Raw genomic sequence first — 134,440 nt, 5'->3', positions numbered from 1 at the left:
ATGTTAATTGGAAGTAGATTTGTGTGCATGAAGTGGACTTTAATAAGCACCTAAGGGGCACATTCTGGTGTCCTGACTCATGTGGCACCGTGGTGTACACCAGAGCTGCTCCATGGCAGCCTGTAAGACAGCTCATGAAAGGTGCTTCCTGGCCCAGATGAAGGCTGGCTGGGAAGCTCCAAGCCACCTAGGAGGGACAAGAGGCTCCACTGACTCTCCAGCACGCAGTATGGCCCGGGGCCCTATAAAACAACAGTTACGCTAACGCTACCAACTATTTTTCTTGACTAATGAGTAATATGAGTAGCTCCAGATTGTAAGTCTGTGAGCAATGTAAGAACACTGTAAAAACTGGGATTGCAGGCAGTCTTGTAAGAAATTAATAACTTTGACTATTACATGAGTCATCCCTAAAATGGGCCTTGAGTTACGAAGACACACACCAACTGTGGGGGGTATTATGGAAAATTAAAATTAATATGACATAATACTGCTTCAATTACAATAAAAGTACTGCAGCTGGCAGGGATGGGAAAAGTGGGAGGGGCATAACTCCACTGATTAGCATGATTATATCTATTCATCTGGTTTCCAAAAACAGGGTGCGAATTGGTTTCAGCTCTGTATCAGCAGCTCCTGCCAGCCAGGCAGCAAGACAGCCCCATGCAGACATCCCGGCTCCTGCCCCGCAGGATGAAGCTGGAAGCCAGGATAGAAGGAAACAAAAGGCACTGATCAAACCAAAAAGCTTAGTCAGCAGGTTCTGTGATTGGTATGTAATAAGTTGGGTTTTTTTCTCTTGTCTTAATGCTGTTAATCACCTCTCATAGCCCTTACAATATGTGCTTCCTGAATAAAATAAAACATCCCCTCCAGCATCAGTTCTCCAGCTCTTTCCTCTTTCTAAACCCACATGCACTCAAAATCTCCACCTGGAGGACCATGGGTGCAGATGTCACTAAGTACAGCTTCTATGGTGGTTACTAAGGAATGATGTGTGTCACTGTCCTTTTCGTGGACATCATATGACAACCCCAGCAGGAAGAACCAGTGCCAAGTTGCAAATCACCTGGGCAGTGTCCCAGTTGCACTATCTCTAAGAGGCATGTCCTGCCCACAGTGACAACCCGGGATTAAAATGTCATCAAGTACTTCATAAAAGTTGTTATCCATGAATTATTTCATAACCCCGTAGAGTATGAAAATATTCTGTAAAGAGTAATTCACATTTAAGAATTATCTCAATTGTGGTTGAACTGGAAAAATAATTATAATGAATTGAGATTACTGATCTCTTCTGAATTGCCTCAGTGGAGGTAAAATGCTATAGAGACCTGAAGGGATTTAAACACAAAGTCCTGCCTAAAAATATTCTAAGCACACGTCCATCACAAATGTAATATGGAAATATATGGAAACTAAAAGTTGAAAAGCATGTGTCAATTGCTTAGCACATTTCTTCTCCAATATTATCAAAATGTTTTGCAGGATTTTATCAACAACAAATCTATTTTATATTGTTAAAAGACAGTGCAATGTTTTAAAGCCTAGCATTAGTAGGTTTAACGTCTCCTGTATGCAGCTCATATATTGTGAAAAGACTGTGTATCTGCCAGTGAAGAGAAAGCCTGTCCTGAAATATTTTACATTTTGCAAACTAAACACTAAATGGTTTCTTTATATGAAGTAACTGTCCAGTATACATCCTGCTGGGTAAAGAACTGCCTTCTATGATATATTCCTTTTGGCTGAATAACCCTTAACATGAATGAATGTAGAGTAATTAATTTATTGTTCAAAACACAGATCTTGGTATAAACACAGTACTGGGTATAAATGTTGTTTTTAGGATCAATATTTATCATTCCTCAGTGATTGTTATTGGAGTGATTCTGCATTTACAAATAGAAACAAATCTTTTTCCCCCCATTTAACTGCCAGCCTTGCAATCTTAGCTTCAGAATCAGGAGTCAGCTTTTGAGAACTTTGCTTTTGGTGCATAACCTCCAGCAGCTTGAGACTGGCAGAGCTTCAGTGGCATCACCCACATGGTTGGTCCCATCTTCCCTGCTGCCTTATTCAGAGTGGGTGCAGAAAATAAATGGTGGGAGCAGAGCAAATGGTGCTGCCCCAGCCCTGCCACGAGCTCTCTGCTGCTGGCACACAGGCTGCTGCGTCTAAAAACAGGCTTCTTTTTCACTCAGACACATGAAGAGACCTGTCTGCCTCAGCCACTAGCACAGGTCTGATCCAACTGGTGGGACCACACCTGCCCATCATTCACATCATTTCTAAAGCTGGAGAGACCATGAACATTTCCTTCTTGGAGGAGGTGCAAGCTGGGGTGCTCAGCCTGGGCATGGGATATGGGGAGATGGCTGCCCATCTCTCTCCATTGGCTTTTCCAGGAGGGTTAATGATTAACTTTGATTAATCACCCATTTCTTAGATGACTGAAGTCTCGTGAGGCAAATCCCTTTCTGTTAACCCTAAGTAACCAGCAGCATGACACCTGCAATTCTCACCTCCATGTCACCTGTAATTCTCCTTTTAATAACGCCACAATACTATATTCTATATAAAGTAAGTAAGTCTATTTAGTTCAAATAATTTTTCAAGCTGAAGCAATGTGCTTTGATGTATGTTTACTGGTTGAGGAGCAGATGAATCCATAGAATTCTATGATTCTATGGATTCATCTGCTCCTCAACCAGTAAACATACATCAAAAGTAGGGACAGCTCTTGGAGAAAAGTGTGTTTCAGGTCTTCAGCATGGCACTGACTGAAAGAGGACTAAAAGATTTCCCAAAGAATTTAAGCTTTTCTATAAAGCTCCCCATAGAGGTCAACAACTGAGGAAAAGAAAGTTGATGGTTCAGGACAAAATCTCAATAAATGAAGTATCAAGATGGGTTCAGCAAGGGAACCAATGGCCAAGTTGTGCTATAGAAGCATCAGGCACAAGCCAGCAGTTTGTCAGGGTTTGTTCATGAAAGCAGGTAACATGAGTGATTCTTAACACAGAAACTCAATAGGGGAAGAGTGCTGAAGTAGGCCCTGGGGGGATCTGGGGGGGATTCCCTGGGGGGAATCATAGAATTCTATGGATTCATCTGCTCCTCAACCAGTAAACATACATCAAAGCACATTGCTTCAGCTTGAAAAATTATTTGAACTAAATAGACTTACTTACTCAGATCTACCTAAAATAGGAAAATCTGCTTTCAAAGTAAAATACCCAACCTGGTCTACACTGGAGCAGCTCGCCGATGTAAGCTTTTCATTTGTGCATTAAACTGTTGAATTTATTGTTCTGCAACACAACATAGCTTGGACATTGGTTGTGGGTATTTTGAGACAGCTCTTCCTCTTCATTTCCTTCCTCTGTCTCCTGCTTTTCTCGCTTTCACCTGCATCTGCCTCCTGCTCACCCTCCCTCTGCCTCCACCTGCAGCTGCCAGCGCTTCAGGGACTTTGACTTTTTTTTCTCTACCGCACCCTTGCTATAGTTTTGGCAGTAACAACAGAATTTTACAGTGTATCTTGTCTAGGCTTGATTAGAAATCTTAAAATGCTCACTTTGATTTGCTGTTGTAGTGAAGTTCCTGTTACCTGCTATACAAGATAGGCAACTTAAAAAAAAAACAACTAAATCAACTAATTTTTAACTATTAGTAGTCTATTTTTCTGGCATTCCCATCATTCCCTGGTCTCATAGGCTTAGTCAGTGTACCAAGGATTTCTGGTGAATGCATATTTCCCTATAGAAGGCAGACAACACAGCAACAGAAATGTACATAACACCCTGGCAAGCACTTAAGGAAACAAAATGCAACAGCAGAATTCTTTGTGCTTGCACTGATGGCTGTATTTGAATTTAGATGGAAGTGTGGCTAGATTACTATGGATGCAGTGTGGCTCTAGTTTTTTTTTTAATAAAACAACCTGGCTTTCATAAAGGCTGTTTTTATTATAAATGAATGTCCTTTAGGGTGGAATCAGCCTCTAAATACTATTAAAAAATTACCTCCAACATGGCTGGAACCTAAGGGTCTTGGATGTTTCTTGATGACTTTGTCGTATAAGACCTTTCTCTGCCCTTTCACAACAGATTCTGTCAGAAAGTGGTTTTGATGCCACTGACTTAACATGCACAACTGTTGTTTATTAGTGTCCAGCACTGAATCTGTTGGTTTCCATAAACCACTCTGCGACTATCACTGTTGCTCCCTAGTGCTCATGATAAGACAAAGCTTCCCTTATTGGAAGAATATGTTTATTCTCCATCTTCCCTTGGAAAAGTGAACTTTTAACTTTGGTTTATCCAGTGTTTTAATTTTCTAAGTTATTTATTAGGTTTTAAACATTTCTGTAGGATATTTTTTAGATTTTTAAACTCTACTGGCACCCAAATAATCCAAGCATCTTCAGTACAAACTTCTGCGTATGTGATCTGTGCCCCAAATACTGTTTTAAAATGAATGTTTGAACTCAAAGGAAATTTTAGTAAGTGTCTTATTTCCTCTTATTCTGACTTCTCCATTGAAAATTTCCCTTGCAATGGCAATTACTCTGCTTACTAATTCCTTTTCTCACTCCTTCTTTCTCTCCATTTACTCCTCTCTATCCTCTTTTGTCTTATAACTTGCATTTATCATTTTTGCATGTCTCCTCCTAAGAACTGATGATTGAGCAGGACCGCCTTGGTCACTTCAGTCCCTTGTATATCAACATTTACCTTAACACCAGTTTGTGTCCCACTGATATTCCAGATTTAAGGCTTTTCCAGATCCTCACTGTGCTCACATTTAAGAAACTTTGTTGTGTTTTCTAATCTGGAATTATTATTGCCTACGTTACTCTCCCTTCATTTGCCTATTGTACCAGCACTGGAAACCCATCCCCACATTTTCAATGTGCTCCATGTGCTTTCCAGCCTCTTTACCTGTTCTAACTTTCCTAATTTCTCACTAAACTATTTCTAGATCCCAGTGCCTATGGTGTCCAAAGCACTATCCAGATCTTTCAAGGGGAATATGCCACATCCTGAGGGTTCACAGCCCAAAAGATATTAGAGAGCAAATATTAGTGGAAGCCGGCAGGGACTTTTTTTCATGTTAACAAGAATCATTGTGGAAGGGGAAGACTCAGGCAGGAAAGCAACAGGGAGAGATACCATGGCAAGTGTGTCCGAGAGGGTGATCAGGCATTGGAATGGGCTGCCCAGGGAAGTAGTGGATTCTCCATCCCTGGAGATATTTAAAAAGAGACTGGATGTGGCACCCAGTGCCATGGGCTGGTAACTGCAGCGGTAGTGGATCAAGGGTTGGACTTGATGATCTCTGAGGTCCCTTCCAACCCAGCCGATTCTATGATTCTAAGGCATTCTTTTCCAGTTTCTCACTGGAATAAAAAAACAGTTCCCTTCTTTCCACTTCTCTTTAAAAAAACACCTGAGTTCAAGGTCAAGGGGTAAACAAGAGTGACTCCATAAAGGGGAAGAAGCACATCACTGATAATGGACTTGGGGAAAAACAAGAACTGTGTGATCCTCTCCTTTATTTGCTGAGCAGGACAGGAAGCACTTCCATGCAGCTTATGTCTCATATTCCTCCTTCCAGTATAATCACTCCAGAATGGGCACAGTGCCTGCTAGCATGCTTCTGTGCTTGTGCAAGCAGGCTACCTGGAAAGAAATACTGTGTGATAAAGGTAAGGCAACATCACCCTAGAGCAATGAATCAGCAGCATTTTTATGTTTCATCCACTGTTCCAGAAGACACAAACACTGTGTGGGTACCAGGGAGTGGCAAACCTCAATGTGCTGTGCCTGTCCTAAACAAAAAAGTCATGGAGCGCTGGTATGATTTTAATTAATTTTTAAATATTTGTTTATTTATTTATTTTATATTCTCATTAATCTCTTTTGCACTGTTCTAAGGAGCATTGCTTCTTCAGTGACAAGCTCAGTTCATTAGCATCTAGTCATGTTACATGTGATAATTGGAAAACTGAAATTTGCAGGGATGGAGAAGTTTCTGTTTATTCCTGTCAGTTTGGAAACACTTCTGGTTAATTATGTGTCTAAAGAAAAGTGAAGAGAAAAATAAAAGCCACAGAAGGGTATGCATGTGTTCAACAACCATCCTCCAGTATTGGAAACAGCAGATTCCTTGCTGGAAGCAGTGAGGATGACTGTGCAGAAAAGAGATGCACAACTGAAAAACATGGGTGGGCTGTTGAAGACAACCAGTTGTTGGATTCTGCTCAAAACATGATTCTCTTTCCTCAAGGCCTGAAACTAGATCTTCAAAAAAGGACACGAGACATTCACAGGAGATGGATGTTTTTTCTGTTGTTATTTGATGGCTAACAGTTTAGTCCCCCAGCTATTACAACTTGCTTAGACTTATGTGCAGTGACACTAGCCTGCTACACCCATGCTTTCATCCTCCTGTACAGTACTCCTGTAGCATGATATTCACAGTTTATCCAGTGCATCCAACTTGTTATGCAGACTGTGTGGCCAGAGGAAAAAAGCCATGATACACATAACTTTCACCATTCCAGTCTATCCCTTCCCCATTTTCCTACTATGTGTAGCCACATCTTTAATACAGATCGCAGCTTGAATTCCTACTTCTCTCTGCCATCTCACATCAGTCACATACCCCTTAGCCCCCCTTTTGTCTCTAGCTTTCCTCCACAAATGTTTAGCTTATCCCCATTAGCCATGTCTCACTTCTTTTTCCACTCTCCTGATAGACAGTGTCTATTTTGAATTTTTGTGCCATGTTCCACCTATGTCTTCATTCAAAAGCACTTTTTTCTTAGTGCACATTAGACAGATGAGGGTGTTTGTGGACTAGAAGCCTGTTGGCTACACAGTTCTGAGATGAGAGACTTGAGGAATACCTTAAAAACCTGAAGGAGCAATTTAAGTGTCAAGAAATTTAAAATACTTCTTTTTGGGTAAGTGTGCAAGGTACAGTGTGATACTATGCAGATATGTATGGGCCTGTGCTAAATCCAGCTCTGCTGCCCAACACTGTTTTACCTTGTTTGCCTGCCTTTAGGCAGGAACAGGCAAAATCCCACACTCATGTCACTATACCACTGCTGATGTCAGGGTCAGCCCTCCTACCACTAGCTCATTTACCTCTCACTTTTGCAGACATACTATGAATTTTTTAGGAGGCTCCAGAAGGTTGAGAACAACATACACATGAAAGGAGCATTAAATTATTTCACTTCTTTGGCTTTCTTTTTATGTTTTGTATAGTCTTTCTGTGCTGATGAACTGCCTCTTTGTTGCATGCAATTTTTATGGACAATAACTGTAAACAATGTGCCTAGTAAGCACAGCATTAATTCAGCTTCAATCCAACTTGCTTTTGCCTTCTTCCCTACCCCTTGCAACTGATCCCTGTCTCTTTGAGAGGGAGTCAACAGGAAGCATGACACTGCAGGGCAGGATGTGTGACAGCATTAAACTTCCTGGAGAAGCTCTGTTCTTTGTACTATCATATCCATAAGCATCAATGCAATAAGTATCCTTACTTACTGATAATAAGTACTATAGGAGACGGTCTCTTTCCTAATACAATAGATGTTAGATTAGGTTAGCTGCAGCATGTATAATGCTTTCCATGGATAAAGAACTTTAGCAAATCTATGTTAATTATGGTTTTAATTATTAAATGAAAGGAAAAAAAAAGGACACTAAACAATTGTGGGTGTTTTATAATGGAAGACAGAAAAGGCATGGACCATCTTTTTTATTTTGATTGAAAAAGAATCATCACAAAGCCAAGACAACAGTTTCATGTTGTAAGCACCAATAGGGAGGAAATGCTGACAATGCTGACTTTTAGTCATAAGAAAAAGTGATCAACTATATTTAATTATATATGAAATATTCTAGAGTCAAGGCAAAGTCATGCTTGCTAATCCAATCTCAGGCTCACATTTCAATACATTCTCTAACAAATGGCATAATAACAATCTTGCCACCTATCAATATCACTTTTCATTCAGCCTAGAGGTCAGACAACAGAATGGCTTGAGATTTGTGTTTATCCTGTACAAGGAGTGAATTCCCATTTCCCAGTTACTTGGATTCCTGCCTCCTTTATTATTCAGCCTTGCCTCATTCAGAAGTCAGCATCTGGAGAATACATTCCTCATTTTCCACAAGAGTTGCAGAGCAGGCAGTGGCTAAGGCAGGTCTTCTACCTGAACAAGGAACAATGTTTATTTGATATTCAGAGAACATTTTATTTTCCTAAGAACTTCACTAAGACACCTTAGCCAGTTGATCATGAAGCCTGTGGGAGTAGCTTTGCACCTTCCCACCTTGGCCTCTGGGCTCCTCAGGCAGCTGTACAAGCGCCTCAATTCAAAGCATTGTAAGGAATGTTTTGTTGCAACACTTTCTGTTCAGCACAGCCAAGCCTACATAAAAGATTTCTACCCAGCTCTTTGCACAGATAGTTAAAGTACATGTAATATTTCTTTTTCTTTTTTTATGCGAGTACTTACTACATTTACACACATTGAGGCATGGGGATAGATGAGCTCATTCTCTACATTGCAGAAAAAGCTGCTTGTATAAGACCTTTCAGGTGTCTGATAAAAACTTCCATTGCTGGAAGCAGCAAAACAGATCAGGAAATTGACTATATTGATTTTGGGGCATCTATGTAGGAATGCATTGCACTTGCATTTTCAAAAGAAATTTTAAAAGCCCCTCCCCCAAATATGGGTCCCTAAAGAAGATTGTGCTGTGGCAGTCATGATGTCAGAAAAGATCCAGAGAACATTCAGTACTTACTATTTTAGTTATATAATGGGAAAGCTGCTTTGTGCCTGAGAAATAAATGCCTTTTCACATACCTTAGGGGCAGAGTTGTGCAATCCTGAATGACTTACCATGTCTAGGCTAGTCTTTAAGCCCTTGGTTCCAACTGTACAAGAAGCTGGAGCTCCAGAAAGCCACATTCCCATCCCAACCACACTCCTTATAAGGACCCTTTCTTTCCTATCTATTTACTAAGCTGTCTCAGTGCTGAAGCCAATGCCTTGGCGTGCCACAGGTCGGCCCCAGCTCTGCCTGCGGGTCTGTATTTCCCTATGAACATCAAATACATGGATTAGAATGATCAGCAGATCCTCTAAAGCAACCTATCTTTTATAATGTTGTGATTGTGGAGTAAACCAAAACAAACCAGAGAAAGTGCAGAGCTCAGCCGTCTGTGTCTTAGCTGGAAAACTATGTTCACAGACATTTACAGCCCAAACACTGGACATACAGAACTGGGTTCCTGGCTGTCTAACATCAACAGGAGCTTTTTGATATCGAGCTCAGCTTTGGAATGAATGTCTTTTTGTGTATTTTACTATAATAGAATCATTTGTAGTCCGGCTTCTCCAGGAGCAGTGTGTATCTCTCTCCTGCCTGGAACAAAGGCCACGCGGCTGCTCTTGGTGTAAATATCGCCAGTGGTTTAGTCTAAATTAAGAATTAACAAGACCAGAAGACTCGCATCCGCTATATATAGATTCCTGTGACTCTCCAAGTTGGCTCGTGTATTTTTGGCTCCTGAAGAAATTAATATTGTCGCGTCTGTTGACAATTGATTTATTCCGCATCCATTTCCCCGCTGCTGCCGGGCAGCGCTCCCTCCCTCACCCCCGTCCCGGGTCGAAGCCCTCGCCCACCCTGGGGCCCACCCTTCGCCGTTCTGGGGCACCTCTGGCCGCCTGCTTTTCCCCCTCCCTTACTCCCCAGCTAGGGCAGGGGGTGGGGGTGCGTGTGTGTGACCGTGCCCGGGCAACCGTGCAGTCTCCAGGTCAACGCGGGGCTGTGGCGACGCCTTTTCGGGGCGGGCGGGGAAGGAGGGCGGCGGTGCCTGCGCGGCCGGAGGCAGGTGAGGGCGGGAAGGCACGGCGGGGTGGGGGGGCGGTTCTTTAGTGAGGAGAAAGAGGTGAGGCGGCGGTGGAGCCCACGGCACGGCGGCTTCCTCAGGACCCACCACAGGGCGGAGGGGCTGGAGGTGTGACAGGGAGCCGTAGTCTTTCACCCCAGGGGCCTCTGTTTCCCTTCCCCGCCCGTTTCCCCGCCGTGCGTATGGGGACGCACCGGTTACCCTGGGCGGCCGCCCAGAGGGTGCAGCGCGGATACCGCTCGCCAACGCTGGCAAGTGACATCGCCTCACCCTGAGCGGCCAGACAGGCCTTACCCCGCACTTCCCCTCTTCCTCTGGGGTTTTGCAATGACACTCTATGCCCCCTTTCCACAACCGGCAGCAGCCCACCCACCCCTGCCCTGCGCGCACCTCTCCCCCGGGGACCGGCGCTTGGGTTGGCACAGGGCAGCTTCCCGGGCTGCACCGCACACAGGCTTTCCCCAAAGCCTTCCCTTGAGTTGGGACAGGCCGGTCACGGTGTGGCCTGGGTGACTGCTGCCATAACTACTAAATCCTCAGAGTGTGTGGGAGGTGAAGGTTTTAGCAGGTTGTTTGCACTGGCCGGAGCAGAGGGGTAGAGGTGCCCAGATGAACTCTCATTCACCTTTCGAAAGTAACCTGTTTTGATCCAGGCTTTGGGCTGAAGGTTATCCTTGCTGTCGTGTTTTTTGAATCCTCTTGCTTTCCAAGACTTGAGGTAAACTTGCTGTTTCTATCGGAAGTCACTTCGTTTTCCTTCCAAGTGCTCTTTTTCATACAGCACCAGCATTTTGCATCCAGGTGCTGTTCGGGATGTGATGGGGGGGGCAAGGGAAAGCACTCACCACACTCCTTGGCATCTGGAACATGAGGGGGCACCTGGGATTCGTTCTCTGTTGCAGGCTCCTGCTTTATATCCGTCTCAGCTCTTACTGTGAGAGCAATGGGGAAAAACTTTTGCAGCCTGAGAGAGGGAATGGCACAAGTCTGGTGTCACGCTGTGGCTATTCACTGTGCGTGTAGCTTGCCACAGCCCTATGGCAAGGGCTTCTTTTTACTGCGCTGACACCAAGGCCAGGCAGGTGTCAGAGGCTGTGCTGCTGGGGGGCATCTCCTGTGCAATGTCTGGGGTGTTACGGTGCAAAACAGAGTTGGGCTGCAGCCTGGCACCCTATTCATTAAATTCCTCCATGCGTTTTACTCTATTGATATATTTTTTTCATGAACATGATATAAACTGGAGTGGTTTATATGTTTCTGTGTGATTATTTAAACCCATGTAAGAGGAGTAAGTAGCATGTTCAGTTCTGTAGTGAAGAGAAAGGAAGGAGGTTAAGTCTTTGTGTTATTATTTTCTTCCATTTTTGTTTTTCCAGTATGAAAATCTGCTTGGTGAAAATAGGTAGCAGCTGGCCTGCTAGTGATTCATAAATATCCTTTATTCATTCATTTTGTTTATTAAAAGAAGAACCAAGGAAATGGCAATACACAATATCTCAGAGCAATACACTCATCCTGTGTATTCTACATTGCTTTGTCTGGGGTTTTGTTTTCTATTCATATGTTGTGTCTTATTCACTGTTGGGCCTTGTACCGCATACACTTGCATGTATACACGAATAATTCTTCTTTGTGAATCATCTTGCAGCCTTATAGGCAAACTTATGAATCTCTTCACAAAATTGTGTCTCAGATACTCCCAGGTTTAGTCATAAATTGGATTATAGCAAAGGTAAGGTATAATGCAAAGCAATAACAGAATAAAATACAACTGGCTGACACAAGGCTGAAACACTACACTCATTTTTCTAGCATATCTGTCTAGTAACGTCCATATCAGCTCTTTTAAATGATCATTTAGAGAGAAAGAAGGGAAACTATATAACAAATTTCCCACTTTCTCATTTCTGAGTATGGGGCTCCCTGCTCTGACTTAATCTGACTTAAGCCTTCCCTGACATGTGTGTAGCTATCCTTTTTCATTTATAATATCTTTTTTCCTAAGGAAAATCTTCATGTTAACTTTCTACAGTTTATTATTGGCTGGGCCTGGGAGGCTTGGACTCCAGTTCATATTGACCCATGTGTGGGAATATTTTCATTTTTTTAAACCGTAACAATTTTCAGATTTTTCAGAAGAAACCAAAGAGGACCTGCCAATTGAGATATATCATGACTGGCAATCCATCTGTGAGACTTGGCTGGAGTCACTGTGAGTAATCCAGGACTATTTTTGCATAGATTCCGTGTTTTCCTGGATACCTTCCAGTTTTGCTTGCAGCATTGTGGTGTGCATGCTGCCAGCTGTGTGCAAGCCATTCTGACGTGGCACTAATCTCACCTGTGCTGTATGTGGGCTGCTGTGCTGGCCTTTCTGTGCTTTTGGGGGAAGAAACTGGGAAACTGGGATTTCAGGAAGAAACAGAAGCTGTGTCTGATTTAAACAGCTGCAGACCTTCACCTATGTATCAGCTAGAGTTAACATCTCCCATTGCTGCTCTGAGCAGAGGAGGAGGGCTGTTGAAATGCCAAACTCTACAGGCATGCCTGGCCAGCACCTTGCTTGTGGGACTGGTGACAGTGGAAGAGCTGGTGCAAGCCTGCACCTTACACTGGAGAAGCCTCCTGGCACTGAAAGATGATTTCTGAAGATACAGTCTCATTCCCTTCATGTGTTATTGAGGAACAGTCTAGCTAATTAACCTTTGTAACCAGGTCAGTTGTAACATTTGATGTTAGCAGAGAGTTCTGATCATGTTCCTTACTGATGGTTATTTTTCAGTCATTAAAGACAAAAGTGTCCTTCTTTATCTTTTGGATCAGTTTGAACTGTGTGGTACATTTACAGCCAGCTTACAGTGCATGGGTGTTGGGGGTTCAGATACTCCAGATAATGTTGATGGCTGGGGAAAATGGATAGAAATATCAAAAGTCCACAGAAAATAAGTTTAGATACAGCAAGGGTATTTAATCAACTACAGCTAGCTTAGCTCATGCAGAGTATTTTGGGAATGAACAGGAAATATCGAAGTCCTCCTAGAACCTCTGTGCTGAGGAACAGAGACATTACTGTTATTGCTTCCATTTCTGCCTCAGCCACTCTCGGCTGTTTCTGCTGCCAGTGTCAAGTGGAGCTAGCCCAACCAAATCCACCACTATACTGTGTCCCTAAGCACCATATCTGCATGTCTTACAACATGATCTATCACAGCCTTGACTAGATACTTCCAGAACCATCACTTATTTGCACTTGAGGCAAATGATGTGTGGAGAGTTATATTATCCTTGCAATGAAGTCAGGATCTGCTGCTGCTAATTGCTTATTGTAGGAGTTCAACATATAATTGTTAAGAAACCCTTGTTTACTGCATAATGCTTCTACTGTGCATGTAGTGATGGTCTGAAACTTGTTGAATACCTATTATGAGTTCTGATTCACGAGATTTAGGAGGTATGTCTTAGGAGCTGGAAAAGTTGCCATTTGGCAATCTGAATTTAGCTTTCAGCACTTGGATGTCAGCATTCAAGAGATATTTTCTTTAATAAATTGAAGGCATATGCATATGAATCAATAAAAAGACATAACAGCAAGTAGGTGTGTAGGACAGACCAGCTTTACATTTTAAGAGTATTGTTCAGTATAAAAACAAGAGTCAAGCTGTATGTGTGCAAAGTACCACAGAATAGAGGTGAAGAAAGGAGACAATTCAAGTGAATGGTTTGGTTAAAATATAACTATTGTGTTCTCTTAATTTCTCTTTTCAACAGGTGCTGTTGATCCAAAGTGCAGACAAGATCTCCATGAGGCCCACAAGAAGAAATCAAAAGAGAAGGAAAGGAGACTGGCAGCCAGTCAGTGGAACATGGATGTACAACCCCTTGTTTCATCTTCTGAATGGCTTCAACTTCATGGGCTCAAAAGAAACAAACTGTCCCTATCACAGATTTTGTCAAAGATTGGATTCCAGCACAGGCAAGGTATAAGACAAATCAATAATAGGATAATAAAAGATACCCCATCTGTGATTAGCCTGTAGGGATATGCTTATTTCGCACCCTATTGTACAAAGAGGAGATTTTCATGGTTTCTCTTGTCTTATGATAATGGCAGAAGGGGAAACTGTATACACAGTTGCTGACATTGCCAGTTCAGAGAACTGAGGAACTCCATATCCCTTTGACCTGAGAAATACTTGGGATCTGAGAAGAGCTTTCCTTATGCAACTGTAGTGTTGCTTTACCCTAGGCTTCAGTTCACATCCTCTCCAGTTTAGCTGTATCTGGGGAATAGCTGGTGCTGCTAAAGCTGTTAGTCTTTTTCCTGTAAATAACACACCATAAGATCTCAGTCTATTTTTAGATGGCAAATGTAATGTATGCTGTGCCATAATCCGCAATCTAGTTCATCATCAGGGCTAGCCAGCCTGCTTGGGAATAGTGCATTATTTTCAGGGATCCATCTCTAAGGAAGCAGTTACATTTGATTAGAATTCAGGCTACTTTTCATGCTAAATCAGGCTATAGAAAAATGTTCCTGTGCGGTTATCTGACAGCTGGAGGGGAAGAGTTTGCTAATAATTATTAATCACTGCCATAACAGTGCTTTGCAGAGCATGGTAAGACATTCTTTTCTTTTAAGAGCTTGCTGCTTGACAAGTAGGAATTGTAATGTATTGCAGTTGTTCTGGATTGCATAATTTAAGATTTTGGCTGGATTGTGTCTGTAGGTCATTCAAAGATCAACAGTGCCAATTCTGAAATCCTGTATGCTTTAGATGAAGAAGGAGCTGTTAAGCAGGGTTAATGTTGTTACAGTGCAATTTTAGGAGCAGAATATTCTAGCTTAGCAGGGCAGCATGCTATACAGAATAGCCTCTTTGATGTTAAATATTCCCACCCCTAATGTTTTTCTATCAGTGGAGACCCTGTAGAAAATTTCTAGTTACTGAAAGAGCAGAGCACAACCTTTTGCTTAGTTGCACCCACATTTGCACTTGTGTAGTTGTGTAAGAGAACAGCATTATCTGTACCAGATTTTGGATTTTGTTTGATGGACAAATATTTACAATTCCTGTTGTGAGGTAAATGGATAATACAGAAGTATAATTGCTTAAGCCCTTCATTTATATAAAATCCCATGCAGCTTTTTGGTCTGTAAATAATGAAATGTGGGGTTTTCCCCCATTCTGACTAAACTGGCAGGGAGCAGCAAGAGCAGGGCTTCTCCATGGGGGGGAAACAAACAAGGTGCCAAAGGGGACTGCAGCCCAGACAGTGACCTTAGTGACCAGGATGCAGTCTTGCAGCAACTAAGCAGCACAAACACAGCAGGGTGCTACTTACAGTATCCACAGACAATGCCAGAGAAGATGAGGTGATGAACCAGGTCTAGGCTCCAGACAGGGCATGCAGCCAGAAGCAGGAGATGGAACCAGAGACAAGGCCCCAATAGGTCCAAGAGCCACAATGATGAGACAAGGCTGTATTATAGGCTTGAGAGATCTACCTAGGAGACAGGTCCACTATCAGAGATTGAGACAGGTGCATCTACAACACAGCTAAAGTAAAGACAAAGTGCCCAGGCCTGTGACTGGAAACCCCAGGTGAGGCTGAGCAATCAAGGAGTTTTGGTGCCCTCAGAGCCCCAACATAAATATAGCCAGAAAAAAAAAAAAAAAGAAAAAAAGAAAAAAAAAGGAAAAAACCCCCAAAATTTTATTAAAATTTCTCTCAAATTTCTTAATGTCAGGAGTTTGATACAGATGCACATGCCTCACACATGGATGGTATGGCACATCAACCTGAAAAATACCAGAAGTAATCCTTATAATTAGCAACCTGATCTTTTGTAACCTTTACTGTAGATTATGTGACCACCTTGGGGAAGCCTGTGGCATCTCGGTATGCAGATGGTCTGTTCCCTCAATACAAGAGAGCACAAGATGGCAGCGTGTATAATGTAAGTGTGACTGACCTGTGGTAACTTCCCTCTGCACTTAGAAGTTACCACTGTAGAACAGTGATGTGACTGTAATGTTTCCCTCTGGCATGAAATGCTAACTAACATTCTTTGTGTGAGCACTTTATCTGTTGGTATTCTTTTTTCTGTTTTGTCTAAGTGTTAGTGGCAACAACCAGCAGTAGAAAAGCTAGAGATCTTTTATTTTATTCCTTGCAAAGTACATTCTTGCCTTGCTGCAGCATTGTAGTAAATCTTCCCAGACAAGACTGCAGTTTCTAAGCAACATTTACCCTTATGTGAAGGAGGGAACACTTAAAAAGAAGATGCTCAGCTGAATTAAAAAATAAAATAAAAATCATAGTCAATAAAACAAAAAGGGATGCTGAAATAAGAAGACATAAGGAGCTGTCATTGCCAATGCAAAGTGCTGTTTTACTTAGTGCCAGCAGGTCACAAAAGGCTCAGCCTACGCTATAGAGACAGCTATCTGGATCTGTGCCCAGGCTCATGTTCTAAGGAATGTCTTAGCAACAGCTGCTGGCAGCCCCATTGTTGAGAGGATGAATTCTGATTGAAGAGATATGCATGAGAGCAAGGAGGAGAGAGAGTTAATTCATAAAGGATTTTACAGAAGCAAATGGCTGTTGCGTTTTCTGATAACTAGAGTAACTTCTGAGGCATGAGGCTTAAAAATGGGAAAAGTAATTTCAGGGATGCTCTCCCCCCTCATTTTTTCCCCATTAATTCTACATGAAATATCTATATAATGTCTTTTAATCTTAGGACATGTTGGGAGCAGCAGGAAAGACATTTCTGGTAGCTTTAAGGTAGTGATGCCACTACACAAGATCTGGTGAAGTCTTATTTAGGGTATTGTGTACAATATTGTGTACAGTTACCACAGTTTGAAAAGAAGCAATTCAAACCACAACAGCTACTGGGAAAAGCTAGCAGGATGAACTGCAATGGTGAGATGATCTTGCAGGAGCGCTTGTTTGATGTTCACATTTGTAAGTAGGACTGAAAAAGCCTGACAAAGGGTAGTATTATTGCCCCTGAATGCCTACAGAAAGGCAAATTATAGGAATAAGAAAAAGCTGTCGTTTTCTATGCTCAAAGGATTGCTAGTTCAAGAATAATTGGGTATGAATTGCCATGAATAAATTTAGGCTGGACAGACACAAGTTTTCCAGCCCTCAGAGAAATGGGAATCTGGACTGGCCAGCTACAAGTGGAGGGGAGATGCAATAAAACTGCTTTATTTTATGATGGAGTTTAGTTTGTAGTGCAGTAAGCTTCTTTGTATGAGTCCTGCTGTCATAGGAAGAAACTGGATTTTCTAAGTGCTCCTTCACAAGCCTACATTCCTTTGGCAGACAGCCTGAGACTGTATCTGGGAGGCACATTACAGGGCCCTAGCTGACATTAAAGAGCAGAAAAATATAAATGAGAGGAACAAGTGTACAGACTGACACACATAATATCTTCTCCCTGCAAAATGTTCTGGTTTAAAAATATCTTTATCTCCATGGTTTTATACTTGGTCCTGGAAAGGTACTTGGAGGTAGAAGTTAGCTGGTAAATTAGTGCACATGGATTATAGATATTGGGAGAATGTCTTTCCTGGAACCTTTGGTGTATTTTGAAAGCCACAAATCATTTTGCATGGTGACTGTATATACATATATTCATAGGGCAGGTCTGCTGTTTTTTTTAAAATACTGAATCTAGGTTTTTCTTATTTTACTGATATGGTATGGGAAATTTCAGCTGTTACTTGCAGTTCCCTGAAATAAATTTGCCTAATGACCCACCCATGAGTAGTTAAACTGTAATGCTGGGCGTTACTAGTGAAAAAATAGGAAACGTTTTACATTTTTCCCTTCAAATGCTACAGACAAGGTGGAGATTGAAATGCCCCAGGACCTAACTGTAGGCTCCTTTGTATTGCTGTAGAAAAATTTAAGAGCCAGTCAAAACTCTAATCTAAAAAGGTGCAAAGTTTTTGTGTCCTTGTTTGTTCACCCATCTGCTCTGCAGCCCTTTCTGTATCCTAGCAGCTCATTCTAATTGCTCCAGTCTTGAGACAGACAAGTCAGAAAACCCATTGGCACTGTCCCATGCTTGTATTAAAAGATAATGAAAAGCAATTAGGACAAAATGCAGTGTCTTTTTCCTTACAGCTTACATGCATTTGTCAAGTACTTTCTCCTGAAATGGTAGAAGAAAAATGGGTTGTTTTCACTGCTACTTTGGCTGGCATATCTGGCACATGCAAACCAGCTATTGCAGCTGTGCTAAGCTTGGGTCTGCATTTGTATTATTTGTTTTGATGTTCAATTTCTTTCTCTCTCTTACTTGAAAAAAGCTGACAGCCAAAAAAGAACTGATTCTTCATTTTGTGGATTGCCTAAGGGCAGCTATTGAGCTATATAAGCAGCGCATGGAATGGTTAACCAGTGGGAGCCGGCAGATTTTTGGAGTGATTCAAGAGGAGTGCATTGTCATTGTTTTGGATTTTGGCACTGCAGCTCCAACTGAATTTGATCTATGTCGGGATGCACTTTCTATGGTACTTGTGGAGCAGGTGGCCCAAATAGCCAAATTCAACCTTATTCGGTAAGCAGAAGGAATGTTAGAATTATAGAATGGTTTGGGTTGGAAGGGGCCTTTAAAGGTCATCTAGTCCAACCCCCCTGCAGTGAGCAGAGACATCTTCAACTCCATCAGGTTGCTGAGAGCTCCATTCAGCTTGGCGTTGAATGTTCCCAGGGATTGGGCTTCTACATCCTCTCTGGGCAACCTGTTCCTGTCGTTCACCACCCTCATTGTCAAAAATTTCATCCTTTTATCTAGTGTAAATCTGCCCTCTTGTTTTTTAAAACCATTACCCCCTGTCCTATCACTACAGGCTAAAAAGTTTTTCCCCATCTTTCTTAATAAGCCCACTGTAGGTATTGAAACACTGCAACAAGCTCTCCCCAGAGCCTTCTCTTCTCCAGGCTAAACAGGTAAGTCCATGGCTGCACATTGCAGAGTGTCATAGGAGGAGTCTCATATAGACATCCGTTTGTATAATATGCTTAATGGAGTGAAAATTGTCCTGAATCACATCATACTAGTATCTATAGTTTTTCCACCAAGTCATTCTTATCTTGCTATTTCCATTTAACTGAAGACCAATGTTATCTTGAAGAATAGATAAAGACTAACAGAACCCAAAGACTGAAATATGCGTTCCGCAAATATAGCATAAAACCCCAGAAAGGTAAAGGGGACTTTGCAATAGTAGTAATGCTTTCCAGGCTTTTAAATATTACAGAGTGAAGAAGGGAGGTCCCACCTTACTGCCTGGGCATTACTGAGTTTTTAGGCTTTACAGGTTTCTGCCTAAGAGCTAAATGTACACTCCCCAAAGCGCCACAGCCAAAGGCATAGTCATTTGTGTTTCTATAGATTTTCATGGTCACAGAAACCAGCAGCAGAACTGGGAAACAATACTAGATTTCCATAACAAAAGACAACTGCTTGTTCCCTAACATGAGTAAATGAATCTGGATTTAGTTGCAAATAGAAAAATAGAAGCAGCTACTCAAATTTTAGTATCCTCATAAATTCTCATTTATGCATAAAAGTTTGAGGGCGTAAGCTTTGGTGTGAATAAATGAATGGAATTTTTTGACTGTGAAAGAAATGAAACACAAATTAGGTCATATAATTTTAAAATAGGTTCCACAATGATAACTTGCAACTCCACTGTGACTCTTAAGGTTGTTTTACTCAAGCTTTGTCCTACAGATTTCGATTCTGGTGTCCTAGCTTAATTCTTTAGATTGTGATACAACTGATTTTTGAAAAGTGGAAGATAACTTCCATAGCTTTTGAGAAGCACATAAAACATTTTCTTTTAAAAGGATCTTCAAAGCCATGGCAAAATTGTGGCACAATAATTGTGTTCATCTAACTGTTTGTTTGCACAGGGGGGAGACAAAGGACAATAGAAGATGTGAATTATTACTTTAAAAGAATCTTGGAAAAGATACTTGTCTTTTAGATCTGTAGGAAAATCTTCAAAATAGTGTTTGATGGAATATAACATACTGAAACCAGTTATTTTTTAATTTGCTTTCTGTCTTTTTATGTACAAATGCACAGGCATATATGCTCATATAACTTGTCTTTCTGCACTGCTATTAAGACTTAGACCTTTGATCAGTTAAAATACCAGAAAGCTTAGCTTCAGAAATTTTGTTTTGATGGTGGATAAAGATAAGTCCTACTACATAAAAAAGCATGCATCAATTAAAGTGGTCTCACACAATGGTCATGCATCAAATTATAGAAAGAGACTTGTGGAAACCAAATTTTTTTTCATACACATATTTAAAAACCTGATTGTGTGTGTCTCTGTTAAGGGAAGATATGAATTAGGAGCTGTTTTTAAAGTACTTTAGTTTTCCTGACCCTATTTTGGAAACATAGGTCTCCAAAAAGTGCATATAAAAATTGCAGTATTTTTAAAGGGTTTTATTTTTCATCTATTTCTTTTATTGCAAGTCTAGATTTAGTATCTGTGGTTTATTGTGATTATTACTTAAGACTATGAAAGACTACTAAGAATAGCAGAGCTCCACTCTTTTGTTCCGCCATCATTATTCTCCTTATTTCTGATTCACAGTTAATGTCATTTTCAGGGCTGCTCAGGATCTTCTGAAGTGGCAGCAGAAATCTGCTCCTGTGTCTGAGCATACTGTAAAGTCTGCTGTTACCTGGCTCTGGAAGCTGGACCCTGTGACAGCTGCCAGCCCTGCCAGCTCTGTGGAAGCCCTGCTGGAAGCCATGAGTGATGAGGCGGTAAGCTCAGACATCTTTTCAGAAGCCTCAAGTAAATCCAAGAATATTCAGTGCCAGACTCACTGCCGTGGTTTACCCTGATGAATATTGCAAAGATAAATTTTAATGATGGCATTGGGAAAGTTTTCTTCTTTTTTTTTTTTTTTCCCCAAGTTTAGCTGCATAATATGTTTACTGATGACTTGTTTATGTAAATGTGCTGTATTTTGAATGCAGAAAGTTGTTTATTTTCTTTTCTAGAATCCACAGAGTAAGTAACTTATTCAGTCATTACGGGAAAGAGAAAACAACAACTTCACTTCTACTTTCTTTGCCATATATGTTTTTAAGGGCTTCAAGTTTATGAGAAAATTGCTAGTATAAACATTATTGAAGGCAGGGGAAGCCATTTTTATTTTTCTGTGTATCCAAATGCTCATGAAAAATTTTATTTAAAATCCAAAATACGAAGTACAAGAGATTTATTTAAGTATTACCTCGTGGTAGGGGTATGATAATACTTTTTCATCATCCAGATTATAGCTAGAACAAAAAGGCAAAGCATGCACAGGTGTGGCTGCAATTAAATTCTCTCTGTTTCAAAGTGCACCATGTTATTTTATTGACTATAACAGAGTCAGAAAACATAAAACATGCTATCATTTGAGCTAATCACTTTCACCTTGTGTTGATAAAGAACTGTTTTACAAACTTGCTTACAATGTACATTGTTTCAGCTCCTCAGCACCCAAATTTAATGGAAAACTTGGCCTACTGTGTGTGGACTAGAAGCATTGGGTTTTACTGCAATTAAGATCCATCCTTGTGCACAAATCCAGTCCTAACTCCTTTGTAGATTGCAGTCTGAGATATTGTTTGAAAGAGAAGATAAATTCGGCTTGGGTTTCCTTCTTGTTCCCTGTGCTGGTGGAGTCTCATGGTGGATTCCAACCTTGATATTCGGACACTGATACTAAAAAAAAACTGTGTAGGGAACAAACTATATAACAGGTTTTTTCACAGCTGTTTTTTCAAATGCTTCCATCATAAATTTTATTAAAGTTTCCAGTTTGAAGTATTTTACTGATTTCCTGGTAGGAAACAAAAGGGATTGTATTTAGATTTCAGTACTGTCTGGATGAAAAAGGCTTGTTGGAGCTAGTGGGTCTGCATATGAGTAGACAGAAATTAAAACCATCCAACAGTGAGACAGCTATTATTTTTTTCTGGACATTGGTGGACTAATAGGCAATTCAGAGAAGTTAATTGTGTCAGGTGCTCAATATAAAACCAACTTCAATTACCCCTAAAGACAGTAATTATAATTCATAATTTACTTGACTGCAAGTTTCACTGTACTGCAGGCTGAAGAAGACTCCATAGAGTCCAAAGCAAAAACTTCATACTCCCTGGACAGTTCCAAATGACTCATTTCTCAGAACTGGCTTCATTAACAGAAGTTGCTCCACAACAATAGAACTTTTTCCCTTAGACTTGGCTCTTTTTGTCATTCCTTTAGCTGAGCTTTTCTTGCCATGTATGCTGACTCCTTAAATTTCATTTCCTCATGACCTGTCAGTCTCAAGCTCAAGATCACACTGCCATAAGGTTGCAGTCCCTTGAGCTCTACGTGCCACAGATGTATCTGCAGTGTTTAACTTACAGTTCTGTACAGGTGCCACTCCCCAAAGTGTGGGTCACCCATCCAAAACATACCTCCCCACCAAAGTAAAGGCTGTGAGAAACTGTGTTGTTCTCTTTCCTGTTCTTGTATGAAGTTTGTTTGCTTGCTTAGATGGCTGCACAAATTATACTTTCTAAAATACGAAGGACTGAATGAAGTTTTCACTTTCCTCCACTAATCCATAAGGAACATTTCCTTTGTGGTATGATATTGCTGGGTTTGTAGTTAAGTACATTGAATTGTTTGTGGTTGGCAATTTTGTTTATTTTCTTGTGAGAAGTTGGTTCTACATCAATTATGCCCAAGAAGTGTAAGCATTTTAAAAGTTGCAGAGACAGGCAGTAAATCCTTTGGGGTAAGTGTGAAAATTTATATCCTTATTCAATATCAAGTTTATGAATTACTGGCAGTCTGAGGAGGGAGTAAGAGATGTGAATCTGAAGGAACACAGAGAAAAGTGGTTGTGCAATATGCATTCCTGCAGGTCAGGAGCCTCTTCAGCAAAAGGAATAGGAATAGGAAAAAGCTGTTGTCCAAGGGCTGGGTCTCAGCTGGGAAAGCTGTGTGTGTGGTTGGGTATTTTTTTAGCTGGCTGAAAAAGGGGAAACCTTGTGAAACTAAACTAAAGCACAGATAGGTGCTGGTGGTATTTAATTTTGTTTCTGTGCACCTGTTGCTAAAGCTAAGAAGTATTTTGTTAATCTTGCATTTTAATGAAATTCATTTATTCTTCTCTTTAGCCTTAGTATTTGTTTAGCATTAACAGTGATGCCTGGGTGACTATAGACCTGCTGTCCCCAGGCAAGTGTGGTCTGTAACTATGGGCCTTGCCTCCCAGAGAGAGTGTCTCAGCCCCTCTACAAGATTCAAGAGAAGTTTGAGGTGGCAAGGTTGAGTAATTCATTACTTTGGCTGCTCTGTCCTGAGATTGGGTTGCTGCTTGGGCAAGATGTCTTCCAGTGCTGAAGATTAGACCAAGTATTTGTTGCAACAGGTAGAGGAAGGAGAAAGTTTGAAGTCCAGAAGTCTGTGCCAGTTTGTATAAATGTGCTTATGATGTGGGACAGCACAGGGATACTACAGCCTGAGGGCTTCAAGTACAGTCTGGACAAAAGAAGATCATGTACCACTCTGTTGGCTCAGGATATATAAATCATTATCAAGGCAATAGTAGAAATGCATAAACACATTTAGAGGTGATACTGAATTTGCTTTACTACTGCATGAAACTGTGGGTGTGGAAACATTTCCTCAGTGCCATTGCAGATTCAGATAGTGTCTTCTCTTTTTGGTACACATCCCAGTGTTCCAAGTTGTACTCAAGGGTAGTTTTTCATTTTAACCACTATTTATCAGATATTTTCAGCTGGTATGTACTGTGCCACAGCCATAGGATTGATATACTATGTGTAATTGACTTGAACAGGGATAGCTGTTGTTACATTTGGTTTTCCTGATGGTAAAAAATTTGAGAAACATACTTACCATGAGGATTGTCAGTGTGGATAAGTGCAGGTAACATCAAATCCCTCATAATGCAATACTTAAGCAATAACTAAAGGACATTTCTTCAGCTTTGCCCTCTCCTGCAGAATATAAATGTATGTGGTTGTAGTAAAACTGCCAAGCTGCCTTTGCCTTGGGAAGTATAAAAAAATTCAAATTATCTGTAAATACTAGCAGTAGCATTCGAAGAATGATGCTTCTTTCCTAGCCTCAAAATACATGCTGCCAGTAAAAGCATGTCTGGCATTAAATTCCTACTGATTTTCAGCCTTGGCAAGATGCTGGCATAGCATCTCTCTTAACAAAAGCAGAATGAGGCACAGAGCCTTTTCCTGACTAGTAATACTGTTGTATTACAATTCCTTACACCTCTCTTTGGTTTCAGTTAACTTCTGAAGGGGGCTTACAGTGGTCCAAATCAGGCCCAGGGGCTTCTGGGCCAGCTTCTTTTCTCACTTCAGGAAATTTTGTGTGGACTTCATTTGAACTCCTAGCATAAATGAGAGGCAGTTGTAATGCATCAGTTCTACCAAATCTTCCTACCAGTACTCAGCACAGGAGAGGGCTTGATTAAGTACCTGGTATCTATGTAAACCAGTATATTCCTTTCCTTTATTTTATTTTTTTTTCTCTTTAATGACAGATTGAAGCTGTTTATTACTTTGCTGTGGGTGATGTTTCAGTGGACACAAAGCAGCTGCTCCTTGAGATGGTTTCTCATGGCCCCTGTCCAGTCAACACTGTGTCTTTCAATGCTAGGGAAGATGAAACTATTGTTTTTCTGAAGGAGCTGAGCCGCTTGGCCTCCGGCAGGTATGACAAGTAGCACAATAATGATTTGAGTTCTGGTGAAGTGCTTTGCTCCTACAAATGGTATCTGAAGATATCTGAATATAATCCTTGGTTTGCTCACAAGGAAAATGAGACAAAGCAGTTCAGTAAGTGATCTGGGGAAAATGAGGAAATAGTTTGAGATATGACTAAAATGCAGGGCCAACTCGATCAGGTCAGCTTATCTCCACAGATGTTCTCTCTGGCTTGTAGAAAAATAATTCCTTTTTGATATCCTAAATTGTCAGTAATCTTCTCCTCTTTTGAAGTCTAAAAAATAGTTTGCGGAAAGGACCATAGCATAAAAGTTTTTTTATTGTATTTATTCATACTTTGGCAATATCTACAGGCACCAGTGAAGAATCTGGAGTTTTGTTGGATCAAATGCAATATAAGCATGTGCTTTAAAGGTAATGCCTGTCCTAAAAGGGCAGTTCCTTCAACAAAAGAAAATTGATGTTGTGTTATCCATCAAGCATGGCTGTGTGGAAATGCGGTTCTCTTGTTCTCTAAAATCTATTCGGTATGGTTGGAGGAAACTGATATATTTCACATGACCTGTTGGCTACTTTATCCTGGGAATCAGCTGTGTAGTAAGAATCAGCCATCAGTAGAAAGGAATAATAAAAATTTAATCTGGATCCTGATATCAAAATAAAGAAAGCAAATGAACAAGCACGGAACCCCTCCATACCAAACTCCTGCTGAGCAGCAGGAGGGCAGTAGGAGTCAGTAGGTGTTTGTCTGTCTTAACAGAAGACACTGCACAGTTACAGAACTGTGAAATGGCTCCTGGCTCTTTCTGTTTCATGGATGTTTGTGCAAGAGTGGGAAGATCTCCAACAGTGGAAATCTCCCAAATGACAGCAGAGCAATTGGTAAGATGGCAGCTGCTTAGCTCTTTTACAGCCATCTGTGTTTAGAAGTAGCTTTTAAGAGATGGAACCTCTGCCAAAAAACAAGACTGTGGGCAAATGTTATGTTTGCTGTGGTCTGATGTGTCTCTAAAATGATTGTGGTCATTTTGATGTGTCTCTAAAATGATGGTGGTCATTTAGAACTGTGGTACTTCCATGATACCTGGTACATTGTCAGTCACCTTCATTTTCATTCGATGGTGTTTTAAACTCCTTTGTAAAAAGGAAATGAATGTTTCTTGTATGATAGAGAAAGGGTTGTAGCTGGGAGCTGAGAGGAATAATTTTGTTTGATACAATTCCCATTATCTTCTTTTTGCTTGAGTCTAATTTTGGTGCAGAGCCTTATCAGGCCAGTTACTATCTTGCTGGTGGTTATTTGCCCAATAACTTTATAAATTTAAGTCAGCTTTCCCATAGTTCATGGGCTTTTCATGGCTTGAGTCTGTCTAGTTCTGCTTTAGAAATGCACCTTTTTCCTGCGTGAGAGTTTTTCTATTTTGACAGTGAGGGTAAATGAAGTCTGCTTGACTTCCTGGTTTGTGTGTCGATAATGAAATAAATGCTTCTGTTGGGCTTTCAACTGGGAGGATAATCTGATAAAAAGGTGTTAGTGTCATCTCCAACATCTCAAATGACATGTTTGCTCAGCATGTTAAAAGCATTAATTAAAAATAGATTTCCAGGAGATTGGAAAGGAAGGTGCCTCAGAGTAAATGATACCAAAATGAAAGGATGTTCTTCATGAAAAGACTTAAAAATGTTCTTCAATGTATATAAAAAGTTTGGTAACATACATATTGCTGTTGTAGTTGAAGGTTTTGATATGTTGAACAGATAAGCAAATAATTCCAAAGTTGTACACGACTATAATCTTGCCTGTGTGACATACATACTGTTACAATTAGGAAAGTATTTGTGTATGTACTGGTGAAAATTCATTTTGTGTTACAGATTCCATGCTTTTGCTGAGAAGAATGACTGTAGAGATGCTACTGGACCTGCACTAAAATGTGAAGAAGATGGAAAAGGTCCAATTGCCCTGAATTCCAGAAAAGTAAAAGGGCGAATACCACTAGGTAGACAATATAAAACCCAAGATGATACTTAATTCTCTCAGCAAGGTTTCAGAACAGAAATGCAATATAGGAACTTGCCAAGTGTAAAATCAAATAAACCTTCTGTAGACATGGGTGGGGTAAGGACAGGACTGGTCACGTGGAAATTCTGTGAGTGGGTGGAAGAGGGAAAGGAAAAGGGAGATGTGAAGAGAGCAGAGGATGTGCATCTGAGAATGAAGAAGTGAAAAAAGGGAGAACATTTATTAGGGACATGAATAATAAGAGTACTGGCGTGCTTATGCCAGTGACCTTGTGGAAATGTATAGAAAAATGACAGAAAGGAAGAGGACTCATGTGGAAAGCCATCTGATACATCAGATATATATCTACATCAGTATAGGCCTACTTCATATTTAGTATGAGGGGAATAAATCCATATAAAGATGCCTTGCTTCTCTCAACATCTGAATTTGTCACAAAGGCAGACAACAAACACAGTAAGATAACAGTAGAGAAGAAGGTGCAAGGAGTGCGTGTGTGAATGTGAATCAAAAACATCAGGGGGAAACAAATAACAGAAAGAAACAGTTTTGCTGGGGGATGGAGCTGGGCAGAAATTCCTAGGTGTGTTTCTTATTAGTCACACTGCTACTTCCTGTGGGATAAGTCAGCTTTACTGTTCAGTGGGAGGAGACCAGCTTGTGGTGTGAAGTAAAGCTGTGTATGCCATATGTAATAGCTTTATCAGCAGGACTTTACATTAAAAAGATATTTCTTTAAATATCAGGAGGCATAAGACCTCTTTATTTTAATGGCTCACATCCCCATTATGCTGGGGGGTGTTAGCATTGCCCCAAAAGTAGAATGGTGTTATACTCTTACTGCCAGGGAAAGTATATCATAAGGTGGATTTAGGGACTCTCCAAAGGTTGTTTGTCAGCCTTAGGCTAATTGGACCATGTTTCCTGGGTTGTAGGCTAGTTCCTTGTGTAATAACCTATCCTTCAGTAGGACTGTGGTTCTAACAGTACCAGAAATAAGACACTAAGTCATCACCTGTTTGTTTGTTCTGTGAAGGGATACTCAGGCCTCACCCATAATTTTTTTAGAAACCAATCTGCTTCAAAACCCTGTCTCTCTTTTTGTTCTAATGCAGAGTAGTGTAATGATTGCCTTCAGTCTGCAATGAGTGCTTCCTTGCTGGGCCACATGTGGGAGCGTGAGTAGGGGGAGCTGCCTTCCTCTTCCCCCCGGGCAGTCAGCCTGTTTCAATAGATGGGCCTAGAGCTCCTGTATGACTGAAATTGCTTCCTTACCACTGTTTCTGAAGCTGAAAGCTGAATAGCTTTAATCACTCAAAAGGGCAGTAATCTCCTTGAAGTGCATTGTCTGTTGTGTCTTATTGCTATTATGGAGCAGGATTTACACATTAAAAAGGAACACAATTAGCTTTCTGCATTTATGGGGGCATTATAAGCTCAGCAGTGACATCACTGGCAGCCAATCACAGCCTTTCAGTCACATGCAGAATCTGAAGTTCTTTCAGAAAAGAAAACACATTGGAGACATTATTCTGGGCTGTGTCTGATGTCTCTTGTTTCAGAGACTCCTTTAAGGGTGTAGAAGGCAATAATAATAAAAATGTTGATTACTCACTAATGGGCTCTGAAACTGGTTCTTGGATGTGGGGCATAAAATATACAAGGAAATAAACAGAGAATGAACCAGTGATTTCATCTTCCAAATGTGGTGTTTCTTGAAAATAAGAGGAAGCACAGGAATATTTTGTTTATGTTTCTTTTTCCACCACAAGAGCAACAGCTGGAAACTAAAGCTCATCATTATGTTTTATAGACTGGAAAAGCTACCTTAAGGGCATCTGATAGTTTTCTGGTTATTTTGAAAAGACAAGGTAACTTCATGTTCACTTGTTTTCATCTACTTAACCAAAACAAGTCGGAAGTGAACTATTTAAAACTTCAGATAAGAGCTCTTTTCTCCCCTGTTTTGCATCTTGAGCAGCCATTTAGAAAGCAAGCGTGAGAAACAGACAAATTTGAATATTTTTTTTTACTCTTACTTTGGGTGGGTGCTCAAGATCAAAACAGGTATAAGCCAGTAAAGAATCAAAGTCCTTATGTTGGCAGACTAAGATTTACTTAAGGCAGACAAATGCTCTTACATAAAGCCAAATTGCACCAATATGGTGATATCCAGCACTGACTTTCCTGTTGTCACTTGAGCCTACATTTTTTGTGTATCTTCATCTGCAAAAAGCTGCATAATTAAGCAGCTCTGTTCTTTAGTTAAAATTCTAATTGGAAAAGGAGGTGGAATTTAAGTTGAAACTTGAAGACAGGGGGCAAGAGATGGTGGAAGTTGTGGAGAAGGAGGCTCTTGCTGACAAGGGGCACAGTTGTGTCATCTGCTTGAATTGACAGGGAGAGGAATGCTAAACAGGGCTTGAAAATCACTGGCATTTTGAACAAGATCAGAAATGAATAATGAGTCCTTGTCGGCTAAAACAGAAACAGCAGTAAAACTCTGCATGGTGTTTTTCTGTGTGGTAGAATGGATGAGATGATATCTGTAGAGAAAATGCAAATGGACCAAAATCAGGATTTGAGTGATGTGACAAATCCAGAGAGGGATGTGCCTGGTGTCCTTGTGAACAAAGGCTGCATTCTTAGGTGTGCTTGATTATCCACATTTACCTGATAATCGCAGGGAAAATTAAGATTACTGTATGTAAATTGGGAAGGATAGGAGCTCCAGCTTTCTCTATGACCTTGAAGTCAATGAACTCTGCACTGTTTGTGTACACCAGCAAGGAAGAGACTGAACATTGGCTTCAGAAAGCCAAAATAATTATTTAAGAATAGCTACTTTGCCTGCAAGCTGTAGCAAAGATAATTGCCTCTGCTTTTTTCTTGCCTGTGCTTTGTCTAGTCCAAGCAGCCTAACCTTGGCCTGGCGAATCTCTTTGCTAATGTGTAGAGAGTGATGCAGATAGTGGCTCTGCAGTACCACATGGGATACAAAGTTCATTTACTTTGTCCACTTGCCCAGTGGAAAGGGTTAGGATTGGGCTGTGGTGGGTTTCAGTGCAGCTTGACCTTGCAGGTATGCAGGCAAAGCTGTGTACTCCCCTCCTGAACTCCTTTGTACCTCCATTTGTCCCCCTCCAAGTGGAGATTTAAAAAAAAAAAAAGCAAAGCTGGAGGGAATATTGCAATGTTCTGCTGCCACGCAGAGGCTGAGGATGGGACAGGCAGGGAAAAAACGAAACGGCCCATTTTTCCTGGCAAGCAAATTAAGTTTGAGAATAGATCTTATCCCACTGTATTTGGATTTTTTTCGCTTCCATGGTCTAAGTCAGATAATCCGAGAAGTAAGACAAAGTTCTGTTTTCCATTAACTGCTTTTGCATTGATATTTTCTTAACGTTTCAAGGACACTGTAGATTTTGCAGGCTTTTTTATTTTTTAATTTTTTTAAATTATATATAGGCTTTTTTTCTCAGTGGGTTTTATATGTTGCGTATGAAACCAAATTGCATGCAGTGCCATGTCGGGGTGGATGAGTTTGTCTGCTGGGAGGTGCGTGTGAGGTAGCTGCGTCTTTTAAAATTGCCTGACAGCGTTAAATAACTGAGACATGGAAATGAGGGTGGTTATGAGTTTCCGTCTACACGTGCAGATGCGTTTGTGGCTTTCCCTCAGTCCCACCATCTTGCTTTTCCATTTTCCAGCGTCAGCAAAACGCTCCTGCCCTTTGCCGCACCCTTCCTCATAACTCCGTTTCAGGTCTCTCCCTCCTCCCGAGCAGAATTGCCCCTCAACCGAGGGCAGGGCATGTCCGAAGGGTTAGGTGGGAAGCCAGGGAGAGGCAGAAGCAGCAGGTTAAGGCCCGTTCCCTCCTCTCTGCTGGGCGGCGGCCCTCTTGCCCTTGTGGTGGTGGCGCTGGGTCGTGAATCGGAACCGGAGAGTCCCCAGGGGTTCGGCCCGGCGGCCGTTAAACCGCCAGCCAGGGTGGTGGGGGGGCAGGGGGCACCTCAGGGTGTGTGTGTGTGTGGGGTATGTGGAGCGCCCTTACCCTCAGGGGATAAAATTAAATTATTTTTCTAAGTCTTTTCCTGGGAGGTGGCTGCCCGCCTCTGGAGGCGTGGAGGGGCTGGGGGCTTGGGGCTGTAGCCCTCCGGGGGGTGTGTGGTGCGGCGGCTTTGTGGTTGATGGCCTCCCAGGATGGCAGAGTTGGTGTGTGAGCACGGAGAGTATCCACCGAAAAGAGGTTCGTGATTTCCGAGTCGTTTTTCACTGGTGTGTTCTGAGGGCTGCGGGTTGAAACCACACGTGGAAGATAACTACGTGTGGTATGTGTGTGTATATTTTGAGTCTGGGGACTCGGTTTCAAAAGGCACAGCTTTTCCTTCCTGTGCCTCCTTAGCTGGAGAGGAGTAGAGGCCCAGGAGGAGGTGTAGGTGAGCGTTCCCTGGAGAGAGAGAAAGGTGCTTTGGGTGTCAGTGCCTGCAGCCTGCTCTCCCAGTTTGACACAGGAAAAGCTGTTGCCAGGTAAAAGATTTTCTAAGCCACTTGGCCTTCACAGTATGCAGTTGTTGATGCCTGCATTTGTCCTGTGTAATAGCTGTCATCAAACATACTTGCCTTGAAAGTGCAGGCAGTTGTACTTTGCTGTGCTGCAGCATAAAGCAGGGAAAAATACATTATTTTGTAACACAAATTCACACATATCTTACTGGGGACAGTAATAATGTAGATCCTGTAAATTTGAGGATTCCATAGCATCAGTTTAAGAGGAAACAAAGCAACACAACGATATCATAAGTACTGTTTAAAAGGTAGTTAAATGTATGTACTTCTTTCAATATTTTCAAATATAACATTAAAAACATTCATAAAATTAAATCTCGATCCCAGTGTTTGATAACTTGTGGAGGATATCCAGTTTTAGTTGGGGAGAGCTCAACTGCCACTGGGTTCTCAACAGTCTTAAATTTTTAAATATGCTCACGTGTGCATGTGTGGTGTGAATGCACGTTTTGTGGTTTTAACTGTGACAACAGGTGTGTGTATATATATATGTATTTAATGACTGACTACTCATCAGTACATCTCTAGCTCTCTACTTGATGGAATATTGCCAATGAGCAGATTTTGTGGGGTTTGCATTTCTGGGGAGGGATTCTTTAGAGAAGAAAACCTGCCTTCTTTCTGAAGTGTTTGAACCAAATACTTTTTTTGAAGTTAAAATGTAAGGATAACAGACCAGGTCTTTTTTTGTTTTATGTTGAGGAATAATTTGATTTACCAAGGCTTTTTGTGCCTTAGGAGATTTGGATCTTTGTCCTAATGGTTGAAGCAGATGTTTTTGAAATGCAGGAAGGTCCCAGGAGATGGCACTGTACAATAACACATTTCAAAATATTTCTTAGAAACGAAAAGCATTTCACAATTAAAGTTGAGTTGTTATTTTGTAAAAAGCTCATGTTATTATTTCAGAGAAGTTTATCAAAGAACAAAATGGTCAGGTTTGTTTTTTACTGATAGCCTACTTTAGCAGACAAGTTTGCAAGTCTTACCTTTCATACAGTGAACCACTGCTGTATGTTAGCTGAACCACTAGATGATAAGATACAGTTTGCCTTGTTCAGCAAGTTTATGTGCAATTCAGTAAAGGTTGTAATCTAAAGTAGGCTAGAGTCTGCATTTGTGGTTAGGGTAGCTCATGATTCAGTTTCTTTTATATTTTTACTATAACACTACATAGAGTTATTCTGTATTGCCCTATATTACAACTTAAACTCTTAGGCTTACCTAATTTGACACATTTTTAGTAGTGTTCGTGATACTTAGGTATACATAGTGCCTCAGTTTTAATAATTGCACTATGCTAAGTAAATACAAATTTTTTTTTTTTAAATCAAGTCAAACATTTCTAACGTATCTATTGAGATTAAGAAAACCTTGTATCAACTCCAGCTTTGGATTTTTCCTTTTTTTTTTTTTTTTGAATATAGCCTGATGTTAAAACTTTTTTTTCTTTTTTTCTTTTTTCTTTTTTTTTTTTGCATTTTTTAATTGCAATTGATAACTGTTAGGATGAAAATAAACTTACCTTAGGTAAATTTTGTCACATACTTTTCAGGAAAAGAATATCTGATTTTACATAAAGCTATTTATGTACTTTAAGGGAACTGAACGCCTTGAAAACATCTTCTCTTTAAAGTTTCAAAGATGTGTCTAATATTTGGAGCCAGCTTTTGCAATTAATGCCAAGGGACAACATGCGAATTAATTTCCTATTGTGGGAACAACCTGTGGCCAAATCTGGAGGTTACTTCCACCAGGCTAAGCACCTCTCATGCCCTGTTTCCAGCTTTGAGCCCTTTTTTTTAAGTCAGCCAGTGAACAGCACTTATCACTTCAATGTGGCCTCAAGAAAACAAGGTTATATGACAACATCTGGAAGAAACAAATGACTTTGTAGCAAATGCCAAGTTATAAAAAGCAGAAATTGTCTCAAAATGTCAAGTTCTTTTCTTGTGTTCTTTTGCAGTAGCTGGTGTCTGTGAAGATGTCTTTTTGGTCTGGAAGGAGCTGGAGGAAGCCAGGAGCACAGTGAGAGAAGTTCAGAAAATTGTTTCAGAATCTGACCAGCCTGCTCCTCAAGATGGTATTATTTATGTTTCTTCCATGACTGTCACCATTGTATTAATGAGCAATAATTTATTTGTGAATAGTTTTGATTACATGTCAGTTTGGGGATGATTACCTCAGAAATGTCAGAATACAGGTAGTACCTATACTTGGCATCTAAACTTAGGGTTACCTAAAACTTTCCATTACAAACATCTGTTAACTACTGCTTAAGCTTGCTGAACTTTAACAGCTGAGGCTGAAACACCATATTTTTAGTTCACCAGTGACTAGGTTTAGAAATTGCCTGGATTTCAAGATATTGAAGTGTGTGTGGTTTTTGTTGTCTCTCCTTCTTCACCTGGGCCAATAAATCTTTATTCTATGAAGTGCTGGGGTACCTCATCATGGTCTTCTTTGGATAGTCTCTGACCTGGTAACTCTGACCCTCTAAAAGGGAAGAAGTGTGGATTTGAATTCTCTTAGTCAAAGGTGTAGGACTGAAACCAATTCTGGATGAGTGCTCTGACAACTCTTGTGTTAAGAAGAATGGGACAACACCCACATTTGTTCATTAAACTAATCGGTCCCACCATTATGTTGGGCCTAGAACATGATCCATTTGTTCTGTGCCATTTGACTGAGCCATGTTGAAGACAGAAGCATAGCTGGTTTCTGAATCTGAAGGCAAAATTTGGTTTTCAGTGCACTTGGTTTTGCTTTGACTAGATGAAGGCTGGGGCCAGATGCCCTTTTCTAGATCACCTCTTGAGGAACACTTTGTACAGTCAATTGGTCAGTCCCCTGAACCCTTGGCCGTGTGTTGTAGGGTGGTGATGGTGAAGATTTGAAGCTGGAAACTTTCTCGTCAAACACTTGGTTTGGAATATCTGTCAATAACATAATTCTTCTGTAAAGGTGTAATAAAATTTTTATACTGATAATAGTATATTCTCAATTAGCTGGACTTCCCCGAAGAAGTTCAACAGTTACATATATGAACAAAAAGATTACAATAAAGCTGCAAGGGCAGCCCTAAGTTCAGTATTTGTTTATGTGCAGCTTTGATACTATTTTACTGTTCGTCTTTTTACATAATCACTTGATAAACAGAAGAAATTAAATTACAGTGGGATTTATTTTGTAGATTCTTCATCATTATTTGACTGTTGTCCATTGATCTGAATAACTGAAGTCTTTTCTTTTTGCCTGCATTTCTTTCTGGTTTTGCCTTTCTGATCTGTTTAAAATGCTCTGCTGCAAAATGTAGTTTGTTCTGAGGACTGCAACGTTTTTCAGAAGAAGAATCAGGGAAAACAAGACAAATTTTCTGATGACTCTCCAGGCACTACACAACTAACCTGAACATAACTTTTTACATAAAGCATGGGGAATAAAGAAAACAACAGTTTTCATTTTAAAATTATGTTGAGGGCATTTGTGACACTTGCCACATTGTCTGTGCTAAGACACAAGCAATCAGAAAACAAATGTTTCCACATGAACAGGCTCTGGCTATGCATCTGCCCTGATCCTGGCTGATCTCTGCATTTTTCCAGGCAGAAGGTATATCCAAACTGCCGCAGCAAGGACGGGGACAGCAGTTTGATGCAAACTAAATCCGTTTATTCGTATCCTTACATGCAGTTATATACCTTTTCTTATCCCACTATTTTACAATGGTGATTTACCCAAGGAAAGAAATCCCACCTTATCTATATCACTAATCCCTTCCAGACAATCTCACAATCAGGGGGCTGCATATTCAGGAAATTCCATACTTATCTAGCATAGCTCAGGACTATGTTTATCCCACGGTTTGTATGACAGACAGCTTGTCTCCATCGGTTGTGTTGCACTGTCTGTGCATATCACCTTTGTATCTACACCAAATGATTGTTTATAGGCTCAGAATCTCAATATTGTTGTCACTGTAGCTACACCTAAATAGAACAGACATTTGTACCAGCTGCATCCACTGAAATGAACGTGTGGCAATAGAAATTTATTCTGCTATGAGACCCACTGCTAGGTCATTTGAGTTATGTGTGATTTATTTTACTAGTGATTTTGCTAGTGTGTACAGCCCTCTGTCCCATTACCAGCATCCAGAGAAGTACAGAGCTCAGCCTTAATATGGTCCTTAGAATATTTCTAAGACAAAATGTCATAAAAGGGTAAATATGAGAACAGTTATACCAGATCAAACAAAAATTATTTCTTTCAGAATCAATTAAAAATGCTAAAACCACAATGTAGAACTAGGGAATATATCGAGATGGTACACATGTGATTTGTAACTTGGAATATATGATGCAATATTAATCCAATTAAAAAAGAAAAAAGCAAATTGCAGAGAATCATGATAAAATCTCTTCCAAAGACATTGTAGGTTTTTTTCCTTTAAATAGCCTTCTCTGAAAAAGACCAGCTATATTTTCAATTATATCTTCTGTTATTTTATTTTCTCCAATTACTCTCCTTGAAGCTAGACATCTTAACAGGAAGCTTTTCTGGCATTTTATAATTTTACCAGTATGAAGTTTAAGTCAACCTTCATGATGCTAAGAGTATTCCTTTTATATATTGATGCTGGAGCTATTTGTCTTCTTTGCTCTCTGTCTTCTGATGGGTTTGTTTCATTTATAAGGGAATTTGTTGTAATGAAGTGTCTGATCAGAAAACAAAAATAATCCCATAACCAAAATAGGGAATATTAAAAATCAGAAATATCCTCTGACTCGAAAGCTGTCAATAAAGTAGAACATATTTGAAAATTTTGACCACAGCATCAAAGCTGGCTTTTGAAAATAGCATATCCAAACTGAATCATGTTATGCAGGAGGTTTTCTTTGTTTTATTTTCTTTATTAGCAACCAAAGCTGATGATCCATTAGAAAAACATACATCTGACAAATACTTGTCTTCTGAGAAGTGGTTGCAGAAGTATGGCTTGAAAGCTCAGAAGCTCACACTGTACGATGCACTTGCTGATTGTACTTTTCGACATGCAGATGGAATTGTTGACATAAAAACTAAACCAGAGGATGAAACTTCACAAACTGATGCTGTGAGTGTTGTTAATTTTCCCTCATGTCCTGTGAATTGATTTTTTTTTTAACCTGAAAACTTAATTGATAGCTGAGTTTATGATAGTATGGTCCATTGTTAAAATTATCTTATTAGTGGCTTAAGAAGATGATCAGAAACAAGATTGTCTTAAAGGGCTGTTTGAAAATTATTGTTTCACAAACTCTTGTCTAACATAAACTGCAAAGAAGAATCCGATTAAGTAATGGATTAATCAAGGATTAGGAAGAATGGATTAATCAATGCCTTGGTTTTCTATGTATTTATGTGGGACAGGGCACAGGTTCATTGTCATCTTTGTTTTTACTTGGAAGAAATGTTAGTCTCAATATCTGCAGTGCTTAGACATCATTAAACAAATTTGGGTTAATTTGTCTTTGATTTTTTTTTTCTCAGTTTTCTACAATTACAGTGTTTGAGCTTCTGTTCTTGCTGGCTACAAAAGTAAAACCAGTTTCTAATGACTTTTGCAAGGAGCACATTCTGTGACCACCCTATCCCATGTCTATTTCTGTACTTGTTCATGTGCATTAAGCATGTAACTTCGAAGTTTGTTTGCCAGATATTAAAGACAGTGCAAAATAATGTCTTTTGGATCATGAAACATGTTTTTCTTGGCTGTAGGAGACAAAGAGGAAGGTAATTAATGCAAAATACTGTGACAAGTTTGTAAATACCTTCTGGAAAGATGGATCTGTAGTTCATATGTATGTTAGTACAGAAAAGTATAAGCAGTACAAAGAGAAAATGAGGACAGCTCTCGGACAAGTGGAAGAAAGGTTAGTGTTCTGTCACATAAAATCAGTTTGTATTATTTTGCATTGGTCTTGAAATGTTTGACATCTACTGTCATAATAAGCTGAAGTGGTTGGTAAACTGCCAGCAGCAGTACTATGCCAGAAATCCATTTTAGATCAGAATCTTGTGTGTTGGGTTTCTTAGTAGCCATATAAGAACACCAGTAAGCAGTTTCATCTTTTGTTCTTATGGAACTCAAATGTGAAAGTCAGGCTGCACATAATTGACATACTGCTGAAAGTGCCAAAAAGCACTGGGACATAAGGTGACAGAGGAATTCCATCTTGTGTACCTGGAGTCTCTTGTGGTACCTCTGACAAGTAACAGAGCATGGCTTGTGCCTGTACTGGTATTAGTTATCTGCTGTTTTTGCTGAGCAGTAAAGTATCATTGTCAGATCATGAGCTGTTAAGTAATGCATATGATCCATAGTTCAGTGCTCAATCAAGCTCCCTGATTTACTTTTTTTGCAGACGTATAGATACACTATTAGATTTTGTTGGACACCTACAAAACAATAGGCCATCTGGGGGTCTGATTCATCTGTCCTAAAGATTGCTCAAAGTAAATTGTCTTTTATCCTTACACTAGGAGAAGAAAGAAAACTTTCATAATGGATATTGTAGAACTGAGAGAAAGAATAAATGTTGACTTCTGTTTATGTATTAGGACAATGAGATGTCTCACTGAAAAAAAGCAGGATGTAAACTTTCCTTGTACTAATGCTTTTCTACCAAAACCTTTTGACCTTTTTAAGGTCAAAAAGAGTTTTGTTACCTCTTTAGTTTATTTTTTTCTATTTAGTCTAACATGAAAGGCAAATCTGTGAAAGGCAAATCTGAGGTAAAGTTTTTTGGTGGGAATATATTTTTGACTTCCAGACCAAGGTTATGAGTTTTCTCTTTCGAATGGTTCATCTCACTGTTAAAAGTCTTGTTAGACCTCATCAAACAAATAATGGCAAAACGTCTCTCAGTCGTGAATGTAATAGGATCCTTTAAGTTTCCACAATAAAATTTTTTTAAACCACCATGGATAGGAGTAATATTTTTTCCAGGGGTTTTATATTCATCTGTTAAATGTCTCTGTTTCAGAATAGACAAGTAGTTTATGACTCTCAAGAGAAATCAGATTTGGACCTATTGCAATAATTACTGAGGAAATGTTCTTGCACACAGCAGTATATAGGCATGTGTTTAACTGGCAGGCATACTTTAATTCTGTTTAAAATGTAAAACTAAGTCTGCTTAAAGCTCAAGGTCAGCAAAGAATTGAAGCATCTGTGAAATATTAAGACTCTTCAAAGTGCTCAGATTCCTTGCAGAATAGGTTAACAAGTGGTTTCCTGAAAAGGGAGGCATATGCTTAAATGATTTCCTGAGTTCAGGCTGGAGAACAGCTGCAGGGGCAGTTGTGACAGTTACTTCCACATGGGAAGTTCAGCTTAAACTAGCTGATAACTGACTTTATAAAGGTGCTGTATCTGTCTTTTTTCATGTCCTCTACTGAAATTAGGAAAGAAAAATTCCTTGTGTTCTTGAGTAATGACAGAGGATCAAGGCCAGTATACCACTTCTGGCAGTGACTATTAACAGGTGATAAGGGAAAGAGAATAAGAAGTACAGCAGTGATAAAAGCCTTCCCATTAGATTCTGGTATTCACAATTCCAAAGATCTTGCAAATCAGGTTTTGATTCTTTTTTCTTCCCCCAGGATTAAGTGGCTTCAACAAGGAAGCAGAGGGCTCTTTGGGAATGTGTTTGAAGATAATATCTACATTCTTATTGATGTATCTGAATCCATGAAGGACAAGATGCCACTGGTGAAGGAGAAAATATGTCAGCTCATACAGGTATGATAAAGTGATGATTTGATAAAGTGATGATTTGGGAGACAGAGGTGCATTTTAGAGTAGGCTGATCTTCTCTGTATGGTTGTTACTCTAATTTTTATTTCCATTTTCTAATATATTTTTCTTTTAAAGAGCAGCTTTATAAAAAATATTTTAATTTTTCCTCGTGTGCTCATTTTTCAGTAAAATAATTATATTTTTTCCCCATTTGTACAAATATTTGAAAAACTGGAGAAAGTGTTAAAACATATGAAGGCTTAAGTACATTTTTGCCCTAAGGCCACCTTTCTTATTTAAAAAAACAAAAAAAAACCCCCAATCAACCAACCAAACAAAAAAAATCTATGCAGTGAAACTTTTGGCATTTTAATTTTTATTTTTAAGCAGTGTCATGCAGTTCCACTGGTATGTTGTGATTTGTTATGTGTGTTTAGATTCACTTTCACACTTTTACAATAGAGGGTGTGGAATGCTTTGAACTTGCTTGCATCTTACAATGACTCTGAACTTTGCAAAGGGACTTGTGAAGTGCAGAAATACCTCAAAAGCAGTGAGTATTGGGAGACACACCTAAGATAGGATTTGTATCACCTAGTTTTAGAAATCCACAATGAGGTCACCTAGGCTTACATGAATATTTGAGAGAAACAGGCACTGTTAAAACATGATTAATCTCAACTTTTTTAGACCTGAGAGGCATAACTGACAAACAAATTTTCATCAGTCTGGCATCAGTAGTAATCACTAGTAGTGCTAGAAAATTTTAAATCTGCAACAGAGAGGTTTTTGAGCTAGATGTTTAAGAGATAGGACATACTATGATGTGGTACTCCAGACAGCTCAGCACTAGAAAAATATTAAATACTGTGCCAGAAAGTTTCACAAGTACTAGCTTGCACAAATCTTTAACTCCTTATAACTTCTGTCCAGAAAAACTTCAACAAATTCTTAACTTAATTCTCCCTTGCTGTCCTAGTTCCCCTTGCCAGTGCTCTACATTTGATTCTAATTGCCCTCCTCTAAACGATGCTTTATTGATTCTCATTTCAGTTTCCTTTTGTAAGCAGTAATTATCTCTTCCTTCCTACTGTTCAGACCCAGTTTTTTCTCTCACTTTCTTGCCCTCCTAAATATGCAATAGTACTTTGACAACTCTAAGTAAATGGAGACTTGCACTGGGAAGTTCAAGTAATTGTTATTGCAGGCAATAATTTTCTCTGCCTCTGGGTTTCTGTACTATAAATGAATATTATGATTTATTGTAACCATATAATCAACTATACATTAATTAAAACAAGTTCTATTAGTCAGTATTTCAGGATACAAGTATTCTTTTAACACTGAGCAAAATTCAGATGCTGTCTCTTGCAGGAACAATTGAGACACAAAAAGAGATTCAATTGTGTGAAATTTAGTTCTCAAGCAGTGGCATGGCAAGAGAAACTTGCTGAAGTTAATGAGGAAAATTTGCAAGATGCTTGGCTTTGGATAAAAGGACTTGAGGTAACATGGAAACTAATTATTGTTTGTACCAAGTTGCATTTGTGGCTTCTCTTTGTTTATGGCTGGGTTTTTTTTTTAATTGACTATTTAACTTGAGTAAGCTGAAAATCATAGAATCATATAAAGTTAGGATCTGGAAGAGACCCTGAAAGATCATTGAGTCCATTTGCCCTGCCAGAACAGGGTCACTTACAGCAGGTCACACAGGAACACATCCAGGTAGGCTAAGAATGTCTCCAGGGAAGGAGACTCCACAACCTCCCTGGACAGCCTGTTCCAGTGCCCTGTCACTCTCACAGTAAAAAAATTCTTCCTAATATTTACATGGAACCACCTGTGCTCCAGTTTATAACCATTACCCGTTGTCCTATTATTAGTCACCCCTGCGAAAAGCTTGACTCTGTCCTCCTGTTGCTCACCCCTTACATATTTATAAATTGATTGATGGGGTCACCCCTCATTCTCCTCCTATCGAGGCTGAACAGACCCGGCTCCTTCAGTCTTTCCTCATGAGGGAGATGTTCCACTCCCTTCATCATCTTGGTCACTCTGTGCTGGTTTCTTTCAAGCAGTTCCCAGTCCTTCTGGAACTGTGGGGCCCAGAACTGGACACAGTATTCCAGATGGCACCAATACTCACCAGGACAGAGTAAAGGGGGAGGAAAACCTCTCTCGACCTATTAACCACCCCTCTTCTAATGCACCCCAGGATGCCATTGGCCTTCTTGGCCACAAGGGCACTTTGTTGGCTCATGGTCATCCACCCACCCACCAGCACCCCCAGGTCCCTTTCCCCTGTGCTGGTCTCCAACAGCTCAGTCCCCAGCTGTCACTGCTTAGCAGTTTGGGTGGACCACAAAACTAAGGACAGAATTCCTCTCTATCCCCCCTCCAAAGGGAAGATAAAAAGGGAATAAAGACTGGAGTCTTAAGTTGGAAAATGAAAAAAAAATGGATACAGATTTACTAACACAGGGAAAGATAGTAACATAAGGGATAAAGTAATAATACAAATATATAAAAATGCATATGTGCATACAAACATAGGTATGGGCTCTGACGAGCACATGGTGAGCTGGTGGTAAAGAAGCTCAGGGGAAGAGCAGCACAGCCAGCAAACAGAGAAAAGGAGACTGAGCTGCTGACTTTCTCAGTCTTTATAGAGTATGGGCAGGAAATGGGAGGGAATACACTCCACCCTTTGTATTCTGCCCCTCTGAGTCTGAAAGCCCTCCTTCTTCGGTTCCTCTTGTTCAAACAGTGACAACAGACTATACTGGTACCTGGAGCTGTTCTTTCCCAGATGTAAGACTTTACACTTGCCCTTCTTGTAATACACTAAATTTCTCCCTGCCCAACTCTCCAATCTGTCCAGGTCCCTCTGAATGGCAGCACAGCCTTCTGGGGTAGCAGCCACTCCTCCCCATTTTGTGTCATCTGCAAACTTCCTGGCAGTACATTCTATTCCCTCATCCAGGTCATCAGTAAATATATTGAGCAGTACCGGCCTCACTACTGACCCATGAGGGAATCCACTAGAAACAGACTTCCAGCTAGACTCTATCCATAATAAAACACATTTTTAAAAAAATCAAATATATATACACGGACTTTAGTAGTACAAAGTATATCTCTGTCAGTTATAATAATCTTTTAACGGTGGACCTGTTTATAAGAGCATTTATAAGAGTATTAATTCAATTGCAACCTGCTATGTTTAGTAGCCACAATGCAAGTGCTTGCATATTTTATTTCAGTAGGAACCATTACAGTGCTCAAAACCTGTGTCTAAATGTCATTCTTGCTGTGAGGCTGCTGCATTGGTGAAGGCTGTCACTGGCAGACTCACAGCTCAGAGATGACTCAAAAACTGGTGCCAGCAAGCTAAGGGGCATTTCTAGTCCTCTTTTGGTGCCTAGATAGACATCTGACTTCAGCCTTTGTAGTAACATGGGAGCAAACATACACTGATGAAATAACTGTCTATCTACAGCAGCCAAAATCTGAGATTTTTAACCTGTAATGGAATAAAAAGCTTGTAGTCAGCCACAATCAGCCACCAGATTGTAACTGTCAGCAGCTTTAGGACCAGTTAGTGTGTCAAATGTGGACAGCAATGTTAAGGGCATAGGACTGAAAATCAGTCACACAATAGTACAGATGTATGCTGTGTTTTGTAACACAAAAAATCATGTTTATATAATAAATCTCCTCAGCATTCTGACAGCTCTTCCTCAGATTTTATCATTAAATTCTTGGGGATGAGGAAATTGAGGATGCTACATAATACCTTTGGGATGACAAAGCACAATAAATAACTTGGTATTCTTAGAAATGCTAATAAACACATGAAGAAAATAAAATACTAGTGTCGCCTCACTGGGTGGTTGGTGAATATTTGTAACTGAGGTTAGTAAACTTCATTTTACTGTCTTCTTTGAGACTTAAAAAGCTGAGTCTGTTTAAGCTATTCTCATATTTGAGAAACTCATGGCAGTCTGGTGAAGTACCCAAAAACAGGAAAAGGAGAAACATAACCTCCATTTTCAAAAAAGAAAAAAAGGAAGACCTGGGGAACTACAGGACAGTCATACTCACCTCTTTGCCCAGTAAGATTATCGAGCAGATCCTCCTGAAGGCTCTGTTAAGGTACATGGGAAAGGTGGAGGTGGTTGGTTGCAACCATCATAGTTTCACCAAGGGCAAACTGTGCCTGAAAAATTTGATAGGTTTTTACAATGGGATCAGTGTTGGTGGATAGAGGGAGAGAAACAGACATCATCTACCTGGACTTGTGCAGTGTGTGACACTGTCCTGCATGACATCCTGGTCTCTAAATTTGAAAGATGGATTCAGTGAATGGATGCTTGGTGGCTAAGGAATTGGCAGGCTGGTTGCACTCAAAGAGTAGTTGGTCAATGGCTCAATGTTCAAGTGGACACCAGTGACTAGAGGATGTTCTCAAGGGTCGGTGTTAGGGTTGGTGCTGTTTAACATCTTTGTTAGTGACATGGACAGTGGAATTGAGTGCACCCTCCACAAGTTTTCCAGTGACACCAAGCTGTGTGAAGCAGGTGACATGCTGGAGGATGGTGAGACACTGGAACACGTTCCCCAGAGAAGTTGTGGCTGCCCCCTCCCTGGAAGTGTTCAAGGCCAGATTGGATGCTGCTTTGAGCAACCTGGTCTGGTAAGAGGTGCCCATGCAGAGAGATGGGAACTAGGTGATCTTTAAGGTTCCTTCCAACTCAAACCATTCTGTGATTCTCTGATAAGCCATATCAGTGGTACAGCATTATGGAAGTTTGATAATACTTCAAACTACTATACTTCAATACCATCATGTATATGCATTTAGGAATGGCCATTTTCATAATCATTGATGAAGCTGTGAATAGTTGGTTATAAATTTCTTTGGAAGTTCAGGTCTTGATATCTGAAATAGTACAGGGAATGGTACTGGAAAAATACTTTTTTTTTCAGGGATCGCATCTGCTGCTGATCTTGTTATCTGTTTAAATCAATGCAGGTGTATGGCTGAGATCAGAAAGCAGGCTTTATGGTGAAGCTGCAATGAACAGAAGAGTGCTGTGAAATATTAATCAGAGTAGATCTTTTGATCTCATTCTATACACTTTAGTCTTAGGATGTTGAATAAGGAAGCAGAGCTATGAACGTGAATTAGAAGATAAGATTATCTGAGATCATCTGAGCTATTTTGTTAACTGGCCCGTACATTCTTACGCAGCCGTACAGAGTCATTCTCAGAGTGTGTCTCCTGTTTCATTTCACCTGATTTCCTCCCTTTGCCCTTTCTAATAGAACAGTTTACTGGAGAGATGGACAGGAAGAAGTTTTAACACCATTAATAAAAATGAAGAAATAATGCTAGCTCTTAATATATTTTGCACGTATGGATGAATGTTTGTGATTTAAATTTATGTTCTGTAATGCATTTTATATGTTGATCCTGATTCTCCTCTCTCATCACCACAATCTTCACTGCCCTCCAGAGTGGTATTCGTGTTACACTAGCATCAAACAGACTCACATCTTTTCAGGAATTCTGCTTTGGTGCTGTTAAAAGACTAAGACTTGACAAAACACTTTTCCATTCTGGTAAAAGCTAAACCAAATATTTGCATGCTGTTTTGTACACTTACTGTTTGAAAAGTGGAAAACTGAAGACATAAACTAGTTTTTTGATTTCTATAAGCCAGGAAATGCATTTCAGTAAGTTTAGAGTTGCACTAAATCCGAAAAAAGACAAATCATGATCACTAAATATGGGGTTGACACACAACAAAGTGAGTATTACTCAAATATTAGTTTTTAGGGGCATAGTATTGCTTTATTGTGTATTTTTTTATTAGCTAACTTTTGTGCTAAAAAATAAACTTTTATGACAGGTTATATGTAAAATTGGGGAAAAAATGGATAACCAGCAAGTTCTTTATCTATTTTTGAGAAATAAATTTGTGTAACTCTTTTGGGAACTTTAAAAATTATTAATTATTTGATTAAGTAAAATATGTATTTCAAGGGAGTGTGATGGCTTTTCAATCAGGAGAAGTAGTTGGAAAATATATCAGAATGTATCTTTTATCTTAGATCTTCCTATTTCCTTACAGTATTTAGTGATTGCTTTTGCTTCTACATCTGATACTTCTGTTGCCAGCATCTCGCTTATGTTTGCCTAGGCACTGAGTATCAATTTTTTATGAATTTATGCAACTTTGACACTTGCTTTGATCTTTATATCTACTTGACATAAATATTTTCATTGTTTTATTGCTCAGTTTGCTTTTATAATACCCCTTGAGTCAGTACATGCTCATTATTAATTTAAGGACAGAAACAAAAAAACCTGTTTGTACATATAGTTGCTTCTTTGTCTTTTTCTTTTTGATTTCTTAGGTTGGAGGTTCCACAAATACACTCCAGGCTCTCCAGATTGCTCTTGCCGATACTGACACTGAGGCTATTTACCTCCTGACTGATGGGAGACCTGACCAGGTATTTCTGAAATAAGAAAAGAGAGCAGTGCAGCTCTACAGTGATGTTGTCAGAAGGCTGCAGCAAATGCGTGAGATGAATCTCATATCTGAAGAGCTGAGTCTCTTGGAAGTTCTCAGAGCACTGAAAAACTGCATCTGAGAAACGGTACTGTTTGTGAAGGGGTCTTGTTTAGAACTCTCCACCCACAGTCCAGTCTTAGATGCATGATAACTCATGATATTTCTAGTGAGTTGTTTTAAGGATCTGGTTATGCATTAAGTAGTAAAGCTTTATGTTAAGATCAAGGTGAGTATTTCTATCAAATAAGGTGTCTCCCCAACTTAGTACCAATATCTCATGACATAAAAAAAAAAAGATTATTCCATTATATAATTTGATTTAAATATTAAAGTCCTGCAATCCTACGTGATACCTTGAAAACTTAAAAAGAAAATGATTGAGAGCAAAGTAAAAACCCCAAACAAACCAAAACTTAGAAAATCTGTCATCAATGTTTTTCTTCAAAGAACATGTCAAATACATAAGTATATATTTGTATATATAGTATATACACACATATACATGTATATATATATATATATATGTGTATATATAGTATATATACAAAGTGTATATATAAATATAATTATATATATATTTATAATATATAAATATATGCCTTCTTGTATTCTGTGACATGTCTGAGGAGTAAGAGCCTCACTATTGATTGTTTTACGTTATTTAAAAAAAAAGATATTACCATTGATACTGTTCTATTAGGTCTCTGTAAGATTCCATTTTTATTCTACTGAGTCAAATTTGATCTCCTGCAGGTAAAATTCTGGAATAGCAGCAGAAGTTGCTTTAAGTGTAGTTCTAAATGGATAGTGAAACCAAAAGTATGGTTTAATTTTTTTATGTGTTGTTACAGTGACTTAAAATGATGTTATTTCATGTTATATCACATTTTATGACAGCAACTAAAAACTGGGAAAAAAACCTTTCAAGCTTTTGATATTTTAAATTTAAAAAAATAATTAATACTTAATTTATTTTTACCTGTTTAATAATGGCTTTTTCGAATTATATTATACTTTTTTACATGAAAAAGGGGACATGAGCAAGGCTTGTTTTAACTATTATTAACGTGAACCAAGCAATTATACTTCAAATATCAGGATTCTGAAAAACAGAAGTTTTATGAGAAATTAGAGAACTGAGTTAGTAATTTCTTTCTACCAGACCCTTCAACATTTTTAGACAAGGCACATATTTTGCTTTCTCACCTAATTTTTATTTCTTCATTGGAAGAGGAACACTAGCTTTCCCATTTTTTCAGCCTCTCTTTTGTTTCCTGTTATTGAGTCAACTTGTCATTGAATTAATGTAGCATATTGTAAAATATCAACAGTTATATACATCAAGAAATATTCAGTTATATATATCCAGTGATGCCAAAACCCAATGTAGTACTTTAATTTCCTGTACTTCAGTAATTTCCTTTAGACTTCAGAAACAAAGAGTACTTAATATATTATAATTTACATTTTATTTGAGTACCCTGTGTCTTAATGTATTATCAGTGATTCAAATGGAGTTTAAAATTAACTCATTTTGTAGAACTATGAAATGGTAATCCATGTAAAGTATATATTTTAACTGATCTATATCTGTCTTTAAACTACAGTATGACTGCTTAAATTCTTAGAAATTCTCCGCGTTTTGATAAATACATTTTAAAATACATTTTTAAATGCCATATATTTAATTTTTTGACTTCTAGCCTCCTGAAACAATATTGAATCAAGTCCAGCTTCATCGTAAAATTCCCATCCATACTGTATCCTTCAACTGTGATGATAGAGAAGCCAATAAATTTTTGTATGAGCTCTCCACTGAAACAGAGGGCCGGTTTCGTTATTACAACATTTATTTGACTGATGGTGGTGCTGCAGAGTTTATTATTGTGAGTATCTGAAAAGAAATATGTTTTTTTCCTCATTGAACAAACTATTCCTTCTTCCTCTTGAAGGAACTACAAGACTCGGATTATTTTTGTTCCATATTACAATACATGCTTTAATCTATTAAGATTAGTCAGTTAATCCTAGTCAGATTTGAAGTGATGTGAAAGCAGCGTGTGATTTTTTGTGCTTTTGAAATTTTTTTAGAGTACAACCAAAAAGCCCAAATATCAGGCAAGCTTCATGTGTTGTGCTACTGTTGCAATATGCAATACAACTGTTGTTGTAAAATCACACCAGAACCCATGTAGATCAAATTCAGCTCTGAAACAAACATGCATGGTCTCTGCTGTCTTAGAAATAAGTTATGTTTTAAAATGATACTATGGTTTGTATTCTGCTAATAAATGAGATAACCCTGAGTTGAGTTAGAATGATGATGAATGAATGAATCAATTAATTTTGCTAAAAATTTGCTCTACAGTAGTCACTGAAAAGATGAGGGCCAGACTACTTGTTGTCCATCTCCAGATTTCTGGTCCTCAGGGAGCAATAAAGAGATAATCATTGGAATTTCCTTCCTCTTTCCTCCTGTAGTCCAAATGATTCCCAGACAGTTCCAATGTTTACCTGACGAGTATGTATTTTACGTCCCATTTTTTGAGTATGGTATGTGAGACAGCTGTGATTTGTAGAGTGACAAGACAACAGTTGTAATGTACATGTCATATTGTATGTTCTTAATTTACTTATTTATTTGCTTGTTGATTGGAATGAAGGGAGCTACTGACCTCATTACATTATTCAGAAATATGGCTGCTCATATCTCAAGGGATATCTGACATGTTAGGGAATGCTTGTCCTTCTAAAAAGGAAGAGTAATTTGAAAGGCTGTATTGCAAAGTACTTGTTAATCTCATTTTCTGTAAGCTTGTTCATAAATACAGGAGGTAAGAAACCTCTGACTTAGGAAACAGAGAAACTACCTGAAGAAGTACACAAAATCATCCAGCTTTCTTAACTGAGTGATTATTCAAAATTATTATCAGAGTTTGCATAGTTTTAGTTCAGAAATGAAGCCTGTTCAGGAGTAATTGTAATGAAAATTTGATTTTCTTTTCATTAGAGTGAAGACATAGATATTTTGAAAAGAGAGATTGAACAAGGAGAAAGAGACCTAGAGAAAATGAAAACCATTCATGCTGAATGTATGATGATGGATGGTTATAGTGGAGAAAATAATCCAGAGAATAAGTATGTCCTCATACTGGTATTATGTTAAGAAGAGATATGAGCTATCTGTTACATTTCTCATTTTTCACTGTCTTGTATTTTCATCCTCTGACAGTCTTCTTTTTTAAAAAGAAAAAACTGGGTTTAGTTTTGCTTTTTAAATTACAGTAATGGAGAAGAAAAATCTGGGAAAATAAACTAATACTATGATGTCTAAAACAAAAATTATCTCAGATTTCTTAATACTCTCAAATTTAAAAAAAATAATTATAGCAAAAAAATGTATATAGTGTTTATTTCAGAATCTGCATATTTTTATTAATGATAGAGCATAGGCTGTGTATGTGCCTGTCAGTTATTTTCATTGCTGGTGACAGGTTTGTTCTTTCCCACAGGACATAAAGAGGCTATTACAGAACATTCTGACCTTAATAAAAATATACAAGAGTGTTGCCTTACAAGTAATTAACATCTTTTAAATAGACTAAGAAAAAACTTTTAAATAGTTTTAAAGAACTAAGAATATCTTAACCTCTTTTTAACTCTCCTTTGAAACACGGACTAGGATAGCATAAAAAATATTTTGCAATGTTGGAAGCTTTTGAAATTCATATTTAAAATATCAGAAGATGTCAGATTAGTGTTTGTTAAACCAGTTACATGTCCTTGAAGTGATTTCTTACTTGTTTCTTCTTTTTGTCACTTACCAGCATCAATCAGCAGCAGACACACACAGTGTCTTCTGAAACTGACCATGTTGAAGAGCTGAGTACCGCTCCTAGCAGCAGGCCCTGCTGTGCTTCACTAGAGCCAGCACTGACACCATGTCAGCAAATCTGGCAAACTACTTGTGACAGTCCAGTGCAAAGGAAAAAAGCATTGTATGCAGGTAGGATTAAAATGAACTCTGTTTTTTAACAGAATTTAATCACTAACTTGGAAAGATTCTGTTAAAAATAGCAAAAGACATTCCTTGTTGTAGTAACAAATGAAGCCTTTGATGATTTAAATAATCATCTTTTTGAAATTCTAACTTCTGTTAATTTTTACTCTTCAGCCATCTTACTCATTTGACCCAAAGAGACAGACAAATGTCTGATCATTTATTGCTCATCCCAGAGGCCCTGCAATTAAAAAATAATCATTTTGACAGAATGTTTCAAAAGCTCTGTTAACAGTTTTTTAACAGTAGATATTAAACTCTCACCTCTTTTTATTCTAAATAAGTGCTTCACTGGCAAGAATGAAGAATTGATCTGTGTTTCATTAGTACCAGCAGCATTACTTACAGCAGTATTTCTCCTTTCCACACCTGTTATAATGTTTCTCTTTGAAGTATCCTTTGTGTGAAGTCTGAAACTGAGTTTACCCAGCTCATGTAAGAGGAGTCTTCATCCTTGGGAAAGTACAAATTAGGGCTGAGGTAATTGTTGTCTTGTGTAGGCAGTCCCTTAAAAATTGGTACTGGATACCAAGAAGGAACTCAGAAATCCCAGGCACGTATTTGTGCAGTGAGTTAGTTATTCCTTTCCTTCTCTTTCAACACCTACAGAGCAAACAAAGACAAGTCTGCTGCGAATCCTGAGCCAGAGTGTGAAGTCTAGGGCTGAAAGCCCAGAGGAAGGAATATGTAATGAAAAAAAGAGTTTTTCTGTCAAAAAGAGCAAGAAATATCCAACCATTTTCAAAGGCAAGTTGACAGAACAGGAAACTCTTTGTGGGGCAGATGATAAATTTTCTCCTGCTGCATTTGAAACTAATGGCACCTCATTTGAGGCAAAACTGTGCAGATCTGCAGTACAAAGTCCAGAACATAGATGAGATGCAGAGAGCTGGACACAGAGGGGGATATTTAACAGTGTTCTTACAGCTTAGTTTTGTCCCCAGTTTGCAGCAGCTGTGATACAACTAGGCCTTGCACTGCTAAGAGGATATTGCAGTTGCTTCTTATCAACAAAATAAATAGATCTACAGAGCCGTGGTAGAATATACTAATAGAATGCTGTGACAGAGTAATTTGTGCTTATGTTCAATGTCAAGCTTAAGCTGAGAGTGGTGGTTCTAAATGCATGGTACCAATGTAAAAGAAGGGTGCACTTTATTAAAATGCTTAGATTTGCAAAAAGCATGCTCTCTGGGACAGATACATGTGTAGAGAAAAAACTGTTTCCATTATGGCTTGGATATACATCCAGATAGTGTTAATTTCTCTCAGTAATTCAGTAACTCTCAACTTTATGATAGGTCTAAGTTGTTCTACAACTTCACCTACGATGCTTAAAGATGTTTGACTTTTTTTTACATTTCAGTATTTTATTTTTAGTCTTTAATATGCCTTTTAAATAGATTTTCATTGTGGTATACCTGAAATTAGCTACTCCTGGTCATCTCTTTAGGAATAGTATTTGATATCATATCTTGAATTGGGGAATGAACTGTTGTTTCTTTTGTTTTATTAGATAAATACATAAAAAGTTCCCTTAAGAATATTATTCCCCCCTATTTATAAATTTCCTCATTGATTAATTAGGGCTTATGGGGTGTATAGTAACACTGTATTGATCAAGCACCAAGAAACACAGGAAACATAATTTTCATTGATTAATTTAACAACTGAAATATAAGTTATTGTGCAGCCTTTGTGACACTGCAAGTAGGCTCAAATAAAAAAAACCTATTATATGCCAGCCTATTTATGTATATTTTTGTGTGCACAAAACCTGTGAGATAATGAAATGCAAATATTTTATTTTAGATCTGAAAATGCAGAAAACTGTGAAAGGGACACCTAAAAGGTATGTATGTGTGTGTGTATATATAGATATATTTATATAGATATATCACAGAAATTACACTTTATCTTTTTATTCAATCATTTCAAACTTCTCAAATGTATTTCTGCCTTGTGCTACATTTTATAGTCTCTTTTTTCTAGTTCTCTAGATATCTCTTCATCTCTCTGGTTAAAGACTCATGGCTTGGTTGCTAGGCGACTCACGATTATGGATGCCTTAGCTCCGACAGCTGTCCCTCATGGTACCAAGTACATTCCAGTTCTGGACAAGCATGTATTTTCTAAAGTGTATGATGAGGTAAAACTCTTCCTCTGCTTCAAAGAAAACATAAAACTTGGCACTGTGTAAAAGAGCACTTTAAAATTCTTTTCTAGAAATGTCATAATTGTGTTCTCTGGTGTTCATTGTAGGTGACTGATATGCATTAAATGTAAAATGCGCATCTGACAGTTCATTCATGCATCAGTAAGAAGATGAAACTGGTAGCTAGCAGTATTTCTGGTAGACTTTAAGCTTCAGAGCTATGTATTTTTCTTTCCTAGTTACCAGTTGATGGCAGTGTGCAGCCATCAGGTGTTAACAATTTCTTGAGCACCACAGCCTGTATTAACACATATTAACTCACTGGAGTATGTCTTTTAGTACCATAAAACCATTTGGAAAATTCTTCAAGTGCACAGTTTGGGAAATTGTGCATTCTCAAGGCCTCAATTCCCATTCTCAATTCTATATGTGTCCAGTAAGATCTTTTGAAAAGTATTGAAATTCGGTAATAGAATTTAACTCTTACAGGTGTAGACAACTGTGAGATTGTGCAAAATTCACTATGAGTTGTGTTTCATGAAGCCCTAATTGCCATTCCACTTAAAGGAAATTGATTTTGTGCCAAGTTGGACTAATTTTTCTTGTGTGATTCATCTGATCAAAGACCCATGAATATGTTTCATCTTGTTGTAACTAATGAAAACTTTCTTTTAATAGTACTCAAAGAAGAAGCCAAACAGCATCTCTTTAAATAATAAGGGGTGAGCAAGAGTTTTGGAGTAGGATGTGATATAGAGCTAAGTGAAATATTTATAACAAAGGTACACACATCTCTAGGTTTTTTTATTTTCTTTTTTTTTTTTTTTTTTTTTAAACATAGGCCTGGGAATTTTTGATATAGCATACAGATAAAGGAAGCAAAACCAGATCTTCCCTTTTAGTAAAACCAAGTCAAAACCAAGCTCTTAAAGGCTTTTTTGAAGTGTGAGATTTTTTTTGGTATGCAATAAAAAGATGGATTTTTATATCAAAAGCAGTAAAAATGAAGATTTTAACATTTCAGGTGTAAACCAGCCATTTTTCAAAGAAAGTAACATATTAAATGATTACAAAATGTTACAAAACAATCTACTGCAAGTGAAACAGAAGACATTGTGATTTTCACATAACTTTTATAACTCACTTCTGACCAGTCACTCCCTCTTTCTGAATGCATCTACTAAGCTGAGCTCTTTCTACCATGTTTCTAAATGAAGAATCCTGTGAATACCTTCCAGACAATCCTGAGCTTATTTGAACTATTTGCACAAAGAGTAGTTGTTGAAGCAAGTAGTCTTTCCTTGAAAATAGTCCAAGCTATGATTCAGCAAGTACTATGTACATTTTAATGGTAATTAGTGGGAGCTTACAGTAATCTAGTTCAGGGCTGAATTAAGTATAGTGTTCTTAGAAAAAATAGCTGCTATACAGAATCTAAACAGTGATTCATGTGGTTTCTTTAGATTCAGGAATATAAACACAGAATAATATACAATTTTTACCCCTTTTCCACACCTGCTAATCCCCATTAGATGTATAGAGAAACTCATTTTCCCAGGCAGTGGAAAATTATTGTTCCATGTGTAGAGACATGGATTTTTCTGGATCTGAAGCAGAGTATAGAAGGGAAAAAGAAGGTTAGGGATTGCAAATGAGGTGGAACCAGTGGACTTTAGGAGATATGGAACCTGCTCTCTATCAAGCTTCATGCCAGCTTATCAAGCAAAAACAATGGGTAGATTTTGGAACTAAACATAGATCTTGAATAGGAGACATTAACAAGGATTTAGGATCTTGATTATTCCAGTACTTCAGAAGACTTAACTGAATATTGTAACTGTACAGATATTTTTGCATTCTTCTGCGATCTTAGTTTTCTTGGTGTGGAATGCAGATAACCTTGTTTGCTTTTCTGTGGATAGTATAATTTCTATTTTTGGCTTTTTCTAGCAGTGATGATGGAAAAACTAAAAAAAGTTTTCACAACTTGGAGATGCAGCATGCAAAAGGTTTCCATGACAACTGTTCATTAGCAAGAGGCTGACTTGTTTTCAGTTCTGTGGGACATGTCAGTTTCACCAAAGTTATTTCAAAGAGGTTAATTCATAAACTACCCCTCAGATTCATGTCTTGGAAAAAAAAATAAAATTGGTTTTGGGGCATGTCTAAATGACACTATGGTAGTTCTGAAGCAAACCTTCCCTATAGAACCATCTGAGTATCTATTGCAGCTTGTGGCATCTCAAGTGCAGTTTTGAAAGTCATGGAGTTTTGACTTAATGCTTTTTTCAAAAGAATCAGGTTCAGATTAAGCCAGCCAAAACATCTTGTTTGGTCTAGAAAAAGAAAGCTTTTTCTGGAGTAATTTTGCTTTGTTTTTGTCTTTAAAGAATTGATATTTTGGTTTTGAAATAAAAGCCATTTTGAAACAAGTGAACTCTTTTAATATGAGAGTTCAAGTATTTAACTTAGAAAATGATGAAACATTTTGGCACTAAAAGAGCTTCCATGAGATTTCTTTCAGCTGAATCTGTCAAATTTACTTGTATTCATGAGCAGTTTTCATTGCTCTGTATGCATAATATTTTAAGTTTATTACTTGCTAAGAACACATTTAATTTTGGTTTTATTCTTCAAAACTGGAATAGTGTGTTATGTTTGTCTGCCCTTCATATTCTATTCAAAGTGTTTTATATGCTGTAGTAATTCTTGTACATTGTGTAGTCTTGATGGATTTTTATAAACTTGGTTTGAGGAACATATCAGACAACAATTATGGTAGTGTGGAACTGGAAGGGGAGCACTCTCAGTTCCTTGCCTTTCAGCTTTCAGAATCTGCCTGGAAATGACAGGGAGTCAGATTTTATGACTCACAGTTCTGGGCAGAGATTTACCTCACCAGCCTTTGGGAAGAGACTTCTCTGACATGTTCCTATTAATTTTAGCTTCTAAAGTGATCTTAAAATTAATTTAATATGAGGAGCTTTGATGTGATCTGGCACTGATTTGACACAGATTTATTAATCAAGGTGAAGATGTTCCAGGAAAGAGAGGGGACTATAAAGTCACACCATTGCTCCTGAAAAAAATGCTCTTACAGCAGTAATTTGGAATCCAGCTACACTGTGATGATTAGAGGACAAACAAAATGTCCCTGGAAAATGTTCCTCTTTAAGAAGTATTTTTATTGTTCTATTTTAAGATTTATGCTTTAGTTTTATTTAAATTTAACCTCATCCATCCTATTCTCCTCTGTATCCTGACCTCAGACAGGCACTTGGAGAAGCTTTCCATTCAACCATGTATGTTGGAGATAGTTTTGGGGAGAGTTATTGTTCTCTGTCTTCTCCGTTTCTGTCTTGGGCTTTTTCCATTTATAATAATTGTCAGAATATATATATATAACACAGCTTTTCTTATGCAAACTGCTGAATAATTTAAGAGGTTGAACTATGGTGGGACTTTGAGATGGGAAGGCATCATCCTCTTCTGTGCTTTTATCTGCCTATTGAACATCTGATTGTAAGTGAATGACTTTTTATTTTCTAATGAACTTGACTTATGTAGGTGTGGTATTGTGAGATTTGAAAGTGTGTGATTGAAGTTCCTGATTCTGACCAGTCTAGTTAGGTTCCTAAGGGTTACTGTGGTTAATCAAGACTAGATTCAGTGAGCAATATTCACCTTCCTCACTATTTGGTAATCAGTGTGATGGTGAAAAATGTTTCTTTTCATCATTAGTACTCTAATTCCTTAGAAAATACAGTCTACAGTTATAATTGAATAATACTTGAAAGTCTTAATTTGTAAATTTTGCATAAAGAGACTGCATTATTCAGAAGATTTTACTAACAGACTGGAAGCGATGTCTTAATTCTGATGTTTTTTTAGAGTGGTCAGATCTTTCTACAGCCTTTCAGTGTTCCTACTGTCTGTTCTGATCCTTGGATGTGGATTTATGGACATTAATTTGTTCTGGTGGAGGAAGAGCTGTATGATAAATGAAGTCCATGTCTTTTATTGTATATTAGATACTTCCACTGGCTCATGTAAGCAACGACACGAAGCAGATCACATTAATTAATCCTCAGGCAGTGAATCTTGATGCCTATAAAGAGAAGCTGGAACAAGCAATTAAATCATATGAAAGGCAAGTCTACTCATCAGAAATTTATCATGTTTGCAGTCTAATATCAAGTTCCTTTTATGTAGTGGTTATCTTCTCATACATGCTTTCTTCAATGCTGGTAATTCTGCACATTGACACACTTAATCCACCATATAGGAGAAATGATTATTTGATTATTTTTTTAAAAAAAAAGCAGAAGGAAAAACCAGATAATTGTCACAGAGATAATAAATAAGTAACATGTTGCTCATATTACTTATGTTCAATTAAAAAAAAAAAAAAGAATTCTTTTACTTTCTGGGAATAATCCTGAAAGCTGAAAGCAATGATTCCTGGAGAGTAATTCCCTCTAAACAGTAGTAGCCAGACATTTAACTTAAAATTAAGCTTCTGTATCTGTAGACTGACATTTAAATTAATTTAATAATTAAATTAAATAAATTAAATTAATTTTGCTGCCAATTGCCTCGCACCTACCTGTGGATGCAAGAGTGTTACTGAAGCACCTGTAAGATACTGACAATTTTAATTTTTTTTCTTTCTTTTTGAGAAACATATTAATTGTGCTTATTAATACAAATGTTGGTATAAGTACCTCAGACACAAACAGGTCAAAACCATCATATCTGTACAGTGTTTCTTTCACTGCTTTAACTGTGCATTTTTTTAAAACAATGCAATTATTTGACTGCTAATGTCATTCAGTAATCTTATGAGAGTCTTGACCAGACTTGTTTTAATAATTTGGATATTATTTCAGGCTGTATTCTAAAAACCTTTATGGATGCAATTTTTTAATATTAAAAAAACTTCGATCACAAATCTTTTTTTTTTTTTTTGATTAGTTGAACTCGAGGTGTAATTTTAAGTTTTGTTTTGTTTTCTCCTCTGTAGCTCTATGATCATAGTAGTTCTTTTTAAAACATGTAGTAACTCTCTTTTTCATTTCCATTTCCTATTTCTAAATTAATTCCTCTTTTGTGGTAAAAGTCAAGAATGCTGGTTTGCAAGTCCAGATTCCAATGTTTAATATGAATGGAAATCACTGAAGAAAAATCTTTATTTTGCATGCTCTGTCACTGAAACAATACAGTTATTGTCAGGCTAATGAAGAACTCCTAGAAATATGGATTTGTCACTCACTGTGACAGAAGATTTAAGTGGCAGATTTTTTGATGGTGAATTCTGAAAAAGCATTCAAGGTTTTCATTGCTATGCCATTACCATTGAATATTTTACATTTATTGACTTCAATTTTGAGAGAAAGAAAAGTGTTTTCTGGTTAAACTCTGATGATCTGCTGACAGCATTTTATGTTTCCCTAAAACTTTGATGACTTGGATTATGGTTTATTTATATTTACCCACCAAAGTCACTGAATCAGTGTATTTACATTAGTAGTACTGAGCTCCCTACTTCTGTGAAGATATAGAGAAGAATGATCCTTATAATTGACAACGTAAAATTTCTCATTGCTTTTCTTTTCCATGTGAAACATCAACTCAGTCAAATTTATTTTGCTGTAAATGCCACAGTACTTTCCCAGTAATTGAATTTGCAAAAGCTGCATTTCAGCTTTGTGAACAGAGATTGGTCACAGATTTATTCTGCTGTCTAAAGATGAGGCAATTTGTCAGGGCATACAGGTTTCAAGATAATATTTTCCCTGTAGGCATATTGGCCTTAACATCTGATTAAGAGGGTAAAAAATGGTGAGGGCAGAAAGCATGTGCCCTGACAAAGACAAAGATATACTGAATATCCTCTGACAAAGAGAATATCCAGTAGTGAAGGAGAAAAATTCTGGAAGGCTTAAAAAGTGCATGCTCTTGAATAGCTAGAGGCTTTTACAAATTACTTAATTAGATGTGCACATTTAGAAGTATGAAATATGCAGTGGAGCACGCTGACACTGCAGATTGGGTGAACTAAGTAATTTGCATTCTTGAAATTCTGGGGTTTGGTTTCTAGTAGATGAAACAAATAAAAAAAAACCCTCCTATTCAAAATCTGGTTTTAGTCATCTTTTTCTTTGTACGTGCATCAGTAAACAAGCAAGACTGTTAAAAACCTAATGGTTACAATCTGAATTTTTTGCTAATTAATTTGTTTTTGTATCTCCAAAGGAAGTTTGGAAATTTTTCTTTAATTAGAACAATTAGGATCATCGGTATAAGTTTATTTTGTATAGTATGAAATTAAGGATGTAGGAAGGTAGGTGCTGGTTTCTTCTTTAACCTAAATAATCATAGAATCATAGAATCAGCTGGGTTGGAAGGGACCTCAGAGATCATCGAGTCCAACCCTTGAACCACCGTTGCGGTTGCTAGACTATGGCACTGAGTATAATGATAAATAATGATAGGACTAGAAGAAATGTCCTGAAGTTGCAGTAGGGGGAGGTTTAGACTAGATATGAGGAAGAATTTTTTTGCTGAAAGGATAGTCAAGTGCTGGAACAGGCTACCCAGGGAGGTGGTGGAGTCATCATACCTGGAAGTATTTAAAAACCATATAGAGGATGTGCTTTAGTGGGCACTGTGATACAGAAGTAATCGAGTTATGGCTGAATTGTTTGAGATGTTAATAAAAAGGGAGACATGTAAGCTAGATAACCCAATAAATTTATAATTTATGTCTAAAAAGTAAAAGCAGAATTTTTAGTGGTGCTTTTAAAAGGTCTCAGGGCTGCATTGCTTTGGCATAATCACTTCTGGTTTTCTGTCTGTAGCTTTTCTTCATAGCCAGAGTTCAATGGAGTAGAAACCTGAATGGCACAATTGAGGGGTTATTCTAGCAGAAAAAAAAAAAAAAGAAAACACATTGCTTTCCATGTGTCTTCAAGCTACAGATTTCTGCAGCTGCTTAATTGGAGGAGCTGTGCTTAGCTTAACTGGCACTTAATTGGTTATGTTATTTGAGCTTGCTGGTGCTGAAGAGAACCATCCATAGAAAACCCTGGCAGGAAGCAGGAGTGATTGCCATTAATCATTTATCATTCTATGACCCTGAAATAGTCATGCTGCTACTTGATGGAAGATGCTGTTTTCCCATCTTCTCTTGCAGCTGATAATTTCATAGCTGAATGATAAGGATACAATTTAATGATGCAGTGCTCTTGGAATACAAATCAGTGCAGATATCTTAAGGAACTGTGTTTATTGCTAGTTTTGATAGAGTCAGATGTGCAAGGAACTGCAATCCCTCAAAACCTGCTTTGCTTTCTTTAATAGGCGCCTAAACCTAATTGTTTGGAGAGCACTATCTCAGGAGGAAAGAGACAAGTAAGCTGTCACATCTTGGTTTCTGATTTACCTCAGAAAGGCTGGTCATAAGTGTGCATTCAATACTTTTTTATCACTGTTTCTGTAACCAACTGGTTTTATTTTCAAATATTTCAAAACTGTACCTTACTTTCAAAAATGTGTATGTGATATGGAGTAATATTAAATTCTGGACATCTTTCTCACAGTGCTGATTATTTTTAAAAGAAAGGACTTGCATACCTTTCAAATGCTGCGTTTCTATTAATGTGTCAAGTGGCACGACCTTGGAGGGCAGCAGGTAATTCCTTTGATATTCAGGTAAATCTCTCATCTGGAAAATAGAATATAAACAACTTTACAACACGTGCTGGAACTTTGTCTCACACTGAAAGTATCTACTGCTTAAGCTACCTCGGTTTTGTATACTGATTGGGAAAACTAGTGAGTGTATAAACAGGACTGACATCAATGAAGTTAGCACCTGTTTACTTTAAAGAACAACATGAAGTTGAACAGTTAGTGAAAACTGAACGGGCATGAAATATTCCTAGGCAGAAAAAGGGGAATAAAAGCTGGAATACTTTAAAGAAAATATAAGGTAATGAGCAAAAATTATGCAGCTCTATCAACAATAAGAACTAAAAACCCATTCTCATGCAGAGAAGCAGAGGCTGTTGAAAAACAGAACAGCATATAATTGAAAAAAAGAAAATACGTGTCTGTTGATAGACAGTAAGTTGTGGAGTGCAGAAGGGTGACAGGGTGGTATCCAAAATATTTTACTTTTTGTGATGGATGGCCAATTATTTATATAAGGAAAAAAATTCACAGCAGTCATACATCTATTGCTAAAGGGGCATATAAAATTGTTATTGTTGGTGCGTAGAAGCTGAAATATTTGATAGAGTTTGCTTCTAAATTTAGGACTTGAATGGACATATTAATGAATTAAAAATAGATGACAACATAGTTTCAAAATTATTAATTGGGAAAGAGAGAGTAATAAGCAAAGTCTAAATTTGACAATGAAGCCCTGAAATAATTAGTTGAGGAACTTTCTGATTCACTAGTGTATATTAAAATGTTATCTCATATACCAGGGAAAATGACATTTACTAGACAAGTGGTAATATTGTGCTTGTTTTCAAAATGCTTGAGAGATCCAGCTTGGGAGATAAGGTCGCTTGACATTGACTGTATAGTAAGAATGTATTCAGTTAATAGACAAAAAAATCTGTTTAAATAACTGTATCATTCAGTTTAATTTCAATACAAAGCAGTTCTGAGAGGACTAAAGAGATAATCAGTGACAAAGAGTAGGACCAGGCGGAGGGATCACTAAGGTTATATGTGTTGTAGGCACTTACATAACTCTCCCCAGTTCCAGATCTCACATTTTCTTAATGTTGGCAAAGCTGTAGAGCTCTCTCCATAAGAGAGTTGGTTTTGAGTAGTATGAAAAAAAAAGTATGTTACTTTCAACTGGGGATGTAAATAATTCTACCTGTTCTGGAGTTTGGAGGATTCAGTTTTGTTTTTATTGAGAAGATGACTGTTATCTTACTCACCTTTCAGTGTATAATTACCTTCAGTGTGCAGCTTCATTTGGCTCTTTGGTCTAATGAACATGGACATGATCTGAACCATGGATGGAAGCAAACTCCTGGCCACTGCTTGAAACTGAGCAGTGCAGGACTGACAGAGGAATAAATCACAGGAGATTGTCTCTTTTTTGTGTGATCCATCAAGGCTGATGTTGCAAACTGGAACCTAAAATAGGCTTGTGCAACTTAACCCTAGCTGGTATTGAAGAGACAGAGATTTCAGTAATTTCTCATTTGTACCTGCAGGTTCTTTATTGATGCCTAACATATTCTAGGACATGTAAAATGGCATCAGACATCTATATTTGGCCACTTGAATTTGTAGATCACTTAGATATGGCTAAGACAGAAGTGGCTGATTGACTAAACACAGCAGTAGCTGAATGAAATGCAGAAGACAGATCAGATGAATCTGACTTTTTATTCTGCCTTTATGCTTTATGATTCTATTTGCAAAGCACTGCCAAAATTAAATTTTTCCCTGCTTGTGATTTCATTTTTTTTTTAATTAAGATTTAAAGAGGATGGGCCAGTTCAATATATGCAACATAAAGAAGCTTTACTGGAATCTTTAGAGAATCTGGGATGGCCAATTTCCTGTGAAGATGTAGTATTGTTAGAAGATGAGATATTGGCAGCATTAACATATAAACAACAAGCCTCTGATCTTCAGAAAGCTGTTAAAAAGGAGACTGAGAAAATCTCAGAATCACAGATGAGCAACAGTAAAAAGGTAACAGTAATAATAATAATAAGATTGGAAAAGATTTTTCCCTACTGAATATTGCTCCTGAATTTTTCCCTCCTGATTATTTTGTTATATGATGATAGCTGGTAAAATAGGCATTTAGCATAAGGCTAAACAAATTAATAGAAAAAAAAGGGTAGTTAAAAGAGAGCAAGCTTTCCAAGACTTTTGAAGTACTAGGGAAGCGGAAATTCTGAAGCTGAGCCACAGAAATTGAACCTCTTAGAAACAAATCTGAAAGAAGTATCTTTATCCTCTGCAACAACAGCAGAGCTATGTATTGAAGAAAAGAAAGAAGAGAGTATTAAATGTAATTATGATACAAGATTTATGGTTAGATTATTCCCATATCTAACAATGAGAGTAAAATTACTTGTGATGTCAGAAAAAATTCACTGTATTCTTCTGTGGTATCTTTGTTCTTCAAGACTGATTTTTCTTACAAGAGAAGGTAGATCTTCTAAGACATTTGGCTTCATACTCAGACTCTAAAATTTAGCTGTCCATAGAATGTAGGCATACATAAACTGGTGGTTGATCTCACAGTGTTGTGAACAGTCACTGGCATCTGGAGTTCATCCTGAAGAGGACACCTACTTTTGGTGAGCCAGAGTGCTCTCTCCACTCCATTAATACATTAGCAGAAAGAAGTCTAACTACTCTGGAACTGTGGTTTGAAGTTCATGATTTTTGACTGAGATATATATGTCCCCCAGATGAACCTCTTCTTTTACTTGGAGTGCTATTTAAAAGTTTAATTTAATGCCTGTGGAAATATTTGAAGGAACAAGTGTAAAAATAAGGCTAGTAAATTATGTTAGGCTTCCATAATCATAGAGAGGATGTATGTTTTCATTTTAGCTTTTTCTGTGGTGAATTATATGGTCAGAAAGCATATCTTAGGTTACAAAGTTATATTCACCTATAATTATTTTCACTCTTTCAGAACATTATTGAAAATTAATTGAGAGTACATTCATGTTTTTACTTTCAAGATATGAATATGAATTCTCAGGCAAATGAAGAACAGACTTTGAAATTTTTAGAAGCTATTTAATCTTCCCCAATGGAAAGACAGACTCTAAAAAGCCAATCCATTTCTCTTATTCTGTTTCAAGTTTTTTGTCTAGAAGTTTCATGAAACAGTGTTTCACAAAGAGTGTTGCTGCCTTCTCAGACTTTCTGTGTGGGTAGAGTAGTACTATAGTAATAGTAAAATAAGCTCTCTGGGAAGTTAATAAGGAAGTTGATAAGAAATATTTTCTCAGACTGATAAGTTCTAATTGAGGGTAAGTAAAAACAAACAGAGAAGTAGTCATAAAGATCATATGTTTATGTATTCCTTTTTTTTTCTCATTGTTATATATCATTGAATGAGGGAAGCTACTCTGAATTTGAAGGTGTGGTTGTCCCAGTTGCAGTGAATGCTGAGGGAAGTTTTATGCTTTTATGCTATGTAGGAAGTGTAATCAAATGATGGTAATAGGAGATTTTTGCCCTGATATCTGCATGTGCATGTATCCAGGTATATGTGTGTACACATATATCTTTATACACATACATACAGTTTGAAGAGGTAAGCTAAGTGACACTCAAGTAAGCACAATACAAATCTATACCATGAGTTCTCAGCAGTGAATGGGAATTTACAATTGTAAATTATGCCAAGTATCCATATACTCTGCTTACCAGAGAATACCCAAAGTCTTTTTTTTATTTAGACATTCCTTGAGTGAAATATACCTCTCTCTTAATTGAGATCAACAATAGTTTTCATGATGATCTATGGCCTTTTACATCTTATGATGTAAAATATAAAAAAATATTTGTGTTAAAATGAATAGAATATATTATGATAACACAGGACATATATGAAAATACATGATTATGGAAACCATCACATTCAGTTTTCTGTAGCTTTTGAGAATTTTTTTCCATTAAGACTGTATGTTTGAAAACATTTTTATGTCTTCCAAAGACAAGATGATCTTGATTTGTTTTATGTTAGTTGGAAAATACAATTTAGCTAATGCAGCTGTTTTGGTTTTAATTAACCTCTACCATATAATGTTCCAATACAAGAGCAACAGCAACATATTCATGTTTTGTTTGTTGACTGAATTTTACTGTTTCCTTGAACCAATAAATGTGTTCTCTCAGTCATGATGTGATTAACATTGTGCAATCGCTTATCCTGAGTCAACCTGCTTTAGGAGCCTAATCAGAGCACCATCTTCAGTAATTGCTAATCTGCAACTGAAAGGTTTTAAGAGTGAGAGACAGCATCGCAGATGTAATTAGAATTCTGTTTATGAGACAGAAGGAACAGTGACAAAAAACATGAAAAACAAAATGCAAAAAAAAATGTGGAGCCTTTTAAAAATGCTGTCAGAGGTTTTTCCAGTTGTGACATCTGTCTACAAAATTGTATAAAAAAATCAAACTGCCAGCTGAAATGCATTATATCAAGGAAATAGCTGATATGACACTGAATGAATTTGTAGTCATGAGAAAAAATCACAATAATCCTGGAGGTCTACTTAGCAAAGCAGACTTTTAAATTGCCTGTTGAATTTTTTTTTTCAATACATTCAAAATAAAACCCCTTAGTTTTTCAGTTTTAAGGGTTCCTAAATACTTTCACAACTTCTTAGAAGAATTGGTAGTCCTTTTTGGATGTTTTTGCTACAGGAGCTTTCTGTTTAAGCCTACAACAGAAGTAATGGTCTGGTTTTCCTCTCTCTGTGCTCTGACCTCTGGGAGTTATGTTCAGGCTGCTGTGTTTGCACGTATCTGTGAAAGGCAGTGTGTGCCAGTGGAGGAGAATGAAGGAGACATCCATCTGCACAGGGCAGTGGGATGCCTGAAGGCCTCTAATGGTGCAAGAAGCAAATGCCTTGGGAAATGAGCCAACATGTTTAGTTATTATCAGGCAAAATATAAAATACTGAATGTTGATGATTACCCAATTATCTAGCCTGGAGGACTAATTATAGACTGTATTTTACACTGTTTACCCAGTTCCTTTTGCTTTAAAGATTAAAGCATAGGTTGAAAAAAAATCTTCCTCTTCAGGCTGGCACTCAGCTTTCATGTAAAGATATTAGAAATGAGGAATGTATAATTTACTTTGTTTTGTTGCTGGGTATTTTTATTTCTTTGCTTTGTTTTTTTAAATTTTTTTAATTTTTTTTTTTTTATTTTTACCTAATAAGTAACTGGTTTGACTTAAAATATTGTATCTGTGTTACATTTTGAATAATTTCTTTTACTGTGTTTTTTTTCTCACTGAATTATAAAGCTATTTACAACATTATGTCACTTGGTAAAAGGACTTTTTCAAGGTCCCTTAGCCACTTGGCATATTAGATCATCTCAGGTATGTTGGGGTCATGGCATTACTATTCTCCAAGCATGATAGCTTCCAGGACACTTTGGTGCATTCTGTTGATGGCTGTAACATTTTCTTGTAAAGTATTTATTTCCCTAAGTGTCACAATCAGGCCTTTGAGAGTGATGGAGAACATGTAATCTCATCTTAAATATTTCTGTGTCTGCACAGGAATGGATTTCAGGTTCTGCAGAGAGATGAAGATTCATTTATCACTAAGGATCCATTCTCACTAAGAATATACTTTTTAAAGTAATACATTTCCAATATGATGATCTTGAATGTGCAAGGCTGTTGCTTGTTTGTTAAACAACAGGGTTTGTGACCCTGTTGAATGGTCATCTTGTGACAAAAATAACTTTAAAAAGTGAACAAGCATAATGTGTTTTGTAATGCATAGTTATTTGGGTGGAAAGGGACCTCTAGTGGCTCACTGAGTCTGTTCTTCCTGAAAAATGTATTTCATACACAATTCATTATTTTATTCCTAATGAAATATTTATAGCTGAGACTTAATTCTTTGCAAGTATGGAAATAAGGGTTTCCCTAGGCACTTTCTTCTATTTTCTGGTGGCCTAATTCTTACACTTCTGAGTATTCCTCACTGTTTAAGGATCATGAATCTCTGTCTGTTGATAACCTTTTTTTGCATTCATATGTTTCTTAAACAGCTTGGCATCCCCTGTCTTTGCTTTTGGTTCTCTTTAGGGAGACAGTGCAAAACAAGCATCCCAAATACCACAGCAACAAAAAAAGTTTTAGTTACCTAGAAACATTTTGTCAAATTCTCCAAAGTCTCCTGTGGCTTAATGCATTGCCTTGAGCAGAAGCATAGCTACACAAGTAAAAATCCCTGAGAATCAGAAGGGGCTCTTTTGTAATAGAAAAACTGGGGAATGATATCCCAGGAACAGGCTTTCCAAAAATGCCCCAATCAGGTGCACTGAACACCTAAAGGCTGTGTGAAAGGTGGGAAAGATGGATTTGAATTTAGGCCATGTTTCTAAGCCACCTGAATTCTACAGGACTCAGCATCCTCATTGTGGATGCCTGCTCAGTCTTTAGTATTTGGATTATGGAGAGTGATGGAAGTTGCCCAAGTTATTAGTCAAGCATTACAAATTAGTTTATAATAAATATTCAGAAGCAGCTGTTCCTTTGGAGCCAGAGGAGCTAAGTAAGTGGTTTACCCAAATACCTACTTGCGTCTATGAAGGTGCAAGTCTTTGCACTTAAATCAGCCCTTGTTAGGTTGTACTTCACTGCTGTTCAGACTATATTCTATAAATTCTTTATATTATATAGGGGTTAAGAATGTGCTAGAAACCATCCACATATCTCCCCTTTAAAATATCTCTTTGCATTTTTGTGTGAGTGTTTGCTTATTCTTAGGACTTTTTTTTTAGGGATGTTTGTTGTGGGAAATTGGAAAAAGAGACTTTGTGATAGTTACAGTGAAATTGAGAGAAAACAATTTAGTCAAATTTATTCATATCTTTTCTATCAATATTGACTGTTAGGGAACATCATTATAGGAAGAAAAAATGTCTTCATACAAGGAAGCAGGTAAGACACACCCTGGGAAGCAGGGATTTAGTCTGTGAGTTATGGTTGTTTTTCACAACAATGTGTAGTTCTGTAGAAAAGGTTGAAATTTCAGGCTGTCTTTTCGTGATTCAAGTGAACCATATAAGAGATGGATGCTTACAAATTGTTTCTAAGGGAGGATATAAATATGTGTTTTAAAAATCAATGGGAATGATTATTTAGTTAATTTTCCAAACTTCTAATGGCTGTTTAGAAGCATTATTGTGAGCAGTAGTGTGGAGACAATAACAGATTTTTTTCAATCATTAATTTACTATTGTAAATATAAGTGATATTGTTATTCTAGAGGATTATTAAAATGTACTTATAAAAACATTTGGTTTACATATTTTTAATATTGGAACTAAAATGTTTTCATGTTATCAATTTTCTCAGAAAAACAAAATATAAAGTGTTTTTTCACATTCTGACATGTACGCCTAATAACCTGATCCTCTCAAAACTTCATGTAAGAAAGATGCCCTGAATGGGAAGAAATTATGCCTTCTAGAAAAAAAGAGTTTTGGGAGCATGATTTAGTTTAAAGGCAAATAACACTGAGGCTCCATAAAATGGTAATGTGAGATATAAAAGGCTTTAAGGTAACAGAATACGGTGACTTTAAAGAAGGCAGAAGCTCAGAAAGCCCAATGGCATATTTTAACACAGAAAACCTATGATTTGTGACTCTCTGACTGTTCTTCACACATTGTGTTTCCCACAGACCCCTGGCTCAGTTATGAGAGATCCATTGTGCTTTTGCACTCTTCATTCAGTTACTTCTAATTGCAGTCACTGATTTCATCTAGGAATTGAGAGTCCACATAGAGCCCCATTGGGATTTCTCTTCTCACCATCTGGTGCACGGCACTACAGAATTATGTGTGAGCAAATCAACAGCAAGCTCCAGTGTTCTGTGTGGCTGTGGTGTTTTACAGGAGCTGTAGTCTGGGGAGCTGCCACCCAGAGAGGTGAATTAGTGAGTCAAGAACCCAAACTAGCAGAGCAAAAGATAGACAGTACCAGCTCTGGAAAATGTGGTGTATCTTTTGCTAAGCTTGAATGTTTCGAAACTGCTGAAAATTAAATTTTGAATTTATAGTTTGTAAATTAACATTTTTTTTCCAGGCACTTCAAGTTTATAAAAAAGTAATAATAATTTGATTCTATATTTGATTTTTTAAAAATAAATCATTTTATACAGGGAGATACTTTTAATAAAAATAAGATTGTTATGAAGAGTCAACCGGACAAAATTTTGCAAAATCCCTTGATTTTTTTCCTTACTTCAACCTTAAATATGAATTGTGCAAATTTTTAAAATTTTTTCTAAGAAAATGGCAGCCAGAGCCATAAGGCATCAAGGTAAATTTCCATCTGAGCACATGAAAATATAGGTATTGTTATTATGGTGTAAAACAGGATTTTACAGTGAGAACACTTAGACCATTTTATCCATGAGTACTTCCTGCAGCATTGCTTCCTCTTTTTTTTACTATTTTGAATGTTTAATATAATTCCAGTTTACTGGAAATCCAGTTTATTTGCAGCAGTCATCATTACATTGCCTAAATTTTTAATTAGATAATTCCAAATGATAGACTGAGGTTGACTGGCCTAGGTGTTGTGGAAAAAAATTACTGTATTAAATTTCAGAAACTTCAGGAAGAAACCATGAAGTCAAAGTCTAAAAAAAGACCAAAAGGCCGACTATCTGGGACTCACAAAAGCCAAAAGGTGATTGCAAGATCAGATGTCACAGGATTTTATTATCCAGGTATATATTTTTTCCACAATTTAAATATGTTTTATAGTTTCTCAATATGGATAAAACATATGTTCTGATTGTAATTAGCTACTTCTTAATCAGATTTAATATTACACGTACATATTAATGAAGAATAAATATATACCTTGTGTGTGCACATGTATACATTTATAGAAAGACACACATTTTGTAAAGGTAGCAAGCAATAATAAATTCATAGAGAATATAAGAGGAGTGTGAAGGAAATCCTTTTAAGTAATTAAGTATATGAAAAATATCTCTGTTTGATAACTTCCTTAAATATTTATTTGATTATTTGGCAAAAGCCAAGCTTTTGCTTGTGTTCAAAGAACTTACTAAATGCTTCTGTCTTTTTGTTGAGTTTTCAGCCGTAGTGATTAGTAGGCAAATTTGTTTTCTGCTGTTTCATTTAAAATGATGTGTGTGTGTGTATGTGTGGTTATTTTTGTGTTACCTTTACTTATCTGCCTTTTAAAATTACAAATATAAATTTAACATTTAGCTGTGGTAATAGTTTCCTTTTCATTCATGTCAACAATCATCAACCTGATGAGCTTACAACTTTCAGACCTGGGCTTGAAAAATCATTCCTATTTTTATTTTTATGGCATTATGGTTACTAAGACTGTATTACAGGTATGAATTTCTCTGTTTATATCTATAAGCACAGCTTACCCTGGCTAAATTAAAATGAAGAATGTATAGTATAGATATGTTTGATCTTAGTGATGTGTGACAGCTTATAGGATTTTTAAAGAAAATTTCCTCAAGGGGTAAAAGATAAATAATTTGAATATTTTATGATGTTGTTTTTTTAGGAACTGTGATAAAGAATATCAGTTCTACCTGTGCACTTGTTGATTTCAAGAATGGGGGAACCTGTATTGTACCTGTGAAGTTCACTATACCTGTGGGAGGTGCTATGCCATGCCCATATCTGCAGGTGAAAAATCCTATTTTTTTATGAAAGCAAATATGTATGTCTAATTCTGTGCATTTGGTCACACGTAGAATAAAGAATAGATGATTTTAAAATCTTTTAAAGGTTTAAGAGATCTAAGAGGTCTTCCAACTGTGATATTCTGTGATTCTGTGAATACAAAAAACTTTTTTTGTAGTTTTTTTGTTACATGTAAAATGAGATAAGAGCCTTTTTTTCCCTTTGAAATGATGGCAAATCTTGATCAGGTAATTTCTGGTATTCTGCAAGGGGACCACTCAATTCTAGACAAGGTCTGAAGATTTTGAGAGAACATTATGACTTTTGTGTTAATTTTTAAAATTACTATGAATAAGTCAGTTACGTATGGAAGTCCCTGAAATTCCCAAGGTTGGTTTAACAGCTTACTAAAAGCACATCAATTTGTGTGAAATTTAAGGGGCTGAAGAGTTGAAAGAGCTTCCTCAGTGTTTGCTAGCTAGTTGAACCATGGCACATTTGGTAGGGCTCTGTGCTTTGTTTTCACTTTGTGTTGTCCCTGATTCAGTGGAAATTGTGAATTACTGATACGTTTAAGGAAAAAAATCTTCTTTTCTTTGAAAAATCCATATTAAAGCATGGAAGCTTTAGAAGCATGTTAGAATGATGATCCCCATAAACTATCTTAAATATTTACCTTTTATGTATGTAGGTTGGAGACTATGTGTTTGCCAAAACTGGGACACAGAGAGGAAATGAATATTATGCACCTGCCATTGTCATAGCAACACCAAAGAGGGTGGAAATAGGTGGTAAACTCTACACTGTTCTGATGTTCAACAATAGGAAAGTAAGTACACCCAGGAGAATACACCAACATGGCAATGGTATTGATATTGTTCTGTTTCTGATAAGACAGATAAAATTTTTCAGGGTGGTGAACTCACAGTCCCAGTCCCTGTCTCCAGCTAGCTGGAGGAAGTCAGATTTCAGGGCTCAGTGAAGAGCTCACATAATAGACACGTACTGAGAAATTCAGTGGGATAATTTATTAAGTCTTACTCTGACATTCCCCCATAATCCGTTTGGTGGCTTTCACAAGCTCAATGCTGCTAAAATGAGAAACGTAGGAGGTTTTATCATAGTCAGTATAGTCTTCAGTTCATTTAATTATGTCTATTTGTTTGTTCGTAAGCCAGTATGATAATTTTACATTTTTTCATAGTGCATTGTTATTTACATTTTTTGTACTGCATATTAAGAAATGTATTTTGTATTTGGAACTTTTATCTTTAGTCCTTAGAAACTGACTACAGTGACATTAAAATAGTTGGATTTTTTATACATGTATTTCTTCATTGTTCCTGAGATTTAGATTTAAGTTACATGAATGTTAATTGCATTATTACAGGAACACTGTTTAAGAAGTGAGCTAATTAAAATCAGCCAAACTAAGTATGACTTTTCCTGTCGATACATAAGAGTTATGCAGATGGTGGAGTATGTGACGTGAGTATTCTTGAACCTAAAAATAGCGAATTTATTTTATATGGATCCCAAATGTTACACTTTAGATTCATGTATGCTGTCAGTTTTTCATAGATAGTACTCTAACTAAAGTTGTCATGAATTAGCTTGCTCTAACCAAATGATGCATGTAACCAAATGATCTGATCCACAGGTGTGTCAATTAGAAGAGCATTAACTGTCTGTCCTATCATTTTATTAACTGGCAATTTATTGCCCTATTTTAATTTTGGAAATATTGGTGGGATGTAATCATAGAAAGATATGGGTTGGAAGAGACCTCAGAGATCATCGAGTCCAACCCTTTTACCACCGTTGCGGTTGCTAGACTATGGCACTGAGTGCCACATCCAGTCTCTTTTTAAATATCTCCAGGGACGGAGAATCCACTACTTCCCTGGGCAGCCCATTCCAATGCCTGATCACCCTCTCTGTAAAGAAATTCTTTCTAATATCCAACTTAAACCTCCCCCGGCACAACTTAAGACCATGCCCTCTTGTCTTGCTGAGAGTTGCCTGGGAAAAGAGACCAACCCCCCCCTGGCTACCCCCTCCTTTCAAGGAGTTGTAGAGAGTGATGAGGTCTCCCCTGAGCCTCCTCTTCTCCAGGCTGAACAGCCCCAGCTCCCTCAGCCTCTCCTCATAGGATCTGTGCTCGAGTCCCTTCACCAGCCTGGTTGCCCTCCTCTGGACCTGCTCCAGGACCTTGATATCCTTCCTGAACTGGGGGGCCCAGAACTGGACACAGTACTCGAGGTGTGGCCTCACCAGGGCTGAGTACAGGGGCAGAATCACTTCCTTGGACCTGCTGGCGACGCTGTTCCTGATACAGGCCAGGATGCCATTGGCTTTCTTGGCCACCTGGGCACACTGCTGGCTCATGTTCAGCTTCCTGTCAATCCAGACTCCCAGGTCCCTTTCTGCCTGGCTGCTCTCCAGCCACTCTGTCCCCAGCCTGTAGCACTGCATGGGGTTGTTGTGGCCAAAGTGCAGGACCCGGCACTTGGCCGTGTTAAACCTCATCCCATTGGAATCAGCCCAGCTCTCCAGTCTGTTCAGGTCCCTCTGCAGAGCCCTCCTGCCTTCCAGCTGATCGACACTTCCCCCCAGCTTAGTGTTGTCTGCGAATTTGCTGATGATGGACTCAATCCCCTCATCTAGATCATCAGTGAAGATATTGAACAGAACTGGGCCCAACACTGATCCCTGGGGGACACCACTAGTGACCGGCTGCCAACTGGATGCAGCCCCGTTCACCACCACTCTCTGGGCCCGGCCCTCCAGCCAGTTCCTAACCCAGCACAGGGTGCTCCTGTCCAAGCCACGGGCTGACAGTTTTTTCAGGAGGATGCTGTGTGAGACAGTGTCAAAGGCCTTGCTGAAGTCCAGGTAGACCACATCCACAGCCCTCCCCTCATCCACCAGACGGGTCACCTGATCATAAAAGGAGATCAGGTTGGTCAGGCAGGACCTGCCCTTCCTAACCCCATGCTGGCTGGGTCTGATCCCTTGCCCATCCTGCAGGTGCTGTGTGATTACACTGAGGATGATCTGTTCCATGACCCTGCCAGGCACTGAGGTCAGGCTGACGGGCCTGTAGTTTCCTGGGTCCTCTTTCCGTCCCTTTTTGTGGATTGGCGTGACATTCGCCAATTTCCAATCATCTGGGATGTCCCCAGTGAGCCAGGACTGTTGGTAGATGAAATGGTTTGAAGGTGTTTCATTAGTTACATATTAATCAGTTACTAATATTAGCAATGCTATGGCAATGCTTCATATGGCAGATCTGGAGTTTCCAGCAGAGCCCCTGCCTTTTAGAGGTCATGGAATTGTGCTTTCCTTTGAAACTTATGTTCTGAAATATGTACCCAGCTCCCATGTCATACTTATCAGATGGGGACAGTGCAGCACATTGCTCAAGGGTGTACACAGATCTAATGGGAATGTGTTGACACTGTTGAATAGAAACAAAGTAGAATCATAATTTTATCATAAAATCATTAAGATTGGAAAAGACTTCTAAGATCATCAAATCCAACTGTCGACCCAACACTGCCAGCCAAATAAACCATGTCCTGATGTGCCACGTCCACATCTTTTTTTTTAACATCTGGTATGATGACCCCACCACTTCCCTGGGCAGCCTATTCCAATGCCTGACCACTCTTCAGTAAAGAAATTTTTTCCTAATATCCAATCCAAAGCTCCCCTAGTGCCATTTCCTCTTATCCTGTCAGCAACCCCCACATAACTACAACCTCCTTTCAGGGAATTGTAGAGAGCAATAAGTTCTCCTGTTAGCCTCCTCTTGTCCAGACTAAACAACTTCAGTTCCCTTAGCCACTCCTTTTAAGTTTCATGCTCCAAAGCCTTCCAGCTTCATTGTTCTTCTCAGGACAAGCTCCAACAACCCAATGTTCTTGTAGTGAGAGTCCCAAAACTGAACACAGTATTCAGGGTATGGCCTAATCAGAAAGAAAACAAAAATTTTGCATGCAATATGCTATTCCATGCTTAAAGAGACAATCCTTGCCTACTAGCCTTATAGAAGTAAGGGGAAAAAAAAGTAAAAGGAACAGCCCAGGTTTCACTGTTGACAAGGAGTCCACAGTGAACAGAGATCTATTACAATATCTTGGCTAATTCTTCAGCCCTGGGTTCTTTTTGATTGCCTTTTGATGCTTGTGTGGTGTATACTGGTGGTCATACTTAATTCACTAATCTTTATAGGTAGTAATATAGCCCTTGTCAATTTTATATCAGATGCTAGCATCTGTTTGGGGTGTTTTCTTGTCATGGTAATGGAAATAAATAATTATCACAGAACAAACACTCTGTAAATGTAACTAACAAATTCCATATGAAAACTAGAACACTGTGTGCTCTGAGCCCATACCAAAACCACAAGTGTTTTCCAAATTCTTTTGAGGGTAGTAAAAGGTAGACAGAACTAGGGTCCAGAGCTGTATTGTAGGTTATTCTTTCCTTCTTTTATAAATAAGGGAATCTGTATTGTAAGACATTTACAGCTCCGTCAAATGATCAAAAGTGTGGTAAGTCCTTCTCTTTTCAGTACTGTGAAACATGGGGGAAAGTGAAATCTGTGTCATGTAAAAAAGGATTTAAAATTAATATATGATATGTGTGGATTTAGCTTAGTGAATTCTCTTGTCTGATTTTCTAGCCTGGACAGAGAGACCACAAAGCCCTTTCCGGAAGATGAAGAAGGAGTAGCAAAGAAAAATACTGTGAAAGAAGATAAAGGAAAAAAGAAAAAGAAGAGCAGAGCAGAAGACAACAAACATACCAGGGAGAGGATGTTAGACTCTAGTGATTTTTTATTTGTCTCCAGAAGGCAAGTAAAACAGAAAGGAAGAAATTTGCTGCCTAGCAATGAAGAAGAATATGAAGGTAAAGAAATAGCTCTAGGAAAATACAAATGTTAAGCATTAAACATATCTGATGGACCTTCAGTTAATCTCCACACAAGGGGATTTCTGCATTTGTGGTGCTAGACCAGCTTGCTTTCCCATGTCCTATGGGTTCTGTGAGGTTCTTTCTCTTCCTTTGGAAGCCATTCTCTACACTGATCATTCCCAGTATTTTCCTCAGCAAAGGGAAGAACTAATAAAGCATGTTATGGCATATGCTACCTTAATTTCCCTAACATTTGTAGTAGCAGAGGAGATGCAATAACACCAAACTTTGTACCTGCAAGTAAGCAAGAGTATGTATTCCAGTCACTCTGCTGTTTGTTAGTTGCTAGATTAAAGGTGTATGTCTGTGTTCCAGGCATTAAATTTCAGCATATTGAGCTCAAGGCTTCAGAGGTTAAATTGCTTTTAGTGTCTGAGCTAGCTCAGTTAAAGTTGGCATCAGTATCTATAGTCTGTATTACTTTGCAGTAGATACCTGGGCTAATACAGGTTTGTCATGATATGCCACAGTCAGCTCTTCATGTTGAAGATTATACAGTCACTGGAAAGATTAGAGGATTTTTATCCATGCTTGCTTGTTCTTCCTTGTACTACTTTAAAAATGTTCTCAATCTCTTCATTATTATAGAATAATAGAATCATAGAATGTCAGGTTGGGAGGGACCTCAACAATCATCTGATCCAACCCTTCTAGGGAAAGGGTTCTCAATTATTTACTTTCAAAAGTAATGGACTGTAAATTCAATGAATCTCATGTTATCAGTCAACTTGTTTTGGCTCCCCTGAAGTTTCCTTTATGTTCTCACTCATCATTTAAAGATTGTCTACAAATTCCATTTACATTGCTTATGACAGGTATTATGGTGCCACTGCATTTTAGAAGTGGCGTGGTCAGAACTATGAGAGCAGAGGTTCTGGTCTGGTCCTGCAGCTGTGTGGGAGACCACAGCTTCTGCAGGCAGGGCTATTTCCCTGGAAATACTCAGTTATCCCAGACTTCATTTTCTTGAATATCTTGAGATGCAGATGCTAGGTAAATGTGAAGCAATGCTATTATGATCAGCAAGTCCTGTTACTGATTTCATGCGAGTTGAAGGAAAGATTGAGAACAGTGGCCATCCATGCATTTGAATCCTGCCCAAATAACCTCATAGCACTCTATCAAGACTCACACAAGACTCCAAAGTGGTATGCAGGTCAAACATCCTAAAGAGGGTGCTCTGTCCTCTTCTTATGACACTAAAGATGTTGGATATGGCACTTCTTTTTGGCTTAAATCTCTTTTCACTTACACACCCTTCTTTGTTTTACAAGGGGAAAATCAGAGAGCTGAAACATACTGTTTTCATCTTCAGATATTTACATAACCCTGAAATCTTGATTCATATGTTGAGCACTCAAATGTTGATTAGAGCAATCTCTTACCTGATTTTCCTAGTAGCTATTTTCAATACTTCATTATTTCTTGATCATTTATAACTAAGGCAGGTTTTTTAAAAAACAGAGCCAACACCTCAGAGAAATATTTTGAACACCTTTAAAACCATTAATAGTTAATTTAGCTTTGGTAGCTAAATATATTTTACAGTGACTAGATGATATTAAAAGTCATCATAATAAGTAATCTAAGTAATCTAAGTCATCATAAAGGACTTAGATTCAGGACTTCAAGGCTTGCTATTTAAGCTTGTAGATGACACCAAAGGGGGAGCAGTTGACACTCCTGAGGGCAGAGAGGTCCTGCAGAGGGATCTAGAGAGATCAGAGTGCTGAGCAATTGCCAGTCATATGAAGTTTAACAAAGAGAAGTGCCAGATCTTGCACCTGGGACAGGGTAACCCTGGATACACATACACTGTGGGGAGCAAGAGGCTGGAGAGCAGCCCTGCAGAAAGGGATCTGGGGGTTCTGGTCAATGGCAAGTTGAACATGAGCCAACAGTGTGCCCTGGCAGCCAGGAGGGCCAAGTCCTGAGGGGGCATGAAGCACAGCACAGCATTGCCAGTCAGCTGAGAAAGGTGATTGCCCCACTTTACTCTGCACTGGTGTGCAGAACTGTGGGTCCTGTAGGGATCAATGGATTGTTTTGGAATATTTGTGGTTTGGTTTGTGCTTAGCCAAAATGTTCCTGATTGTTAAGAGGAAAACAAAAGTGTTAACAGAAGTACATATAGATTAAGTAATTGTGTTAGTTGTTTAATGTATTTAGGCTTTATTATTGAGTTGGTGAGTAATTTTTGTCTTATTTATTCCAGAGCTATTTTATTTAACAAGTCATTATTTTAATATGTGTGCCTGCTCTTCCTATCATGTCAGTTCTTTGTGTTTATAAGAGAGTGAGAGAAGTCCTGACAGATTCCCACTAGGTGCTCATGACACAATTATTCTTTGTCTAGGTAACTCAGATAAAACTATTGGATTGAACAAGATCACAAAGACTTAACTTTCTCATTAGTTACTGCAATCATTGTTTCAATAGATACTTTAAAAAATATGTGTTTGTTTCTATAGAAAAATTATTCTCCTTGTCTTTCTACTCTTCTCTCTGTTTTGTAATGCCTAAAATCAATGTTCATTTTATGTGATTTCCTTGCTGATTTTTGAAAATGGTCATCTACTAAAAAACTAAATCAGAAAACAATTCAGAGTGAAGGATGGGTATGCCACACAGTGACAGACTGCATTGCCTGATGTATTAGCAAATCATAGGTGACAGAGCTCATAGCTCCTTTTTCATTTACAATGAGATGTGACTTAAGGCAATTACACTGGTAATTACTGTAACTGCAAATATGGGGTAGGTGGGATCATTTCCTATCATTTTCTATGGCAAATCTCGTTCTTCCATATTGGGTTCAAGAGTGTAACAGCTGTAGCACCTGGCAGTATAGTGGATTGGCTGGGTTTCCTACTGTAGGATTTCACATTTTTAGCACCCACTTGTTTTCCAGTCTCATTTTCCAGATAGTTCACTCAGTGCTTGGTGAAGGCTATCATAATAAAGCAGTGTTCCCATCTGTTGGCCATGGCTTGTTTAATAAGCAGTTGATGTCAATTCAGCTATGCTTGCATCTGTTCCTTACTGCAGCTGTGTGGTGCTAAGGGCTCCCCAACAGTGTCCAGATTTAGCTTTTGTTTTTCTGCTGATAGCATGTTATATCTTGGCCAAAATGACTCTCTGTTCTGTCAGTGTTGTCTGCTCAATGAAAGATAAAAGTATTTTAAACTTTCTCTTTCCCCATAAATAATCAAAGATGGAGATGTGCAAGGGAAGAAAGTGCAGTTCCATTGGTGTAGGAAGTATGTCCTGGGATGCCAGAGGGGGGGAGAAGAAGGATAATTTTTTTCAGACTCTGAAATACATGTTTCAGCCATACTGCTGCCTTGAATAAAATGAAAGATGCGCTGTTAAATGAGTGTTCCCCATCACACACAATTCACAAACTGTTTATTTTCTCTACCCAGTGCATGTGCTTTCTCTCTGTACTTTCCCAAGATGCTGAAAGAAAACATTCTGGTCTTGCTCCCAGAATCTGAAAAGAATTATTATTAATTCATTTATAACAAGTGTCACTGTTTTGTGCCTGCAGGTTGCCAGTAGTCAGTGGTCTCATTTGGTATGACTGTAAAAAGTGACTTATCAGTGACACAGTATTGTTAACAGCAAGCCAGAGAAGATAAGTATCACAGAATCACAGAATCACAGAATCCTAGGGGTTGGAAGGGACCTCGAAAGACCATCTAGTCCAACCCCCCCTGCCAGAGCAGGGCCACCTAGAGTACATCACATAGGAACGTGTCCAGACGGGTTTTGAATGTCTCCAGTGAAGGAGACTCCACAACCTCCCTGGGCAGCCTGTTCCAGGGCTCTGTCACCCTTACAGGAAAAAAATTTTTTCGAATATTCAACTTGAACCTCCTATGCTCCAATTTACACCCATTACCCCTTGTCCTATCACTGGTCACTACTGAGAAGAGCCTAACTCCATCTCCCTGACACTCACTCCTTACATATTTGAAAACATTGATGAGGTCACCCCTCAGTCTCCTTTTCTCCAAACTAAAGAGACCCAGCTCCCTCAGCCTTCCCTCATAAGGGAGATGTTCCACTCCCTTAATCATCTTAGTAGCTCTGCGCTGGACTCTTTCAAGCACTTCCCTGTCCTTCTTGAACTGAGGGGCCCAGAACTGGACACAATACTCCAGGTGCGGCCTCACCAATGCAGAATAGAGGGGGAGGAGAACCTCTCTTGACCTACTAACCACACCCTTTCTAATGCACCCCAGGATGCCATTGGCCTTCTTGGCCACAAGGGCACATTGCTGGCTCATGGTCATCTTCTTGTCAACCAGGACCCCCAGGTCTCTTTCACCTACACTGCTCCCCAGCAGGTCAGCCCCCAACCTATACTGGGACATCTTGTTGTTCTTCCCCAAATGCAAGACTCTACACTTCCCCTTGTTGAATTTCATCATGTTTCTCCCTGCCCAACTCTCCAGCCTGTCTAAGTCTCTCTGAATGGCAGCACAGCCCTCTGGTGTGTCAGCCACTCCTCCCAGCTTAGTGTCATCAGCAAACTTGCTGAGGGTACACTCTATACCCTCATCCAAGTCATTGATGAAGATATTAAACAACACCGGTCCCAGCACCGACCCCTGAGGGACTCCACTAGTCACACACCTCCAACCAGATTCTGCCCCATTGACTACAACTCTCTGACTCCTTCCTTTCAACCAGTTCCTGATCCACCTCACTACCTGATCACCAAACCCATAATTGATCAACTTATCTACAAGGATGCTGTGAGAGACGGTGTCAAAGTATGGTCATACTGGGTCAGCCTGGACCTTGTCCACACCAGTGCCTAGATAATGATTCTTGGGGAAGAGTAAGAAAAACATCTAGGACGTGAATAACAGCAGCTACAAGCTTAGAAAATCTTAATACTTAAAAAGCAGACTGGTTTGAACTTGTGAGATTGGAGGCAAAAAGGAAAGCAGTGAAAAATCTCTTTACAAAGGGGTCCTATTCTGTTACCACAGTCAGGGAGTCATTTGTTCCATGATAAATTACAGGGTATGTGTTGGGGGTTGTTGAACTATTATATCCAAGCTCATTGTGGGTCAATATTTTCTGTCACTAAAGAGTGCCTGTTCTCTCCTAGCATCTTCATTCTCCATTTCATCATTCTGGTGTTCATCAAGGCATCAAACTCTGCAGTCGCTGAGAACTTCACCTGCAAGCTCACCAAAGGATCCTTGTTGCTTAAACAGTCCTGCTGTCGAAAAGTCTCCAGAGTCTGGTAAAAGCAACATCACCAGAATTATTAGAGTCAACATTGAGCAGCAACGATTGGCAAGAAAGCCTCAGCACCACTGCTCAAAACAAAGGAAGCAAATTTAAGGGTGTATGATGGAGGAGGTAGTGGGAAATGGATGAGATTGCAGATAGGAAAGATTTTTAGCACCAGTAACTGTGAAATGTATTTCTTGAATGAAAAATAAGTTGACTAATTAATGTTAATTATATATGACTTTTCAGATTTACTTTGGAGGTATGAAAGTGAGAGTGTCAGAGGTTCAGCTGTGCTGCAGAGAAGTATCAGTATGAGGAGAATGGAAAATCATACCTGAGTATACTTTTTTTGCAGTAGACTTATTTCTTTTATTGAGAAAATGCTGTTTTTCACAGACTCAGTCTGTAAGGCATTTGGGAAGACCTGCTGCAGGGAGGGAGCTTAACTGGTTTTCAATGTCTGCTGTCTTTTTTTACATATATGTGTCCTAAAGTTTTTCCACTGATGGGGACTGTCCCATGAGAATACAGATGAGGTGCTTTGCCTTTAAACCCAACCTCTTGGTAACACAGACTTAGACCCAGAGCTGAATTCTTCTCTGTGACATTTGATATAAAGCCAGGGCTGCTCTAAAAGCAGGAATTACTTCAGTGTTCTGACATTATAAATGAAAGCATGAGTTGCATCTAGACACATTTAGGAACATCTCTACTCTTAGCTCCCAAATTATTTTGGAGACAGTCATCAATAAATAAACAAATAAGTAATCCAAACAAAGAATAATTTTCTCTAACAAATGCAATGTCATATTCACTGTCCAGGACATGACATTTGAAATGGCACACAGCTGGGGGGATGTAGTGTGTTCAGCTCTCAAGATCCTCACCTCAAACAACATGTGACTTGTTGATGTAGTGACACAATTGTATGCTTGTCTAGGGCTTTCTGTTAAGGAGCTTGAGAGTGATTGTTAATATTTTTGCCATACCAAGGTGAATAGATATTAAAGATCCTTGTGAGCCTGACTGCACAATTTCTGTAGATGTATGTATTCATCTTTACATTTGAAATGGAGCTGAAAAGATACACTTAACCAAATAGAAACAGAAGGTGTCCAATATGCATGTGTAAATTGTAACCCAGTGGTAGATTATATTAAGTGAATTCCAGTTTTTATGGTAACCAGTTAATTAACATAGACCTTTTTTGTGTTTCAGATAAATGACACATTTATAACTGGGTCTGACTGCTAGGATATTCTTCTGCTTTGATGCAGCAGTGATATCTCAGGTTTTTATGTTTATTACCTCTTCTACACTTTGATTCTATTTTTAAATGTCTATTTATGAAATAAATATATAAATTAAGACTGTTCTTACATCAATATTGCATTATTCTGTGTATCTTTCTGAATGGATTAGCAAATATTAAACATGATTAAGCAAACAGTAATAGAGACAATGTCACCTTACAGGAAGATCTTCAGCTGTCCTGGTTCTTCTGGATGCCTAGAGTGTAACACTGTTACTACAGATTTCAGATGTCAGTGAGAGGCATCCTCTGCCCGGTGTACCCAGAGATCTTAGGGCCCAGGCAGAGCAGCTGAGCATAGATTTCTGCATGTTGTTAGGGTGCTTTTGAATAGATCTGTGGGAAAACATTTCCAGCAGTGGCAAAATAAGTGGAGCAGAAATACAGAGGATATTTCCTCTGCTCAAGAGAAGTTATTCTAAGTTGGAGTTGGCTGGAACCCAAGTATTTTAACACAGAGCTCCTCTGACTACCTTTCTGTGTGTTTCTGTCTGTTTGGAATAATAGGAAACACCTACTTTGACTGAGGGATCTCTATTTTATTCAATATGCTTCTTCAAGCACTAAATAATTCACTTAGCACAATGTAACCATGGTAGAATGGTGAGAACCTTAACTTTTTAGCCCTGAGATTTTTTTAGAAACAGCAATGAACAGAAGACATTCCAAACACCATTAAATACCCAAGGTCTTTCTGGGATGCCAGTACCTTGCTCTTGTGAGCTAAGGGCCCAGTACAATAGAGTGGGTGAAATAGTCTGTTTTGCTTTTAGAGATGGAGGAAGGTCATGTTTGGTTTATGGCAAAGCTGGTAGAGTCTCCCTTGAGATCAGAGTGGATACCTGGAGCTTCTTGTGGTGCTTATTACAAAATATAAAGGTACCATTCAGAGGGGGGAGAAGGTACCACATTATTTTCAGATGAATGGGCATCCTCTGCTGTAGAAAGAACTAAAAGTACCAGGCTTAATACCCTACTTCTCTTGGGCATTGTTTTCAGGGAAGGTTCTGAGACTTGGATATTTTTTTAATTTTCCCTTAGACTGCTGATGTCTTCTTCCTCTGCAAACAGCCTTTCATCTGGAGAGAAATAGTTATGAACAGCTATAAAAGGTTTTCTAGGCAACCACTTTCGACAACTCCCTGAAAGGAGGGTGTAGCCAGGGGGAGGTCGGTCTCTTTTCCCAGGCAACTCTCAGCAAGACAAGAGGGCACGGTCTCAAGTTGTGCCGGGGGAGGTTTAGGTTGGATATTAGAAAGAATTTCTTTACCGAGAGGGTGATCAGACATTGGAATGGGCTGTCCAGGGAAGTAGTGGATTCTCCATCCCGGGAGATATTTAAAAAGAGACTGGATGTGGCACTCAGTGCCATGGTCTGGTAACTGCAGCGGTAGTGGATCAAGGGTTGGACTTGATGATCTCTGAGGTCCCTTCCAACCCAGACAATTCTATGATTCTATGATTTAATGGCTCCCCATATAAAGAAATATGGTGATGTGTATAGGGGCTCATTTTACAAGGTGATCTTCTTTTAATCTGAGAGTTTGCATCTAATCTCGTTAATATATTTCTTCCCCAGCATCTGAGTAGTTCTTCTTTGACATGGCACTGGGACTATTGTCCTTAGTTTCAGTAGCTAAAGAATTACTGTCATTGAATTTCACAGGATTGGTTAAGGCAGGATTAGATGGAAGGCTTTTGATTTTAGCCTTGTGGCTAATTCCAAAACCTTTAGTATCCCTGAGTTAAGCTGTGAGTTTCAGATCAGCAGCCCTCTGAAACTCAAGGCTAATCTGAACAGTGTAGCAGGTCTTCCCTGGTTTTGCCATAAAGATACAGATTAAACTTATTCAGACCTGCACCAAGCTTTGTTCCCAGGGGTTCACAAGATGCAGCTAAGCTCTCCCTAATCCTGGAATGTATTTTGAGTTCACAGTATGGTGCATCTGACTTCACATCTCCCCATACTCTTTCTGATACAATATACTGTGAATCTACTAAAATGGAAAACCAGGTATTTTACCAAGAAATAATAGAATAGAACAGAACAGAATAGAATAGGGCTATTTCAGGTGGAAGGGACCTACAAGGATAATCTAGTCCAACTGCTGACCAAGTTAAAGCATGTTAAATTAGAGGCATTGTCCAAAATGCCTCTTAAATACTGACAGGCTCGAGATGTTGACCACATCCCTAGGAAGTCTGTTCTGTTGTTGTCCATGCTCTTGGTAAAGAAATGCTTCCTCGGGATCAGTCTGAATCTCCCCTGGTGCAGCTTTGAACCATTCCCACCTGTCCTGTCACTGGATCCCAGGGAGAAGTCCCTCTCCATGTTCCCTCCTCAGGAAGCTGTAGAGAGCAGTAAGATATTTTTTGGGGGAGTGAATTCAGGCACTGCAATGAATACAAATGGAGAATACAGCTCAAATGTTTTGTTTTCTTCCGCTATTCTGCCCGTTTTTCATCTTCTCTGCCTGTCTGCAGAGCCTGGCTTTGCTCTGAAAGTCTTTTCACACACACTGCATTCATTTAGCATCCACAGATGCTGCCTGTTTATTCTTCCCCGTTATTTCATTGATCTAACATGAAAGTCACCTTGAACTGAAAGAGCTTTGTTTGTCCTTGCTAGGCATGCAAAGCATTAAAAAATAAAAAAATATAAATGAGCATAAAAAATACAGGAGCTAGACAGGGTTTTGTAGATATTGCTGTTGTAGGAGGTCATAGATACTGAATCTGAGTTGTCCATTAAAAGGCAAGATGCTGTTGGATTGAAAAGATTACTAATAGAATAGTTGCAGACTAGATACTAAGGCAGGGCATGTTACATGTTTCAGTATTTTTATTTTCACATGCATTTTTTTTCTGAGCAGAAGTATATTTGTTACTTACTAGCCAGTTTTTTATTTACATCAGGATGAGCAACATGGAGTTAGTATGTACTTTGCCTGTAGATATAAGAGGTTTATCACAAGAGAAAATAATCTTTCATGAAAACAAAGTTTTAATCCTGCCAAGGTTTAATCCATGAGCCCTTCTTTTATGCATCTGCTTTACAGATGAAGGAAACTCCAACCCTTCCTTGCCAAACAAGAGACAGGACTTCATTTTAACAGCTTAGTATGGAGTCCTTATATGTTTTTTGGCACATGAACTTTAAAATACATTTTCAGACACATTGTGAGTATGCCCGCAATGCTGACAGATGGGTGTTGGTCTGTTTGTTCTCTCAATTAAATATATGGCTAAATGCATTTAACCCTGTTAGTGTTTGCTGGGACAAGTGTTGCTGTGCTTGCCATGCAGTTCCGACATCCCTCGTGGTCAAAGAGCAGCTGCATGCTGCCACTGTGTGCTTTCATCCCAAGCACAAAAGCCATACATACCCTTCTTTCATATTTGCCTTGAAAAAATTAATTTTCTTTGCCTCTTCTTTCTCCTTCTTGGACTGTGTATCTTCTGCTTAAATCTGGCTGTAGGAGCAGCAGGACACTGAGTATTTTACTGCTGTGGAGAAATAGGTTACACTCAAGGGAAAAGCTTAAGACAACATGTTTTTAATTCTCTGTAGCTGGTGAGCATTTTGGGTGTCCCTTCTCCTATAACCATGTGATGCTTTGTGCAGGGTGGAATCTGGGCCACCAAGAGGAAATTTCCTACTGACGAGCACAGCTGACTAGCAACTCATGGGCAGTTTTTATCCCTTTTCCAAGCCCACCCTGTATTGCTTTAAAAGAGATCAATTCAAGAATTCAAATAATGGTTTGACCAGTTTTAACCATGATCTGTACAGTTTGACTGCCAAAGCCTTGAAGTTCCCAGCACTCCAAAGCGCTGGACATGATATTCCTCCCACCACTGACTGTGTCTCCTACTGAAACTTGTGTTCCTCTGTATATGCGAATTTGTGTATATGTGTTTTTGGTGTGTTGTGGCAAGCACTTTTTAACTTCAAAGAAGTCAGGGAGAAGCTCAGAGGTCAGGCTCACTCCTTTGCAGGAACTGCCAGAGAAAAACTGAAGAATGGTTACATAATAGCACAGTTGAATAAGGTGATGAAAAGTAAGTTTTCTTTTGTTATGCATTGCATCTGCATGCACATCTGTTGCTGTTTTGCCTTTTCTTTCTTGAATTAGACGTCTACAAGGGCTTGGGTCTTCTTATAAGCTATGTCACATTCAATGGCACTGCAGTTTTGTTTTTTCCAGCAAGTGGCCCCAAATAACTAAGGAGTTGTTACAGGCACTTGAGACACCACCAGTGTACAGCAGCTTCAGTTAAGTCGCACAATATTCATCAGGTACTTGTCACATATAGTGCTTTTAAAATGTGTCTCATTTGCAATCTGAAGTTTTTTTTTTATGAACAAATGCATACAAAAGAAAGTTAGCCACGGCAGTGCTAAGACCCATGCTTGAGAATTTCATCTGACAGTTGAAATCTAAATACAAATGCTTGGTGAGGAGTACATTGGTGTGTGCCCAGGATACAGTTTTAGCATCTAACTGAGCTGAGCTGGAGGAAAATCCTGTGACTCAGCATGTAGATGTAGATGCTCATGAATACTGTAGCTACAAATATGCTTCCTGACAAAGTCTAAATAAATTAAGGAACTTTAAAAACTTTTTTTTTTTTCTTTTAAGGCATACAGAATTGAAACAAATGGGATGAAGTCCTGTTGCCTAAACACATCTGTCCAGTGCTATCTGATATGCTTGAGGGTCTCCAAGACATCTGGTTCAGGCTGGCAAATATGACATAAGACTTAGAGAAGACTCATTTGGTCTGTCTGCTAGATGCTGGGTGAGATAATCCACAGCACCTAAAATAGTACTGAGCCAGTGAAGTCATTCCCTCTGGTGAATACTGAAGAAGAGGCTTAGATTTGTCTGTTTATATCCATTACCATCTATATCTGCTTAACTGTGTGGAGACCAGAGGAAGTCATTTTGCCCTTAAACAGCATTAGAAAACAAAGGCACATCTACTGATAAAAGGCATGCCACAAAAAATGTCACTAAAAAAATTTTCTGAGCTGCTGCCCAGAAAGTCAGTAAAAGAACATATATCAATTTTGCAAGTGAAAATGGAATGGAAAATGAAATTGAAAAACCATTCAAGTCGAAATAATAGGGATAAATTGCATGAAAACATTGACAGAACTACTGAAGCTTGCTGGTGTCAAGGCCAGGTCTTTTGGCTGGACAACCTAGGAAAAGGCTCCCAGGGTGAGGAGATAGCACATTTTTTAATCTGTTGCCACCTCCAGGTGGGTTGTGCATGGAGTTTCAGGCCCTGGCATTGTCATCCTCCGTTGCTGGCTTCTTTTCCTACTTGACAAATTTCCTCTTTGTTCAAAGAGTACTTCTGATAGTGGAAGATAGAAGCCCCCGTGGCTCTTTTCTCCTCTAGGAATGGCAAAGCAGCTGAGAAAGGGAGCTCCTCTTTTTCCTGGGAGAGCACTGAGACTTTTTGCTTGCAGCTCATCCTTGCGTGGGGCCAAAGGCTCCTAGAAGCTGGTTCTGAGGCAGAGCAATTGGATATTCTGGAGTGCATCAAGGTGCCTGAAGATACAGGTGCTTGCCAAGACATTAAGACACACTTAGTTCTTGATGATTTAAGTGGCTGCTCCTCCTGAAAATCCCACAACTCTGGCCTGAAGCTCTGGCCCAGTTCTTCTTTCAAGGGGATGTGATTTGGGGGTGCTGGTGCCGTGTGCCAGCAGGACCCAGCCACAAGTTCTGGTCAGGCGCTGCTGGGAAAAGCCCCTTCCACTGGTGAGACAGCAAGGACAGTGCTGGGTGCCCTGTCCCAGCTAAAGCCTGAGCTTGCCCTGCTGAATCAGTAGGATGTGAAAGGATAAAAATACCCCAGCTACCCCAGGTGGACACAAAGCATTTGTAGGGTAAGATTTGAGGTGGGAGGAGGGCACTGTTTGCAACTGGTTTCTTTTTCTTTATTTTGGTCTTGAAGAAGACAGCAGATGTTCCCCAGTGACATTTACATTGAGCCACAGCAGTGTTTTCCAGGGCCTGATTTTAGTTGTGAACTGTAGCAAAAGAGACATTTTCCATACATTGCACTCAAGTTTTCCTTTAAGCTGACACCCTCTACTGTTCACTCCTTCATATTATCCATAAGCAAAAGGAAGCCACAATTAAAGTGACTTGTCCCTTCTGGGTAGAACAGCAATTTTCAGAGTACTGATTTATTTTGGTTTAGGTTATTCTTGAAAAAAGTACAGAAGTGATTTAGTCACCTGACCTACTTTGTACATCTTTCAGAAAAAGTAAAATGCACCAGTGTCACTTTTTAATAGTCTTGCTGTAGGATACAACTTATGGATTTATTTTTGAAAATATATGCAATTCCTGCAGTACCAAGAATGGCTTGATCACAGCTTGATATTGTTGAAAGTTGGGGCCTTAGTTGGCAATCAGAAGTTGGTAAAACGTATTTTCTTATTTTTTTTATGCTGTATTTTTATTTGGCATAGCCAAATGGAGTTTAATTGTGAATGCTGATTGCTCACATTTCAGAATTTTTTGATTTTTAAGAAGACGCTCCTCTTTCTTGTGTTTGTGCCCTGTTAATAAGGTACCAAACTCTGAATTATCATGTAAACAAGATATCTGGGCTTGCCCACCTCTGCAGTACAGGCACTTGCCATTCACCAACTGTTTATGCAGTACTATAGACTGATCAGCCCATCCTTTGAGGGTAAGGTCAAGGCAAATGTTGTATATCCTTACAGTAAAATATTATTTGTTGCTGGAAGAAGGGTACTAAAACCAAAGGGACTTTTAGGGTCTTTTTTTCTGAAAGAAAGCTACATAGCCATGAAAGAGGCAGGAGAAAATAATGAGCTCTCTTCCCCAGTCTCTAAGTTGCTCTCAGTAGCTTAACACAAGTGTCTGAAGCTCAGTTTCAGTCTCCTTATTTCTGTGTAAAAACACCTAGCACATCAAGCTTTCTAGCAATCCCAGTCTCCTTTAGTAAGAAAAGGGTTTAAGGATAACCTAAATTTAGGAATACAATTTTCAAGGGGCATGAAACTTATCCTTCTGACTCTTCTCCACATGTAGGGCGATAGATGGGAAACTAATATTTAAGAATATCATCTACCAAAACAATCCTTTCCTTCTATTACCAGCATCAAATCAGGCATTATCTGGTCTTTGTGTAGGCAGGTGTAAGCGTGGCTAATTCTTATCAGCCATAGTGGGTTTTAGCAGAATTAATCTAATGAGTTCTGTCTTAGTGCCAGCCTCTCAAGGTATTGCCAAAAACTCCCTGGGCCTGCCTCTAGTCCTCAGGTTTGCTGACCACCCAAAGTTTTCTCTGAATTTCCTCTGTGGTGAAATAAGAGGCACTGTCCTGAGAAATCCCTTTTCTCAGTGATATCCATGCTGCCAATTCTCATTTGACTTCTCAAGAGGCAGCAAAAGATTAGCTGCAATCTCTTTGCAGGCTGCTAATCCGGAGCTCTCCTTGTTGTTCCTCTGGGTATGACATTAAGCAGACAACAAGCAGAACAGTGTATATTTTGCCATAGTCCCTGCTATGAAGGGTCTTTGGCCATTGTACAGGATTTTAAAGTATGCTATTAATTTGCTGAAAGAAAATTCCTATTAGTATGGAATTAGGACAAGATGGCCCCTAACTAGGGTGATTTCAAATATATGCATCCTGATAAGCTGTGCCAGTTTCACTAGTCCATGATAAGTTATCATGCCTTAATCTTGCCTATGTGTGAGTGAGTTAAAAGGTGTTTGGGAATAGGTAGCCCAGAGCTCATGCTACAAAAGAGGGTATCTCCTCTGAAGAAGACAGAAGAGCCCATCTAACAAGAACCTGTCTCTCCCATCAAGGGGGCAGTGAGAGCTGATAACTTTTTCAGTTTAGGTAAATCAGCAAGGGAGGACATTAATCACTGACCTGAGATCTCAGCGCTTTTTTTTTTTTTTTTCCTTCCATGCAAATCTTGCATTCAGTATGTTCTCATTGGCAAAGATTTCTGGTGTCTTTGCCTTTGCTGTCTGTGGTCAATTCTCACCTGTGATATTTGCTCTTAAAAAACATTTTGTACTTTCTTTGGGATTTCTCTGGCCCCTCTAATTTGTGTGATTTGGGGCTGGCCATATCTGCCTGTGATAGTGCTGCAGGTCTGGCTGTGGGTTGTTCATATGAAACAACACCAGAGTGCTGCTGCCCTGCTTTATTCCCTGATATGTGTTAAATGTCATATAAAAATATTTAACAGTACCAGGTAAATGAAGTCTCAGCCAGACGCAGTGCCCTTTACTGAAATGTTGAAGTTTCTGTATAATATTCAAAAGCTTGATTTTCATTGCTATTATTAACACCAGTATTAGGGAGGCATATTTTACACCTTGAGCCTTGTGTACAGTAAAAGGAAACAAATGGTGTTGGCTAAAAAACTCCAAGGCAAAATAAAGAGAATGGGATTTTTTTCTTCTATTCTTCACCCAGTGGTTCAGGTAAATCACTGATTTCTGATAGGAGGCATCAGACTACTCAGTGCTCTTGAAGTGAGGGTCAGCACAAGGAGACCCCAAGCTGTTAGCTGCTAGCCCCTTTTTCCATACACTTTATTTAGTTCCCCTGGTTCTTTAGTTTCTTTAGTTTTAAGTTTACAAACTGGCACAGCTCTTACAGACAGAAGTTAGAGATTCACCACTCATCATTTGTCCTGTGTATTTCAGGACTCAGTCTGTCTAAGACTCTGAGCAGACTTTTGCCAGATCCTAATAAAGATATTTATGAGTTCATGAAAGAAATGTTTTCATTCTGTGATCACTAACATTGCAGACTCTGAGTTGCACCAGATTCATTAGTGAGTTCCAGCAATGACAGCAACTTCCTTCATAAAGGAGGATGAGAAAAGCTTTTAAGCCTTACTTATATTTCCCACAAGTGTCTCTTTTCCTTGTGCTTGCTGCAAAGGGACTGTCATTATGTGACTGAAAAAGCCAATTTATTGTTTGGAGGACTCAGGCTGTATCCCTATGAATGCCTCAGGCCTGACTAGCATTTTGCTACAATTTCCCTAGAGACAGTGGGATAGTTTTATTTTTCACTAAGAGAAAGGCTTGTCCTGAGAAGCAACTTAAAAAATAAGTGTTCTTGTGTATACTTATTATCCCAAGCAAGTCACCTGGGAAACACTAACAAGGCTGCTGCATTTGCAGTCACGTTTGTGTAAAAAGAGCAGCATGAAAATTCACAGAAAAATCCCCACAACTCCCTGAGCATCTGTAGCACTTCTGTATGGCTCGTTGAGCCTGTGTCTTCAGGCAGTTTGACTCACACAAGATGCTGAATTCAGAGGTAGCCTTGCAGACAGCAGGAATTTTCACACCTCTCTTAGGCCATGAGCTGTGTCCCTGCTGAGCAGGCACCATTTGCTCTCCATCTCTCAGGGGTGTCTTCTGGCAGAGAACTGGGCACTGGGTAGACACCTGCTTTTCTGTGAAATGTGCTGACTTTGCTTCATGGCTTTGCTACAGAAATAATAAATCTGAGTGCCTGCTTGGGCACCAGGCAGGAAGGATCCTGATCTACCTCCTGCATTGGTTTGCTCTCACTGAAATGCCTCTGTGTGCCTGTTGCAGCTGGAAGGTCTAAAAGAATCAACAACAAAGATATCAGGGAAAGGTGACTTTAGTATAGATTTATGAAAGTATGGCTTAGCAGAATTCAATGGCAAGGTTCAGTCTTTTATTTACTATGTGGAGGGGATTTGTAGGTGTTGGAATTGGATGGAAGTGATATAAGCAGAAATCAGGGGAAATTATTTGTACAGGGAGAAAGGAGATGGAATCCACATTGGGTTGGAGTAATTTGCACAGGGATCAGGGAAATTAATAAGCAAGGACCTCCCATTGAATCACAAGGTTCAGAGTGGAGCCCCTTGCTTCCTAATCTTCTCAGAGTGGAGTCTGGGTGCAGCTGGATCCAATCCTCATCCTAGTCTTGAACAGTTTACAACTAAGGGTTTAAGTGAAGGGATCTCAGTGTACTTCTTTAACATGCAATTCTGGGTCTGGTGTGATTTTAAATAACAGTAAATAAAGGTTTATTGACACTATTGAAATGAACAACTAAATTAGATTGTATGATTTTCTAACAACTTATTCAATAATCAAGCATTTCTTTTAATCAATATAGATGTTCAAGTAAAGATCTATGAGTTTCTAAACTAAATTGTATCTCACACACACACAGAGATAAGATGTCAGATTTTGATACCTAGAGATTTTTGAACTACGTAAAAAAAGTTGTAATAAACTGCTGACTTACTCTGTGGAATCAAATTATAACTATCTAATATAATTTGACCTATTCTCCATATGTATGAGAAGTAGTCTCTTTCCAGTCAGATGAACTAACTTCCTCTGTGAGATGTGGGGGCAGTTTTGGTGCAATCTTGGGGATCTCCAAAAGCCCTCCCTCTTAAGACCAATATTTATAGACACTCAGGCTTTGGTCAGTATTTTTCCATGATGGCCACAATTCAGATTAGGTCATTTTTGGTAACTTTCAGAGTGGGCCTGTAATCCAAGTAGGAGGGGTCTCAGGAATGTTTTGTAAACAACAGAGCTTCAGGTACAGCCAGGGAGTGCCCAATTGCCCCAAATCACTGTATTTACACTAGGAGAAGGTATCCAAATGTTTAAACTCCCTGCTCCAGGAGCCAAGGCCAGAAAGCACCAGACCATCTCAGCCCACTGCTACTGGAAAAAGAACAGTGTTGGCTGGTATTGATCTTGCAGTGTGGCTCAGTGAATGGAGGGGTCAGCATCACCACAGTGTCCAACACTAAAATATATTAGAGGTTTGACGTTTATTCTTTGGAAAGTTTAGCCTGTAATGACTTGTGTTGTAGTTTTGCATGTAAAAATGACTGGCTTCTAAGGCTTTCCCATATATATCAAGGATCCAATGTGTTACACCCAGATGTGTGGGCTTCTTTCCACTGCTTTCAGTGGGACACAGTGCCAGTTGCTGTGTATTTGACATTTATTTTTGTGCAAACCAAGGAAAAATTAATTCCCTTTGGGTAAAAAAAGTCCTGCCTCCTTACTGTACCTTCACCTGGCGTTGCAGATTAAGGTGAAATAAACAGTGTTTATCCACTTATAATTAGGACAACATAGAGATTACACAGTAGAACACCGAGCAGGCATGTGCACCTTCTTTCTTTTATTTATAGGGACATCTCTTGCTCTAGTGGGGTGAGTTTCTGAAAACAGCTCAGCTGTGTTCAGTTTTCTACAGTAGTTCCTCACAGGATTAGGCTGTTTCAGAACTGTGAAAATACCTCTGATGTGGATTTCAAACACACCTATTGAAGGCTTCTATTCCTGCTTCTGTTTTTTCTGTCTTTTGAACCCTTTTGTCTTGCATTTGTATGTGTGAATTAGATAGTTTTGTTCAACTGAACTCCCAATTTGACACTCATCTCCAAATCATAACTCAAGCTGTTTAAATCCAAGTGGCTTTTAAAGGCAGATCTAAGCAGTGCTTCCCTTGGGAATGAAACCAAATGAGCTTTCCTCAGGTTTGCAGTTCAGCCCAATAGAAAATTTCACCCATCTTTGTTCATTTAATTCCTTTGAAGTGGAACAGTCAGAAGAGATGGGTCATAACTACAGCAGAAACAGGAAATGATGATTTATAAATTTGAAGAAATTAGATTTTAACACACATTTATTATTTGTTAGTTTGTTTGTTTGTTTTAAAAGCCATACTCTCCTGTCATGCATCGTGGTGGTGCTTTATTGCAGAGCATAGCAGTCTTTAGAAAACTACTACAATGATGTCAGTGCCCCTCACAACAGCACCACATAGCCAAAGCCTCAGATACTGTAAAGAATCTCAGCTCTGATGAGTGCCCTGGACCCAAACCATATGAGAATCTGAGGTTCACTGGAATGAAAGTATAAGGTTTCATTTTATAGATAATATCATTACACAGACCCTGTGAGGAGAGGCTGAGGGAGCTGGGGCTGTTCAGCCTGGAGAAGAGGAGGCTCAGAGGAGACCTCATCACTCTCTACAACTCCCTGAAAGGAGGGGGTAGCCAGGGGGGGGTTGGGCTCTTTTCCCAGGCAACTCTCAGCAAGACAAGAGGGCATGGTCTCAAGTTGTGCCAGGGGAGGTTTAGGTTGGATATTAGAAAGAATTTCTTTACAGAGAGGGTGATCAGGCATTGGAATGGGCTGCCCAGGGAAGTAGTGGATTCTCCGTCCCTGGAGATATTTAAAAAGAGACTGGATGTGGCACTCAGTGCCATGGTCTGGTAACTGCAGCGGTAGTGGATCAAGGGTTGGACTTGATGATCTCTGAGGTCCCTTCCAACCCAGCCAATTCTATGATTCTATGATACACATATCATCACCTAACAGATTCAGGAGACTTCTAGCAGTGCCACTAAACAGTTACTCTTATGTTATTGCTTGCTCTCAACTTATTGTTTGCTACAAAGGGTGATTAGATACAAGGATTTCTGCTTTGGCTACTGCCTGTCTTCCCCATAGAGCCTGACTCTCTGTGTGTTTTGGTTGTTCATTATAACAACACATGGTCTGTGAGGTGTACTGCCTTAGGTGACTGAACCACTGGGATTTAAATTCAGATTACTTGTGCCAGGAATTGGCTTCAAGGTGTGGCAGGACAGTGCTGCCATGATGTCTGCTTCCAGCCTGGGGGAGTCTCAAGCAGCTCAGTGAAACTGAATTCTGCATCCAAGCTCTGAGACCAGGCTACCAGAGAGCAGGGTGAATTTACAGAACTAAGGTCACCAAGCCCCAGCTGGTTTGATCCTCTTCTCAGATCTACTTTTTGGCGTACAAATTTCACATTCTTCAAGATGCTGTACTGCTGCTGGACAAGGGAGGACACTGCAGGGTACCTCCCAGCAACTGATGAGTTCTGAATGCTCCTGGTCTATGAGAGACTCAGGATTTCATTCAGCAATGGACTAAATCCAGGCTCTGAAAACTCCTGTTGCAATTAACTCCTGTTTTTCTGGTGCATTTGGCAGAAGTTGCTGCTACATAACCTTTTTTTTTTTTCTTTTTCTTTTTTTTTTTAATTATTTTTAATTTCTCAGAGGCTCCTGATGATTAAACTGGAAACTCACAAGCCAGCTGGTCCTGGACTTAAAGGGAGTTTGAGTTTGACAGACTAACTCTGGAGAAATGGAAAGCAGCTGGAGAAAAATATCTGTGTGAAATTCTTTCTTTATCAGAAGATTGTCAAAGTATGTGTTATTAACAAGTAACTATGGACTAAATAAATGTGAATTTCCCCCCACTACACACAGTTTTGTTTCTTTTTTTAATTTATTTTTTATTTATTTTAAAGAAACTGGCTCCAGATAAGGTGTTATTTTTGTGATCATTTAGTCATTGTATTATTGGTAGTATTTCTCTAACTCAAATACATGTAATGAATAAAATAAAATGTACCTATTTAAAGAGATATGAGAGGCAATTCCATTGTATGCAAATACAAAAAAACCCAGACAAGCTATGTGTCAAAACACAGAAAAAGGGAAAGGCTGCTTTCCCATCCTATTTCCATGTACTACAACCAACTTAATGAAGAAAAAGATTTCCTAAAGGGTATTGTTTGGAAAAAAAAATTAAAAATTAACAGATTTTGAGACATAGCATATCAGGTCACCAGCAGTTATAGGATTTTTAAAGCACAGATACTCCTTGTGATTTGGTGTTGGAGAGATTGTACTTTCTGTGCTATGCTAGGAAGGAAGAAAGGGATGCTACAAAACTAGAACGGGAGAGCTCTAAGAAACAAAACATCAGGGGAAGCCAGAGGAATGTGGAACTTTCATCATATCGCTTGGGCTGTTGCAGAATATTCCTGCAGCATCCACTTTGCTGGCTGGCAAGAGAACATTTCCTCATGGCAAAGTCTTTTGCTCAGAGGTTGCTAGCAAGGAAGATCCTGTTTTCAGGATGCAGAGACTGATATTGTAGTGATTTGTAGAAATAGATGTGCGGTCAGAGAGAAATTTTCTCAGCTACCCAACTCAACATACAACCAGTCGGAAAAGTAGATGGAGTAAGAATGAAAAAGGACACAAGATGCCTGCCACACCTGAGGGAGCCCTTGCTAGGCTCATGCTCCTCAAGCTTCTGCTGGGTACAACTGAGAAATGCTTGGTTTTGAGGTGAATGGCTGAGGAACCCTGAATGAAGCAGAAAACTCTGATGCCAGTTGAGTTTCTCAGGGAGCAGGAGACTGATACTATCTCCCTGGTGCAGTGATGCTGCACACCTTTGGTATCCAGCCTGATTCTGTTACTTTCCTTTTCTACTGAGCCAAATTTATGAGGTCAGCCTCACAAAACTCAAGCTCTGCCTCAAATTTCAGGGAATAGTACCAATGCCAGGTTCAAAAGTATCAAGTATTTTTCTTGGGTGGTGGGAGGAGGCAGGGGGCAGGCAGCATATATGAGATTGCAGAAGCGTGGCTGAAGGCAAAAAGGGACTTGAAAATGTTAATGGAAAGGCAAGGAAAGGAAGAAGGTGGTAGAAATTATGCCTTTATGAAGGAACAGCATTGTTAACTCACGTCCATAGCAGTATTAGTGGAGGAAAAGAGAGTGGAGCTGGTAATGCACTGCTGGATGTACTCCAGTGACTTAAGAGAGCGAGTGTCTCTGTGTGTGTGTGTAATACATAACTTACACAAGTCATCACATATGCTCAGTTTAGAGTCTTGGTGTCTGTTTAAAAAGACTTTTTGCGTTTTACAGATCAAGAGCTAAAGTGTATCAGAATATTTAAAGGTTAGGGCCCCATAGATCCAGCTGGTGCCTTACTCGAAAGTTGCTTCCTGCAAGGTATCTAGAAAGCAACTCTGAATGGCAGCAGGCATCATCAGCAGGGGCCCAGTGCCTAATAAAACAAATTTCTAGACAGAAAGGTACTGAATGAGTATTACTTAATTGAGAGTATTTTTCTGGACTTCAAAATAAATTAGGAAAGTCTTAAAGAGGGACTTGGCAGCTATGCTATAATTTAAGTGCAACTAAAACTAAATGCACAGTGAAGTCAGACCAGAAATCTAGAAAATAAAATTCTTGGCACAATAATTAAACAAGAAGACATGTAGGAGGGACAAGCACAGCTGAACAGGGCTCTAAGGGTACGTAACCAGAAGTTCATAGCATGAAAAATGAAAGAAAACAAAAAGAACTTGGGTAGTGGACCAACAGCTGAGGAGTTTTGCTTGCAAGCTGTAAATAAGATGGAACAGAATAAATTAAGGAAGCAACCTATGGGAGAGAAGGCTGTGAGGCTGTGCCTAATTACAAGCAGCTGAGAACCAAGGTGTGAAAGAATATAACATGGGGGTTGCTTTTAATTTATTTTTTTTCCCCTCTCCCTTTTCTATCTTGAGGTGTTGGAGGTCCAGATTTTTCCTTTTTTTTTTTTTTTTTTTTAATTATAATTTCAGCTGCCAACTTCCACTGATGCTTTGCTTAATTGCTGCCAGAGCGGAATAAATTTGATATTTAATTTGCATATAAAACTACCAAATACTTTGTTAAAATTAGACATGGCAATTCATGGTTATGTTTTGAAGAGGTGTCTGTCAGTGACCAATAATTTTAGGTGTCTGAGTTAAATAATGAGTAGTGCCTTGCTGAACATAACTATTGGCATGGGTGATGTCTTGCAGCTGTAGCATGTTGAACCTCCTTGTTGGGAGCTCTCGGAGGACTAGTTCAATGACAATATAAATGAAGCACGTGCTAAACTTGAAAGAAAATGTCATGGAATTTATGAAAATTTTAGCAAGAAGGAATATTTATTCCCTGGATAAGCATGTTTTCACTTACATCTAACATTAAAAAAAACAAGCAAATAAAAAACAAAACAAAACAAAAACCTAGAAAATCAGAAGGCCAAAGTCTGCCACTAGTAGGTTGAAACCTGCTGGTAAGTAGGTTTGAATAAGAACATAATGTAGCACTTAGTGCCATGGTCTGGTAACCACAGCAGAAGTGGATCAAGGGTTGGACTTGATGATCTCAGAGGTCCCTTCCAACCCAGCCAATTCTATGATTCTATAATATGCACATAGGAATTAATCAGCTTCATGATCTCGGACAAGTCTGTTTAAAGCATTACTGTTCTAACTTCTCTTCAGTTTGACTGTGTAGCTCTACATTTTACATGTGTCTGTTCAGTCTCTTTGGGGATTATTTAGCAAAACTAAATCTGTGAGTTTTGCAACTGGTTAAATTCCATTTTGGAAGTAATTTCACATAAAATTACTAGCCACATCCCTGAGGCTGCCTTTGAAGAAGCAAACCGCAAGTACTGATGTTTGGAACAGTCACTGGGATTTCAAAAAGCATTATATTTAGCAAATCAGATTTTAATTTCTGTAAACTTATGCCAACACAAAGCTTGTACCAGTATCTTTAGTAAATTATCTAGACATTGTGGTGCTTAGGAGCTACACAAAGCCCTCAGCAGCACCTGTGCGCAGAAGAAAATGGTGCAAGAGGATCAGAGGGAAGGGCAGTGGGTTTAGCATCTCCCTGCCATACAGTGGCCACATCATGCTAGAGCATGGACAGTGGTAGAGCCATTTTGATCCCCTCTCCCCTTGTATTTGTTCCCAGAAGAGACTTTGTATGTATGGTGGAAAGGGGCTCTTTTTTTTTTTTTGACTTGACATGTAATGTGCACGTGATATATAATAAGCCTTGTTAAAGTTAGGGGAAGTTTAAACCTTCTTTTGCTCTTTTTGGGGAGTTTTCAATGCCTGAATGGTGGTTCTGGTATAGTAGTGGTTCTGTTTCTTACTGTAAGGAGTTTTGCTACCATTTTGTCCCTCTTTTCACAAACTCCCAACTAATCCCTCCTTCTCTGATTTTTTTCCCCCTTCTCTTCCTTGCCATTCCTTACTCTCATCAACAACATCTCCCTTTTGCTCCATGTTCCCCTCTATTATTATTGTGCTGCTTTGGAGAGGCATGCCTTGCTATTTGGACATCAAGTGGTTTTATGGGATATTTTTCCGGTGCTGTGGAGCACCCTGTCCCAGCCATCCTGTGCTAGCAGCAGTAATTGCTCTCATCAGCTTCTCAGCCCAAATGGTCTCATCAGCTGGAGAGCTGTTGGACTCTCAGCTCTATTTTTTTCTCTGTGAAGATGTACCCTGTTCCTCAGGAGTGTGTTTAATGCTCCCTACTCATTCAGGGAGCAGATGGTCACTGGTTGATAAAAAGTAAGTGAGCTATTGGGAGCTTAACCAAGTTTCCCTCTTCTGCACTTACAATCAATAGGGATAACTGACATGGAATCTGTGACTGGAAGACCTCCAGCTTTTTTTACAATGAGGAACACCTAGATGGAAGCAGGAACTAGCTAAGCACAGTTACATGCTAGGGGGGTAGCACGTTGCATTTGGAAAGTGCAACCAGTGCTTGAGCCTTTGGAGCAACCTGGCCCTTGGTGAATGTCCGGCAAGGCAGACCTACCAGCACTTCAGGACACTGCCCAGACTTGTCCTGGGAGCAATCTATCAGGAAAGGAGAAGAACAAGAATGCTTTGCAAAGACTTTCTGCCTTCCCAGGCTTTTCTGTTCTGATCCCCAAAAACCTGTTACTCTGAAGATCAATGTGATAGCTATGTAAGAGAGAGCCCTCAAGTTTCTGATGGGGTTTTAGGAGATTTAGACATAGCCTTTTCCTTCCATCAGTGCTTGTTGTGTGATGTGTTCCACATACCTTATATAAAATAATTCTTAGTGAGAGGAGAGCAGCGTGTAGCTCAGCCTCTCCATAAACCCAAGCACTTAAATGCATTTCTGGTGTCATATTGTGTTCAGCCTAGCTGAACAGACATTGTGCAGCAAAGTGCAGCAGCCTCTCAGTTGCAAATGACATGGCTTTTGCCAACTCTTTTTCCAGATGAAGAATCATTTTATGGAGCCTTCATCCAGGCGTCTTTTATTCCAGCTTCTCTGGACTCTACAAAAAAAAAAAAAAAAAAAAAAAAAAAAAAAAAAAAAAAGAAAGAGCAGGATCAGAATCGAAGAGGTGAAGTTCAAGGGAGTCTGAAAGCCTTCGGGGAGCTTCAGCCGGACCCAGGGAGGGAAGCAGGTGGCCTGGCACAAGCTGAGAACCAGGAGTGCAGCTCAGCTGCCTCCAGGAGGTCAAGGCGAGAGGACCCAAGCACTGAAGGAGAAACTTAGCGGTACAAAAGCCTCCTCACCCAGGAGGTATCGATCCCAGCAGTAGCTGTGATGGCTCTGGGGTATCACCTCCTCACAGCACCCTTCAGGCAGGACGCGTGTGTCAGGGAAACAGAGGCCAAACCAGAGAAACATTCCCTGACGGCGGGCTTGGGGGACAGGGACTGACACGACTCACACAGGGTTCCAGCCCGCAGCTGCACATCCCGCAGCCGCCCGCCTGACGAGGCCCCGCTGCTCCCCGCCCAAACCTTCCATCCCCCCCTCAGCCCTGCGCGGCAGGAGGGAGTTATTAGGGGGAATTCGGGGGGTAGCAGACTCGGCCCAGCACGGCCCCCAGTGGCGGCAGGGAGGGGGTGGGAAGGGGTGTGTGCCCGGCGGCGGGGGGCTCAGAGGCCGGGAAGCCGGGTTTCTCTCGCAGCTCTCCCCTCCCGGCGGTGTCTCGGACGCTGCGGAGCCTCCCCCTGGCCTCTCCTCCGCGGCAGGGACCGGGGGAGCGGTGAGCGGTGAGTGCGGCGGGTATCCGGGTGGCGACGGGACCTCGCCTTGCCGAGCGGAGCAGAGGCTGAGGCGGGCTGAGCACCAGGGATCTTCCCGGGAGGAGGGGCTGAGTGCCCGCCCGGGCACAGCTCCTCCCCGCAGGTAGCGAGCTTCGCGGGGGCGAGGCTGCGTCCGCTGCCGGAGGGACCCCGTGAGGTCCGGGGGAGCCACCTCGCAGCCTCACGCCGCTTTCACGGCGTGGAGGAAACAGCGTCGCCGCCCGGGGCTACGGTACCGCGCCCAGCCAGCGGCTCCGGGCCGGCCCTGCCCTATTCGCGGCGGGCTCCCAACTTTCCTCAGCGTGGCAAGAAATGTGCCGGGGCCCCGCCGAGCGGCTTTGACGTCCTTATCCTCTCGGAGAACATAACAGGATCGCAAAGCCCTCCGAGCGGCTTTTCCCGGTGAGCCGGGCTTAGGCGTGCCGGGGCTTCGGGCTCTAATCCGCCCCCCTCTCCCAGAGAAACGGCCGCGGCCGGGCCCTGCCCCGCCGCCCCCGCCGGGCCGGGCCGGACCGGACCGGACCCTGCCCCGCCGGGGAGGGCAGCGCTGCCGGGGCTTCCCCCCGCCGCAGGCCGGGAGCGGGGTCCGGACCGACAGACGGACAGAGCATTGGGGGAAAGGGGCAGCGCTGGAGGCAGGGCGTCTGCTGGAGGATAACGGACCCGAGGCTCCAGCGGACAGACAGACTGACAGGCAGAGAGACAGGCAGACAGACTGACGGATAGACTGGCTGGATTCGGGTATTGCGAAGGAAAGCGTGGACAGGTGAGTGTGCGAGAGGAGGCACTGAGCCTCCGTTTCTCTTACGCCTGTGGGAGTGCATCTGACTTCAATTCTAAACCTTAAACGCAGAAGCTTGTAATGGAAACGTACCTTACTTGCTTTTTTCCCCGTTTGCTTTGTCATTTTTATTTTATTTATTTTTAATGTTTTTAAAAGGAAGGTGTTAACTGTATTGACACAAAGATCCGTGTGTCCACAATTAAACTGCGTTCAGGTCATAAATCCGTACAGAAGGGGGGTTATTAGTCCACCCCTTTTTGACTCTACAGCTTTGATCTCTGTGACTTCTCTGCTGCCCCGTGTTTCTGGTGCAAGCATGAGGTTGTCAAACCCAGCATAAAGAAAATACTACCAAACACGGCCAAGCACCGTAAAAGGAAATCGCTCTCCTGGGGTTCCCACTGCTTCTGCTGAACTGACGTTGTTTTTAGCGATATAATGTATTTTGCAAAACTTGTGTAGGCTATAGTGTGCCTAAGAATGTGGGAGATACAATAATGACTATAATCAGTGTCTTTCTCTAATGCACAGTCCTCTCACTTGCTAAGAGGAAAAAGCCAAAAGAAGACAAAGAAAAATGACATGAACATTACTTTAAAGAAGCGATGTTAAATGTAAATACTGGTACTGGCTAGCACTGGACACCTTTAACTACATTTTGTTTTCCAGATTCAGTGTTGTTATGCTCAAAGCAAGCAGTAAAAGGGCTGTTGTATTTAAAATCTGTAATTTTCTTTGTTACAGTTGAGTAAATTCTAGTTTCAGATGTTATGGTTTTTGAAATAGTCTAACACTGCATTCAGTCGGCATAGTTATTTATTTCCTCTGATATTTTTTGTGTCATTTTACTTAAGTATGCATGTTAAAACCATCTGATTAGAAAAATACATGGTGGAAATGATAATGGGACTGTCAGGATGTCTAATCAGCAAGAGTAATCATGGTAAACAAGCACTGGATGACTTGAGGGAAGAGCACATCAGCTTGCAAAAATCGTACAACATCCTTCCCTGTCAGTGCCTCTCACCTCTGCCTTCTGGATACCCCTGCGCATATCAACCTTTGTCATCCAATTTGCACCCAAGCTCTGCCATTGTGGTTCAGCACGTTGTCCAGCAGCCTCCTCCAGTGTTGCCATCTCTTTTCATTAGCATCTCTTAAATCCTCTTTGCTCGAATGCCGTGTTCCTGCATGTGAAATGTGACACAGATTCACAGATTACATCCCCAGCAAATGGGGTGGACCTGGCAGTTTGCATCAGGTGTAGGGAAGGGAGTGAATTTGAAAGGGTAGCATGCACAGGTGTGCACATGCACACACACAAGCATATATATATATATATAGTTATATGTATTCCCAGATACTCATTAGGAATGTAAACCTGCTGTGTTTTACCTGTATTCATGCCCTTGCTATGCTCATTTTTACAAGTTACTTTGGCAAATGAATGACATGACAGAGGTGTTGGCAGGACTGGAAAATTTTAGGCAATGATTACAGAAGCCTAGCACAGAGCTGTTTTGCTATATAGAAATGTGTTAACCTCATGTTAACATATACTAGCAATACAAACAGCATGATATGACTTGGTTATCCAGTCAACTTTATTTTGTAATTTACCATGTTTTAATTTGTAATGCTGTATTCAATATACATAGTTTTTCCTGAACAGTTTCCAGTCTAAAAATTAATACATTTATCAAAAATGGTCTACAGAGAAATTTAGTAATTCTTAGGAAATTGAATTGTTTTACTAATAATTCATAGGTATAGCAAGGAAACTCAGTCTAAATCAATCTATTTAAAAGGTTATTTTGCTACTACAAAGGGCCAGGGACTCAACCATCTGCTGGATCAAGGATGCATTTAATTCTAAAACGATGAATTTTACGTGTGTGAACGTCCAATGTTGTGTGTGGTATATGCACATCCTTGAGTACCTGTGAGAGGTAACATATTTGTTTGCCATATCTCTTGTACTGGGGTTACTAAGCTACGTGTGCAAATTATTTGAATTTTCAGGAGTCATCAGTGCCCATAGACTATGGAATATGCAATATTATGTAGCAGATAGTAATAAATATTGGAAAATATACTTTTAAAAGATATTATAGGGTTGAAGTATCATAAAATAGAACCACATGATCATAGAATGGTTTGGATTGGAAAGGACTTTAAAAATCATCTATTTCTAATCCCTTAGCATGGCCAGGAGCACTGCCCACTGGAGCCTCCAGACCCCATCCAGCCTGGCCTTGAACACTTCCAAGGTTGGGGCATCTGCAACTTCTCTGGGCAACCTGTGCCCTTGTCTCAACACCCTCACATGAAAGAATTTCTTCCTAATCTCTAACCTAAACCTACCCTCTTTTGTCTTGAAACTGTCCCCCCTTGTACTATCACATCATTACAGTGCTTGTAAGAAGTCTCTCTCCAGCTTCCCTGTAGCCTCTTCAGGTACTGTAAGGCTGCTATAAAGTCTCCCCAGAGCCTTCTCTTCTCTGGGCTGAACAACCCAAACTTTCATAGTCTGTCTGCATAGCAGAGCTGCTCCAGCCCTCTAGTCATTTTTGTGGCATTCCTCTGGGCTCCCTCCAACAGCTCCACATCCTTCTTATGTTGGGGGCTCTAGAGCTGGACACAGTACTACAGGTGGGGTATCACGAGGGTGGAGCTGAGGGGGAGAATCACTTCACTTGACCTTTTGCTCCTTTTGGTGCCAGACCAGTTTATGTTCTGGGCTGCAGGCACATTGCCAGCATGTTGAGCTTTTCATCAACTAACATTCCCAAGTTCTTCTCTTCATCTTGTTCTCAATCTCTGCCCAGCCTCTATTTGTGCTTGGTGTTGCTCTGACCCATGTGCAGCACCTTATTGAGCTTCATGAGGTAGGCACAGGTGCACCTCTCAGGCTTGTCAGGTTCCTGCTGGATGGTTTCCCATCCCTTCAGTGTGTTGCCCACACCATACAGCTTGTTGTCATCAGCAAACTTGCTGAGGGTGCACTTGATCCCACTGTCCATGTTGCTGACAAAAGAATGGTTAATTTAAACTGTTATGCATAATGACTCATGAGGGTAAGGTGGTGTAGCCTGCTTGTTACTTTTCCACCCTCTGGGTTTGATCTGGTAGCTGTTAAACAGAGCTTATATCCATGAGAGTGTGGCAGAATTAAATCTGCAGCTTAATTTGCAAACTTCCTACCCATTGCAGGAAAAAGTTGCACCTTGCCTTCAAATCATATAGTTGCTTAGAGGTCCATTGTCTGGTCTTTCAAGTCCATCTGTTGCCTGTACCAGTTGATACCTTGGAACTGGAGTGTCACAGATAGCAGACCCAGTGTACATCATGTACAGCTCAGCTACAACTATTACAAAGTGATGTAACAAGGATCATGTAGGTGGAGGTCAAATCCCAGAGTAAATCCTGAAGACTTACCAAGGTTGAACCTGAGAGGCTGCATGAGGATTTGGAACGTGTCTTAACTAAAATGATGTAAGTGATCTTCTGCAGCTTATCACTGCTTCCACAGCAATAAGTAAAATGTTGAAAGACTCAACAACAGTGTGCTATCAACTACACAAATGTAAGGTCTATTATAAAATCATATGTTACCTTTTACTTTCTGATGGTGACACATATTTCACCTTGAAAAGCTATTTTCTGAATCCTGCCATAGGACATCTTTGCTGTCTATAGTCCTTTTAATCTAAACAAATAAGCTTTAAGAATATCAAGTGGTGGTATAAACAGCTTGATTGGCCATCAGCTAGATGAACAACTATGTTTAATTAATATCAGAAGCATTAGTATTGTTTTGTTAACAATTTTGAACTAAGTAAGGGTGAATTAACATATTCTACTCCAAAGGAGAACTTGTTTTGGTTTGCCTAATTTGAAGTTTAATTTGACTTGAGAAGTTTCTTCTCTTAGAGGTGCAGCTCCTAAGCACAATGCAATTTGCTGCAAATGGGTGATTAGGTTTGACAAGGGGGAAGCTGCTGCTGTGAACGGGGTGCCCACCTCCTTTTGGCCTTTAGTTAGATGCCCAGTTGTTTTCAGTGTCTTGTTTTAGCTTCAGCCATTTCAGTAGCTTCCTTTTCAGCATCTGATTCCTGGGTACCTCATTCTTTCCGTGCTTTCTGTAGGAAATCACTGGATGGTATAGCTCTAAAAATTTAAGTACTGCAGCCTTTGAACCTCTATTTCTAAGCCTTTAATGTCATGAAGAGATAAACAGAGCCTGATATTCAAAACTAGGAAATGCTTACATGCCTGGAGTGTTTTTATGTTACATGAATTTGTATTTGTTGTGAAATAACTGGCTGTCTTGATAAAACAGGCCTGTCACGCCAAACAGTGTATATAAAATAATTGGACTTGAAACAGGAGTTGCTATTGAGTCCAACAGGAAGAGGATAGAAAAGTACATGTATTTGGAGTAGGAGTAGTATCTGTATTTGGAGTAGGGAGGACTATCACAAATGTTTCACTTGTTATATATTTTGTAGGATAACACATCTTTCTCATTTACCTCTAGTTTCAGTCTCAATGATTTATGCACTGAAAAGCAATATTCTTGAGTGTGGAATTATTATCCATCTGTTTCAGGTTAATACAATTGGTAGCAAGGAAAGAAACACTAAAGACAAAGTATGTTATAATTCTGCTTAGGTCATTGGTAAAGTTGTTTATCTTTCAAGAGCTAAGGTTGTTTCAAATAAGTTTTATATTGCTATCTGTTTGACAGTGGAAAATTCTTTCACCTGAGGCAGTTTTTGTTTTCCATAAGTTGTCTTGATATGCTGAAAGATAGATCACTGAGTTCTGGGAAGTTTAAAATTAAAAGGATATTTTAAGGATCCAATTCTCTTATTTTGTTGCCTAAAGCTGGGTAACTAGATTCAGGCTCAGAGGACTCTCTTTCTCTCTCTGTTGGTCTGTCTGTCTGTCTCTTTACATCACTTGTGAGATAAATACCTGTTTTAAATGCCTTACATGGATTTATTTAGGTAAGCAAGCTTTACCCTTGGTGTAATTACTAGCTTTAAATATTCAGACCAGAGGCTGTACATCAAATTTAACAAGTTTTGTAGGAGGCAGGTATCTGCCCAGGCACTGGCAGAGGCTGCAGGGATCTCTGTGAGATTGGGCCCACCACAGGGCACAACCCAGGCCTGTAGCCAGGCTGGTCACTTCTCAGTGAAAATGTGTTTAAGAATGGGTAAAACACTGCACAGGCAGTGTGAGAGGATAAAGGGAAACACATGAGTGAGAAGCAGCCCTGCAGACACCAAGGTCAGAGGAGAAGGGCAGGAAGGTGTTCCAGGCACCAGAGATTTCCCCTGCAGCCCATGGACAGGACCGTGCTGGATCAGACATCCACTGTGGAGCACCTCATAGTGGAACAAGTAGGAATTTCCTGAAGAAAACTGCAGCCAGTGGAGAAGAGCCTATTCAGGAACTGGTACTCCAGACAGGAACTGTAGGCCATGGAGGACCATGACCAGGAGAAGATTTATCCTGAAGGACTGCAGCCCACAGTGGAAGACCCACACTGGAACAGTTTGTGAAGGACTTCAGCCCCCACTGGAGCATGGGAATAGTGTGAGAAGGAAGGAGAGCAGAGAGGAACCATTATGGACTGATGGCACACCCATTCCTCAGCTCCTGTGCTGCTGGGTAGGATGCAGGAGGTAGAGAAGCTGGGAAGGTAGGAGTGAGGTTGAATTGGGAAAGAGAAAAAAAAAAAAAAAGAAAAAAAAGAGGTGAAGGTGTGTTTGTTTCTCACAATCCAACTCTGAAATTTCTTCTCTACTCCACTCTGGTAAGACCCCACCTGGAGTTCTGTGTCCAGTTCTGGAGCCCTCAACACAAGGAGGACATGGAGCTGTTGGAGCAAGTCCAGAGGAGGGCCACAAAGATGATCAGAGGGCTGGAGCACCTCTCCTATGAAGACAGAATGAGAGACTTGGGGTTATTCAGTCTGGAGAAGAGAAGACTCCAGGGAGACCTTACAGCAGCCTTCCTGTACCTGAAGGGACCTACAAGAAAGCTGGGGAAGGACTTTTTGCAAGGGCATGCAGTGATAGTACAGACGGGAATGGTTTTAAACTTGAAGAGGGTAAGAGTTAGGTTAAATATTAAGAAGAAATTCTTTCCGGTGAGGGTGGTGAGACACTGGCACAGGCTGCCCGGGGAAGTTGTGGCTGCCCCCTCCCTGGAAGTGTTCAAGGCCAGGTTGGATGGGGCTTTGGGCAACCTGGTCTAGTGGGAGATGTCCCTGCCCTTGCAGGGGGGTTGTAACTAGATGATCTTTAACCTTCCAAACCAAACCATTCTATGATATCTTTTATTTTAATTGTGAACAAATGAAATGAATTTTCCCTAATTTGAATTAATTTTGTCTGTAATGCTAACTGGTAAGTGATCTTTCTGTTTTTATATCAACCCATGAGCTTTCTCATCCTATAGTCTTCCTCTGGACTGCTGAGGAGGGGGAGTGAGAAAGCAGCTGGGTGGGTGCCTGGCAGCCAGCAAAGGCCAACTCATAACAACTATATTTTTAAATACAAAGCTGAGTTCTAGTCCATTCTTAAAACTCTCTTGTAAGCAACAGCTTTTAGTGGCAGTCTTAGGATTGTAGGCCTCAGCTAGAGCTGTCTCTCCGTGGTCCTGCAAAAGTTGCACACTTTCTAGTCTCTACAGAGTTTTCCTGCTGGCTAACTCGGGATAGCTCCTGCTTGCTTTAAGCTGCTCTCTAGTCAGCTGCTTGCCAGGTTTTGGTTCCAGTTTCGAAATCTCCTGTCTAGATAGACCATTAAACTCAGTTGTCATTAGAAACCTAGGATACCTAGAAGGAACAAGTATTTCTCCTTTTACAGATAGCCAGTAATTTGTCAGATTTTTTATGTGCTTCAGGCAAGGCCAAACATATTGCTTCAAGAGGTCTCATCTCCTGCTCTGTACCTACACCACTGCAGTATTTATTTCTACCAATCCTGTGTTCTGTCTCTCTCTACTGAGCATGCATGGCACAATTTAATAGTGAACATTCATCCGCTTTCTCTACCTCCTTCCAAAAATATATTATTGTATTTTACTGCAGTACAGTTGTATTTCTGTGATTTTTTTTCTTCCTTTCCTGCAGAAGTTCAGACCACATTGTATATTGAATTTGGATTTTACAGCTCAAATCATTGCGTAGGCTCTGAAATGAGCTCCAATTTTACCTAAATATTTTATAGCTTCTTATTCTTTGCCTTTCTAGGGCGAGCGAGCCCTGTTTTTCATTGTGTCCTTTTTTTAAAGTCCGTGATCATTCTTGCCACACTTTTCTGTTTAAGAGAAGGACACGGAGCAGGTTTAGTGCTCTGTGTCATTAGCATTTTCCATGTATACATCATCAGCTACTGTGTCAGCAAGCCTGCCATGCACTAAGCATTTTGAAGCTGTACATACAGAGTGTTCATGTTCCCCTTTTAAGAGTATATGACTAATTTGGGAGCATATCATGTTGTACTTCACATGCTTTTCACCAGCACTCATTTGTTTCCATTTGCCTATATGGCACACCACTAGCCATCAAATGAAGAAATCGATTTAATTGCTGTGGGTCATGCTGGAGTTCCTTGCACTCTTCTTCTGTTGTTTCTCCTGTCATAGTACTTTATGCCATCTGGAAATCTTCTTGTCTTACTGCTCTTTCTTTTCATCAGCATCATTAGTGAGAGGTTCTTCTATGGAACCCTGAGATATATTATTCTTGGACTTTTGCAGTGGTGCGGGTGTCTGTAATTCCATTCTTGTCTTCCTTCTAAGCAGCTAGTTTTTCATCCAAAATAGTGTTTGGCTTCATATGCTATGACTTACTCTGTTTCTTTAGTGGCATAGCTTTTGTAAATCTAAATTAGATATAGAATGCTTCCCCATATTCAGTGCTCCACTGGCTAATTCAAACCATTCCTGGAGATTATGGCTATCTAATTCCAGTATCTATTAGTAGGGTTTAATTCCAGACTAGTAGTATTTAATTCCAGGAGATTAGCACACCTGGCAAAACCATGTCATTTTGAACTTTAAAGAGACACTGTACTTAATGGTTTTTAAGTAAACTTTCAGGAAATGAGGCACAAATTGTAGGTCTGCAAATCCATAGGTGACCTCTACAGCTCTTGAAATACAGAATGTTCCTTGTCCTTCAGGTTTAGAGGAAACGTCTCTTCAGTGAGATAGTTTGTGTTGTTGGTTGCAAATTAGCTACATCATCCCTAGGCTTCAGAATGTTTTTCTAATCTCATATTTTTATTGTCTCAACAGTTTTGTTTATATTGTTGGACATTATAAAGCAGGTGACCCTTGTTTAAGAACTGTTGTAGATAGACAATCTGATTGTGAATCACCAGAACTAGTTACAGGGCTAGTGTTGTGTTAGCTGGCAGAACTAGGAAAGATCTTGACTCAGTACTAGCTTTGTGTTGGAAATACATCCTTAGGAAAAGTTAATGCTTGATACTTATTTTAGCAATCATTCGCATTTTCCAGCTGTCAAAACTTTAATATCTTGAACTAGAGTAAAGTGGAAGTTTCATGGGGATACATGGTGAATACATGATGCTGTTCAGTGGGGCTCCTTCCCTCCTGCAGCATGATAAAGAGTTCTATCATGATTTAAAAAGCAGTAAAATTATTTGACCGAGCTTTAAAGGAGAAGAAGGTCTAAACAGTGCAGCAAAATCCAAGCAGCTCATGCCATTCTACTCTTAAAGTTACCTTTCATGATACTTAGGATAGCTCAAAGCAGTGGAAATTAGGTAGGCAGCAAGAAGCAGCAGTTTGCTACTTATTTTTCTGTATATGCAGAGCAACTTGGCAGCAGGAAGGGTGCTGCTCTGTTTTGAAATAAGTGACTGTGACACTGAGTACTGCTTCGTAGCCTCCTCTGGGAAAGTCAAGTCCTGAATCCTGGGCAGCAAAACAGAATATAAATTGTAGGCTACTTTTGCAGATTTTAGTAGGCTGAACTTCAAAGAAGTTAGTAACTACAGAAGGAGAAATTCATTTTCTTCTTACCTTGAATTATACTCTAATTAATATAGGAGAAATGGGATTGACTTTAATATTCACTGTTATGGCACAATAAATGTCCCAATCACCAAAGCACTTCTGTGTGTTGTCAATCTAATGCTGTGTTACAAACTATGCAATAGAAGCAGTAATTATAACTAAGAAATGATTGATGAAAAATTTTCCTGTAGAGGAGGTATGTTTGGCAGCATACATACCCATTTTGAAACCTATTAATATGGATGGTTAATTTTTTAATAATGATGTTTGTCTCTCAAAGGCTAACGGGTTTTAAAAGGAATCATATTGATATTTATCATGTATATACATTAGCATATGCATATATAATTTGGCAGATGTTTTTTGAACAGATGAAAATGATACCTTTTGTAAGACTGTTATTGTTAACCTCTTTACACATAGGTATGTTTTTCACATAAATTATCTGCGTTTTAGGAATTGATTCTTCTGAATGAACAAATTTGACAGTGGGTTGTAAGAGCTCTGTTTATTTATTTCTATCAATGTCTTAATACGCCCATGGCGTATTAAGCTAAAGCTTCAGTAAAAGCTTTAGTTAACCAATAAGTACAGGGCTCATTTTGAGGTGATACACAGCTATACATCAGTTGACCAGGACTGTGGCAAAATTAGTAATGGGAAATACTAACCAGATTTTCAGAAGTTAAATGATGCCCAAGGACTATTTCTAGACTAATTTCATTATTTCTGGATTAAAAATTAAAGTTAGTCTATTTTATATTTTTAAATATATTAAATAATTTTAGAAGTTTTATAGGATTTGCTTCAGTTGTCTGAGACTTGAGTGGAGTGTAGGTCAAGTTTTTTTTTAGAAAACTGGATGTGTAACATCATCGTGAATTGTGAGCTTTGCTTCAGGACTATTCATCACAGAATATTAGATTCTGTAAGATCTGTATTTCATTTGTGCCTGAAACTGAATGTTGTATGATCAGAGAAACAGAAGATTAAAGGTGGAAAAGGGACAGTAAATCATCTGAGGCAGTTGAGTGATCGCCAGAGAATTTAATTCAAGTCATAACCAAACCAAAAAAAGTTCCTGAACAGAGTTTGAAAACTAAAACTAAAAAAAAAATTCAGACCTTTCACTGGTAATCTTTCAGTCCCTTGTTTTTAAGACACTTGTCTTGAATCTTAAAACCTGTTTTGCAGGTGATAAATGTGATATGGATTCAGTGAGGCATTGAAGACCAAATCTGGAAAAGCCTTTAGGTCAATTCCCTGAATCTTGTGGGAGTGGGCTACTAAATATTGCAACAGAGCTTGTCTTAAGGCATTATAATAAAAACAAACAGATAAATAAATGACAAAAATCCCCCTTAGTGTGAACACATGTTCAGAGTTTAGTTAATACAGAATTAATGCGTAGCGTATGTTAAGCTGAGGAATAACTTTTTAAATTATCTGTTTGGTAAATACACATTTCTAGAATAAAAAACTTCATAAAATAGATTAAATTAGCACAAGGGATCCACTTAAAGGGAATGGATTGTCCTAGGTCCTAGCACATGTATCATGCAGCTGTTTTGGTTGGCTAACTGTACCGTTCCTTTAATGGGATTTTAAATGCAGTCTCACTATGGATAATAGGTATGGCAATAGGTATAACAAGTATTCAGAAAACACATAGACTAAAAAGAATAAATTGTCATGTAATCCTTTTATTTGATTATAATGAATTTTCTTCGTTACACTTTTACTAGCTCTATTTTCTGTCTAAACAACAAAACAGGTATCATACAGTGTGTGTAAGTATCACTGGCTGTTCTCCAAATGGTTGAATTTGCTTTTTGCTTTTCCATTATTTTAATTAATTGGTGTCTTTAAGTACTGAGCACATTTCTTTTGCAGCCTTCACAAAATGTTTTTCCCCCCCCGTTCCAGCTGTCACTTAGATGTTGATATGTAAAGCAAAATGGCAAAAATCAACACCCAGCACTCCTACCCTGGTACGCACAGACTGTCTGTCAGAACTACTGATGAAGATATTGAAAGGCTTGAAAATGGCTGTATCAGGTAATGTATTCCTTTTATCACAATCAGGAGGAGAGATTTGCTGCAGAATTTGTGGCACTCCTCTAGCTTTGCATTGTGGGAGTGTTGTGTTATGTTATATTATATTATGGCCCAGTGCACTTAACTGACTTAACAATGTATATCCAAAGTACAGAAGAGACATCAATAGGAAGGTTGTCGTGGCTTGCAGTTTGGGAACCAGCATCTGTTACCTCAGAAATAAAACCCATTTTCACATCAGTGGGAATTACACCAACCCAGTGAGGAGAACCCTCTTCCCCAAGTCACCACACAAATTGCAGGGACTGTGCTTCCACTGTCTGTGGGATTTGGAGAAAAAGGGATCCTCCCAGTGCCTTGGCGTGAAAAGCATCAGGAAGGTTTTTTTTAAAAATGCTTTCTGCAAATTGGCTTGTTCCTGTGATAGGGAGCATTTTGAGTGTATAAATGTTGACATTTTTATACTGAATTTCCAGAGCCTCTCAGTGTACCTGCAGCTGTAACAGTTTCTGTACACCTTTTTTGTTTTGATAGTTTTAAAGTGGCTGTTTAAAATGTGCCTGTGAGCTTGCACTTCTGTTGTACACAGTGCCAGTCATTTGTCCAGTCTGGGCAAACCCTGCTGGGCCTTCAGGAAAGTGTCTAATGATCTGCAGCACCTGCACAGACTGGAAAATTAGTCTTTTGACTTGCTATGGTCAGCCACCTGCACTATGTGGACCTCTATCAGCCTGTCTCTTGATGTTCGAATGTGTACCCAGACAGGAGCACTCAAAACCTGCAAGGCTGCTAGGGCTGCCTGCATTATGATAATTTTGGATTGCATGCTCTTGGCATTTAGTATAGTTGTGATCCCTGTCCTGTTCGAGTTGGTCCTTCTTTTTTTTTTTTTTTTTTACTTTCCTTACATGATATACCATAGAATCATAGAATCATAGAATTGGCTGGGTTGGAAGGGACCTCAGAGATCATCGAGTCCAACCCTTGATCAACCGCCAGAGTCACTAGACTATGGCACTGAGTGCCATATCGAGTCGCTATGATCTATCATGTAAGTGTACCTACACCAGTGAAAATGGAGCTGATTTTATTTGGTACAGTGTGGCTTGCTTCACTTTGTTATACTTCCCCATGGTGTCATTAGGGAGATTTGCAAGAGCTATGTCCCTTTGTCTCTATTTGCAGTGATATCTCAGAATCAAAATAAACTTCCTCTTTTCCTTTTTTAATGTCCTTTTTGTAGAGGGTATCAGTGACTGACAGTTTACAGAGTGGAATTACTGGCAAGGATGTGAGAATGTGGTTATAAAGGTTTAAATGTAGTATTAAATCACTGAGCTCACCTGCAGTTGCAGAGGCAATGTCTTGCTTATGACAGATAAAGGGAATGAAATACAAATTGCACTTCATGATGATGATGGTCTTGAAGAAGTACTTATTGAAAAGGTTTGCTGTTATCGCTGTTAATTACAGGAGTTCACAGATGAATGGAAAGCTACAATCTTACTCTGCAAAAGAGATCTCATATTTAAGTTTTTGATGAAGTGATTGGTAGTAAGTATATACAATACCTTTGTAAGAACACTCAAGGAATTCTGCTACATGTTTAATTCTGATTTGTTTTAGAATATGTCCATATCAAAAGACAAATCCCATCCAAAATGTCATCCCTGCTTTGTCTTGTAGCAAAATATGCAGCTACAGACAACAGAGAAAAAAATCTAGAGTAGCAGCATTTCTCCTTTCCCTGTGTCTCCCTCCAGCTCCTGTTGGTGATAGTTCAAGAAAGTAACTAAACACGGTACTTAGTTCTCCTTAAAGTCAGTGGGTGTTAAATTTATGCTTAACGCACTTAAATGCTGTACTTAAAGGCTTTTCTGCTGTTGAATGTGGTATTAGCAAGAAAAAGCATTCACTGCAACACTTAAGAGAAAACTAACTGCTAGTGATGATCTTCAAACTTATTCTTAATTATGCTGGAGCAGTTGATGCACATGTAGTGTAGTGTGCTATAAAGTTGGTCTATTTTTTTTAGAATGATAATCAACAATTAAAAAAAAAAAAATGAGGCTTCATTTTTAAAATTCAGCCTCTGTACAGAAACAACTCGCTTAGGACAGGCAGTACATTAGCTTACAGGCACAGTTTGGCTACCTAAAAGTTGGAAGTAGGACTGAGCTATGTCTCCTGGCCATCTGGATTTCAATGCCTTTATATGAGTCAGTGTCTGAAGTTTCTGCTGTGCTCAGTGTAGATGTAGTCAGTACCAACAATCTGTGGCACCTGGGAAACTGTTCAGCTTACGGTGAGGTTGAGTAGCTCTTCAGGCTCGTTGGCTGTATTGATGAGAGGTATTTAGTTGCCTAAAATAGGCATGTAAAGCTATTTGAGATGCCATAAAGTATCTGAAGCCTTTAGCTGGAGCTAGTGGATTTGCAGTGAGACCTGTGTGCTCTGGAGAGGTCAGATAAAGAATTTTTCAGATAGTCCAAATGGTACCAAACTCCTATATTGAGGCAACTGAATCAAGCCTTAAGATGGCAACAGACTGTAATGGGAACTTAGATGCTCACCTTTATATTAGACACCCTAACTTAGGTTGATTGTGGTCTGGAGCCAAAGTTTACCCTTCAAGTCTTGCTCATTGTCATTACTCAAAAGGGTTTCAGTAATTCCTGTTCAACTGATCGGAACTTCAAAAAATTACTACTAAATGAAAAGTCTGGATTATTTGCATGAACTTTATGTGGAAAAGTGGTCTGGTAGGGTTTGCTTGTATATCTTATTGCAAATTTAGAGCCAAATTATGTCAAGGCAAGGGACAGGTACAGATCAGGTGTCGATGTAAATATCCTTCCTAGAGCTGACTCCACTAGACACCCCAAAGCATGGGAATAAATGAATTTGCCTTTAGAGAGTGGAAGAGGCATGGAGCAGAAGCGTCAGTGTCAGTGAGTTTTCTCTGAAATACAGTGACATTGTTACCCCTGGGGAATTAAAGTATTTTTCAGCACAAGCAGAGGAGGTGCAAACATCTGGTGATGTTTCTGATTTGTAACCTGCTCTTTATTTCTCAGTGCACCATGTGTTCTCTGCTGATGTTGATTTCAAGCCATGTAAGACCCTTGAATAGCAATGGCAATGGTTACTCTTTTGCTGCAGATACCCGTCAGGCTTTTGGATTCCACAATGAGTCTGTCTGTAAAAATAAAATAAAAGCTATGCTGCATGCATTGAAGGTGTAGGATCAAAAGCCAAATCTATTAACTGTCCCTCTGCATCAGTGTAAGTGAGGCCTCTTGTGTTACCAGAACAGGGCAGAGGAAAGTCAGAAATGAGTGTATGAGTTTCATAATAGGGAGTTACAATAAGGGAAGGAAGACTTCATTTTAGATGTACATTTGGATTTGCATTTGTGTGAATTAAAGTGGGATATGTTTGTAATTGCTGTGAATTGCTGTGAAATATCAGACAGGTGCTTTCCTAAGAGTTGCTTCTTGGAGTCCTTTGTGTATTGTTTTCTGATCCTGTTGCAGATATATATTCAGATATATACTTTTAATATTGTTTCCTTAAAATGACTGATTTTCCTGAGTTATTTACATATGCTATTGATATGTTTATTTCGTAAGGTAAACGTGAATTTATTTAGTTTGTTGTATTAAGTTGTAATACATACCTGGCTGCAGAAATTAAGGATGCACATGTAGAATAATCAGAAAATTGTTTTGTTTTGGTTTGGTTTAACAGTCAAGTAAGTAAAAACCCCCAACAAAAGATACTTAAAAATTTTAGTAATTGAGTCCATAATCTACCCAATTTGATTCCAGCACCTGAGTCTTAGTGCTTTGCATTTTTTCCCCTACATAATACAAATTTTCCAGTATGACTGATCTTTTATTGATAAGAATTGACCAGAGCATAATTTAAATAATTTAAAAATTTTAATTGGTTTTATGGAACTTCAGATTGTGTTGGAAGGTGTTCAGATCGGGTTACATTAAACTTGCCTTTTTTTTCACGTAGTCTGAAATGTCTTTCTACAGATACATCAAAGGCAAAAGGAGGGGCAGGGAAAACCTCCATTCTTTGTTGGACATGGGGGGAACATAGTTACCAGTGATGAGGAAAAGGCTGAGGTATTTAATGCTTTCTTTACCTCAGTTTTCAACAGTAAGACAGGCTGTCCTGAGGGCAGATGGCTTCTGGGGCTTGTAGAGAGAAATAAGAAGCTGAGTAGCTCCCCGGTAATCCTGGAGGGAACACTTTGTGACCTGCTGAGCCACTTGGATCCTCAAGAGTCTATGGGACCAGAGGGGATCCACCCCAGGGTGATGAGGGAGCTGGGAAAGAGCTGTCCAAGCTGCTCTCCATCATCTACCAACAGTCCTGGATCTGGGAGGTCCCAGATAATTGGAAGTTGGGGAATGTCACAGCAATCCACAAAAAGGGATGAAACGAGGACCCAGGAAACTCCAGGCCTGTCAGCCTGACCTCAATGCCTGGCAAAGTTATGGAGCAGAACATCCTGGGGGCAATCACACAGCGCCTACAGGATGGACAGGGGATCAGACCCAGCCAGCACGGGGTTAGGAAGGGCAGGTCCTGTCTGACCAACCTGATCTCCTTTTATGATCAAGTGACCTGCCTGGGGGATGAGGGGAAGGCTGTAGATGGAGTCCCTCTGGACTTCAGCAAGGCCTTTGACACCGTCTCCCATAGGATTCTCCTGGAAGAGCTGTCAGCCCATGGCTCAGGCAGGAGCACTCTGTGCTGGGTTAGGAACTGCTGGAGACCCCCAGAGAGTGGTGGTGAATGGTGCTGATCCAATTGGTGGCCGCTCACCAGTGGTGTCCTCCAGGGATCAGTGCTGGGCCCAGTTCTGTTTAGTATCTTCACTGATGATTTAGGTGAGGGGAGTGAGTCCACAATTAGCAGATTTGCAGATGACACTAAGCTGGGGGGGGAGTGTGGATCATCTGGAAGGCAGGAGGGCTCTGCAGAGGGACCTGGACAGACTGGAGAGTTGGGCTGATTCCAACGGGATGAGGTTCAACACAGCCAAGTGCTGGGTCCTGCACTTTGGCCACAACAACCCCATGCAGCGCTACAGGCTGGGGACAGAGTGGCTGAGAGCAGCCAGGCAGAAAGGGACCTGGGAGTCTGGATTGACAGGAAGCTGAACATGAGCCAGCAGTGTGCCCAGGTGGCCAAGAAAGCCAATGGCATCCTGGCCTGTATCAGTGTGGCCAACAGGGCCAGGCAAGGGATTCTGTGCCTGTACTCAGTGCTGGTGAGGCCACAGCTTGAGTCCTGTGTCCAGTTCAGGAAGGAGATTGAGGTGCTGGAGCAGGTCCAGAGAAGAGCAAAGAGGCTGTGAAGGGATCCAGCACAAGTCCTGTGAGGAAGGGCTGAGGGAGCTGGGGCTGTTCAGCCTGGAGCAGAGGAGGCTCAGGGGAGACCTCATCACTCTCTACAACTCCCTGAAAGGAGGGGGTAGCCAGGGGGGTGTGGGGCTCTTCTCCCCAGTAGCTCACAGTAAAACAAGAGGGCATGGACTTAAGCTCTGCCAGGGGAGGTTTAGGTTAGATATTAGGAAGAAATTCTTTACAGAGAGAGTGATCGGGCATCGGGATGGGCTGCCCAGGGAGGTGGTGGATTCTCCGTTCCTGGAGGTTTTTAAGAAGAGACTGATGTGGCACTCAGTGCCATGGTCTGGTAACTACAGTGGTAGTGAATTAAGGGTTGGACTTGATGTTCTCAGAGGTCCTTTCCAACCTGGATAATTCTGTGATTCTGTTTCCACATTGAAAGCACAGGGTTTTAGAGGGTGCCATTAAATGCTCTGCAGTCACTGCTAGCAAAAGGACAGGTAGCTGTTAAAACTCTCAATATTAAGATACGCAAAATGTGATGAGCCTGTGTAGGAACAGCGTAGCACAGCTTTCCACACCGCTGAGGAGTATGGAAGTGATGATGATGATGAACATGGAATGTTAAAAACAGATCATGTACTTAGCAAATATGACTGATAAGTGCTGATAAGTGGATCTAGTAGGACACGTATTGCTTTTTGTACAGGATACAGCTTGTTTAGAGCTCACTCAGCTGCTCTATTCTGCATTGACTGCCTAGGCATTTACTCGAGAAAACCCTGCGCTCATAATTCTTAGCCTTTTTTTTGTTGTCAGCAGATTTATTGTCGAAGTAACTTCAATAATAAAGGAGACTGGGACTAAAAAAACTTTAAAAAAAAAAAAAAAAGCATAGTTATCAGTGCATTTTAGATAGTAGTTTTCAACTCCTGCTTGGCTCTCCTTCCCACTGATTCTCATTCCCTGCACAGTTTATCAAAGTACAAAATCATGTGATGTTCATTGTATTTCAGTATGCCTATAAAAGATAATAAAATGGGAATACTTCAGAAAAAGTCTGGTTGGCCTGATTTCCTGGGCCTGACCACTGTGTAGGGTTTTCTTAGCTTGACAAAGAATACACTCAGATAATCTTTTTCTCAAATTAAAATTCTACTTCAAAGGATTCTTGAAGTATTTTAATCCATGTTTACTTTGTTTTCTGTCTTTTTATTTATAACTTTATTTTGTGACCCTTATATTTAACTATCTATATTTAGAGTAAATACTAGAACTCAGTGTACAGTCACTAAAAGCTGTTGAGTTACTGCATCTTAGTGGAATTGTTCTTATTTTATGGGTCACTGATCAAATACAAACTTGTTATCCATCCAAGCTTGAAATAAAAGACACTGGCTTAAGGCTCCATGGAAAGCTATCAATTTCCACAAAATGCAATTTTTTTTCACTTTTGAACTGGAGCACTTAAAATTATTTTCTACAAACTCTCACTACCTGTATCTGGTAATCCATAGTGGATTTTTGCTCTGTGAGTCTGTTCATTCTCCTCTAGAAGCCATGGGGTAAGATTTTGACATCTTCAATATTCTCGGGACCCACAACATAAACCAGATTATAAAAATTTCTCTTAAGTAGTGTCTATTGATGTCTTCTTATTAGCAGAGAAGAAGAAAATAATTCACAAGTTGAAAACTCTGGGAGTGGCAGAGCTTTTTGTATCATGGTTTTTTGTGTACAAATAAATTTTAATTCTGTTTGTCAGTTTCTCAGCTGTGACTACACACCAAATTTAGTTTCTAATTATCCTTTCATGTTCAAAATGCTGTTGCCAGTTCCTATGAAGATACTGCAAGTATTATTGTCAGTGTTTTCCTGGCAATGCAGGTTAAGAGTCATGTGGGAGTTCTTGTTTGCATCATAAAGGGGTAGCAGAAGTGATCCTTAACAGATGTGAGGAAGTCTTGCAAAAGAATGAAATGAAAGAATGAAAAACACAGAGAAAATCCTAGTAGTCTTACAAAAAAAAATCCAGAGTGAGCCTTGGCATAGTCCAGCTTACCTTGAAGTAAGTTTCAAAACCCCGTAACTGAAAGACAAGGATAAAATTTCACCAGTTTTTCTCAAGCACTCATTTTATTTCAGTGCTAATAAGGAGTCTCAGAGTTATAGGAACCCATTGGTGTCAGCAGACACTACATAAAGCTTAATGTTGTCATCACCATCTGGAGCTGTGTGCAAGTGGGTTGCTGTAGGGCTTGCCAAGTGTGGCAGCAGTCTGCGAGGTACCTCATCTCATCACTGCCAGAGAAGTCCTGAAGATCTGTGCCCTGTTTTGCTATGCCATAGGTGCAGTTCCACTTACAAAGCAAGCAGCATCCCTCTGCAGTTCTGCAGCTGGCAGCAACAGGCTGGACAGAACAGCAGTGATGCAGCTCAGGACTGTCTGCTGGGAAAGCACCATTTCCCCTTTCAGTCCAAGCAAGAGTGAAAGCAAAAGGAGATTTGTCTTTGCTTTTGAGTCATCAAACGGAAATGCACTGGTAGAAATTCGTAGTGTTAAACTCAAACAATGTCTAGGAGAACCACACTGAAAAAAGCAGTGAGTGCTTTTGCTTGGAGTTGAATTCCAGGCTGAAGGAAAGCTGCACCTTACAGGAGGTGTCTCGGAATAGAAAAATGGCTTCCCATAATTGTGTGCCTGTACACTAGAGTAGTACTCATCAGTAAGGAGCAATCAGCTTCTGAGCTTGCTGGAACAAAGGGCAGAGCCTCCACTGACTTCATTTTGTGTTGGATGGCTCCAAAAAAAAGTAGGAATATAGGCTTATATCTCTCTCTTTCTCTTATGAAATGTGTGTCATCTTACTGGGAAGAGTACAATTGCTTCATTGTCACTGATGTAGTGGTGGAAAGAGGTAGATGTCTGCTCAAGGATGTATGGAATTACTAACAAAGAAATTGCTTTTGCAGAACCCATTCACCATGTGAAGATGTGTCTTCAGAACTGCAGAGAGTCATTTCTGGGGATGGAGGACATGTATCTGATTCCCAGACGAGCTCATTCACAGGCAGGGGAGCAATGGCAAGGTAACATGCTAACTCATACTATTTCCAATATTAACTTTTAATTGTCAGAAGAGACTGATCACAATTTGGATGCAAAGTAAGAAGAACCATCACTTTCCAGAGAAAATTGATAGAATCCAGCTGAAGAAAGCCAGTAATAAAGAATGAACTTATTGCTTACTGATTCCTAATAAAAAACTTAGAATTCTAGAGATGCTCACCCAAATTAGTTTGAAGAACAGCAAAATTACTTTTACGTTGTCATATCTGAAAATATATTGAATGCTGAGAAAATGCATGAAGTGAGGCCAGAGTGTAAATGGGTGTTTGGCTCTGGCTGATAGCTGGTGCAATATTTATTTATTGTTAGACATAACAATAGTTCCCTTGTTGGTAGATGGAGGGTGAAGACAGGAGCTCTTATGTTGAGAGTGCAAGAGTTTCTCTCAGATTTTAGAATCCAGTTATATTTACAACTTAGTAGTCAGTGAAAGTCAGATCAACCATTTGCTTAAGTTATTTACTTTAACTGGGACTTAAACCTGAAGTGGAGCTTCCAGAACTTACAGTGTCTGCTTTAAATATTTCTAGCTGAGACTGCAGAGCTCTGTCATCACATAACGTTGTTATATACAATACAGAACATATTCAATTTAAGGATAGTGTGTTTCAAAGAGCAAAGAAAAATTATTATAAATCTGGAGTACTTTAAAGAGGATTTACATTTCAGACTTTTGGATGGTGCAGAATAAACTTGTATTCCCCTGTTTGGTTGTCACATATTGTCACCACTGCACATAGATTACAAAGTCTTCAAGATGTTGATTTTGGGTTTGGGTGGAAGACATTTATAGGTGTGTGGTTGGTATGTACATAAAGACCATGAATATATAAACTCATATTGAAAACTTCCTTTTTAATTTGTGTTTGTATTGTTCTTTACCCTTTTTTAGGATGATCTGAATTACACACATGTATAACTACAGTTACATATGCTCTGAATATGCATGGAAGCCTGTGATGAAAATATGAATGCTTAGCCATTTAAATATCCTCAAGGATCTAAGACAGTAGCATCTTCAGCCTTCACTGAATTACTCTGAATCTAATGCATGGCAGAAATCAGAAAATTCTGTTTCTTTTTTCACATAGAAAAAATTTTGTTTGGTAAAATTGTTTGCCCCTTAATGAAAAGGTCTCATCAAAATATGTTTTTTTTTAACGTAAGTAAGATCAGCCATATCAGGAGGTTTCTATACCGCTCCTTATGGAAGAGCTGAGTTGTGTTCAGGCAGAGAAAAATTCTATATGCAGTAATTTTTTTAATAGAGTGAGAAATCTATTTAATAATACCTGAGTTTTATGTGAAGCTTTTATTTTTTTGGTGTGTGTTCTTGCTAGGCTTTGAATTCTCTTAATTGTTGGAAATTGTTGGTGATTTATATGGTGCTATATTGGTATAGCAACTAGAAATATCTTTTTCACATTTTTGATATTACTCCAGGCTTTTTTGTCCTTTTAATCAGGGTAAGAGAACCTTGGCAAGATCTATGAGGAGGTGTAATTAGGCCTTTGAGAACTGCAATCAAGAGGCAGATGTACTTTACCACAAGATCTAAATTGTTCATATCAACCTCTCTGTGAATTATGAGCATATGTAATAGTAGCTGATGCAGACAGCATGTAAAGAGCTTTTCTTTAGTGGCCCAAGGTCTCTGTAAGAAGTTAAGCATTGCTCAGGATTTCATTATGCTGTTTTCAAGGCCAAGTTTGGGAAACCTGAAATAACACCACTTTCACTCAAGCTAGACTGCTGGTAGGAAATAATACAATATATTGTGTGGGTAATAAATTTAATCACTTTTTCTAGGTTTTAGTCTCCAGTATTTTCTGTTTTTCAGAAACATGTTTGTTTTTGAACTTTGACAGAAAACGTTGTGAGGATTAGTAATGTGAATTAGTGGGTAGAGAAAAAGATACATTGATAACTTATTGTATTGTAATGATTTTTTGCTTATCTCATTCCAGTGCTCTGCTAGAAATTCAGAATGAGGAAACAGTCCTTCTTATTCAGTAGGCAGGTTATGTACTATAGGCCATTAATATGTCTGCAGACAGACCTTTTAAAATCACAGGGAAAGTGGCAGAATTTTTATCATTCCTTATTTCAAAGTCCATCCTCCCTCACTACCTATTCAACTATTTTTTCCACTGTGTGTACCAGCCCGTGATCCTGTATTTTGTATCTCCTAATTCTGTCAGTCTGGGATTCCTGCATTATCACATTATGTCAGAAGTCTGTCAGATGTCACCTGCCCCACCCCAGCCACTTGTTTTGCCTTCACTTGGCAAGAATATTGTTCTGTTGCTCCTGTGGCACTGGGACAGTAGACTAGGAACTGATTTTGTGAGATACTTTCCTGAGCCACTGCAGAAGGGCACGTCTGAAATTGTGGGCAGTGACTGGGTTCACACAGCTGGTCCATCACATTTATTTTCGTGATAGGTGGAGAAGTGGAGAAGAATCCTCCAGGACTACTCTTGGCAGGGATGATTTAAGCCATCTGATGTTCTTGTCTGGTTCAGTCAGTGTTGTCTGTCTGTTCCACACAGGCTGTCACGATTTGTTGTGTCTGTGAGATCTTGGGCCACAAGACATTTGCAACATGAAGACCAAAGACCGGATTCTTTCCTAGAACGGATCCGGGGGCTGGAGCTGGTGGAGGTGTCCAGCAGGCAAGCGCACATCCGCTCCTTTCTGAGCAGCCGTGAGAGGTCTGGGGGAGCAAGGTAAGAGGATGTGTTCATGCTTTGAAGGGAGACAGCTGAGGCTATGGTATTTGCTTGGTGATTAGGATGTAAGTTTTATTTTAAGAAGAGGATAAGGAGCTTAGTGTAGAAGATAAACAGAGCATCTAATGCTGCCTGGGGGTCTTCATGTAACTGAACTATGACAGCTTTCAGCAGACTTTCTCTTTCCCCTTCAAACACACTGTGGCAAAGATCTTCAAGTAAAGGATCATCCTGCTTGAGGCAGAATGGTTTCTCAGAACTCGAATTTTATCATGTGCTACCTGTGCAGCTTGATGTTGCTACTTTTCTGCTAGCTTTGCTACCTTTTTACTGAGGATGAATGCAATTTCTGTTTCAAGAATCTAGGATGTTGCTAGTTGTGGCTTTTCAGGACATTCGTGTTATTCACAGTGTTATCTTTGAGTATTAGGAAACTGCAAACAAGCACTTGTGCAAAGTGTGTCATTGCTTTGTTACACCTACTGAAGAGTTCAGCTGCAAGCATTACAGAAGATTTCTGATGTAAAAATGAGAAAATCTTTTGTCTGCTTACTTAACTTAATAGCACATCCTAGAAGACAGGTTCAGATTTGTCTTAAATTTTTTCCATCACAGCAACAGAAGCTTGTAAGAGAAACCTTTGTACATTTACAGCTTTTTGACTTGAATTATTACTACTTTATGAATATATGATATGAGGTTTAAATTTAACTTTAGCTAAGAAAGGAGAATGAAGTCCCAAGACAAATGCTGGCTTTCTGTTTGACATTATGCTTTGAAGCATGGGCTCCCATATTTTTTTGCATACTTAAAAATTGCTAAGTAAGCAAGTAATAAGTTGATTTGTTTCAAGATCTCAGCTAGTAATTCAGATTAAAGCAAGAACTTTTGAAAGGCTGTGCACGATACAAGACAGCTGGATTCATTGTAGTCCATCACAGCCTTCTTATCTTCACTTGATCTGCTTAGAAATTCAGCTGAAGAGCACATTTTGTTGAAATAGCCAGGCTGTCTGATTTTTCAGCTGCCTGCATCAGTAGAAACTGCAGATTCAAAGTAATTGGAGAGGACAACATTGATACTGGCCCAGCAAACCTCTGTGTAAGGCTATTGGAAGTAGTGAGAAAGCATCCTTGCTTTCTCATTTTTACCCTGTTGCCAGATGACAGTAACTCCTAGTTGTTCTGTCATGAAGGTTTAAATCTGCAGCAATGGTAGGTGTGCTTGTAACGTATCCACAAGCCTTGGCACTGCATCTGTGAAGACTTGAAAAGACTGAAGAAAGCTTAAAATAGTAGCTAAATGAGTACAGGGCTAAAAATAATGAGGTGCATATTGCCATGCACTAATATGCCTGAGAGCAAGCTTCACACATGAGATGTGGTCACAAATGTGTATGCCAGGCACATCGTAAAAAGAAACTGGTACCTTGAAATAGTTATGCAAAGGGGCTTATCACTGCAGTCAAAGTTGACCTTCCTAATCTTATCAGTGCCTATGTGAGAAGCTAGTAAGTCAACCCATCATGCCTGTAAACACGTGTATGAAATACCAACAGTCTTTACACTCTTTAATGTGTTTTATTTAACTCTCTGCAGTCATTGGCCCTTGGCCAAGTTTAATGTCAACTTTAGCAACAACACCAACGAAGAGTAAGTACTGGCAACTTCCAAACACCTTTCTACTACTAGCTCCTTTTATTTTTCCCTTTCCAGAATAGTAATGTGTAGTATAAATTCCTTATCTCTTCCTAAGCCTTCCTTAAAAATATAGTTTTAATTTAAAAATTATAGTTCTCCTAGTCTGAACAACATCCTTCATGCTCCTGGTCAACTTTTTTTTGTCTGAAGTTACTCTTACCTCTGGAGGAGTGAACTTGATGAAGCCTTTAGTCCCTCCATATTCTGGTTCAGCTGGCTGATTTCACTGCATTGCCAATTGGTTTATTCTTCAGTTTTAAAATGTGATTAATGTACTCATTTTCTAATAGTGATTTTCCTCTTTTAGCATAGTAGTGCCTTTTTGCAAATCAAGTGCCCCCCAAATTTCACCTTGTCAAATGAGAAGTGGATACTGACCAGGCTACCAAGAAAACACTTGTGTCCAATCTAAATGAAAACTAACCAGAAGTTTAAAATGTGTGTTTAAGTTCAGCAGATAATTGGTGCAGATATAGAGAGAGTGGCAGCCAACATAATAAGGCTTGCTTTGCATCAGAAGCTCTGACAGGTGTCCTTTGGAGTCTGTTTTATGTATTTAACAAAGTATCTCACAGTGCTATGTCAAAGAGAAATCTCTTGAAAAGGTACAGAGGTCCTGTAATTTAAAATCACCCAATGCCAGTTGGTGGGTATTTTAGAGCACAGCTATCTGAGGATGTATCTGCTCTGTAGCACCCAGCAGCAAATCTGTTCTCATACATGGTGATAAATAATATTTTCATTGTTTTTCAGATGAAAGCAAAAATCAAAAATGATAAGGACAATTTGTGATTATGTCAGAAATACTTTTCTGACAGGAAATTGTTTTGTTTTTGTTTTGTTTTTTCTCCAAATAGCTCCATTACAGGCTAGCTCAAACTGTGTATTTGAAATGTTGCTGCAGACCCTTTGTGCACATAGCTGAACAAGAGATCTTCCTGCTTCTGAAGCAATTTTTTGGGGTTGGTTTGCATAACTTTTATTAAAAAGGAAAATCAGTGTGCAGCAAACAGTGACAGAACTGTGGAGAATTGTATTTAGATTGATATTAAAAAAAGGGCTAGAAGCCTGGAGCATAGCCTGTAGTATGGGCCCAAAGGATTGATTAGGATGGGAATACTGCTTTCTTACTTGGTTTCTGACAATGACTTTAATATCCTCCCAATTATTTTTAAATGAAGACAAGAGATGTCTGCCTACCTGCCTGAAAGTCTGAAGCATATTTGATTTGCAAAGTACTTGACAGATGAGAAATGCAAATATTTGACTCATTCAAAGATGATGACAATGTTTTTATAAGGGCTGATGAAGACTTTTTTTCCCAAGTCTGAAGATGCACGCTCCCTCTATGGTGCTGGAAGTACAGAATGGGTACCTCTGTATTGCAGGGAAAGAGGACAGGCAGAAACAACTGATTTATTTGCTGGCTACTGGATTCCATTCTACTCAGTAGTACTACTAAAAAAAAAAAAAAGATGCAGGTCTTTTTGAAGCTTTAGGGCTTTTATTACGTTAAAGATGGAAGAGTGCCTGCCCTTGGGGAAACCGTAGGTGATGCTTTCAAGTCTTTGATTATGGCCAACATTTTCCTCTGAGTGATTTCCACTGCCATACTACAAGTAGGTGAGAGTGTGATAAACTGGGAATTACCACAACAGAGAGATGGGCAGAGATCCTAGAAATGTAATAATCTCACTTATGAAAGATACCTATAGTTGACACAGGAGTTTGTAGGAGATCTCAGGCCAGAGAAGAAGTACTGGCAGTAGGTGGTGTGTGAAATAATTATTTTCACTTCTTTTAAAATAAAACATAAAAGGAAGTCGGAATTGCCAAAATATTTCCTCCAAAGTTCACCAGCACTGAGACTTCTTGATTGATTGTCTGTCTCAACTTACTTTGCCCTGCATAACAACATTCAGAAATGTGCAGTTGTCCTATCCTCTGGAAATTATGTTTGCTGGTAGTTCTTCCTTTCTGGTGAGAATACCAGACATTTGAAGTATTGAGGTCCTATGCTAATGCTAACAACAGCAATTGAATTAGCCCTTAGGTAAGGCACCTTTCTTAGTAGTATGCAGTGAAATCCTGACATGTTTTTAAACAGGAAATAGTTTTCCAACCCAATAGATTGGAAAGAGAAGCCTTAAAAATCCAGGGGCATCAGTGACAGGGAAATAAATGCTTGAGTGGCAGTTCCCACTGCCATGTAGAAATCAGCCTTGGTAAATGAAAAAAATGTTTCTTACACATGTTGATGTGTAAATCAGCTAACCCAAAAATTCTTTTCTTGTCTGGTTATGCTGCCTACCAGTGTATGATGTTAAGGTTCAGCTAGGTAGGCATTTCTCTGGACATGGAAGTGTGTAGGATCTCAGCATTTTTTAGCAAAAGAAGTCTAAGCTTTTCCCAGTTACTCTCTGGTGCTGCATCACTATGGAAAAGACCCAGGTTAAGAATTGAAAACAGGTTCTCATTGGTGATAGGTGAAAGCTACTGCTAGACCTATTATATTTATCCTAAAATTGGTGACTGTCTTCTCCCATGGTGTGCTTCTTTCTCCCTCTAACAAGTGCATTGCCTAGAACGTGCTGCCATTCAGAGTGTGGATTTTTTCTCATCTGAGTAATGCAAGCAGGTGCAATACATGCAGTACATGAAAAGCACATGTTCATATCCTGTGAACAGCACTTTTTCAACTGATACTGAGTATCCTGCCCTCACTGTGGGATGTTGGTGTCATTGAACTAATTTGTCCTTTATTGACACCAGTGCAGGGGGACAGTCAGGACTGATCTTGGCAGTTCAGAGAACACTTAGTGCCCATGGGAGCAGGAGGCCATGGATTTCATCCAAACCAGACATTCTGTGTGGAGAGTTCTGCTAATATATGCATTATCCACACACAGTTGTGTCAGGAATGTTTAGTCTTTTCTGTCTAACCAATGGGGACATTTTCTGCTTCAAGGAATAAAGAAATTCCAAGTACAGAACAGAGTGGTCTCAGACAATGGTTTTTCTGCTTGTGTGAGTGTAGTTCTTCAGCTTACACGGTTCTTGACCAATGCATGTAGCAAACTGAGCTCTAAGATTGACAGAATCTTAGGTAAATTGTTAACTTTCTGCAGTTTTAAAGAGGATGTGTGGACCTATCTACATAAGTTAACATAGCTCAAGAGTCTTCAGACAAACCTGAGCATGGTGGAAGTCAAATCCATCTTTAAGCAGCTGTACATACTTGAGCAATATGAAAATCCTTATTTAGAATTAAATATTTCAGCTTGGGTCTGTGCTGGATAATGTGAAATTAATAAACATGGGGACAATCATGATTCCATTAAGTCTAAGTTAAATTGCCATTGCATTTAGGTGGGATGGAATCTCATGCTTAATGCTCAGCCTTTGAATGCAGAGGCAATCAAATACAGGCAGAGCAACTTGAGCATCTCACACACTGACACCTGCACCTAAACTGGGGAATCCATTCTTCTTTACTGTTGATGGAAAGACAAAAATCCTTCTGGGGCACAAATGATTTTGTAGATGAGATGTGGACTATCTTGGAAATACAGTAGATCTGTACTGTACAATACAGGTCTAAAATGTGTTGGCTTAATCATGTTGACTATAAAGCTTTTATAAAATGACTGTTGTGTAGTTAAACGAGACACATCTCTTTACATTTGCTGGTTTTGTTCAAACATTGACTGGGATTCTTCTCTAAGGCAATTGTGGAAGCCCAAGGCAATTAATTAGTTATAGCTATGTTGATTTTAAAAACTGTGAGAGGAAATTCAGCCTCATTTCATTTAATTACCATTGAAGCTTCAGGCTGTCACTCTGAGGGTTCGGATATGCAAATAATGTTGACAGTTTGTTAAGCCATTTCAAGTTCTGTTACATTTTGATAGATTTCTTTTTTAAATGCCTGAGTTCTAAAGAATGAAGCAATCTGAAGCATTTCATTAAAATTCTCCTGATATACTGATGTCTTAAAAAGGTCAAGAAGGTGTGGGTAAATAATGCACAAATCAGCCAGCTAGTTACCTGATGTGATAGAGTAGTGGCATCAGTTCAAGAAGCCCCAGCCTCTAAACCCTTTTTACCAGCTGGATCCCTGTCCTGCTCTGTCTAGAGTTTAGTCTAGTTTCCTGTACCTCAACACCCAACCTCTCCCTTAACTGCTAGAATATCAGTAATATCGCTAAGACTTACATTATGTTGTACAGCAAAAAGGAAGAAAAGAAAGAGGTTAAAGAGGAGAAAAAAGAGGAAAAAAAAGAGGAAAAGAAGGAGGAAAAGAAAGAGGAAAAAAAAGAGGAAAAGAAAGATGACAAAAAAGATGACAAAAAAGATGATAAAAAAAAAGAAGAGTAAGTATGAAGAATGAATGTGTGCTTGTAATACACCTCCTACACTACAAAGCATGGTATGACATGTAGTTGTAGCAATTCCATGACTTCTATTGTTCTACAGGCTGCAGAATGTAAACCTGTCAAATTTTTAATGTGTTTTCCCCCTTGGAAAGGTGCAACTGCTCAACAAACTTGTTTCATCTTTAAGGCCTGTATTAGACCTACCATGAACAACTTTCTAGGTCAGTAAATGGGAATTTACAGCAACTTCTCAACAATTTGGTTTCCTGCTGAAGATTCACTTTTCTGCTACAAGGACATTTTAGGATGCTTTGCACAATGTTTTTGTTGTACCAGAGTGTCTGTTAAGATTCAAAGCAGAATAACCAGAAGGTTGTTTTGAACAAAGAGCAAAAATCTTACATGTAGAAAATTACAGATTTTAAGTTCAGTTATTACCCTTACTATCATATTTAATTATGGTTCAGTTCATTAGTAATGGTCATTAAAGTTCATCTCTGCTGGCAGGAGGTGCTGTATTACTGCAACAAAATTGCATCATTTTAATTCTTCTGAGAGAAACAGATCCTACTCTTGTTCTGTTCTCCCAAAATTGACTGAAACATAGTACAATTCAGTATTATCAGTCATGAAAAAATAACAGTGATATAGTGCATAAAAAACCAAGGCATTTGAATAGACATCACAGTTAAGGAGTATGCTGGAGTAATATGCTTCAAGTTTGTATGTATGTCTATGGTGGCATCTACTATGTAGGCATGGGGGTATTTTAAAATAATTTTTTTTTTTTAGAAAGCCTATGTTCTAAGGATCCTCTTTCAGCTTCAATTATTGTGTAGTGAGAGGCTGAGCTTTGCAGCAGCCTAAAATGTTTAAAAACATTTCTGCTGAGGAAACGAATGTTCTAATGTTTAGAAGGTGGTGTCTTTTGTCACATGAAGACCGTATTTCATGGTCACCAGTTTTGATGTGGTGACCAGTTTTTTAGAAGAATTGGCTTAAAACCTGTTGTGAAGATGGCAAAGTTAATTCCTTTTATATTAAAGCAACTTAGTCCACTAACATCACCTTCTAGACATTCAGCTGACTGCAGGGCAAATGCCAGAAGTACTCACAAATATAAAAAAAATTTTAAATACATTTTAATTTATTTATAGTCTTGGGGATTAGGAAAAGTCACACAAATACATATTTCCCACACTGTTACACAGATCACACTGTCACAAGTTACTTTTGGAACAACTGCTGCAGCTGTGGACCTCACAATCCACTGGTAGTTTTTCCCTCTGATTACATACCACGTGCCTGATTGCTTTATATTCCACATCAACCTTTCTCATGTTGGGGAAGGGCACTCCTGAGCATACTCTACATGTGCCATTAACCATGCTGCTCTAGAACTCTTCTTTAAATTCCAAGTCTGTAAGCTTCATTTGGCATCTCTCATTGTTATGAAGGCTAAGGAGCCAATACTCAGAATGTGTGAAATTTGTTTTTTCATAATAATACATGTTTTAGTTCTAGCCACACACTATATGTGTGTATGTGCCCAAGCATTTGAATAGGTACATGTTTTATTTGTTTAAATATTGTGCTCAAAGTTATTTCCATAGTAGGATTTGCCAAAAACATCAAAATTAATCTGCTATGTAAGGTTCTTTCTGTATCAAAGGACCTTTGAATGATAATAGGAATGATAATAGGAAACATTTAATGTTTTACTTTTGTTTTCAGTGGGGATCATATGCAGAAATACTGTGGTTTTCAGCCTGGGCAATGTGAATGTCTGTGGTTTTCATTCTACTTGCACTTAGTTTTTCTGTGGTTTGGCTGAACAAATAAATAGAGCATATCAGATGGGATGAAGCTAGTGCTTGGTATCACATCTGGAGCTGCCTGCCCGGATACTTTCTTTCTTAGGCAGCTCTGAGTTCAGCAACTGAGCAGCCTCCAGAAGAGGGAGATCCAGCAGGTCACTTCATTACATTTCCAGTATAAATCTGCATGTTTTACTTTCCAGGCCGAAAAAACAGGTCTTTGTGATAGATCCTTCAAGCAATATGTACTACAACTGGCTGACCATAATTGCAGCACCTGTGTTCTATAACTGGTGTATGCTAGTATGCAGGTATGAATTTAAGTTAATACTAATAATTTAGTGTGCCATTATGTTTCTGATGTAAATCATCCTCTTATCTCCCAGAGATATTTTTTGGGTGGCCTGCCCAGACTATTTACACGTTCACACACCCTTTGGGATATATGATATACATACCAATGGGAGCAGATGGCCAGTGTTTCTTTTTATCTTTTTGTCTAAAACCAGGGTTTTTTTTTTTAAGCAGCAAAGCCAGCCCTGCGGCTCTCTGGCTGTGGCCTTTGTATGCCACCTGCTGGCTTGCTGCAGAGATGTCCCTGAACCACTGCAGGCTCAGAAATCACTGCTAGAGAATCCTTCTTTGCAGTCAGCAGAGAACAGAAAGGTGTAGGCAAGTGTTGGGTCATCTTTATTTAGTGTCATACAGTTATGGGTGTTTGAAGGGCAGGAAGACTGTACTCCAGTATTTATTTTCCCTTGTAAAATGTGGAAATCAGATTGAGTCAACGTAATGGAGTGCTGTGGAAAGGTTTCATTTAGGCTGTACCAGATGGCAGGGAGGGATGAGGATGGCTTGCCACTCAGAAAGAAAAAAGGACAATTGAAACTGTCAATATGCCAGATGAAAGAAAATCTAAAATGGCAAGCTACTTTTTAAGGTGGAATTTTATTAACTATCACAAAATATTACTCTGTTATATTAAAAATTAATGAGAAAATTATGCATTTATTGCAAGGGTAGCCCATGGTCAAAATGTACAATCAAGTATAGCTTTAATTTTTTACAGTAGAAATAAAATATTTAGATTATATGATGGAATAAATAATGCAGGTGAATTCTTAACTGTATGCAATTATGTGTTCAATTCTATATTGAGGGAACTATGAGGAAACAAAATCTTAAATATTAATACAGTAAAAGCTTTTTCTAAAATTATTAGCTTGCCACAGATTTTGGCTTCCGTGTTGGAGAATGGATTGAGAATAGGCCTGAGGAGAAGGACTTGGGGATGTTGATTGATGAGAAGCTCAACATGAGCTGGCAATGTAGGCTTGAGGCCCAGAAAGCCAACTGCATCCTGGGCTGCATCAAAAGAAGTGTGGGCAGCAGGTCAAGGGAGGGGATTCTCCTCTTCTGCTCCACTCTTGAGAGACCCCACCTGGAGCACTGTGTCCAGCTCTGGAGCCCCCAACACAAGAAGGACATGGAGCTGTTGGAACAAGTCCAGAGGAGGGCCACAAAGAATTGATCAGAGGGCTGGAGCAGCTCTCCTGTGAAGACAGGCTGAGAGAGTTGGGGTTGTTGAGCTTGGAGAGGAGAAGGCTCCAGGGAGACTCAATAGCAGCCTTCCTGTACCTGAAGGGGGCTGTAGGGATGATGGAGGAGGGACTTCTTACAAGGGCATGTAGTGATAGGACAGGGGTGATAGCTTTAAACTGGAAGAGGGTAAATGTAGATTAGTCATTAGGAAGAAATTCTTTCCTGTGAGGGTGGTGAGACACTGGCACTGTTGGCCCAAGGAAGGTGTGGCTGCCCCATCCCAGGAAATGTCCAAGGTCAGGTTGGATGTGCCTTGGACCCTCAATCATTCTGTGATTTTGTATTTGGGAGTTATGTTAAACAAGACGTGTATCCCACTAAATCAGATGCACGTTTCATTGTAGGGATCTGTGTAGTCCTCCATAAGGGCACTTGTAAGGCATATATATGTGTTTGAGTTTTGTTCCTGAACACCTTTGAATTCTGAAAGATCCTAGTCTCAGTTTAGACATAGCTCTAGTGTGCTGATGTGTAGGCATGGAGATATGCTGCCTGTAATTTTTCAGTGCCAGTAATACGCACTGACATGCTGTTAGGACACATTGCAAGTACTTTGCTTGTGCAGTCTGTGTAATTGTTTTGTTTTGTTTTGTTTTGTTTTGTACCTTTGTTTCTTTAGAGCCTGCTTCGATGAGCTACAAATTGACCACATAAAGTTATGGCTGTTCTTGGATTATGTCTCTGATGTCATCTATGTTTTTGACATGTTTGTCAGATTCAGAACCGGTGAGTCTTCCTGGGGTTTTACAATGTTTTCAGATGCAGCATGGATGGAAAGGCTGGAAACAGAAATTCCCCTGGGGGATCTGGCCAGTGTAGAATTCTGTCTCCAGCAGAGTCCAGCAGTGGCGGCTTTGGGAAGATGAAGTATCTGACCAGCTTGGGTTGTTTTAAGGACGGGACATCCCAACATGTGCACTTCACATCTCTCTAAATTCAGTTCTGTTGGTGTTTAATAGACAGACAAACTCTGACTGAACATCCACTGTAACAGGCTGCATGGGGAAGGGAGAATGAGGCCCTTTGCATGTCATTTTTGGAGGGGGCTGGGAGGACTTACATACAAATAGAAGCTGTTGTGTTAGTTGGTCTCAAGACCAGAAAACATCTCCTGGCTTGTTTCTATTTACTTCTACAGACACAGCCCCAAAATGTCCCTTGAAAGTGTCCAAAACACTGGTCATGATAAATATGAGAGTTCTTTAAAATCTTTTATTTTTACATGTTTTGTTTTTTTGTTGCTCTTGTTTTGGTTTGGGGTTTTTTTGTTTTTTGTGTTTTCTTTTGTTTTGTTTTAAATCATGCTGACAGCTTGACATTAATTATGCCTTGTGACAAATTGTAAACAGAATTACAAGACAGAGGGTAAAAAATGGTGTCCTGTTGGGAAGCACACAACTCATGGCAAGCCAGCTTCTTGAACTTAGCAAAGCACTTTGTTCAACAGGGAGGTCTGTTTCACACAGCAGCCTAAATCACAGAACTGCCCTATTTGGGACAGGATGGGGCTTCAACTTTGTGTAGTTAAAATGTCACCTGTGCCAACTTCTCTTCTGCGGTTAGATCTGTTATTGTAATGGGAAAGACTGAGCAAAAATTGGGCATATCCAGGCAATGCAAGGTATAAAATTTCTATGGGCTGTCCTGGTAATGATTGTACAGTTGCTAAAGTGTGGTTAGAAGGTCAGCTTTGCAGGCCTGGATTGGAACAGAAAAATTGCCACCAAGATCTGAACGCTGTGCAGGTGTCTGCTGCGGTTTCAGGCACTCAGATAAGGAAGTTGCTTCTTATCTGCTTAAATCTAAATCAACTTTCTTAATGCCCCTTCCTGGCTCTGCCTGTCCCTGCTGCCTTCTGTGAGTCTGCAGGGTCCATCCATCTGCCCTGTGGACAGAGGTCCTGGAAGGTTTTTGGGAAGAATGTGACTCCCTGCTGTCTACAAGCAGACCCTGGGCTTTGAGCTGGCATCTAGGTAGCCCCCCCAAATACCATGATCCACATCAGCTCCTCTGTGGTGCGTTCCTGCCCAGTAGCAGAACTGGTTTCCATGTGTTTC

At 39.4% G+C, this 134,440-nt stretch overlaps 2 protein-coding genes across 3 annotated transcripts in view; both read left to right on the top strand.

Annotated features, from left to right (window-relative positions):
• The first annotated feature begins 13,371 nt into the window (after positions 1-13,371).
• Positions 13,372-99,853, top strand: VWA3B (von Willebrand factor A domain containing 3B). Its single transcript, XM_030457526.1, has 29 exons — positions 13,372-13,399; positions 13,717-13,926; positions 15,813-15,907; positions 18,279-18,529; positions 20,605-20,764; positions 24,577-24,746; positions 26,636-26,760; positions 33,319-33,435; positions 36,272-36,468; positions 37,113-37,267; positions 39,000-39,138; positions 40,510-40,641; positions 45,559-45,657; positions 47,423-47,605; positions 48,730-48,857; positions 49,547-49,725; positions 50,389-50,553; positions 51,592-51,631; positions 51,772-51,928; positions 55,966-56,084; positions 59,297-59,347; positions 61,447-61,666; positions 68,316-68,436; positions 69,267-69,391; positions 70,080-70,217; positions 70,779-70,876; positions 74,079-74,305; positions 79,497-79,687; positions 99,398-99,853. Exons 1-29 carry the CDS (start codon positions 13,372-13,374, stop codon positions 99,851-99,853), a joined length of 4,476 nt encoding a protein of 1,491 aa, XP_030313386.1.
• Positions 99,854-111,521: 11,668 nt separating this feature from the next.
• The window catches only part of CNGA3 (cyclic nucleotide gated channel subunit alpha 3), a 26,857-nt gene continuing 3,938 nt past the window's right edge, over positions 111,522-134,440 (top strand). The window contains exons 1-7 of one of the 2 annotated variants that reach the window (XM_008498128.2): positions 111,522-111,654; positions 120,000-120,116; positions 122,709-122,885; positions 124,487-124,540; positions 128,818-128,961; positions 130,985-131,092; positions 133,003-133,109. In XM_008498128.2, coding sequence (XP_008496350.1) covers positions 111,554-111,654; positions 120,000-120,116; positions 122,709-122,885; positions 124,487-124,540; positions 128,818-128,961; positions 130,985-131,092; positions 133,003-133,109 — 808 coding nt within the window. In that variant the 5' untranslated portion in view covers positions 111,522-111,553. The remainder of the gene's footprint in view (positions 111,655-119,999; positions 120,117-122,708; positions 122,886-124,486; positions 124,541-128,817; positions 128,962-130,984; positions 131,093-133,002; positions 133,110-134,440) is intronic. The other variant, XM_030461279.1, reaches the window with a different exon arrangement.

The sequence above is a fragment of the Calypte anna genome, chromosome 1 (assembly GCF_003957555.1).
Source record: "Calypte anna isolate BGI_N300 chromosome 1, bCalAnn1_v1.p, whole genome shotgun sequence".
In the NCBI taxonomy this organism is placed as follows: domain Eukaryota; kingdom Metazoa; phylum Chordata; class Aves; order Apodiformes; family Trochilidae; genus Calypte; species Calypte anna.
The sequence above is the reverse complement of the archived record's forward strand: the minus strand, read 5'-3'. Positions and strand labels throughout refer to the sequence as shown.

Bases quoted from the DNA above. Each gene is read 5' to 3' on its own strand.
- VWA3B (XM_030457526.1), top strand. From the start codon at position 13,372: ATGAGTTCTGATTCACGAGATTTAGGAG. The intron at 50,554-51,591 runs GTGGGGCAGATG...ATTTTATTTTAG, and splicing joins GACAGAACAGGAAACTCTTT to ATCTGAAAATGCAGAAAACT. The intron at 51,632-51,771 runs GTATGTATGTGT...TCTTTTTTCTAG, and splicing joins GTGAAAGGGACACCTAAAAG to TTCTCTAGATATCTCTTCAT.